Genomic DNA, 141,520 nt, shown 5'->3' with positions numbered 1-141,520 from the left:
TCGGACTTTTCCATAACTTCTATCACTGCCTATCCCGGTTACATGTTCACTTGTCTTCGTGAGATAGAAGATACCTCTTGCTTGATCTATTTTAGTCAGTCTCGTGGTATGGAGAATTGCTCTCCATGTTTATAATCTCAAAACGAGGCCAAGGACTGCATATATCCCTTGTTACCTGTTTGATGATGACGACTCACTCTTGGATTATTCTGCGTGTATCACGCATTAGTATGAATGGAATGAGGCATCTGAAGAACTTGCAAGTTTCCGCTTGTAATGTAGCTTCATAGTCTTTCAGGGTTCTATTATGGCATAAAGCATTTTGGTACAAGTTCTGAAGTCATCTTGCTGCTTCAGTAGTGTCTCTTCTGCTTTTCAAGAGTTGCTTTTGCCTTTGTGGACCATCTTTTTTGCTATAATTTCAGCTGTTTCTATGAATCTATATTCCTTATCTCATTGAAGTGGTGTTGGTGTAGCATAAATCTTAATTTGTCCATATATTACCTTTTCTATTGCATTCCCTTCCAAGCTCTTGCCAGTTCAGATCAAAGGATGATCTGGGCAATGAAGCAAAAAATTAGCATAGCGTTGACCAGAAGATTTCCCTCTTGGTCTAACCATTTAGCCATGAAAATGCCTATTAACTGTCACTATCCACCTACTCGCTGGTGATCTGCATGTGCGGCTGTCTTTTTTCTTCCTTCTTTTGGTGAGTAAGCTGGAAAGCGCATATTTTAGATGTAGCTTCAAAATGGAGTAGTTTTTTGAGTCTCTCCCCCTTTCAAAATTCTAGGTCGAAGTTGTGAGTCAACTTTATTCTGCTTGATTGACATGTTCAATGATATCTGCGAAGAATGTTTCCAACAGATAGTGAATAATCTTAAAAGTATCCTTTTTCCAGTTCACTTCTTCACTGTAACATGCTTTTTCTTCAAAGGCAGTGCTCTACAGCTGCAATCTACTAGAGTGGTTGGCAAGACTATAAATCTTTAGATCTTTGCATTAAATGAAGATGTGCTATCTGTTATGCAGGTGGTGCCGACTGTATACACAGATGTGAGCGGGCACACTATCCAGTCAAATCAGGTACATTTAAGACAAATGAAAACAACTTCATATTGTTTTATTGGTGCACTATGTACACAGTGTAACACTCAGAATCTTTGTTGTTGATGTTGTAGTTCTCGGTAACAGAGCACTTCAGGAGTGCAGAGTTGGGACAGCTTCAGACACTGCCAGGAGTTTTCTTCTTTTATGACCTCTCTCCAATTAAGGTTGCTACTTCCTGTTCTTGTTTGTTTAAGTTTCATCTTAACTTGTTGATATGAAGTTTTACTGCTAAATGCTGGTAACAAAAAATTCAAGCAGTTCTTAGTTTTTCCTTTTTTTGGTCGAAAGCAGTTCATAGTTGATTTATGAAATTCTATTGGCACTCAATTTCATTGTGCAGGTGACCTTTACTGAGGAACATGTGTCATTCTTACACTTCCTAACGAATATGTGCGCTATAGTTGGAGGTACCTTCAAAAACCCTTAATATGTAAAATCTCCTATCGAGACAAAATTGCCTCTTTCAATTATCTCCTTTATTTGAGATAGAGTAAGTGAAGGAGGAAAACTTTCTTTTTATGCCCTTTATATGGGTTGGCTGTAAGATTACACCTAAGTTTTTAGTACTACATATTAAGTTAATTAAATAAGCAGGAGGGTCCCAGTAAACTCACTTAGTAATGGTCCATAGTCGTTTAAACATCTTTATTTGAGGACTCACTTGAACCCAAAAAGAAGAAGAAATTCTGAGAAGAGCAAGTCATGAGACAATGATCAATTGTTCAGCATGGCTCATCGTACTGGTTTAATATGTCCTTGTGTTGCCATGACTTTTAAGATGCTAAATGGCTTACTGGTTTATCCTTATTAAATTTTGAGTAATCAAATTTTCTTTTCATTAGTTTTTAAGTCTTATACACGTCTTGTTGCCTGATTTACCATCATTATACCAGTTTAATATTGAACTCGTCTTACTATTACTTTGAAGACATTAAAATTTATAGTGCCGATCTCCAAGCTAAACTACATGAAATTCCTTTCAGATGTTTCGGATGGTTTGGTGATATTAGGTTTTTTTTTCCAGGTGTTTTCACGGTTTCAGGCATCCTAGATTCTTTCATATATCATGGTCAAAAGGCAATCAAGAAGAAGATGGAAATTGGCAAATTGAGTTAAAAAATGAGTTAAGGAGAAGCTTCCTGATTTGGCAGCTGTTCATGGTTCGATAGAATGGATTTTTCTGGTACGTGACCCACTGGAGAGATGAAAGCGGAGAACAAGGATGGCCAAAGCGGTTATCTTCGGTAGGTTTGGGATTGTTTCTTTTGATCTAATGTTTGATTGGTGCTGATCAATGAAATAGACTGATGCTGTCTGGCTCAACCATCCAACGGTTGTTTCCTGCTCTTTGCCCAGTTCCATCGGGTAATTATCTGTTAGCATTTGACATAGAGCAGTTCTTTCAGACTCTTCTCTTTGAAAGTTATAAAGGAATTGTACACTAGAATGAGAGAGTTCCATTCATCTTTTAGCATTTTCATCGGTTTGGTCGAGTATAGTTCGGACAATATTTTGAGTGTTTCAGATTTTGGTCTCTTAATAATCTTTAAGTTGATGATCAGAAACATTATCTTTGACCTATTGCTGCAAATTGTTGAGGTGATAGTTCCGTAGAAATTGTTATCAAGACGACAGGGGTTCTTAAGGTGTATTTGGTAATCATTCTATTATCGGAAATAATTTCTGCTCAGAAATAAAAAAATAATAATTATTCTGTTCTCGGGAACAATTTCTGAGCATTTGAAGGCGTTTGGTAATTGTCCAAAATTTATATTCCTAGAATAGAAAAACAACATAAATGCATTTGGTAACTGCACAAAATATTTTGAATTTTTTAATATTTCTTTCTTTTTCCTTTTTTTTCTTTTCTTTTTTTCTTCTTCTCCTTCCTTGGCCTGTGGCTAGTCTCCGGCCATGGCCTGGGCGAGGGCTGGAAGAGGCCGGCGGCCCTCGCCTAGGTTGCGATGCCCTTACCCGCCATAGGCCAAGGAAGGAGAAGAAAAAAAAAATTGTTTCTATTTTGATTCTTTTTTTTGTTCCCGGAAATAAGAAGCAACTGTTTTTTTATTCTTGATTTTATTCTAAAACTATTCCAGAGAACAAAAAATTTACCAAACGGATTTCTGTTCTTTTATCTCCAGGAACAAAATAATAGAATCAGACACTGTTTGGCAGATTATCAAGCAACCCTTTCAAGATCTCGAAAAGAGGGAAAAAAATCCAACTGCATAATGTCTGTTGATAAATTTTAGGGAAAACATTATCAAAAACCCCAAATTATGTCACTTGTGATAAATTTATTCTGAACTTTTTTTTGTGACATGAAAAACCTCAAACTATGCCACTTGTGACACATTTACCTCACAGTACTTTGACCCAAGAGCGTTTTCCTTTTTTTGTATTTTTTTTTTCTTTCTTCTCTCCTCCCTCCGCAGGCCATGGTGGAGGGAAGCCGATGAGGGCGACCCTCACGCCGGCATTGGTGTGGGGCAAGGCGAGGGTCGCCCTCGCCTGCTCGGGCGAGGGCGACCCTCGCTGGTGTCGGGCAAGAGTTGCACTCGCTCGCCCAAGCAAGGACGACCCTCGTCGGCGTCAAGCGAGGGCAGCCCTTGTCCCACCCCAACGCCAACGAGGGCCGCCCTTGCCGGTGAGAGAGAAGGAAAAAAAAAAGGAAAAGATGAAAACGCCATTGGGCTAAAGTATTGTAGGGTAAATGTGTTACAAATGGTATAATTTAGAGTTTTTCGTGTTACAAAAAAAAAGTTCATGGTAAATTTGTCACAAGTGGCATAATTTGGGATTTTTTGTAGTGTTTTCCCTAAATTTTAGAGACAGTAAATTCCTGCTTAGACTTACTATACTTGACTCGGCTTAAAACTTCTTTCGTGCATTTGGATCGATTTAATTCATAAGTACTTATTTTCACAAAACAAATGAGATGTGTGGCGACGAGTAAGGATGGTCAAAACTGTGAAACGAACTTGTCAAGTCTCGAAGAAACATTTCCTTCTCAATCTGGGACTTTATCCCGGGGAAGGGGCTCCCGTGGTCGATAACTCGCACAATGCCCCACTTGGTTATAAGCCCTTGTTGCTGGGTTCGGCTCGGTCCCATGTCATCATTGCCGGGAAGCAATTGAGCACCTCATGGATGTACGTTTACCTCTAAAAGATGAAAGCTTTAATGTCATTGGTTAATTTCATGATCTGGTACTAACTCGGTATTCTGACGGTGCGGAGTGTGATGGCAGCATTGTGTTTGGTATGAAACTTTGCAAAGTTGAACTACTATAATTTCGAATGGCATCGCATATGACTCGACCAGTGTATCGTAGCAGAGTTCCAGAGATTGATAGGAGCCATAGAAATAGTATGAGCTTGGATGGCAAGTGCTTCGATTTCCGAAGGATATGATATGATACAAGCAGCAAGTTGCATTGGGCAAAAGACGGTGAGCTCTCTTTTGAGATTTAAGGTCTTCTAACATCGCCCGATGTGGGCACTTCCTTTCGAAAGTGTAAAGAATGACACGAGGGTTTGGATGGTGAAAGCTCCATCTTTCATGTCGCCGACCATGTTTGCAACTCGTGGAAATCTTGAAAGATTGAGGTTTTTGTTTCAACAGAAATCTTGAAAATCCTCCAAAGTTTTGATTTCACATCTCAAGAATATAGGCACAAATAGTTCATGAATTATATAAATTCAAGCCTCCTTTTTTCCTGCGTTTTATTGTTATCTCCATTTAGAATGTCGTACCTCACAAAAACGTCAAAAGTTTCAATGAACGATCAAGATTTGCCCTTTCATTATTTTATGAGGAAATCGGATCCTCGAGGATTCGTGGTCGCCCCATGTAAGAGAGCCCTGGTGAATAAAACTAGTTTTAGAAATTCTTAAAAGACCCGGAAAAATCGAAACTCCTTACCAATCTAAGATTTTCCGTGCTTAGTCAATTTTTCATATCTGGCAATTTCCATTTCCGAGCTGCGTTCCTGATCTTTTTCCCTAAAGCAAAGTCGCAGAAGGAGCGCGCGCAGTTTACGTCTGCGCTCTGAGACGGGGGGGGGGGGGGGGGCTGAGTCGGACATGACATGCGACTTTGTCCTTGTCCTGAGCCACACAACCCCCAATATCGTCATCACCACCACAACCACAACCACAACCACGACCACGTATTCAGACATAGATATCTCACCAATACAACACACATTCTGACAATACAATAATAATTACTTCCACTACAAAAATTAACAAGAAATGCACGATGACGATGACGATGATCCATGGCGTCGCCGACTAAAACCCCGGCTGACCATGGTCGGATTTACACGACAATTTAACAGCTTAACAGCTTAAATTTTGACTGGACAAGGCTTAACAGTGGCCCCTGCAACTGCCAAAAACTCCAGTGCAGCAACACCTGCTTCCTAATACTTCCCTACATATTACATGCTAAGCTTTCTTGAAATTTGATGAAAAAGAAACGACAAAAGAACGAACTACTCTCAAGAACTGAACATGACACGATGATTAGAACTGGAAAACTTCAAGAATAGATAGCAGCCCAATCGATCTCCGATGGGTACTTCTGCAAGGAGAAGTTCTCTGGCACCCCAACGCTCTCCCACTGTGGCTCCACGAAGTCGTTGAACGTCAGCTCCGACAGCGGCGACGACTCCTCCACCGACGCGTCGTCGCTCTCCGGCGAGGACGTCGCCGCCGACGCTCCCACCTCCGCCTTCACCTCCACCTCCTCGGGCCGCTGCGGCAAGGCAGCAGCGCTGCCGCCAGCAGGGCCCGAGCGCCTCTTCTTGCCGTCGGCCGGCTTCTCAGCCAGGCTCTGGCAGATGGCTTGGAGCTTGGCGTCGACGGAGGAGTGGAGCGGCTTGTAGTCGCCGAAGTCGCCTTCGATGTGAGACCCCTTGTGCTTGAGGTGCGGGAAGTTGAGCCGCGCGAAGTCGCCCCTCAGCCTGTAGGCCGCCTTGTCGTACGCGAGGGCGGCCTCCTCGGCCGTGTCGAAGGTGCCGAGCCAGAGGCGGGTGCGATTCTTGGGTAGCCGGATCTCGGCGACCCACTTGCCCCAGTGCCTCTGCCTCACTCCCCTGTACAGCTTCGCGGGCTTCTGGACCAGACCCACCTGCTTCATCGGCACGGCCTTCGGCCCGAGAAACCCGGCACCGCCGCCGTGATGATGATACTGCTGCTGCTGCTCTTGACACTGATAATAAGAAACCGGAAAAGAAGAATAATCTTGAAGGTAGGCTTGAGGTTGGATGGTCTGACCCATCCCCATCTGGGGTACTTGGGTCGGGTAGTTGAGGTTGAACCCTGTCGGACCAGACTGCTGCACCGAGAACCCGTCAGGAAATAGCTGGGTAATGGAGGTGGTGGAGCAAGGGTCCGGGTACGACATGGGCTGGGAAAGGGAAGAGGAGGATGGCGTCGAGAAAGAGAAGTAATCGCAGGAAGGAGAAGAAAACGATGAAGGGTTGGATGGGGAAGCACTCTTGATAAAAGGGCTAAGCGCTTCCATCAGCTCATTGCCACCAGTATCGAATGACTCTGATTCAAGAGCTGCTGCTGCTGTTATGCTATTGTAGAAATCCATGATCGCTGCCATAAATGTCTAATGCATGTACCTGCAAATTAAATTCAGATCTGGACTAACAAGAAGGTAAGGGAAGGCAAAAAAAACAGGGTCTTTTTTTTTTTTTTTTGCAACCTGCTGCTCACCAAAATCAAAGCACAGGCTGAAGTTTTGTTTTTTGCAGAAAAGCAAAGGAAAAGAAGCGATTTTGACAAACAGATATGGACCAAAGAGGTCTTTAATACACAACCCCTTCACTCCAGAAAGCTTAGCTCAAAGACCAACCTTCGAGGGACCAAAAATCACCCTCTGGGCTGATCCAGCTGAAGAAACACAGAGAAAAAGCAACAAGAAGAAGAAGAGGTGACCAAGAGCATGAAAGCAACCGATCTAGCAAAAGGGAAAAAAAATTACGAAAATATCTGGATCTCGATTCTGAAAACACCTGGCTCTCGAGAATTTGCCTCAGATTCCAAGTTTTGTCCTTTTTTTTTTCTCGGGTCAAGAAAAAAAAAAAACCCAAAAACCAGAAACTTTCTTGTTCTTTGTTGAAAGACAGATGATTCACAGAAAGGGATTCAGAGAAGCGGGGATGTCAGAGAGAAGCGGGGATGAAAGACCGAAAGACCGAACAAACCGGCAAGCGCGCGCCGTGTATCTCTCGCTCTCTCTGTCTTTTTTTTTGCCTCCTCTCCTCTCTTTCCTGTGGGAGTTCCTCTCCAAGACCTCACACACTCTCTGCTTTCAAGAAGCCACTTGGCGCAGCTATTTATACACGCAGACCTCTAAGCTCTCCCCCCACCCGCTTCGCCCCTCGTAAACCCGCCGTTAAATCCCAATTTACGCCTTTTGATCACCCCACGTTTCTTTACTCGGTCACTTCGTCCCCCCATCCCATCCATCTCTCCTCAGCCTCCCCCCACCCCACCCCACCCCACCCCACCCCAACCCAAAAAACGTGACGTCCGTCTCCACCTCACTGATTGCTCCTCCCGTCCCCCAATGGCGGGCCGACGCGTGCGGCGGGTTCCCGCTCGCGGGAGGACACGTGCCCCAGCGGCGCTGCGTGGCCATTGGTGCATTCCGTCTTTGAGGTTCTCGTGTTCAACTGTTGACTGAGGACGGAACGGGAGGTAAAAAGGGGGGTAGGGACGAGGCTTTAGCCTCCAACACGAGACGACCTGGTCCCGTGCGTTCACACCGGGACGACCTGGTCCCGTGTGGTCACGTTAATAATGGGGCGAACTGTTTCAACGTTGTCGGTCCAGGAATTTAAGAGGAGGCTGTTTCGTGGTGAGTTGTTCTGCACTTCAAGGGGGTCGTCCTTGGAGTCCGCGTGACCCGTATTTTTTTCCTTTTCCCCCTTTTTTCCTCGGGCGAAAAATGGTTGAGATTTTGGCGTCCGTCGCTGAAATATTCGATTTAAGGCACCGACGGAAATATCTATTGTCTGTTGGCAAGCGCTTGTCGTCGTAGTCCACCATTTACAGGAGGTGGGAAGTCCAAGACTAGCTCGTGCATGTTCTTCATTAGACCAACTGAGGTTTCCCGAAGTTAATGGTAGATCGAGGCATCGTACCGGTGACCTACGGCTTGCAAATCAAATTTCGGATCGCTCGGCCGACCACCCGATTGGTGATCGGTGAATTTCCTTGCAGAGATAGCAAGGTGTACTAAATTTCATGTGACAAAGGTGTGACCCCCTCTCAAATTGGGCAGACAGTTCTTATTGATGTGTCATATATTGTTCATAACTAGTGTCAATTCGTACTGATTAGATGTTAACTCGCGCATTGCGCGAATTGTCGTACAAAATATAACTAAATGAAGTACGCAAAATTTGAACGTAAGTGCAATACTCTCTTAATATGTCATTAGTTGTAAAAGGTGCCCCTGATTTAAATTGTTGAAATTGGAAGCAACTAATTAGATTTTGTTTGTTTTACAGAAATAATGATTTGAAAAATGTTTTCCTTAAAAATAATCACTTAGATCACTTGAAATATTTGATCAATAAAAAAATATTTCATTATCAGCAACAATTTATATCTAATGAAAATATTTTTTTGTCCATTCAAATTTTGTAAGTGATACAAGCGATAATTTTAGGAAAATATTTTCTAAACTATTTATTTGCTACAAAACAGACGCACCTTTAGTATAAAAATAGAAGTTCACGAACATAGTAGGACATATAATATTTTATAAATTATACAATATCTCTTAGTTGCATATGAAATGATAGATGTTTTTGTCTCGTAATTTATACCAAAAAAAAAACTTCAAATTATGTTGAAGTAAACAATATTTCTTGAATATACATTAGGTGCAATTAGATAGTTAGAACAATGAGAAGAGAGGAAAAGGAAGCGGGGTAACACATGAGTGGCCCTAGGTAGGGAAGAGCTCTAGTATTGCAAGCTTGGGAAAATGGGAAAAGAAGCTATATCAAATCTCTAACATCATCTAATTTGCAATAATTGTCATATCATGACAGATATATAAAATCATAAGTAACTCAATGAGGATGAAAGCATATTAATTTTGGTTGATACGCGAGTCTCTCTGTAATGTGCGTTGTCTCGTGTCGTGTTCTTATCGTGCTAAACGGGTCGTGATCAATAATGTAATTCGAGGAAGAGAAAATTGCTTGGAAAGAATAGAACGTGCAAGGTAAGCAAAGCCTGCATGAGCAAAGTGACCATCGAACCCTCCAAAATTGAAGAAAGTGAGGCATTTTATAGGCAAATTAGGAACTTTATTCGCTTTCTTCTCAAGATCTCTCCACATAGGATTGACTAACGGAGTAAGTAATTACGGGGCCCGGCGCTTGTATTTTCTCCTCATCTTCCTCCACTTTTTCATTCCCCCTACTTTCCGAACAAGAGAAGGCAACATTTTTCCTTATTTTACCTTCCTCTCCTTCATAATTTACATCGGCCAAAGCCAATCATTTGTCCCGTAATCTCTCTTTTTTTTTTTTACCCTAGGCTCGCTCGGGACTATCCTTAGGGACAATTAGGAACGACGGTTTTGTCGATCCTCCCGAGCAGCCGCGTCGCCTTGCCTCAGTTGGGGCAACCGAGCCCGACAATTAGTGGTGCAAGGTGGGGATGTGCAATCAATTATGGCCCCTGTGCGAGGCACGGGGGCCATAATGAGATCTACCCAAACCACGCTCCTTCCCGCCTCTTTCAAGTACTTAGTTTCATTAATTACATATAATGGTAGTAGGTTAATGTTTTATTTTTCATACATTTGTGTTTCTATTATTCAATTTCTACTTATATCTTACTTCCTTTATATTACTAAAATATATATATATAAAAAAATAGCTTATTATTGAATGACTTATTCGAAAGTAAGAATGATATAAACACATAAATTTCATTCTTATATATCTTCTTTTTTTGCAGGGCCCCGCGTTGCTACACGAGGTGTGGACGGGACAAGGAATTGTGGGTACGGGGCGGGCCATGGCGGGGGTACACGCCGCCCCACTGATTTACTAGATAAGTATAAGAATAGTATTAATTATTTGTGATTGTATGACTATTTGTTAATGGAATTTTGTGTAACTTCTGGTCAAGTCATAGCACGAGATAATAAACCTTTTCTGTCTATGAGATGTAGAACCCGATCATCTTTGGAAACTGCACGCATCTTAGCAAAACTCATCACTGCTACAGTATAAAGATTCGATTTTCATACGATCATGTCTTCTATATACATATATTGATAGAACCTATAGTATCATTGGTCCAACACATTTCGCTACTTCTAGTCAACATTGCATGTACTATCAAGATGATTTTCGGTCATTTAGATCGGTGGCCGTACTTAAATCTTATACAGTTTTTACGGTACGATAATTTGAAACGTAACCGACGATTTTTCAAAGGAAATTTTTAGAAGGTATCCTTAGACACTCGTTAAACCTCGTTAGACGGATCTTGTAATTTCAAAATTCTACTATTCAAAGTAAGTGATCTTGTTAAAACGTGCAATCATTACATTACTATTTCCAATTTTAGTTTGACTTAACTAGTATCCGGAGTTGTTGATATGACCCTTCTTGAAATACTAAGGATACCTAATTTCAAATTATAAAATATAAAGGACCATGAGAGCACTCAACCAATTGCCTCGGATCGATCCCAATTGTCAACTTGTCTGTTCCTTTTTTGACAATTCACCTTCATCCTCATGAATCAACCTATCGAGTGGGGTGCAAGACTAAGGATACGAAAAGTAATTCGCACGGCAATAGGAAGTGTGCATGCCAACTCAGAGAATTCGATGAAGGGTCGAGATCAATCGAAGTGTTCACCCACCATTTCCCATAATGGCTAGCTTAGCTGTGAGTTTGACCTAGGAATTAAATAATGCAACATCATAAGGTCTTACAGCACTACAAGATAAGCTCAAGATGACATTAATGCATACATACGTATACGCATGATTGGGATTAGATTATCTGTCACAAGAGCTCTGGTGACCACAAATTTGATTAGTCCTTATGGGGAAATGATGGAGACAGCCCTAGTAAAGAAGGGTCTAGATAGAGAATAGTGAACCACTTAGGTTGACATGCTTGTTCATGATATTGTATTATATTAAGCTAAGGTCACTCTACATTATCCCAAATTCAGTTCCAATCGTCTTCACGACCATATAAATTCCGGGTCAGAAGGTCCAAGACCTAATAATTTAGGGGTTCATGATAACATCCCACAAAAAAGTCCAAGAAGATGGGCATAAGTGGGAGACGGCCATTAGATGACCCACACAAAAACATCATCTTGTTTTGTTGGGTTCGATGTCATTCTTCTACCTTAGGTAATGCCAAGGATTGTTAATGGTGTCCTCCTTCGGAGGGATCCAAGTAATGCAGCCGGCGAACGAGGGCAGATGACCTCAGATGAGTGAAGTTAGGGTTTAGCTATGATCTAAATTACAGTGTCTTTTTATTAGGGCTATGCAATCGGTCCAGTTCTATCCGGAAACCGGACCGAACCGGCTATGAAAATAGGTCCGATTCCCAGTTCCAAAAATTTGGAATACTTTTGAGGGCAAGTTTCAATTAAGTTCTGGATGCTAAACCCACCCACCGGAGAACTGGCGATTAGAACTTATTTTTTGAAGTTGGGAAGTTGGAAGAAGATGATTTCTCTTTCTTGAATGTACCTAACTTTTCTATTACTTTATATTTCGGTTTCTTTTGTAGCGATGTTTTATTTTGAACCGTTATGTTGCTTATACTATTTTACTATAACTATCATTTGTCTCGAAATGAATAGAAAAAGAAACCAGTTCCCGAGTAGATGTTGGAACTGGACCGAGAAAATAGGGATGGTTTCAGGGTAAGCATGATAAGTTTCAGATTCCAATAATTAGGAACCGATTTTAACAGGAATAGGTTCTAAGGCTAGAACCTACCCACCCTGGAACCGATTACCCCTACTTCCGATCATGATATCTTTAGTGGTCACCCTCGCACCATGATTAGAGCTTCTAGATGCGTGTAAACGAGATGATTTGCGTGCATCCATGAGGCTAGTCGAGTTTAAAAGTTTAAATATTTGTATTGCAAAATAGTAATTAACTAACACAATGATAAAATCTAATTTGTTTAGTGAGCAAATGTAATTGAATATTTAAATCTACATGAGCTGTACTGAGATCAATTTGGCATGTCAACTTCCATGTTAGATGACCACATTCATATCCAATTGCTAATGTCCGTTAATGATGGATGGTATTAAAATCAAAGGAGTATACATTATTAGATGATTTTTGGAGAAGAAAAATTTTTCTCAGATAATTATAAATTACATGATATTTACATATAGGTTGTGGTAATTAAATCTTTCATGTGTCACGAGACCGAAAATGCCAGTTTTTTTTTTATCCATCCTACTCTAACTCTCAACTCACTCTTGGACTTTTGCCCTGCTTCTTGCAAGGTGTGAAAGTCGAAACCCACATATGAAACTACACGTCCCTACCCCTAGCCCTCCCGAGAAGAAGGGGAATCTAACTCTCCGTTCCCAAGTAGGAAAGGTGGCCACTGGGGCAAATCTCAGTGGTTCATCACGAACCCAAATGGAATTGGGGACGATGTATGGTCATTTCTTCTCCCTTTGGGCCATAGAATTTGGCACGGCTTGAAACTCTGAAAAAAGAACGTATTGTGTCGTACGAAGCTAAATCGTCTCGGCCAAAAACAAGCTCCTCAAGTTGAATAACTATCCGATTTGATCATACTTATTGATCAGTCGATGTAATCAAATTATCTCAATTGAAAAAAATTAGGGGTGGAACTTACCCGTCGGAACCGGTTCTTAAATTTTTGAAACCTGAAATTTATCCTGTTATTAGTTCTAAGGTAGGTTCCGAGGTCTACTTAGGTTCCACCTACATGATTGCAATGAATCATCACCTCTAATGACCACCATTTGCTGCTACAATCCACTGAGCACAACTCATATTTAGACACACAAAAAATATGTAACATTAACAAAGTAAAAGCCTCAGCCATTGATATCGCCGGAAATGGAAGATCAAACTAATGGTTATAGATTGAACATCAAGGAATACCGCAGAATTACGCGAAGACATAGAACAAGAAAAATACAAAAACTTGATATAGGTTCCAGGTTTCGAGTTCTTGTAACTTACTCGTCGAAATTAGTTCCCCAAATTTTTTTTTAATCCAGAACTTACCCTGGAACCGAACCGGTCCGGTTCTCCAATTTCAAGTTCCACCGTGGAACTATGCTCACATCTAAGCATATATTAAATCATGTGCTTCTCCCACATACATGCACAAACTGGTATATCCCCGCACACAGCTTGAGCGTTTTTAATCGCGAACCCGGAATGGAATCGGAGGGAACGGCTAGAAAAAAAAATTTGGGAATTTCTGAAACGTATTACTTATTTATATACTTGTTTTATTTTCCTCCCTCACTAATCATGCACCCCGCGGGGAGGGGGGGGGGGGGGGGTTGGTTCTAACCATAGTTAATTCCGTTGACTGCGGTTAGGTCAACAGCGCCGGGCGCAGAATCCGAAGAAGGCTATGTGGAGGAGATACGCCACGTGGGGGCGGGGGGGGGGCGAGCGCGCGACAAGCTCCTCTTCAATTGCGGCGCACTCCGTTTTCTTTGCGGTAATGAGCAGTTGACCCCACGCGCTCCTCGTCCCCGCCGATCCCCGCGCTCCTCCTCGGACGCCCACGTGGCGTCTCCAGCGGGCGAGTGCAGGTCCGGTCGGTAGCCCCTGCGAGTGGGGATCGCCACGCGCGCGTGCTTAATCGTGATAAGTCCCAGGGAGGGAGGGAGGGAGGGAGGGAGGGACCGTAACCAGGTTTGTTGGTTAAGTTAGTTGACTGGTCTGGTCTGGGGATAACCCCCCTCTGACTCACTCCACGAAAAATACTTTTCTTTGAAATTTCTTGTCGAAAATTCTTAATTTGCAGTGCCACCATTTTTAAAAAAACCTCGGCTTTCATAACGGCGGAAGCAACGATGATTCTGTCCCGGGGGAGGGAAGAAAGTCGATTCGAGGCGAGAATCACAAGTCTTGTTTGCGTATCGAAACCGGTTTTTTGTAATCCATTTCGAGCTATATCGTAAGCAGATGTTGCATTTTTATTAACAGCGCTGCAAAACTTAAGTAGGTTGAATTCGTGTCGCTTTCAAATTTTCCAAAAGCTCGTGCCGAAACGGGCGAATTCGTTCGTGCAGATCAGCGTAAGGAATTGGGTCCTTGGGAATTGCGTTTGAGGTTTTGTCCAAAGCCTCCAATAGACTTTGTTTCCAAGGGGGGGCTTGGTGAGATCTTTTCTGACTTTCTGGGAGGGGGGATGAATGGACAAAAGAGGCATTGGCTTCGAAGGGAAGCAAAGGGTAGGGCTGTCTGGAATGTTTGCGGTTTCGGACCCACCGATATCGCCATCGCCGATCTCAAATTGCTTCCAACGCGGTTGCTTCGCTCCTCCTCCTCCTCCTCTTCTTCTTCTGCGCTTGCCTTTTACGGCGCGCCAATCAATGAAAGCGAGCTCTCGAATTTTTTCTTGACTTCGTCGATGCCGTAATGTGCTCGCAATTCCAAATGACCGTCGCGGAACATTTGCCTGACCAGTCTATCCATCGGCATCGACGTCACCTCTCGCTAAGAACGTGCAATCCGTATACTTCGGAATAGAGCTTGAAATCTTGAAATAAGGTCGCCATGAATAATGCTTGGACAATTGGTTTTTGTGGTATATTTTGTAAAGCAAAATAAAGGTACGACATATATAATTATTAGGGCAAAAGCTATCAAAAATCCTAATGTATATTCACCGTGACACATCTATCTAAACATTTTTCCGTGACATAAAAATTTCTAAACTTATACATGTGTAACACGTTTACCTTCCGTCAAAGTTCTATCGATGAGAACTGATAAAAATATATCTACATGGACGCCACAAAGCAAACGGTATTAATATGGCATCCACGTGACTTAAGTGAAATAAAAATGAAGTTGTTTTTGTTCAAAAATCATCTAACGGAATATTGACGAAAGGTAAATATGTCACATAAGTACACTTTTAGGGTTTTTTATGCCACAAGAAAAAAATTTAGGGTAAATATTTTACAGTTAGCATAATTTGAAGTTTTTTGTGTCGCAAAAAAAATTCAAGATAAATATATCACAATAGATATAATTAGAAGTTTGTTGTAGCTTTTTCCCTAATTTTTAACCACGATTCGTGATGTTGTGTTATCCTATGATAGTGTTGTAACTCGTAACTCGCCCTCCGGAAGAAACCTTTTGGCAGAATCACAAGGAAAAATGATGACCACGTGACTATTCTCTAATTTTTCATTGGGTGAGCACCTGACATCTTTTTCTCTAAAGCTCTTGATTTTATATGGCGCTTCACGTGAGTTTATTTATGGGGCAGCCATTTCTGCCTCCTTTTATTTATAATTGATGATGGATACAAGCCTTTTAATAAATAAATAAAAAGCTTATGAGCTTACCAAATGCAGAAAACAAATAAAATCAATCATGAAAACAAAGTCAACCTAGTATATTCGGGATCACGAGGCACGTTGCTTACCAGTTTCATAAAATTAGCTCAACTCTTAGATGGAGAGGAGATATCGAGCTTTTTTTTATAATTTAGGGTTCGTATATTATTGTTAGGGTTAATATCATGAAAAACTCCAAACTGGTACACTTGTGACAAATTTATCGCAAACTAATTTTTTGACAGCAAAAAATCACAAACCTTACACGCCTGTGACAATTTTACCCTTCGTTAGTTTCCGTTAAATTTTACTATCAAATTTCTGAGTTAGATGACATGTGGCAGTTGACAGATGTACCGATTTGGGATTTTACCTTCCGTTTGTCACGGGTGTACCAATTTGTGATTTTTTGTGGTATTACTCCAATTTAATGGAAGGTAAATTTGTAACAAATGTACCAATTTTTTGTGATAAAAAATTAGTTTAGGGTAAAACTACCACAAATGCAAATTTGGGGCAAATTTGTCATAACTGTACTGGTTTAAAGATGTGCTAGTTTAGGATTTTTCGTGGTATTAACCATCTAATTTACATCACCATTGGTGTATAATATTTCTTACGCAAACAGCCATGAAATGAAAACTTCCATCTACCTATGAAATAATTCATTTAGCAACGTAAAAGACCGTATCTGCACCAGATAAAAGTCTCTTAAAATACCCTCTTTCTAGTTATTTTTCTTCCTTTTCCTCTTAGTCTTCATCTAGAAGGCCGTCGTAAGTTTTTCTTGATATGATCATCATGCGATATGAGGCCTCTGAGATCACTCCTGCTGTCATAAGAGAATTGTAAATTTTTTATTGCCAAAGTCCTTAACTCGTGTAATCTCGAGTTGAATCCACGTTATTCGTTGCATGTGCGTTTACGCAACCCCTCGAATCACATGATCACAAACACAGAGCCTCCCAACTTGCCCTTTTGTTTTGTGAACCGAATCATATCCGAGAAACCCTAATAGTATCTTTAAACACCAAACAAAAGTAGATGATTAGGGCATTAAACAAAACCCTAATTTTTTTGGGCCTTTCTGCTGTGCAGATGCATGAATCGCCCGAGTAATATACTCGAAAAGATCTGCGCACTTGTCCACAGAGAAATGCTTCGATGCGAAGACAGTTCCCTGGCATGGCTTTGAAGTCGGTGCTTCTCTCCACGTTGAAACATGGAAAATAATTATTGCTCACAGGAGTTTACTATTCGGAAGAAGAACGTGCCTGTACATTGATTCACGAACACATTCTTTTAACCCATTTGTGCCACTGGTACGAAAAATGTTATAGTATCACCGAAACAGCATAATATCTTGCTTGATTCCATGAACTTTGATTATCAAGGTTTGTCACATGATCTGCAGTGTACTTTCTATCGTTTCCTCTGTCTCTCTCTCTCTCTCTGACCAGAGAAAAACCAAGAAGGCAAGGAGCCCACAGTTTGATGTTTTCGATTCCCGCTTTGATGTGGGAATGCGTAAACTCAACTGTTGTTATATTTGAAAATGCCGTTGATAGTCACAGAGATTGTCGATAATCTTCTTATATTCTTATATTCTCATGAATTAACGGAATAGCCGTATCATAGGTTATTACAATCTCCGACTTTTTGCGAAATAAAAGGGCAAGTTTCACCAGAAACCCTAAATTATGCCCACTTTGACACGTACCCTAAATAATCATTCAGCCATGGATGCTTAGATCCTCGTACATGGTGAATAACCAAATTCCAATTGAAATGAAATATTTATGAGAAATCAATGCAATTTAGGAGAAATCAATGAAAGGACATTTTTTTGTCACCAGAAACTATAAACTTGTCCACTGTGACACAAATGCCCCCAACTTTTTTGTATTTACAAAAAAAATCAAACTTATACATGTGTGACATGTATACTCTCTATTACAATTCCGTCAATGTTATATTTGTCACATTAGTATAAGTTTAGGGTTTCTTATGGTTTTCAGTGACACAAAAAAAGTTTGGAATATTTATGTCACAATGAACATAATTTGAGATTTTTTTGTGGCATTGACCTAAAATAAAATGATCTAGGCTTTTTTATAAAAAAAAATAAATCATTATCCCGTGTTATTATTGACCTTTTTAGTCAGTTTATTTTTGCTTAAATTTTTACGACATGCGATGACGTACCATTTGAATTGGTCGTTATTAAAACATGGAAGAACTCACTCCATGATCATCATTACTCTCCTCACATGAGTTTATTGTGAGCGTATAATACTAGTGCCGGAGCGCACGCTACCTGCACACCTGAAATACGGTGGCTTCCAATTGGAAGAAAATGAATAGTTTCTTGAAGAAGTGAATGATATTGGTAACTACACGAGATATATCAATTGTTACAATAAAATATTTTTTAATATTTATACAATTTGTGAGATTTTGTGAGATCATTATCAATTGTTCTAAAAAAAATCTTCGTATGGTCTTTTTACTGAGTATTAAGCGTGGACATATTTAATTGGGGAGGCAAATGAGAGTTGAAAAGATTGGAACTTAGGACTTCCAGCGACCTTCAGCTCTGGTATCTTGTGAAATTTTGTAGAACAACTGTCAACTATTCTAAAAGTTTAAGTAATAAGATGAATGCGTGATTTACTATTTAAATATTCTAACGCAATTGTTAAAATTAAATGTAAATCCGTATGAATGAGTGATTTATTATTTAAATATTCTAACACTCTCTCTCACGCTTAGTTTAATCTTTTTGTTAGTACTAAGTGTGGACATATTTAATTGGAAAGGCAGATGATTTTTTAAAAGATTTAAACTTAGAACTTCCAACTCTGATACCCTGTGAGATTTTGCCAACCGAACTAAAAGTTCAAGATGTAAGATGAAGGTGTGCTTTATTATTCAAATATTCTAACACAATTGCTAAAATTATATGTTAATCCGTATGTCATAATCTTATATTTTGAAAGGTCTTGGGTGTTTCGCGTTAAGAAAAAAAAAAGAAATTGCAAGAGCCTCAAGATTAGAGAAAAGATTTATATGTGAAAAAAAAATTGCCAAAATAACCGTCAAAACAAAATTTTTAAATAGCAACTTAAACTGTGGGGTTTGATTTTTCAACGGACTATACTTTCTATGACATCCCTAATCGCACTAAGCCCCATGATCTTGTTCAGTAGCGTACAGAAGGTTGTCCATTTTGATAATGCTCTCACCACGTTTGACATTGAAATTCTAATGCTAAACTTACTGTTATATCAAAAATCACTTTCATGAGTTAATTTCAATTTCATTCCCACCCACCTTATCATCCAATGAGTCTCTCAAAAGCCGCCTCCTTATCCTGGCCTTTTGGCCAGCAATCACTCCCATTTTCGTCGGATTGGTATTTATTTCTGAATATGTCCCTCTTTTCGGGTTACTATTATTCCCGCAGAAAAGAAAATTCTACAACATTTATTAAGACGTAAGTAAGAAGAAAAAATAAAGCTCATGGAAGGCACGTTAAATGAGGAACAGCCTCTGCCGTTGGCTTTCCACATCGTCAAGGGCCCCCCCAAAACGAGCGAATTCCGGCACGCAAGTTTGACCACGCATCTGACTGCACATGTGAACAGATCGAGTTCGAGAACGGCTTCTTTGTTCTTCAATTATTGTCGTCCGGTCTGCGGTCTGCAGCGCCGTGATTTGACGTTCGGTAAAAGAATTCTCGAAGTACGCGTCGAAGCTGCTGTGCTCGAGCTGGAACGTCGTGTAGGAATGGAGGAGGTCCCGAAGTCGACGATGATCGCTGGAGCAAGCGCCAAAGAATTTATGGACGTAGTAAAAACTGGTCGTTGTCGTTTCGGATTCATGTCATTATTGCGCTGATATCATTTCGATCTGGTGGGGTTCCCAGTCCTTTGACCTTTTGCGCCCCTGAGTTTGAACGGGAGGTGATATTTTGGAGAAGGAAAAGGTTTTTTTTATGCTCTTTCCTCCTGTGTTCGAATTATTTATTCCTTTCTTTTTGGTTCCAGAAGGAAAGTGACGACTTGGTTTGAGCATCTGATGTTGTTTTCATCTGTCCCCAGAAGAATTTGTTCTGTAAACTTTAGTGCAGAGCTAGTCAAATTACGATAAGGGTGTTGGAAAAATTCGAACTTTGTGCGGTTGCATTAACGTAATGTGAACCGAATTAGGTGCCTAGTGCTAAGAAGCAGGTAGAAACTTTTTGGTTGGAGCCACATGGGGCATTGTTTAATCAGTAAGTGTGAGCAGAGGTGCAATTGATTCGGCTTTTACAAATTGCCGAAGGCGGATTGCACGATCGTCTCGCTTAACGTTGGACTTGAGTTTCCGTGGGGGACAGAATTTGGTGAATTCGCAAATCTTGTTTCGCCTTCCAGAAATTCGCATCGTCGCAGGCCGCGTATATCGTTGCTGTCCATGCGAATGTTGAGTAGAATGTTTGTCGCGTCTTGAACGGAGACGTATGTGTAATGACTACATCTGACCTTGGCCCGGCGGCTCGTGGGCCATCGCCACGGTGGCCCAAGGGCACTTTCGGGTGGTCCTATAGTCGTGAGGCGCGGTCCCGATCAGGCCCAAATCGGGTCTGCCAAGCCCACATGATTATCACATGTCTTTTTCGTGATGGACGGTCCTGAGCAATATTTTAGGCTTGATTCGATTGTCTGGCCTAACTCGATGGGTTCGAGTCGAACTGACCAGTCCCTATAATTGTTATACATTTTGTCACAATAAGTAAGCCTGGACGATATTTTAAGCTTGATTTAGGGGTCCAGTCCAGACCTGCCCATTGATCACCTCTAATAATGGCTAAGATTGCGTAGGATGCACGTCGAATTTCTCTTACATCTCTTCCTTTTAGTAACCGCCCGCAACGCGACTACAACTCCAGAGTTCACACCACCATTACATTTAGTCCATTTTCTCTCCCCCACAGTTGTGGTGATGTGATCATCCAATGTGGAGGACCACTAATTTTTAGAGGTCTTCCATCTTCAATCTCGCATTGGAGGTTTTTTTTTTGTCGGAATATCGTATCGGAGGTTAAATGCCACCAATCATCACTTGAAATAGGAGGCCTTCAACATCCGATCGGCGACAATCTCCAATCAAATATGATCATCTTTGGTATGCGTCGCCACGCTCCCCTTCCCCAAAAACACACAAAACCTTATCATAGGCATTCGCAAAAATTCTAGAATTAGCGGCCTTGACCAAAATTTTAGGCTCGACTGTAAGGCTCAACTAGGCCCCAATGTGACATCCGGAATTTTCCACATTTATATTTAGGATGATTTTCCGCGATCGTTATCGCCCGGAATCCGATATGATACGATGTTGACGCCTATATTGATGAGGTAGTATGACTGTAATTAATTGACACCATATTAGTTGTAGAAATGATTGATATGCTGTGAATTTCATATTGGATGATTTTCAAGTTTCAAAATATACTGAGTTGAGGTTTTCCTAGCAACCGTTATTTTAATTAATGTTTTTAGTGAGTTGAAAATATTTTTCTGATTTATCAACACTTGGAAATGACCCTGTTTTCCTTGTTTACATATTGATTTATTAGATATCTTTGTGGCTTATCAAAATATCTAGTTTAGAACCATATGATTATACCACTTGTAACTTTTCTATTTGAACACCTCTTTAGCTTATTAATGCTTTTTAAGCTTTCAAGCCTAGAGTCCTCATTCATTGTGCCACATCTCCCTCATTTTCAACCATAAGTTTCACTTATAGAATGACCTCATGCATGACCTCGCCCTTTACTTCAATGATTACAAATCAAATAACGATTTTTATTCATGCATCTATTTGGGTGATCTTATGCTCTCTCCGATCATTATCTTCATTTAGCTACTCAAATTATGCTACTTGTAATCTTTTAATTTGTACATATCTCTCTCATTCTCCACCAAGTGTTTTTAACCCCAATGTCATCATGGTTTTTAACCTTAATTAACTAATATCTATTATTTTTAAATCACGAGAAACCCAAGTCAAGATATTTTCTATCTCTCTCATTAATGCCTGAAATGGTTATAACTCAAATAATGTTTCATCATTCATGTATTTTACTTGGCCAATGATGTTCTCTCTCTTTCCAATCAAATATCTTCATCTTTCCATCTAAAATCTTGCCATTTGTCACTCAAATCATAACTTACATGCTCTTAAATGGTGACATTGAACTTAGCCTATCAAATTAGATCATGCATGACATCATGAATGACATAATATTCTAACTCTAGTTATCCTAGTTGATCAACATGAGTTGAAGTTATTCTTTAAAATAAGTGAAGGAGTAAGAAAGATTCATCTTACCTTCTCCTTCTTGGAAGAGCAATTTCACCTTCTTATCTTCAAGTGCAATTTCTCTTTTTCCTTCCAAAACAACAAGCAAAGCTTTCCCTTCAATTTCAATTAAGCTCCAACATTTAGTTAGCTTCATTTGTTAGAGCTTTTAATCTCATATTTCAAGTATTCACAAGGTAAAAGTTCATGGACTTCATTTTCTTTTTATCAATCAAGTTTTGTTTTTTTATATAAAGATTGAGAGTTGTTAATCGTTGTTCTTGTTTATTTTGCTTTAGAGGTTATTAAGGCTTCAAGTTGTTCAAGTCTTTATTCAAGGTAAGTGAAAGCTCTAAAGGCTAAGTTGGGTTGATCTACTTAGTACTCTTGACTTGGTTGGGTAGTGTTTGTTAATTTAGTTTGAATGTTAATCAGGAGTGTGATCAAGCTTTGATACTAGCATGTTGAGTAATTGTGTTTACTTGAGTTGAATCTATAATATTGTCATGTGTAGAAATATTTGATCGACCTCACAAAAGACTTGGTTCCATACTATATGAAAAAGCGTAAAAACAAGAAATTTAGACTTGACAAGGACATTCACGTGATTTTGATTAAGTGTTGAATTACTAATTATCTCACTGATTTACTAGCTAAGTGTTGTCAATTAATCACGTGATCGATTCCCTAAGTTGTCGATGTTCACATTGTCGATTATTTGGGTTGTCGATGTTAAAGTTGCCGATTCTTTAAGTATATTACCATTGCTTGCATGAGAAATGAAAATGAGGTAAGCATGTCATTATTACGTGATCCTTGAAAGGCATGATGAGAAATGAAAAGAGGTAAGTATGTGATTATCATTAAAAGGGCAAGGTAATAATATGCATAAAAAGATGTTGTGTATTAGATGTCGATTGTTGAAATGAGTGTTGATTTCATTGTTGATGCAAGGGTGAACATGTGATTATGATGTTATCATGTGCACTGTCGTTATGTAATTAATTATGGAAAGTATTGTGAAAATTAAATTTCGTCGTTCACATATTAGTGGCGACGATGCCCCGGAGTTGGGATGCCCCGGTCAGGATGCCTCAAGAGTCGGGATGAAACAATATGCTAATAATGAATATGGTGCGTGTCTATATGTGAGTACAAATGCATATATTCACATGTGATTAAGTGTTGATAATCATGCAATACAATATGCTATTCCATGCATTTGCATTTGAGTGATTAACCTTATGTTGTTATTGGTTTCCATCATTGTATCATAAATAGAAAGATAATACATTTACCCATGCACTAATTATTCATGGTTACATTGTATTGCATTGAACTCATGTTGTTTTGTACCATGCTGAATAATAAGATAATCTCATACCTTAGACTTAGAGATTTCATTTACTGGATTGCAGCTCACCCTTTATTTGGGGGAAGAACAGCAGAAGTGCCAAAAGTTGTGTACGGAGCTCACTTTGGTGCCAAAAGTTGTGTACGGAGCTCACTTTGGTGCCAAAAGTTTCAAACGGATCACTTAAGTGCCAAAAGTTTACGCCGGCGATCACTTAAGTGCCAAATCGGAGAAAAAACGATCACTTAAGTGCCAACGGCGAGAAATTTCGATCAAATTTAATACGTGGCTTTTATATTTAAATTTTAATGACACGTGGCATTTCCACGTGTATAATTCAATTTTTTAAATATTTTTTTCTGATTTTTTTCTTTCTTTTCTTTTTTCTTTTTTCTTTTCTTTCTTTTCTTTTTTCTTTTCTTTCTTCTTCTTCTTCTTCTTCTTCTTCTACCATGGCCGGTGGCCGGAGGCCAGCCATCGGCCAGGGCCGGCCTCGCCGGGCGTCGCCTTCCTCCGGGCGAGGCCCGGTGAGGTTGCCGTGGCCTCGGCAAGGGCCGGCCTCGCCGGATCTGGAGAGGCGAGCCCTCGCCAAGGCCACGGCGGCCTCGCCGAGGCGTTGCCTTCCTCCGAGCGAGGGCCGGCGAAGTTGCCGTGGCCTCGGCAAGGGCCGGCCTCGCCGGATCTGGAGAGGCGAGCCCTCGCCAAGGCCACGGCGGCCTCGCCGAGGCGTCGCCTTCCTCCGGGCGAGGGCCGGCGAGGCCGCCGTGGCCTCGGCGAGGGCCGGCCTAGCCGGATCCGGCGAGGCGAGCCCTCGCCAAGGCCACGGTGGCCTCGCCTCGACCTCGCACGGGCGGGCGAGCCCCGGCGAGGGCTCGCCTCGCCGATCCGGCGAGGCCGGCCCTCACCGAGGCCACGGCGGCCTTGCCGGCCCTCGCCCGGAGGAAGGCGACGCCCGGCGAGGCCGGCCATGGCCGGTGGCCGGACGCCGGCCATCGGAAATAAGAAGAAAGAAAAGAAAAGAAAGGAAAAAAGAAAGAAAAGGAAAAAAGAAAATCAAAGTCATTATGATTGTGTCATCTACCTAAGAATGTATATTAACGATGACAATTTACCCGTGAATAGAGAGGATCCCATCATTCCAATTTGAGTATCTGTCCATTTATTCCCCGATTTGTTTTTCGCCAGTTTAGCTATTTCAAAACTAGAGATTGAGGGGCAAGAAGTTTAGGAGTGGATTTGAACCTGAAGGTACTATTTGAGCTAGCAAAATGATTGAGATTTTATACTCATATGTCGAGCTCGAAGCATTTCCAAACAGATATGATTCATTGAGGTAATGCCATAAAGAATTCAAATCTCAAGAATTCTTTTATAAAATAAGAGCACAGGTGATGTTCAATTTTCAATCAAATTCGGGCAATTTTCATTTGTGCGAGCTATAACGCGATATAATACTTATAAGTCTTGCCCGAGATGGTTGAGGTAAGACAAAATAGGTGAAGCGATACAAAAATAGGGATCCCCCAAAAGTTAGCATGATGCATGGAACCCTATTGCTTGCCTCATTGTCCCATTGGTACATATGATGCACGAACAGATGCGCCATGATAGCATAGTCAAGTGAATCGGAAGGTGTACCGTGAATGCGACGATGCCCGAAAAGTCAATCTCTTGAGCACTTGTTAAGGACCGACAAAGTGATACCATTTGCCCCTAAATGACAACGAACGAACATGGTCTGAGCTTGGGTCGATAGATTTCCACAATGATCATACTCCCATCGAATCGATTTCATTCATCATAGGCACTCGAGTTCGCATGATGGATTGACAATGTCGATTGCCACAATGATTCCCTTGCCTAAGTCATGATGATGTCCCGAGCATGCTCTCATCTCATTTGATGGATGGTAAGTGGAAGCTAGCCCTAATGTTAAATCGGTCCGCTGGAGAAGGTGGAAAAAGCTCAGTACCTGATTGGATTATGGCATGACTGGCTTGTCCCAGTATCTTCCATTAATGGTGGAGTGGTTGGAATTGGATCGAGTGGATGACAAACCCAAAACCTAGCCTCAAAAATGTCAACTCGGGTCAGCGTCACCCGGCGTCAAAAGGTCACACCGTCCGTCATCATGTCGTGAATTCAAATCATGTTATGAGCAAACTTTTGGACAATTAATACTTTAGATATTTTGCTGTTTTGTGAAGAGACTTTCCCGGCTTGTACTGTATGAGATAGGATTGTGATGACGAGCTCGTTGACCTCGGATTTTAGATTTTTCACGGTAAAAGGACACCAGAAGTGCCATAAGTTGTGTACGGAGATCACTTTGATGCCATAACTTTTTTTCGGATCACTTTGGTGCCAAATCGGAGGAAAATAGATCACTTTAGTGACTCAGGCCAAAAAGCTGATGTGGCATTTATATTTAAAAAAAATGGTATGACTTGTACACGTGGAAATTATGTGGCTTTTTTTCGAATTTTTTAATCTTTTTAATCTTTTTTTTTCCTAACATTTTCCCGGTTGCTGGTCCAGCGACCGGCCAGAGGGGAGGGCTGATGAGGCCGACTTCGCCAGATCTGGCGAGGCCGACCTCGCCATCGCCTAGGTCGCAACGGCGATCGCTTCCTCTCGACGAGGGTCGCTGGGCCCCGGCCAGGGGCCGGCGACCCTCGCCGACCACTCCGCCCACCACCGCCGGCCCTTCCCGGCGATGGTGGGGTGGCAGCAGCAGCAGCGGCGAGGGAGCCCTCGCCGCTGTTGCAATGTTTGATTTTTTTTAAAATATAAATAAATATAATATAAATTTTATTTTTCTAAAAAAGTACACGTCAGCGGACTAAACAGCGTCGTTTTTAGTTTTTAATGCTGACTGGACCTCTCCGGCGAGCCATGTCAGCGCCACGTAAGATTTCCGGCAAGCCATGTCAGCATTGGCACTAAAGTGATAGTTTTTCAAAAAAGTTAGCACCAAAGTGATCCGAAAAAAAGTTATGACACCAAAGTGATCTCCGTACACAAGTTATGGCACTAATAGTGTCATTTTGCCGATTTTTCAGTGGATCAAGTAATTTTGATCAAACCGAACGCTCGGTCGCGGATGTCAAATTCCAATAGCGGCTTTCTTTTCTCGATAAGAGAAGAGGCTACTACTGCCCGTGCTTCTGGGTTTCGTATATGATAATTTATTGAAAATATGTTGAGTAAATCTCCTCCTCTACTTTTTCGAAATCCATTCTTTTAGTTGCAACAATGACATTGCCCATGATGGAGTTCAAATAATGGGACTGAATATCACGAAAAATTATATGCATCGTTTATTAGATGATAAATATCATAGGTACGCTTGTCTTCTTTGTAAATTCACTTTACACTTATCAAACATCTTTATGTGTCCTATTTTACTTAAAATGAGTATATCATGGCCCGTTTTTCTTTTTAATTTGACATGATGATTTTATCAAGTTTTAAGCAATCGTCATTCTTTAATTAAGTACAAATTAACTGCGATATTGCATTCTACTACATATTTATATTGTATTGAAGCAAGACAATTTTTATGCTCTATGTCATAGCATGGATTAATAACTATAAATAATTTCTCTACCACCTGGTACATGATGTATATTATAGTCAAGGTTACTATGATGTATTTTTGTCTGTTCTCAATTTATGGTTTCACATAAAAGTTAGTCTGTTCTGCCACAAATTCTATAATAAGCAACAAAATCAATTTTTCTCTCTATATTATTATATAGACATATGGTCGTATTTTTTTTTTTTAATCTTTCTACGGCATAACATGCCGTGCCTAATAGAGTCAATTTTACTTGAATTCACAATCATAACTATCTTGTCATTCTAATAAATTCTAATTTTACTACTTATTACTTCAAATATTCTTAGGTATATATAATATTTATGTTAAATTTTCCCAAATAATCTTCTCTTACATTGTTATATATAACGCATATTCCATTTTACTACACATATAAAATGTCACAATACGATTAGATATCTGTATTTAGATTGAGATTTCAAGAGATTCCCCTTCAAATTTTCGCCATCATCAGAAATTATATGAGAGTTTAGTTTGGAAAAAAAAAAGTAGCATTCTCCCTGAATCGGATGCATTTAAAGTCAAAAGGTCACTTTTACTCTAAATATTTTAAATGTGGTATTGGCAGGTGGATCAATTTAAAAGGGATCTATTTTTATTTGGGCCGACAGGGTTAGTTGGGCCCGTCTTCATTATATCCTTGGAGGCCCGAACCCGAATCGAGTGGGGCCACAGTTGGGCCTTTATGTTCTGGACAGCCCGACTTTATTGCTAATTTTTGTCTATTCTCAATTTACTGCTAATTGGACCCGGTTGTGATGTCCATGCTCGAGGATCCGAATCATATAACCTTGAAAAGAAGAAACCACTTAAAATCTTATATGCATATCTATATGTCTGTCCGTCTATCTTTCTATCTATCATCTTAAACAAGCGTATTGTTATTCGAGGTTGTAACTCATCGAGGCTAGAAAATACTGAACAAATTTTTTTTTAGATAGTAACGTTGTAATTTGCGTCCTTAAGTGAGATCGCCATATAATATAGATGTGAAGAACATAAAGTACCGATTTTAGATGTTGGGGCATAACCTACCTTTGAATCGGGCATCGTGATTGCGCCTTGACTGTTTACATCAATACATGTTGCGAAGCACATTTTATATGCACAAAACCTTGATCAAAAGTTTAAATTTGAAACTCTAATATCGCCGAATAGCTAGGTGATTGTAAAATAGTTGTTAAAAATCAACATATAAGGAAGTGAAAACAAATTACAATCTTATAGATTTATTAGGTCAGTCGACACCGCGGAATTGGTAGTGCTAGTTTCTTGAGATGAAAATAATTATTAGTAATATTCGTAGGGCCGTCAAATGGATGGGTCGGATCGAAAATGATCCGACCCAAATTGACCTATTTAACCCATTTATATGCAAAACAAATTTAGGGATACATATCCCACTAGATTCATATTATTAAAATACTTCTATATTTGATCCAAATTATGAGAATTCGTATTCACCTAATTAACCCACTTTAATCTCTTCATGAATGTATGTTATTTGGATACAATCGCTATTATAAGACGCTAAAGAATTGGCTTTCAACATTGCATAGAATTTTCAATCTTTGTATTGATTCACAACGAAGAATAAGAAAAAGTTAGTATTTGGTAGTGAATTTACAAAATTATAGCAACAAATAATGTGGATGATTGAAATTTTAATTAAATAGAATGTAAGATATTGAAGAAGATGATTTATGCTAACCATGGATTGCAATGACAAGAATTAATATTAGAATATTACATAAAAATAACGATGCCAAATGCAACTAAGGAAAATATACTCCAATAACTAACAGACGAAGCTTACAAGATCAATAAAAATAAAAAATAATGGAGAAAAAAAGAAGCCGTCTTAATATTTTTGATAAGGGCAAAGTTGAGCCCATCTTGCGGGCCCACAAAGACTTTTTTAAACTTGGAACAGGCCGAAAAATCTATTATTTTCTCATTGAGGGTAAAAAGAGAATCACAGAGATGTGTTGGGTAAACTGTGAACCTATTTTGACAAAAAAAACTGTGAACCCATTTAACGCTTATATTCTAATCTCATTTATAACTTATTTACTAAACACAACTAATTCATATAATGACTCATCCCATCAAATATGAGTTAAGATATGGTTTAAGATCCATTTTGACATGTCTTATTACTCGTGAGAGGGAATTGGCGCAGTATACGGGAGTGCGTTTTATGCTAATACACCGATAAGTTACAATCACGCCGAATATTTTGGGTGTTCACAAGGATCTAAAAATATGATTTAGGACAGGAGATACATGCCTAACAATCTTCCAAAGATAGGCCACTCGAGAATGGGGGGGCCTTCTTCATCAGCTGGATTTTCACAAAAGATCTGTCGCGGATGGAGTCACCTCGATATTTCATTGTCAGAAAAGACCCAACTTTCTTCCGAAAAGCGCAACATCATGAACATCAAACTCTGTCATCACAGACATCTCGTTTTGCTCTAGTAAGAAACCGCCACTTTTCCTAATGAGACCCTTGCTTCTCTCTCCTTCTCTCCTGAAAGTTCTGCTTCTTTTGATTCCACCAAACTTTTCATGTCATCTTTCACCCTATGCTCCTTTCACACCAGTTCTTCAAACCTACCACATATAATGCTCAACCGTAGACAACTTAATGTGTAAGCACAGAATATGTCTCACTCCACTTAGCAGGGGCCACATGGTGTTTGAACAAGTCAAATCAGAGTCGACAGTGTTTTATACCAAGTTGACACATGGAATGGGCGGCACGAAACTACAGATGAAGCATCGGGCGGTCATTTTCAGAATCAACACCACGCAACATTCGTTATCTGTGAATGTTGAATTAACATTACCAAGAAAAACTCTTCAACTAAGCATCAACATCAGTTGGATTCTAATCAACATTAAGGACCATGGATAACCCGACTAAACCATCTTCAAACGTGAGGAACGGATACAAGAATAGCGAACATCACACACAGTGAAATAAGTAAGAAACAACAATTAAATTGAATTGATAGCTAGTCTTCATAAGTACACACAGAACTGGAAAAAAAACAATTTGGAAGCCTTTAATAATAAGATAACTCTCCAACGCCAAAAACCAAAACCCAAATCTATTCAATTGCTCATCTAACTTCGGCCGGCCGGAGATATTAAAACTACCAATGTTAATCACTGGCACATATGTATGCACATAACCGTGTCCCCAAAAATACAAAACCTATCATTTTAGGCCGTGCGTATATATCTACACTTTCTGGAGCAAACCCTGTATTCACACGATGGAGTCCAAATAGCTGTTACACCGCCTCCTGTTGAACTCCAACAAGCTCCCGTAAGTGCGGTCTGCGATCCCGACAAAGAGAGCTTCCGTATCGGGGCTGAACGATATGCCGGCAATCTCTCCGAACAAGTCGATCTCCTGCCCCTTAACATACCCGGACTGCGTGTCGTAGATGTGCACAAAGTCGGCAGGCTCGGCCATGGCCATGAACCTGCCGTCAGATGTGAACTTAATGGCTCTGATGGCCCCCATATTTCCCTTGAGAACAGCAAAGGACTGCGACGGATTCCTAATGTCCCAGAGCCTACACGTCGTGTCTTGATTGCCTGTGGCCAGAATTTGACCATTCGGATGCCAAGCAGAAGCGAAGGAATAATCCAAGTGCCCTTTCAAGCTGTTGATTGTCTGCAGTTACAAAGAAGCATAGTGAGAACACAAATCCCAGCCTAAATATTGAACCTGCATCTACCAGTGACAATTGACTTACTTTTCCAGACTGAGCATCAGCTATCAAGCACTCTTCGCTGTCCCCGAGAACTGCCAGTAATTTGCCATCGGGGCTTACAGAGGTATTCTGTAAATAGTCATAAGAGCAAGTGAGGAGAGTATCAAACCATTGAATGCCGAACTTCGGAGGGACATTTTGACGTGGGCACTTACATTTACACACCATTCGAAGTTGAAGCAGTTGAGGCAAGCAAAGTTCTGCGTATCAAAAACCCTGACTTGAGCATCGTTATTTGCAGTTACAACCCTCAACGAACCCCTGATGAAAGAATGACCTGTAGGTCAGCCTCTAAAGGAGAGAATCAGAAAAATTATGAAACAATCTTTTAAGTCTGCTGGATGGGCACTCACGTCGGGTTCCGCGATATATCCACGCTGTTGGTAATGGCATTATCATCTGCTGTTACTTTGATGCAGAATGCAACTCCAGATTGGCTCATGAACTGGGTCAACACAAAGGAGGTTAGTAAACGAGTCGAAGTCTTCATAACTATTTCAGTTATCCCAAGAGTAAGAGTTCCATACCTTGCATATAAGCTCCCCTTGAAAGCCACCAGCAACCAATAAATCGTCTTTTATGGCCATGGTGCTTATTTGAACTCTAGAAAGCGATTGTGATAACAAACCAGGACGCTTCTGTAAAATGCATACAGAAAAGAAAATGAGCGCTTGAATAATGAAATATTATTCACTGAAAGCCCTGATGATTAGGAGACACCTACCAGTGTTGGAACAATGGGTTTAGCCACGTTGAGTACCTCTTTACTCCTCCTAAGCAGTGCAGACCAATGCATTACAGAGTAGTTCTGCATGAGGTACACATCGTGCTTGGAAGTTGACCACAAAAGATTGCGCAGCTACAAAAAGGCAATGAACCAATGAGACGAGCCCCAAATAGCAATCAAGGAAAAAGATGATATAAGTGCATGTGCTATGAACAGAAAACTGCTGCTCTAAAAAGCCAAAGTTAGAGTTCCAGACAATAGTGCTAGAGTTCGGATCAAAGTTCCTAAAAGCCAAAGTTAGAGTTCCAGGTAAAGCTTAATAGACTTTATTCTCTACTAGAACCCTCGGCCTACTAAGACAAACCAGACCCCTTGGATAATAGTGTTAGAGATGAGAAATGGTTAACCTGCCTAAAAGCCAAAGTTAAAAAATCAGAAGTAATCCTTGTTGATCTTGAAGCATGAGTATATATAGTAGATAAAAACTTTAGTTCAGTCAAGGTCCTCTAATTGGATAATGGCAAGTTCTCAAATGACTAACACGTAAGAACTGTCGTAAAGCTGAAGAAACATGTGAAGCCACACGAAGAAGAATGCAATACGTGCATAATCAAGAGCCCTAACATAATAAAAAAGTTTCTTTTGGTGAAAGTAACCAAAAGGAGAGACATGCAAGTCATTACATCCCAAAAGTGTCACGCATGATCCAATCGTGTATGCATGCAACAGTAATAATTTGCCAAAATGTATCGACTGATAACCATTTATGTGAAACATACAAATGTGAACAGATGAACTTAAGGTAGGAAAAAAGAGGAAAACGACAAGGAGAGAGAAAACAAGAAACTGCATGGCAGAACCAGATTCAGGAAAGATCCTAATAACAATCCAAAAAGCTTGTAATAGCTACTCAGCACCCTTACGGCTGGCAGATATTCTCACAACATTATTCGCCTAAATCTCAAACATTTTCCTATCATACCATATAAAAAACGTATCCTTATTGCAGCAGCTGCTCAGATATTACTTCCACCCTGCTTTAGAGGCTGTAATAAAGAGAGTTATATAGCATTTCTAGATGCCGCAGAGAGTTAAGAGACATAATAATATTTAACAAGCAATAGAAATGATGCACACAGAGTGATACAAACAAACCATTTCAACCTTCTATCATAAGAAAATTCAAGGAATAACAACAATCCCAATATTGCAACATATGCATTCACAGGTTAAGATAAAATGCTGAGCCATAAACAAGAATAAATCCAATGCATTTCATGTGGCTTCTATCCAAGGTTAACTCATCTAACCGAGGATTTCTCATTGGAAGTCGAACTTTGTATTCCTTCTTATTTTTTCATAGAAGTATCTTTTCCTGGAGAAATGGAAACTGATCATGTGAAAGCACTGGGATGTACTTTTTTTCTGCAAAAGCATAACCAGCTATTGTTTGCATTCAATCACCAAGTTGCAAGTACAAAAAGAAAAGGAATCTTTGATATCTATGGCCCCAACAAGAGTTCCTATTAGCAAGTCTCTATTCTTGCCCAGAGAAAGGTGATACTGCCAGATTTTCATGTTGCCAGAGAAAGGTCGTAGTGCCAGATTTTCATGTCAATAAGTTTCCCAAGGTCAGGTCACCAGTATACTTTTTTCTGTTGAAGACCACCAGTGGAATTTCCTTGCGCTCCTTTTACTGAACTACTTGGTGTACATACAAGATCAGATCCATTTGTTTCTAGTGCTAAAATTTTCACAAGGCAAAACATCTATCAAAACCTAAAATAAAGAGATACGCAAGCTCCATACCTTCCAACAATTAGTAGAGGCTTAGAGCACTTAGCATATATAACAATACCCAAAAAGGATACTATCATACTGACAAACCTGCAAGACTACAAGACTAGAGCCGTATGTTTAACAAGATATTCTAACTACTTTGGAAGGATGAATTCGAAGACCCAAAGCCTACTAGTTAGTAACTTCTATTGATGCTATGATGCAACATGCGTGATGATGAATGAAGAGCAGTGAAGCATAATTAATGCAGCAATCTGGTGAAAATGGATGATGCATTGCTGATTTTACAAGCAAGAATGCAGGTCCAATTTGAAAGGCAACTTACAAACATCATGCAATTGAAATAGTGGTTTTAATTTGAATGAAATGGAGGAATTAAAATTACAAATTCGACAGAAATGCTTTTTAGGCACAAATATCGACCTGACTAATCACTAGATGTAACTCGTGCAGTTGGCACTGACAGTTAATGTATATTGACTATGCATGATGCATGAGAGTGCCCGGAAAATAAAAAGGGTCCCTATTTGGACGAACTTAAAGGAAGTATTGGCTTAGCATGAAATCTCTACCTGAAAATGCACGATTGTCGATTTGACAAGCCTCGTGTTGAATTGGAAGTCATAAAAGTTCTTCCCCTTCTCAACTTGCAAGCACTCCTGTTAATGAAATATATGCTTAAAAAGACTGTAAAAGAAACAACATCCAAAGAGGTAAAGTCTGGAAATTGGAGGTTTCTTCAAACATGTCCAATTTAATCATCTAATTATTGGCAAAGATTAAAAATCAAGAAAGAAGGGCATAGTCCTTAAAATTAATGGGCTAACTATAACAATGATCAAGATACCCAAACAGAAAGTCTAAAAGAGTAAACAGGGAGAAGATCTTTGAAAAATTAGCTAAAAAAACAACTGGATGCTTTATAATTCTTTCTTAAACAGCTAAAACCAAAGTACTCCATTTCATTGCATCCAAGTCAAAAAAACAAAAAAAATTCCCAAACATAGCAACTTTGGATCATGACATGACAAGAAAACTATATTCAATCCCAGATCACTGGTTGTGGTGCTAGAGAAAGCCGATCTGTAATTCAGATCAAGAAGAACTACACCAAACATGAGAACACACCATGGGGTATATGTTCACTGGGATCGGATGAGTTCGAGATCTAACAAAGTTGAACACACTGGACACCCCCGAATCGAGGGGTTGCAAAACTTTTTGGAGATGTCACGATAATGGGAGAATCAAGAAGAGCATATAAGGATAAAAACTACACGTATAAAGAAACGAGGGTAGCAAATGATTCTGCATGTGGAATCAAATCATACACAAGTGAATCTGCAAACTTCGCACAAACAAACAAACACATTAAATAATAGCACGCCTAAACCATAAGACAAACTCAAAATCAAGGGGTTTCAATGGAACAAAAACCTCACCTTGTCGAGCTCCACGCGAGAACGCGACAGGCTCTCGTAGTTCTTGTACTGCTTCAATCTCTTCTCGCGGTACTTGTCCCGCGTATAGTTCATCCTATCCCAGGGTATCCCCTGTATATCTTTCCCATTTCTCGCTTCCAAAGCAGAGGTATCAGTCTTCGGCTTGTTCTGTTGCACCCAAAACCACAGAAAGAATGAATTAACATAGCAGTATTAGTATTCACATCACTCGGCGATTATTTATATCACCAAGAGAACGAGAGAGATAAAAGGCACACTGAAGACGAACCGATTCGAAGTCGTCCTCGAAGTCGGAGTCCACCGACTCCACATCGGTGCTGCCAGGCGATTCAACATCAAAGAAGGGATTATCGTCGTCGTAGAACTCGTCAAAGTAGTCGTCGACCACGTATTCAAGGTCGTCGTTGTGGAATTGCTCCATTAACTCTGCAATCATCCAAGGCTAAAAAGTGATCAGGGACGCACGAAAGCGAATTCGATTGCAGATCGAAACGGCTCAGGCGAACGGATTGCGCTGAAGACCGGACCTTGCGGCGATTTAACAAAACAAAATCGACGCTTTATGGTAAAAAAAAAACCGTGGGTACACAACAGAAACAGAGAAAAACCAGAGGCCGTCCATATGAACAAGTAAATACGGGGGAAACGAACAAGAGGGTATCGTCAAATCGACCTGACGAGGTCAAATCCTACGAGAAACATCGCACGAGAAAACAAGAACCAAACGAACTCAAGAAAAGAACGAGCGCTTCCACTTACGAAAGGAACAAAACAAGAAGAAGGGCTTCCTTTGGCGACCGTACCTTGGAATTCCGAACCGAGAAACAGAGAAGGGGACTGCTCAGGAGGAAACCCACGAGAGAAGGAACGCGGGGAAGCGCCCAAGAAACCGGAACAAAGGGCGGCGGTCTGGGGGGGGGGGGGGTGAATTGAGAAACTTTCCCGGAAAACGGAGAGGAAACTGGAACGGAAAAATGGACGATCAGCCACCGAGAGCCGGGGGAAGCGGGCGATTCAAGGAAGGCAAGGAAGGACGGAAGGAAGAGGAAGAAGAAGAATCCAGAGGGGTGTATGTGTGTGTGTGTGTGTGTGTGTGTGTGGAGATGAACCTTTCTGTGCTTTTTTGGCCAAAACAGCGAGGAGGATGAAGCCACCTGCGTCCTATACTTATAGAGAGACGAGAGAGAGAGAGAGAGAGAGTGTTCGTGTGTGAAGAAGATGAAGGCGTGGGACCCGCACGGGCCCACGATGTCTTCATTGAGGGTTTTTCCTTTTTTCTTTTTTATTCATTTCTATTATTTTTATGATATAATGCAATACTATAATAATAATATTTATTCGTTGCGGCGAAGAAAAGGGGGGAAAAAGGGAGGGAAAAGAATCCCGTGGGCTTTTGGGGGGGGGGGGGTGGGAGCGGGACCCACTCGACCGGCCTGTTACCGGCTGTTACCAAATTTTATTTTATTTTTTCATATTTTTTGTATTTTATTTTATCTAATTTCCTGCCGCTGTAAATACCAAATTTCCAGGGGATAAAAATAGAGAGCGAGAGAGAGAGGGGGGGGGTTAAATTTGGGTTGCGATTGAGACAGCAATGTGACGTAACGAGAAAGTTGCTACTGCTGAGCTGGCGTTATCTGTCTGTCGTTTTGTTATTGGATATCCGCCCCCACCCAATTTTCCTTATTTAGCTCACCACAATTCCTCGGCCTACTTTTTAATTTCTCTCTCTCTCTACTCTTCTCTCTTCTCTTTTTTTTTTTTTTTAATTTTTGGATTTTATAACTCACGTTGTTTTTTGTTATTTATCGTCATTTGATGCGAAACACCTTAAATTCTTGTTGAAAATATTGACGGACGAATTCTAATACAATACTCGTGCTTTTCTGGATTTTAGGATAGTGTGTTTTGAGCGAATAAGTATGTGGATAATGTTTTGCTTGAAAAAGGAAAACGGAGAAAACAAATCTCCTCTCGATTAAGGTTTATGTGGCGAGATCTATTTTGGACGGGTTTTGCTTTTTCTGAATCTCGTATTTTTCATAAATACGATATCCCTAAGATCTTTTAAATATTCGAAGATCATCCATTGTATTTATTTTTCATATGCTTAGTTTTCTTCTTTTTTTTTTAATAACGATCATTTGGTGTTTAAGTGAGGATATGTGCACCTCCATTAATCCACCTTTTCGAGCAAATCTTAAATACGTGCAAAACTTTGACAAGGCCTAGGACGAGATCTTTTACCGTACATGTTATAGAAGGAATTATTGAATTCAAATCATAATTCTTCTTGTATTTGTAGACTTACCATTTTTATTGGCTCCCCTTACTCTCTCTTTTTTTTTTTTCATGGTAATAACCCTCCACCCAATGAGCAATCTAGCCATGTAACCTGCAACCATAGGTGAACAGTTTCAGGTTCCGCACAAGTTCTACTCGAACATGAAACCTACCCGTTGAACAGATAATTCATTTTTTTGAACCTAAAACCTACCTGCATAACATAGAACTTGGAACTTACACTGTCACGGGTTTTAGGATTGATTCTAGGGTTTATCAAGTTTCACTTATATTATTAATTAAACGATTACAGTGAATCATTACTTTTAATGAATATCACCAGATCAAGAAAAATATAAAAAATTTAGTTTCAGATTTCATCTATCTAGAACTTGAAATGGATCTTCTAATTTTTGAAATCTGGCTTTTATACCTTGGAACTTGAAATCGAGCGGGTTCCTATCAGTCCCGTTTTTCGGTTTCGGGGCATGTTGACCCCTGCCGGCAACCGGCGGCAATTGAAGTAAAAGACAAAGAAAGAAGCGGAGATGTCGGCTTAAATTTCTCTACCTTGGGACTTTTGGTACGGGTTCTGACTTCTCTCACCACTCCTCGGACCACGGGGCAAGCCCAGTGGACCGACACCTGTCGGTCGCGGTCTCCCTTGTGTAGCCGCGTGGTCGGTCCCGTCCGTTCCCTATTTTATTCCTTGTTTCCCCAACAGTACGAGAAATAAAGACGTCGTATTTTTCTAAGGAAAAATGAAACACCGGACTATAAATGAAGCGCATGCAAAGCGGAGGAACAGAGCCAATAGGGACCCGCCACTTGGCGGCCCCAGCCGGAGCCTTCGCGGTCCCCGCAGAGCAGCGATCCGCGACGTCCACGTGTCCCGCGCGGCATCGGCTGCTCTCTCTCGGGAGAGTAAAAGCTTGCGCCAGGTGCCACCAGGCGGCTTACGTCAGCTGACATGTCCTCTTATATACTTTTTGGCGGGGCCCTCCGTTTCCGTGACTTTTGACGGCGTTTCGCACGTTGGGCCGCGGGGGGTGGTTAGCAGCTAACCATGGTTAAGCTTTCGGGGTGTTCACGAGTAACGTGCGTGGGCCCCCGTCAGGTGTTTTGGTCGGTAATAAGGGGGGTCCCACACGGGTGGGAACAACAACTGGGGGATTTCCGTGTGGTCCTTTGCCTTGGTTGTTTCGCACAAAATCTTTTGAGGAGATTAGGTAACATGGAGGCGGATCGACGGAAATCGTTCGAGGCGTCGAAAAGTAGTCCCCACCGAACCATTATAAATATCATCCATAGTCTATTAAAGATCCTTGTATAAATCAAATAAATTTATTATTTTTTCAGTATCCTTACTTTCTATAACTGCACTCGTTTTTTTTTTCTTTCAAGTTCGTATAGTTGATTAAATTTCGACATGTAATCTCTATCTTAAGTGTTGTGTCGTTGATTAAATTATGACATAATAGAATCATTGTGTTCTCAAGCTATGTCGTTGATTAAATTCTGTCATAATTTTTTTACTTCTAGTTACTTCATCGAGTATGTATTTTTCGGGCCTCGTCATCGATTAAATTTCGGCATGGTTTCTGTTTGTACAGTCTCGTTATGTACAAAGTCGTTGATTTCTAATAGTTTGTGATCTTTCCTATCTGGAGTTAGCGCAAAACACTGGCTTTCTTTAATTTAACAACCAACGAACGACTTTTGATCAAAGATATTTTGTCGCGGGAAGAATTTCAGTAAAACAGTGGGGTATGAGAGAGAGGTAAGGGGTCCCCATTCAAGTGGGACAATGGCCATTGGGCTCGAGAGTCCGGCGATTACTTCTCAAACTTGAACGACATATGCTTGTTTAATTCACTGCAGATATAGATTTCTCGATATATAGAATTTCAAGAAAAAAATGTGGAAGGGGGGAGAAATCCAAGTATGGATTTGAATCCCACGTGAAATGACATTCCTCGAAAAATGCGGAATTGAATTATCTAGCAATAGCAAGTATCAAGATTCCAATTCCACAATCCTACGACCCACCATCCTCATAGAAAACCCAGATTTATCACAATCGTCGCCACCATTGATCATTGGTCCCTGATGGCCGCCTGCCACCGCCGTTGAGGAGTGTTCTTCTTTAAAAGATCAAAACTTTTTACGATCCAAAAAATTGAGAGGAATATCTCGAACGAGAATCCATCTTATTATTTCTTATCATGGAAGTATGGAACCAAACGAGGTTATATTAAAGTTAGATGTGCCGACAAGCCCCAAGAAGACAAATACACCTCTAAGCGAAAGCTTTATCATCATAACGCTAATCTGCTGCTAAGTCAGCATAACCCTAGCGGTGGACATGATGAACCCAATCGAGTTGCGCCACCGCAAATTGCGTGTAGAACGGATCAACATATAGGAATAATTACGAGGTTATGCTTGTCTTCTTTTTCTATTTTTTTGACCAAATTAATCTTATATCGAAAGGATAATGTAAAACCTTAAAGAGTCAAAAAGAGTGGTCCAATTCTAACCCGAAAGGTTATGTGAAAGGGACGCACAAGAGCGAGGATAAGTGCAAGGGGCTGCATGCTAGAAAAACAAAACATTTCTCTGTTGCACTTTTTCTAATCTGATCGGAGCTGCTTCTCTGGTCCTTGGGTGGTTGATCATAATTTAAGAACCATAGTTTTGATTAAACCACAAAGATTGGGAACACCTCAGGTGCTCAATGCTCTGGGCTTCGGGTAATTTTTTGTAATTATAACACGTGTGAAATCGTGTGATCTTTAACAATTTAAGCTATTGGTTTGAACGTACCGACATAATCGCGCGGTTCGGGATTCTGATGGAGCTCTTCACGCCCCCAATTAATATTTGCATGTAGTCATGTTTCTCTCATCACCTGTTCTTCTCTTCCCTGTCAAGGCAACAACATGTCCTGCAAGTGCAACCATATTCTAATTTATATATTTCAAGGCCATACTTTATACATCTCATTCGGCGCCCTAAACTAGGTTTCTATAAATCACTAGATATCTTGACGAGACCGATATAATCTAAGTGGTTAATATGCAACCTCAAACACTGTCGAGTTCTCGGTACCTTTATTGCTAGTGGGGCAGAATCACCCAAGCCAGTTTGATATATTGAGTAGCCTCATTTGTCGAACGTGACCGTGGCCCAATTGTTGTTGTCTGCACATACGAGCAATTGTTTTTATTTTTATTTTTTATGATCTTTTGAAGATTATAATAATAAATTTCTCCATTTTCAATGACCATGCGAGGGATTTGGCCAAGAAAAGGAGAAAAAGACATGTCAAGAAAGAAGCATGCTTGTTGACGTTGACTTGGGAGGTCTCACTCCCAAGCAGCTTCATAATTGATCCATGGAACCCCCTAGATGATATATTATTCTATTTCTGCCACACTGTTGCTGCATGTACTGCATGTTGTATTCTGTATCCCCCTCTCATCAAGAACATTGCGGCCATCGCCTCGCGGACCAATTATTTCATGCGTGGATCTCTCTAGAGAAGGAAGGTAGAGGACAAAGAGATGATGTTGTGGGGTTGCTCATGCTTTGAATAAGTGGGTGCTCGTGCTTCCACTCCAAGAAATCTCAGATTCTCGGCAGCAGCCAGCGACGACGTGACCCATGTTGACCCACCCCGCTCAAGGGGGTCTTCTCTCTTCGATGCTTCCTACGGCATCTTCTTTGTTCTGACCTTTTCCATAAGGATTCGCCATTGTTGCATAACTCTCAGATGCTCGAAGATGACACCTTGTTTCTTGGGGTGGTCGAGCAACAGGAGTTCCCTTTTTCTGTTTAGACGCGAATTAAATTGTGCATGCCTTTCTGGTCTTTGGAATGATTCTCGTCTGTGAATGTTGCTCTAGTAATATTCTTGAGGATAGTTGCCGAGCATCTTTCGGACGCTTATTAAGCACTCAATCTAGTAACATTACCCGCATTATGTGTAATCAATACTAAGAGAATTAAACTATTTTATATCTATATGCTTAAGAAATGTCTCAAAGGCATTCCTTATGCTAAATCCTTTCACGTTGAATCTTTTATTCAAAGCAAATCAGCTTAATATTGACATGAAGAATAGTATGCCGCTTTTTCATAATTTTCTATGACATGATTGTTTTTTTATTTTCAAATTTATGAATGGAGTAGGGAAGAAAATTACTTTTTTCCAAGTGTAGACAAATAAACTCTTCCTAAGTCGGCAATTTTTCGTATAGACTCGTGACTCCAACGGACCAAATCCATCGTAACCATCCTTAACCCAAGCGGAGACAAATGCAAAAGTCCACACCTTCCACTAATTAAAAATCACGTGATATAATCCGAATTAGAGTAATCCCAAATGAAATTTTTCATCTTTTTGTTCCACTCTAGAAATCTCAAGAGGAAAAGAGGGGAAAATAAAGATAATGTGAATTTCTTTTTCTCCAAAAATCTTTTGGCTGGCTTGTTGGTTGATGAGGACATCAACGTCCATAAAATATTCAAGTTCAAGACCTCCAAGCCCCAAAAGGTGATAAAAACAAGACGGGCGTTTGGGGAAAAAACAAAGGTCTTTTCAAGCTGAAAATGAAAAGAAGAAAATATTATAGGATAAAGACCTGATAGCTCGATTTCGAAAACCGACGAGCTAGAAGCTAGGAAATCGCTTCTTTGTGAATTGACGTCATAATTAGCTTATTATTTGCCCATTCTAGCAACATCACTTGTCACAGCCATTATTTCTTTCACTTGCGAATCTGAAACAATTCGATTAGGGATTAGTACACAGATATTTAGGTCCCTTTCCTCATGTCATTCTCTATTTCTAAGTTTTCGTGGCTTTCGAGGTAGCTCATCGATGGTAATTACGGAACAATTAAAGGCTTGTTCACAACGACCATTTTGTCAATGTTCTCGACTTCTTCACATGTCGGATGGATCCATCAAAATGTTCTACGGGTGGTCGGTCCACTTAAATAAAATACTATTAGGTGCGATAATTTGGGAGGAGAAGTGCTAATTTATGAAATGGAGGGCCCTAATTCCTTTTACTTCAAAAGGTTCCATAGGGATATGATTGTCAATTTTAAGATATGGAACATAGTAGATGAGTGATTTATAAGAATGAGGGGGACCGGTCTTGATCAGTCTCTCTCATTGCCTCCATATTTATCTTCTTTTATTTTTCGCAAACTAGCATATATAATGATTTTATTCCACACGTTGATGTTTTCTAGCAATAAAAAAACAGAAAAGGTAAAGAATAGAGAATAATAAAAAAGATATTTTGTTGATTTTTTTATTGCTAAATAACATGATTTTTCACTTTTTGCTTTTTTTAATTTAGTGGCGCATGGATATTTTTTTTTTCTCTCCGGAGATATTCAGTGGAGAGGGAAGCTGAAAGTGAAAGCAAAATAAAATAATTTTTCAAGTTGGGAAATCTCCTTTTTCCTACCCAATTATTCTAGTAATGTATTTGCGCCCCAGCTGGCTCTTGATTTTTTGAGTGAAGGAATCTGAATATGCTTCCCAAAATTATTTATTCTTCCCATAAATATCTAGATATCTAGGTGCAAATGGATATTTTGCCAACTGTGCAAATGGCCATTTTGCCTACATGGTCATCTCGTTGGCAATAGCTTTCGCGCCGCGCGTTATGACGGGTAATCATAAAAACAAAATAATTTCAACAATAGATGGAAGATTATATTTTAGTAAGTAATTTTGGATGGTTATTTAGATGTGCTTGTTGAATGTAAATGCCTCCCCCAACCATCTCAAAAACTAATTAATAGAAATAAAATTATTTGTAAGACCTTCTACATAAAGCCCATATGACAAAATGTCTAAGATACAACAACTCAATTTGAGATTGTAAAAATAATAGAAATGGAAGTTCTTTGCACCTTTTTATGAAGGGAAAATTGGCTTGAGGCTGAATATTTTGTAGATTAGGAAACAAATTATTGCAATAAAAATGTTGTCATAAATCAGGTTGATTTACTGCCTCTTTTATTAGGGAAGTATATCTGGAAAGTAGTAAATATGGACAATTGTGAATTGGAAAGGATGTTATTGCCATAAAAATGTTGTCACTGCACTGCGAAAAGACTCGAGCTTAGCAATTTGACTCCAAAAGCTGACTTGGCAAAATATGAGCATGTTAAGATAGCTTGGAATTGCTAGAATACCTAAAAAATTTCTATTTTTATTTATACTAGATGTTCATTGGATTGCCATATAAAAAGTATAATTAAAGTGGAGCATGAAACATTTTAGCATAAATACAAAATGATTTTAACATATCATTAGTTGCAAAAAGTACACGTAAAATTAAGTTATCAAAGTAGAAAGCAACTAAATAGTTTCAACGTAGAAATTCACAAATACAATATAGAATACTATATCTCGTAAATTTTATACTGCTTCTTAATGCATATAGACAATGGGAGCTTTGATCTACTAGCTAACATAGGAAAACATACTAAAAAAATAAAATATTTATTAAATATATATATGGGTTACAATTAAATAAGAAAATAATGAAAAGAGAAGAATAAGGAGAATAATAAATTAGTGTAGATATGCTTTACTATTCTTGTAGAATAGTATCAAAATCATTTCCTACAATGACGAGATGCTACCTAACACACTTAGAGAAAACTTTGTTATAATATATAAATCATTCTAGAATACCCCAACTGATCGTAACATTTTTTCGCTGTTCATAATTTTCCTCACTGACAGTAATTTTGTTAGATACAATTTCGCAATTTCTTTTTTATAGGACGTAATTTCCCTTTCATTGTCCTAAAATCTGTGGATTGGTTTTCTATTTTTCAATATATAATTGTAATCTACTTAGTAAGTTTCTTTTGCTATTCATTAACTCTCCTTTGACGTACATCATTGTTCCCACTAATAATAATTTATCTCTAAATATCCCTCGTAACTAATTTCGTTTTGTGGCTTTGAGTTTTCTTGGTCCTATAACTCGTAATATTCCAAAAAAATAATAATTTATTTAAGTTAATAATAACTTTTTTATTAATGTTAATAAAATATCTAATGTATCTTGACTTTCTTTTACACTTCACAAAATCTTATAACCCATCCTTCAATGATTTTTCTTACTCATTGTAACTTTTCATAATTAACCGTGGGTTTGATCAGTTTTGCGTCTATAACCCTTTAACACCCATTAGTTAGGGACTGCGTTTTTTCCCTTTTTATCTAACAATCCACGTTGACTGCAGGATCAATCCCTTAAAAACACTTACGAATAGTACGTAGTAACATTTTATAATATATTTATAGAGTTATAAATATATAGATTGTGACATCTACTGAAAATAATACAATAATTATCCCATTCTTCTAGTTGAAATGAAAAGCTAACCATATTTTAGCAATGTCGAGAGAAATGATGTTAGCTGAACCTGAAATTCATCCTTACTTCCATGAGTCGTGAAAACTAATTTAAATTAATGTTTTTTTTCGATTAGTAATGAAACGCAAATGCTTACTATTACTATAATTTCCTCTCGTCTCATATTCGCTGATCGAAGCTAATTGAGCACCCAAGTTAGATTATGCCCAAATTCTCTCTTTTATGTGTGTATCCGATCTTTTTTTCAGTTGGGTATTTGTATGTTTGGGCAAGGTGACGACTATCGCCGTCATTTATGGGCAAGGTGATGCGATAGATGCGACCTCCCATTTCAATGGTAATGGTCATATCATCATCGCGTACAACACCTGACTATACCTCGCCCATAAAAAGTGCTCATTAGAAATTTCAAAGGCCCAACAATCTAGGGAAAATCATCAAATCTTTCTAATTTCACATTAACTAGAGTCTCTCTGCTCATAATTTTTCGTTCATCATCCAATTGAGTCGATTATTTTGCCAACGGAAAGCTGGTGACCTGATCTTTGTGAAATGAGATTCGATTTTCGTGATAATATATTTGCTTCCTTTAGATTTTATTTTTATTTCAATTCATTTTGTATCTTTTGATCTAAACATAGCCTATGATAATGTACAGATAGTTAATCTATTTAATTTATATAATGGTAATGAATTAAATTGTACATAGTCTTAGAGAAATGATATCAACCTCAAAAGTGTAGCGGAAAAATTCCCGTAAAGTCCATGTCAATGATGGTAGTAGGATAAAATTTCAAATGAACGTAACTATCTCGTTATCTCTAATCTCTCAACTGTACTGCTTGGGGATTCTTTTCACCCACTTTCTTTACGCCTACCCGATGTCTCCAAATGCGCCTGGTAAATTTACAGTTTTTGTATCTAGAAATGGATTGATTGTGGGTCTTGAGTTAGAGAGACTATGGTTTATGAGAAATCGTAGAAATGGATGGATTGTGTTGTGTTAGAGAGACTCTAGTTATGTGAAATTATAAAGATTTGAGGATTTTCTTTAGATTGTTGAGTTTATGAAATTTCTAATGATACATGCATCATATTGTACCGTTGTATACGATGTATATGGGAGGTCACACCATCGCGTCAACTTCACCATGGACACCCACTACGATATTGAGGAGACTGACTTGCTGCTAACCATGAGCAGGAGCAGCAGGAGCAGATGAAGCAGCACGGTCAGAGAAGAACACCACCACCGCGCAAGACTAGCTAATCTAATAATTGCTATTCTCTGAGCAGCACTGAGAAATTGATTGGGAGTAATGAGTATGTTAGGCGAAATGGACATAGTTCTTTCTGTATAAAACTGTGAGGCTTCGCTTTTAGAAACTGTATAAAATATGAGATTTGCATTGCTGGGAAATTGGCATGATACGTTTAATTGTGTTTCTAACTCAAAATATTAAGATAAAACATGTATTTTGGGTAAGGAATGTGGTTATTTGCATTGAAACATTTGGAATGCTCATTTATGATACCATATCATTAGTGTAATGGGTGAAATAGTGTTTTCTGGTAATCCGGTGCTAAACATGCCGCATTTAGTATGTGACGTTGCTGCAGATAAGTGCAATTACTATGCTTCAAGAATAACGGTAACATCTTCCGGGTTGCCAGTTTTGCGCCTTGGATGATGATCTGGTCATGATACACGGGCAAGCATGATCGAGGGTCAGGTCTCCTCCTGAATGTCTACCTGAGGAGAGAGCTCAAATATTAAAGATGGGGCTCGGTATCTAGAAGAACAATCAATTTCCCGTGAAGCAGTTATTCTTGAAAATAAACCCTAGGCATAGGTCCATGCTCCATTGGAAGTTTGACGATGCTCGTTCTTTCTTCTTTTTTTAAAAAAAAGTTTGGATATCTTCAGATAAAGGAATTCATATCATGCTTAAAGAGCAGAGGCATGAATTGTCTAGATTTCCCTCAAGGTCAATGACACAATGGGTGCTAGTTCATTGATACAAGAGTTATGTGACTGGGAACTTCTAGATGGGTAGTTGATTCAGAATATAGTTCGGGCCTTCGGGATCTCAGCTACGTTTTTTATGTGTGATGCTACGCTTATTGAAATGGCAAACAAACAATTTGGTATATTAATGTGAATATGATGGTAGTATAGAGAATTGGATGCATGGCCTGAGGTGGTGGATATACATCACAGTCCATCCAAGCCCATCAAATCATTTAGGGAATCCAATTTGGTAGATTGTCTGTCTTAGTACACCACTACCACACCTAGCATTACTCGTATCTAATAGTGACCTCGTGCTCCTGCCTTTTTGAGTTTCCTCAATCATCCTACTCTCTCCAGTCTCATGTTCATTCATCTGCTATACTTGCTCTGCTCAGTGGAGATTTGACAATAAACAGAAGGAACGAGAATCTCGCATTGTCCGTCATTTCAAATTAGTCTCTCTAGTTTCTAAGTCACAAATTGACAAAGCCTGTAAATGGATGGGTTCTCCTCACGATCTGAATGATACCAACATCACCACGATATGGTAAACTGTTCCAATATCCGATGCCGTAACCAAGTAGATATCTGGATGATGTCTAGCTGATCTTTCAAAGCAGCAACTCAGTTCTATCGTTACAACCTTCGCGATCTTTGTAATTAGGAAACACTCCTAATTATATTGTGGCCAGAATTTCAGATTCCACTGACTTCAGTACCTCTTCACCCATTTGTTTGCATCCTACCAATGTCTGCATATGCAAGCGTTAGACAAGACTAGTCAACTAATCAAGTCACTGCAGTAAATAATGCTTGCATATCATCTTATTCTGGAAGGAAAGCGTCCAGTAGGCAGAGAGCATACAGGAAAAGCACATCCATCAAATTTTATAGCCATTACCCAAAAAGGTCGAGAACTTCTGTAAGTTAATTCAAATTTTATAACGACTCTTTCCACTCAAGCAAGAAAATAAGACCCATTAGATCTAATATGGTTATTAGAAGACATGAGAGAGAGTTTATTGAATCCATTCTCGCAGTTTCAGTCAGTGTTCTTTTCTCCCCTAGAAAAAGAATTTGTAGGGCACACACTTTTGTGTGCCATGGATTCAGTTGACAACTTGAAAGTGTTTGCCAAGTATAAAATCAATCAAGAATGAAGTCAATGAATTTTCAAGTAAGTCACCAGGAGAGAAACAACTTGCATATGGCAGAAATGAAAGAAATGCACATACATTGCCGTCAGAATATATGTCACCAGTCCGGAAGCCTCTACTAAGTATCGAGCACAGCAGCTTCTATTCGCTCTGCTGCATTTTTCTCCCCTAATCCATACTTTAAAAGCATAGCAGCACTTAACACAGTCGCCAACGGGTTTGCCTTATCCTGTTCAACATATTAGAGAACAGAATAAGTACATACTATCTGTTTTGCATTGAAAAACATTTTCATATTTTCAAACTTAACCTGTCCAGCAATATCGGGAGCAGACCCGTGAATAGGTTCAAAAAGTCCAGGCCCCTGTGTCAACAACAATGAAGCTTTGAACTTAAAAAGTTGGTCCAAAAGTATACTTTTTAACAAAGTGGCAAAATTTCTGACCCAAAAAAAAAAAACGAAAGTGGCAAACAAAAACAATCAACAAGCTTTTTACCGTTGCCGCAAGACTTGCCGATGGAAGCATCCCAATACTTCCAGTAATCATCGAAGCCTCATCAGACAATATATCACCAAATATATTGTTTGTTACAATTGTATCAAACTGCATAATCCATGAGTTATTATGATTAGTGGTCTCACAATTGCAAATTAGTGTCTTCTAATAAAGACAAGAAACAATGTTCATGAAGAGCATACCTGCTTTGGATTACGAACAAGCTGCATTGCAGCATTGTCTACATACATATGGGTTAGTTCAACATCTGGGAATTCAAGGGCAATCGCTGTGACTCTTCTCCGCCAAAGCATTGATGCCTAACCACTCAAACGAAAGAATGAGTTCAATTGTAACAAACAATTCATTTGCGTCTACAGTTCCACAACTTAGACAAAAATTGACATTGAAGCAACAATAAACTATGTATAGGATTGCCCCTTGCAGATAGGTTACAACTTCAAAAACATAAATTTCACGACAGGACAACATCAAGTAATCTTCCTGAATGATTGAATTGATAAATCATCTTCAAGACTTCCAAGTCCCTTAATTTTTAGTACAGAAATGCCAGCATTCATAGAAAATTATAAAACTAACCTTGCAAAGAGCTCAACAATATTTCCTACCTCCAACACGTTAGCTTTGTCAACAGAGCAAAGCTTTCCATGCCTCTTTCGGGCAGTCTCAAAAGCAACTCGAGCAATGCGATCAATCTGCCATGAAAATATGTTGCTTAAGTTATCATTTTTATCAAATATCTAGAACATGGAAAGAACAAGAATTGATATATCTCAGGACCAAGTCTCAGGAAGGAAGGAAAAGGGAAGCACGCCACCGAAACATTCGGAAATGGAAAAAAAAAATACGCCAAGGTTAACTTCATAAGAGCCTTCTATGTAACAATTCGGCTACATCTACTAGTAAAGATCTATATCTACCACTATCCAGTATCTACACAAAATAAATATGGTAACTTCCCAATCCACACAAGAACAGTCCGACAGAGATAAAACATTGCCCAATAAGTTTACATACAATGAAGAAGTAGTACAATATATTAATCAAAATCCTATAAACAAAGAAAATGAAACGTTGATGATTGATGGAGGAAGGAGAATTTCAATGCTTATCTACAATAATGCATATAATTGACAGAATTGTGCTGACTACAACTTTATCAAGTTAATGAGTGATACAATGAAATTATGGCAGGTGTAATGGCTTATAGTTATAGTTTGAGGAAAAGAGACCCCAATCAAGTAGTATGCTTACAGTCGTGACAACAAACAAAAAAAAGTTACCTCACTTGTTGCATATACTTCAGTATTGAAACCAATCTCCTCACCATTTTGATTGGAACTAAAACCCCTTGGTTTCCCGAAGTATATTCCTGTTCATACAAGAAAAAAAACACTATCATCAACATCGTACTGATAAAAATTCAAGCATGAAAGAACAAATAAATATTGGAAACTAACCGCCTGTGAGCTCCCTTACAACCATTAGGTCAACACCTTCAGCGACCTCTTTCTTCAAAGTTGAAGCATCTACTAACTGGGAAGGAAGATCCATATGAAAGAGTGAGACTATCTCTTCAGCGATTAAGGTAATACTAGAACATGTGCATACATAAATGTACAAAGAAGTCAAATGTAGTCAAGCAATAATTATCACAAAAATAGGAAGTATAGCAAACTAACCAAATACAAGCTATCCAATGCCCCATAAAAGAAACAGACGCAGCTTGCCATCTAATATTTAGTCCATAAAACATAAATAAAAAAAAATCATGAACTTAGGCAATTAAGAAAGTGGTTAAAAACAACCTGAGGTAATACAGTAGCTGGCCGTAAGTTTGCAAATACTTAAAGACCTTCTCTTAATTGAAGCAGCCCAGTTTCTGGCTTCAAATGTTTTTCGTTATTGTCCCACTTATACCTTAGTATAATGAAAAAGAAAAAGATTTATGACAGAAGGCAGGAATAGTATATTTAAGAGGGAAAGATTAGATGGGGAAAGATTAGATGGAAGAAAAGTACCCTCCAATTGCTCCGAGAAGAACTGCATCAGATTGCCGAGCTGCTGATAGTGTCTCATCTGGCAATGGAACTCCAGTCAAATCCAAAGCGGCTCCTCCCATAGGCATCTCTTTGAAACCAAATTCAATACCTAAGAGATAGTACACAAAACACTGAAGAAATCATTCCCATGATCGATCTAATAATATCTGGACAATCCACATTTGGGGCTAAAGAATTGGAAAATCAATAAGAATGAAAGTAAAGTGGAAAATGGAGGGGGGTCAAAGTAATGCTATAGTTTAGGGTAAATATGATAATTCAAGTCTTGCAGTGCTTTTAAGAATTAATTTGATTACGAGAACACATTTTTGTTAGACAAAAGGGAACTATCATCCAGCAGCAGCAATACTTCCTCTTCCTGATATTCATGAAAGGGAAAATAACATAAACAATCCCTAAACTTTGGTTCAATATGCAATTTGATCACTGAACTTCTAATTTGTTCAATGTAGTCCCTAAACTTTAACCAAATGTGCAATGTGGTCCATAAACTTTTAATTTATTTAATATCATCCCTGAATGAAAATGTTCAATGTAGTCCTTCAATTAATTCAAGTTCAGGGACTAAATTAAACATTTTCGTATAATTCAGGGACTACATTGAACACGTACCAAAAGTCCAGGGATCACATTGAATAAATTAAAAATTCAGGGACCACATTGGACATTAGGCTAAAGTTCAGGGACTACATCGAACAAATTAAAAGTTTATGGATCAAATTGCACATTGAACCAAAATTTCAGGGACTGTTTGTGTCATTATCCCTTCATGAAATTGTAGTCTTTTAATAGCAGCAATCTTTAATAAAATCAATTACTACTCTTCAAATACAAGGAGTTTGACTATTTGTTCTTTTTTCACTCTTTCATGGAAGTAAGGATGAACATTGTTTGAACAAGTCTTTAATTGGACATTCCTCCATTCTAATTTGACCAATTTCACCAAGCAAGAAGCTCTTAGACTTGACAAAGAGCTACACTTCAACGAGACCCGAGACTACACATACAAGCACTCGTTCCCTGACCAAAAAAATATGAATACACACATAAAGGACATAACTTTGGCATAACTGACTTTGATGCTCAATTAGCTTCAATCAACCAAATATGATACAATAGGAAATCACAATAGTAGTAAGCATTATATTTTGCAAGGTTACTGTTTTATTACTAGCAGCAATCTTCTAATTAATCGGAATACTTGATTGAATAAAAAACAAACTTAAATTAGTTTTCAGACCTCATGGAAGTGGGGATGAATTTCACATTGCTAACATCCAATTTTTATTTATTTATTGATAAGTTAGCTTTTCATTTCAACTAGATGAATGGGATAGATCCCATTACAAGCCCACATCAACTAGGACTAAATATCCCTCATCAAAGCAAGAGCACCAGTATAAGCCTGCGACATAGCAGAACTTAACTGCAAAACATAAACCAACAACAATGAGAGCATTCAGCTATACAACATAAAACACCAGTATGCTGTAGTCTCCCAGCATAGGAGAGTTTTCTGGCTGTCCAGCTAAAGTCCAATTTAGTCAATTCATCCCGCTTGATCTCATAATATTCACTTGACAGTTTGACATTACTCAGAACTCATGCCCTACGCATCTGGGACCATAAAAGGAGGGAACTTCAACATAATACAACCTTCAGAGCCCAGCGAGCTTCACTCACACGGCGAGCAAAAGCAGAAGGGTGTTCCAAAAACGCAAGAAAAACAGCGAACAGAAGCCGAAGGGGAAAAAAGGGGGGACCTTCAAGTGAACCAGCGAGGCTAAGGACGCCTTTGGCGACGGAGATGACTTCGGGGCCGATGCCATCGCCGGGGAGGAGGGTGATGGAGTAGCGTCTGGTGTTGGGTGTGGTCGCGCCGCACCTGATCGTACCCACCTTAGGAGGGCATTGCTTGGGGAGCGAAGCGTGGTGCCGAAACGGGGCTCTGAGGGATTTGAGATGGAGTTGCAGAGAAGCCATTGGTGGGAAAGAGATAAACAGCAACGTAGGTTTTGAGTTGAAGAACTTCTGATGCGGAAGGTGATTTCTAGGCTCAAATAACCTTTTTTTTTTCTTTCTAAACTACCCTAGTCAATTTTTTCATTTTCTGATTTTGCTCTTCTTATTACTGCTGGCGAGGTCACGCAATCCCGGGCAGTGGTGCACAAACGACGTCCACATCAACAATTTCTTGTCAAAATTGACCGAAAAAACTGCATTGGCAAATTATCAAAAAATTTAAAACTAAAATGACTAAATTGACATATGTATAATAAGCTTAAGATTTATCGATAATTTCCCTCGTGAATATGTGTTTCTTTTCTCTATACCTAATTATTATTTAGCATTAGTGACAAATCAGAATACATCACGGAAAGGGAACTCTCGATTCTCAACTAGTAAATTATTTTGATAATTAACTATTGTGGCTAGTGATATAACCTAAAGACGGTGAATAAATTATTCGACAGGTGAATAGGTTATTTAATGAAACTTGACAAATTTTTACGGAATTAAACAGAATGATGTTGATATATGCAGGAACTACGTGCACGGTGCTTCTATCAAGTAATTGAAATAACAAGTAAAGAGATGGAGATATATGCACCAATAAAGGGATAGAGATAAATTTAGAGTAACCACTGCAAGAAAAAAAATAATCCCAACTGCATAGAAGTTACTTCAGTGTCGGTTGATCACAGATTTTCAACTGTTATCGTTTTACACACGTATAAGTTAGAACCTGACAACAGCACATGGATTATAGGGGGAAGAAAAGGGGAAGAAAACCAAACTGAGTCCAAGGATACATATCAATGGAAAAACCAAGTTTCCTAATCTACTGCTCTGACTCTTGAAAAATTATACTTCCAACTGGCATTTGAAACTTTGCACAATGCTTTTCTTGTTTAAGTTCTCCACTATTTGAGCCTGAAAAGCAATGCGTAATACAGAGAAGTCTCAGATAATTTATGTGCAACATAAATCCGACGTCAATGAAGAATAGCTGCAGAGGATTTGTGACATACTAGGGACAAATTTGGTAGCCCGTATTCCAGTATGCTACAGGAACATCTCATCCAGCTTCTGCCTGTACTTAGCCAAACTCTACACAGAATTCGCATTTGCACAATTAGCATATTTCAATAAAATTGCAGCAAGTAATAGTTGATACTTGAATCTGCAAATATACACAAGTTGGAACTAACTTTTAGACGGCATACTATGAAATAGAGAATTGGCCCTCTGCCATCACGCGAGCTTATACCTTGTTGAATTAGCCATAATAAAAATCTGTGGAACTCTGTTTCTCCTATGGAGGTGAAGTGCACACTCGTTGTTTTTCCACGGCCAAAAAGAAATCGATAGGTTTATCAAGTATTCCTCTTGATATAGCTAATTAAGTTGCTCATTAGCCCCAGACAACATTTTTAAAGAATGAGGATAATCATATCATTGATAGTGATTAACAAACACCGATAAGAACTCCCGCTATCGCAAATTCACAATGATCATCCACTTATTTCCGAGGTGAGCGGGAGAGTGAACTTCTAACGTGCATGCTGCCTCTTAATTGAAGATCCTTCCAGCGAGAATTAAGCCCTAGCGCTAAAAATCTCTTCTAGGCAGACCTGTCCTTAATAAGCCATTTAAATTCATTAGCTACGTAAATCCCAAGTGAACAGAATTCAAATGCCTGCAAGACATCGTTTATAGTTTCACTAATCAATAGACAGGGACATAGAGTAGCTGACTCCTATGCAAGAGCGCAACTCTTGTGATATATATCCTACTTGTTTTATAACTATTTCCACTCCCGGTCTAGGAAGAATGATGATGCTACATGCAATCTGAGTGCCTTTTCGATCTAGCGAACTTGCATATGTATTATATGGTTAGACACTAGATGAATAAGAGGATTTTACAGTAATTTTTCTAATCAATCTACTTCTGGATCAACATGTTCAGAAAAAAAATAGGTCCAAAGTTGAAAGAATACCACATAAAGGAACAAGCATACCTTAGTATATGCATATACTCCAACATCAGTAGGTGCCGAGGGACTTCCTCTCCTAATGAATTTGCCCTCTTTGAAAATGTATAGCATCGGTACTCCCGTTGATAGTTCTAGACTTATAACCTGTTGATAAAACAAAGCCATTTCTTCAGTTACATAAGATCATAAAATCATAGAATCACTGATTAAGGTTGTTGTATCACCTCCTGGGAAGTTAATTTGTCAAGGTACATAATGATGGACCTCAAAGAATTCCCGTGGGCAGCAATCATAACGTTCTTCCCAGCTAGAAGTTGAGGTTCTATCTGCAAAGTGGATTCTGCTGTAAGATACTACACAAAACAGATATAGTTCACTGTCCCAAACAAGAAATAGATGAAGGCAGTCAGATACCTGATCTTTAAAATAAGCGACAGCTCTTTCGGCACACATTTCCAGACTCTCCCCATTGGGCGGAGGAATGTCGTAACTTCGACGCCACTCATGAACTTGTTCCTTTCCGTATCTTTCTGCTGTTTCCTGCTTATTCAGACCTTGTAATTCGCCATACCTGAACAAAACATGTTTCATAAAGGGTTAAGACTATAATGGCAGAAGAAATTATTCATATGTGTAAAACGACATTATTACATTCTTTCATTCAATTGCCAAGCTGTTACGACAGGAATGGATTGTTCCTTTGTGTCTTCACTGAAGATTTTGCTCCATAACCTAGCCTGCTCGCTCTCATCATGCAAGATGATTGGCACCTGTAGGTAAGGGTAAAGCACGGATTACTGATATGATTAAGTGTACTATTGTAACAAATTTCTTCTAAATATGGGGAAATTGCTCTATCTGGATTTAGCAATGATGCCTAGATTGGATAATGACATGCATTAATAAGCTACTTTAGCTTCATTGACTATAAGCTCCCGATCTCCTTTTGTCTTACTGCCATGTAAAAGAATGACTTTGCTTAGTTACCTTTTTACAACGGTGCTGAGTCATGGCAAGCATCGCCGTCATCTGCGCACGAATCAGTGCCGATGTAAAAATCATGTCGACAGGTATGTTGCTAATTCTTTGTCCAGCATGAATTGCTTCCTCTATACCCTTATTGGTAAGTGGTACGTCTACACAACCTGTAAATAGGTTCTTTTCATTCCACAAAGACTCACCGTGCCGAATCAGTATAAGAGCTGCTTCACCTGAGATAGAAAGGAACTTTCGTCAAATTACTCACAAAAATGGTTGCCATTGAAGATACTCGATTTGCTTGAAACAATGAGCTACTGCAGTTTTTCCCACCTGCTGTACCAAGAATCAAGAAGATACTATATAAGCTACACTAAGAGTTTCTTCGAGAAGGACATGCAATTTGTCCACACCATGCAGATTATTAGATCAACATTAGACTTGATGAAAGAGTCATACCTGATTTTTTCTTGGGCTCTGTGGAATCACTCTTTGCCGGAATTATAACTGGATCAAGCACCGGAGCTTGGGCTGAAACTCTAGTGGCAGAAGAATTCCTTAGTTCGGAGGCCCGAGTTCCTCTTATTGACCGACTAGCTTCAAAATTAAGAACTTTCTGAGAAAATCTGAATGAAACACTGCCCAATTCCAGATGGTTGGAAGATTTGTTGAGACAGCCATGAGGCTGAACAATTCCACTTGCTTGATTAAATACAGCAGCGGCCATTCTGAAAGTTTTAGAAAAGCATCATGACATAAGTATAGAGAAGAGAACTATCTTTCCCCATGCTTCTCAGGAAGTGAAATCACAAGCATTATGTTTTAAAAGAACCCAGTGAGGAACAAAAATGTCATAATTGTCATACTCTTCCTGTTTATTAGACAGAACTAGTAAAGAGAATGCTGCGGTTTAAGTATGATCACTCAAAAAGTAATAGAAGTCAAAATTAATGATCCTGAAAGGGGCATTTTGCTAATGAACCGAAATCAAACTCGTCGCTCATACGCTGCACAGTAATTTACGCATGTAACAGAAACACTCTCCCACCATGAAATAGACAGCACAGGTAATTTTAGTTGTCCAAAGAGGCAATAAGTGAACCAGAAGGAGTTCACCAATGGGTTGAAAGATTAAAACTAAAGCCACATACCCTGATACCACAGAACAGCAAGAAAAGATTCTGCCATATAACAGAACAAGATGTCCAAGGACTTTCACAACATTGCGCTTTTAGCTCCAAAACTCGAATCAGTGATGGGCCCAGAACAGACAGACTAATTCAAAGTAACTGAAAATGCAAATCCCACATAACAAGCAAGCTACAAATGCACACAAACAAATGCTTCATCGCACACAAGCCCACCACCAAAGAATCACCAACATCTCAGAAAATCTCTCGAACTCCACTCTAGAAAAAATCAATCTTACTCGAACAAAGAAGAACCGCAGAGACCCGAAAAGCTCCGCCGACCCGGAAGCCGAAATGCGAGAAGAACGGAAGCGGAAGCGCAGGATCAGCTCGATTGCGATGGAATCAGCACCCAAGATCGCACCTTTCTTTTATAGGCCGAGCGGAGACGCCGAGGGAGACAGGAAAGAGTGCAAATTTCCGCAGCTGGGCTTGAGTTTATTCCGAGAGAAGCGGGGGACGGGACGGAGAAGGAGATGAGAGATGGGTTAACTCCAAAGCCAAAACTGTCCAGCTTTTCTCTATTGACGAACTGCACTCCCCCTTTACATCATCTCCCGTGGGAGAAATCGCTCCACCCCTTTTGCCTGTTGATGGGCGTTTACGTCTCAGATGCGCAAACTCGAAACAGGGTATTGACAAAGTTGCTCTCTTTCCTTCTCTTTCTGCAATGTTTCTTCTCTCTCTCTCTCTCCCCAACAGTTGGCAAGCGAGGCTTTTTATATGAAAATGGAGGGACGAACACTAATGGGTGATCATGCGCAGCTGCTCCTCCTCCTTGTCTGCGTTCTCTGCGAGCTGGTTTCAAGTCATTTGACATTTGGTTTGGCAACGACTGTTTTTTCTGTGGGTCCTGCGTATGTTATATTGAGAGGAAAAAATAAATAAAAGATAGCTTTAATTTCATGAAAAATTCTAAATTGATACATCATTGATAATTTTATCCTCCGCTAATTTTCATTAAATTATACCGTCAAATTTCTAAGTTGGATGACACGTGATAATTAACGGGTGTACTGATTTAGGTTTTTACCTTCCTTTTGTCACATGTATATCAGTTCGTGATTTTTCGAGACATTAATTCAATTTAACGGAGTGTAAATTTGTCACAAATATACTAATTTGGAGTTTTTGGTGATAAAAAAAATTAGTTTAGGGTAAATTTATCACAGATGTACCAGTTTTAAGTTTTTGGTGGTAAAAAAATTAGTTTCGGGTAAATTTATCACAGGTGTACCAGTTTGGGGTTTTTCGTGGTAATAACCCATTTCGAATTCTCGATGGAAATTAATGTTTTACATTATAATTAGTGATTAAAGAGTGTGATGACCGAAAAATGGAGATCGAAAATGACTGATTTTGTGATGTGAACAGTATCTAAATTATAGACTATGAACTTCAGGGACGGTAATTGCCGACGGTTTCCTTAAGAAATAAGGTTGGTTTTTTTTTTGGCATATCGAACAATTTAGATAACTGGGCGCAATGTCTTTCTCTTCGAACATGCATGTCATGCCCCACGCTGCTATTGGTTCAATTAATCAAAATTTGAATATTAATGGTGCCTTATGAAGCTTGAAAAGCCGTCGACTTATACATAGCTAAGACTTGACCACTGGGGGTTTACCCCAGTGGCCACCCTTCTCACTTGAGAAGGGGGAGGTGGGGGTTCGAATTCCCACATTCGCAGGGGGTAGGGGTGGGGCCGCGTAGTTTAAGATGTGGGTTTCGACGCCCACGCCCTGCAAGAGGTGTGGTGCAAGTCTGAGTGTGTATCGTGAGTGAGAGATAAAGTAGGACCGACAAAAAAAAAAGAAAAAAAAAGCTAAGACTTTATATTTATATACATTGCGAGGACTTGACTACAGCAAATATGATGAGATGCAAAGAGACTTATCATGCATCAAGCGTTGATTTATTTATTTTGGAACTTGCTGATAAGAGAAAGTAAACACACGAAACCATTTATGATGAGCATTTTGTGAATCACATATTTCCGGGCCTTCTCCTAGAGCACCATAATTCATAAACTGAGGATGTTCCGGTCAAAGAAATGTCTCAGCCCTTAAAACCCTAAGTTGCGAGAAAATATACGATCACATAAATTATTCTAGTTTTTCTGAAGGCGCAAACAATAATATTCATTAAGCATGGCGATGTAATGTTCCTTTTCTTATTCATGTCATTCCATGTGTCTAATAGACCGTCGAAATACTGCGGCGTAATTAGACAAGATAGATCAAGTTGAGCGGAGCGAATTCATTTTATTTAGTAATAATCATTTATCTTTTCATCGAGTAAATGAATATTCAGCACAACCTTTTAGTGCGCATATGTATGTATGTATATACATAAAATGGTGAGAAGAACAACTTTGCCAAAAGAGGGCCTTCTCCTTTTCCTCCTCTTGTAATGGTATAAATTTCTTAGACTGGAATTCAGTTGCGAGGACATGGAATTAAGACATGAGCTCTATAAACCACCAAGATGTCATGTGTATGTACAAATTGAAGTATCTGTGTGCACATCAAAATATTTCTTAAAAAAATGAGTGGGATTGTCAACAACCTTTCATGAAGTTAAAGAGACCAACAACCGCCCACGCCCTCGCCTCCGAAGTATTAAATCGAAACGAAGTTCCACCAAACTAAGCGACCCTTCAAAGTGCCCCCATAATAAAAATTTCGACAAGACCTACCTCCACCCTCTTCTGTGGCCTCCTAGGGTTATCAATATTAATGGTCAAGCCTGACATGTGCTTGGCTCAAGCCAAGTTCGGAGAGGCCAACCACCCCCCCGTATGCTTTACCTAACACTTTCCTCGTCTGCCTCTAGGAAAGTCCGAGAAAATTGCTCAAGCTCTCGGCAGCCAAGTTGACGGGTTAAAAGTCATTGGTGCACAGGGCCCTGATGAATCTGTGCGAAGAATATTCTTCCCAGATGTTCTCTCCCAACTTTTCCTGGGAAAAGCAGGGTCCTCCTCCTTGTCTTTTGTTCGCTTCTTTTGACCAATTCCTCCTCCATTTTGTTCTAACTCCGATTCATCTGAGGCTCTCTCCAACTTTCACTTGTCTTGAATTCAAGTCCCACGTAATGCATGGTGAGGAAAAGGCAAGATACTCATGGTGATTATCAGTTATCATGTGTCTCATTTAGTAGATTTTACTTTTAAGCTGTCTGTGTACACTTAAAAGAAGTTCCAAAATTTCTCTTATGAAGAAGTCCATGTCGAGTAGTTAAACTCAGAGACCTTAATGTCTCACTAATCGCGGGAATCAGGTAAGATGTAAAGGCTAAATCTGATCGACAGCACAAATATGGGTGGTGTGGATATTGATCTAGTCGAAAAATTAGTAATTTGGCCTATAGCGCTAGTGTAGTTTGTAACGTAGATGCATTTGGGAACAAGTCCCACTCCAACACTGACAAGTAAGACACAGATAAATTTATGTGTGTATGCATTACAATAAGCATTGTTTTAGTGTGTGGGCTCACAAATGGACCTAAGAGCATTAAATGGACTATACTGCTATTCATCTTGAGTAGACAGTTGGGAATTTTGGGCTTAAATTGAATTTATTTTCTACAAGTGTTGAATTTAAAATTAATTTCAGCATTTGATGAATTCGAAATTAGAAAATATGAGCCATTGTAACCGTAGGTTGCTTAACTGCATATAACCATTTTGTTGGAATTAGGCGCACAAACCCAACGAAATCAAAAATAAAGGCGAGAAAGAAATCAAGACACAAGATTTTATCCTGGTTCAGCCTTAAATTAGGGCTATATCCATTAGACGATTCCACTATAATTAGCACGTCCCACCTCTCTGTTACAACTCTCAATTACAAAAGAAAAAGATTATATATAGGCAGCAGCTATTCATGGGTTAAAGCCCAAATTATAAATAAAATATGAGTCAAAACTATAAAAGTCTTTTGATGGCTTGGGGCCGTCGCCCCCGCGATCCTCGCCGGGGCAGCCTCCCCGAACCCTTGCCTACTCACTAGGGAGCGATACCCTTATGCCTTCCTATCGATGGAGAGTATGAAGTGCACATCATCACATTGGGTACCCGTTCAGAGTGACATCCATTTGTTAGAGAAATTACCGAAAAAATCTTAAACCTATTGCATTTGTATCAATTCAATTCTAGATCTTTCAATTTAACCAATTTAGTCCTAAACCTTTTGACGATTTGCCAATCGAAACCTAAATCTTTCAATTGTACCAATTTAGTTTTAAATCTTTTGATGATTTGCCAATTTAGCCTTCCAGCCAATTTTGGCCAAAAACTGCTTATGTGATAGTCTAGTCAGCACCGATCATCTTACGTGGCACGGCCCATGCCGACGTGAACAATTTTTGCAAAAAATTTATTTTTCTGAATTTTGTTATTATTAGTTTTCTTTTTTCGTTTTCCTTTTTCCTTTCTTTTTTTCTTATTCTTTTTTTCCAACCAAGGGCTGGCGAGCTCTCCAATGAGACCCTCGCCGGCCCATATTGAAAGGTTTAGGACCGAATTGACACAAATGCAATAGATCTATGACTTTTTTTGTAATTTTCATTAATTATAAACTAGTCTTCCGGCATATGAGTGTGCGCACTCAGATAATTGTGCGAATGGCTTCCATTTCTTTTGAACGTCTTGAGAAATGTTCAGATATGAGCGTGCGTGTACGTACGTATGTATACAGACTTTGATTCCTCCTGCATCTTCAACAAGCCATTCCGTCATGCATCCTAATTTTCTCCACGATAATCTCCAACTACCTCTTGACTTAGGGATGTTCAGGCACTGGGAGTGTTCAGATAAACACTCCCAGTGCCTTTAGCTACAGGCATCCATTGGTTGATGAATCCTTTTTTATTCGGACTTCAACTTCCTTTCATGTTTACTCCACTTAACCTCTGTCCATAGGAGACTCACGATTGATGAACAATTCAGAACATTCCATCGATGGGCTTTGTGGGCCAATTGTATGGTTATGACTTTTATGATCGACGAGCTTCTTTAAGCATTTTATCGAGCGGACTTTACGGGCTAAGTGTAGTGGTATGGCTTGCTTCGGGCCATTGGTTTGTTTATGTGTAGGCCCAGATCTTGGGGCTGGTGTCAACATGACAAAGATTTGGTCGAGAAACTTGTGAGCCCATTGTAAATTTTAAAAAAAAACCGGCCTCATCAGTCTTGATAGCGTAGCAGGAAAAAACAAAACCAAATCAAAAGATCTGGTTGACATATGAAGATTAAATTTCCATAAAAACAGTGAAGTTTGCCGAGAAAGAAAACATCGAAACTATATCATTACAACCAAGAAAGTTGAGATGTCGTGAAAGGGTGGAAGCAGTTTTATCTCTATTTTTCCATGACCTTGATGTGCAAGCCTTCCCCGATGTCCAGAATTGGACTTCGGCGAATTTGACCTCTCTTGACCTTTGTAAATCTGATCATATTCCAACAGAGAGAAAATGTTAGGAACCACACGGCTTTAGGCCATTGAACAGATGATCTTTTCCAGGATGTTGGTGTCCGAAAAGGGGAGACAAGTACCTGTATTTCGTCACCAAGACGTGTAGAAAAGTCGCCAGGAAAACTCTCGTGTAGTCCGCTCCGGCACATTGTTTCATTCCCGATCCAAAAGGCATGAAATTCTTGAGTAGGGCATCTGATTCGCAGTCCTGGAATTCGAAAGCCCTTAACAAGTCAATTACAGTACGGCATATATAAGAATTCTATATCGTAATCGCTTGCGACCATAAAAGTTCCTATATACGACTCGTTTAATCTTGCTTATTTGTCCAAACTTTAGGTTTCCTATATGTAAACCGTAATTCTTGTTGAATTCAACCTTCCAGCGCCATGGGTTGAATGCTGTAGGATCTTTATATATCTCAGGATCAAAGTGAAAAGCGGTAGCAGATAGCCAAACTCCCCAGCCTGCTGGAATTGTGTATCCTGTAAAGACATTTAACTATCATCAATGTTCTAAATATGATTTGGTAATCAAAGTACTTATCGACATTCTCGACTCAAATTGAAAACGCATGAATCGACTATCATAGAAATGATCTACCATTCCATTCTACGTCCCTTTTTGCCCTCCTCAACATACCAGGTGCGAGGCTTCCCAACCTTAGTGATTCATGTATTACCTGGTTTTTTCAATACCAACGTTAGAAGTATGTGTTGATAGTGCTAAAGAATTTGTCCATTTGGTTAGATTGCGTACATGAAGAGTTAAAGGCATCGATTTGTATTCTTTCCACGTGATCGAGGAGTCTTTAAATTCTCTTTGCTTTATTATGGCTTCATGCTCGTCCTGGAAAAATACGAGTAAAAACCCACTTAAAAGTGTTCAAAGAAATTCCGTTATATGCAATTTAGGGCGTAGTTAGAAAAGCATACCGTGACTTCTTGCAATGCTTTGGGATTCTCTTCGAGGAACATTAGAGCTAATGTCAATGTCGTCGAAAGAGAATCGAAGCTGACCCAAAGAAGTGTAAATATAAGCTGAACTATGGAATCCTCTTTTAAGAATTTCTCTTTGCCCATATCAGCCATGGTGTGAGAAAGGTAGTCGTTGTGAGGTGTCTCCGACGAAGAAAACCGCTCTTTTACGATTCCTCGAATGATTGACAATGCCTTCTTATGGTCCTGCGCAGATCTGAGCTTAATACTAATTTTTTCCATATACTGGAAATCAACTTCTAACAAAGAAATCGGTGCACTTTACCTTCATGCATTTGTAATGTATTGTACCCGGTATGTTCAAAGGAATTGACATAAGGCCCCGACTAAACGAAAAGAACAGGTCATAAAACTCCTGTGATGATTGTGTAGGATCATAACTTAACAGTTGCTTTGCGCCAAATTCAATTGCCATCTTGCAAGAACATTAAAAGCAAATGCGTGTTAGATTTGTCTATCACCCTTCGTAGAAAAAAAAGGATAAAACGATTCATGAGTGTTGTGATACAAGGATTTGGTCTTTACTGTTCCGGTGGCATATTTTGCGTCGACGGATTCTTGGCCTAACCAACTCTTTATGGTCAATCGAGACACTTCTTCCATCAAGGGAAGCAACTTCTCCCTAAGGCCCTCCAAGCCGAAGCGCTTTAGAACCGTGCTTCGGACATACTTGTGGACGTTTGGGACGTTGGTGCTGCCCTCGCTCTCTTGCGCGAAGATCTTTGCGAACGTATCTAGATGCCACGACTCAAAGAGCTTCCCGTCTTGCTGGACGACAAACTGGCGGAATTCTGGATCGGCCGACACTACTACTGCCCGACCCACCATGCTCGTCCGAAATGTCTTTCCATACCTGAGTCAAAAGAACAAACAAGAGGGGCATTTCTACTTATCTTTAAGAATAACAAAATAGAGTCATCATCTTGATTGCGAAATGGCCAATGAGATGGTATGAGTACCTTTGTATTCTCTTCTTGAGGAATGGATTGAGGTCCATAGAGTAACTAGGAACCATCAACTGAATGGTCTCGCCAATGAGAGGAAGCCCCAAAGAACCAGGAGGAAGAACGCCGTTGCACTTGGGGTTACTCCACCTGTAAATCCAGTGAACTAGCCACGCGACGATCAACGCCGATGCCCACGTTCCGATTATCCACATCGCTTGTTTCTCTGAGAAGACAAGGTGGTAATCGAGGGTGGAGGGTGATGATCAATACAAGCTATTGTCTCTCTTTATAGAAAAACTCTCTATGTGATGTGCATGCTCTGCTCAAGTTGTGTCAGTCCTGCACGTGAAGGGAATCGAAGACTGAGCAGCGTGGTAGTCAAATAGAAATGTCTCATTTGTCTTCTTCCTATGCGCAGCCTGTGGAAGTCCAGCACGTGAAGGAACGGGTTTGCTGCGCGTTAGTCAAGGAGTACCGTCTCATTTGCCTTCAACAGAAGATAAAAAATTTCTCTTAAATGAGATCCACGCGCGTTCTTGCGCCACTGAACATTAGATGAAAAAAGAGTGCAGCCGAATCCACAAAATCAGCAAAGATGACATATGTGAATAGATTTTAGATCGGGTATTGTCCAATGAGAGAATTCGTAATTTGCTTGCTGTATTGCTCATAGTATAATACAGATATCTGTACAAGGTATTGAAAAGAAAGAGAAAAGAAACACAAAACATCTCTAGCTAATTATAAAAGAAATACCAAATATTACGCTAACTAAAACTAAATCCTGACTAATGATAAGAGATACACAAAAATATTAGAAAATCAGAATGTAAATCACTGTAAGTCTTTAGCAAATCTTTCGTAATACCCCTCACAAGTTGGCACGTGGAGGTCACGAATGCCCCACTTGCTGATGAGAAATCTGAATCGATCTCGACCTAATGTCTTGGTAAAAATGTCTGCCGGTTGAAGTCTAGTGGATACGTGCTCGGTTCTAATGGCACATTACCGTACAAGTTCGCGAACAAAGTGGCAATCAATCTCGATTTGCTTTGTTTGTTCATGAAATACCGGGTTAGCCACGGTGTGTAAGGCAGTTTGGTTGTCGCAATAAAGACTCATTGGTTTGTCATGCAATACCCCGAGATAGGCAAGTAAATTGTGCAACCAAATTAGTTCACTAGTGGTGTAACATTCTAAATTTTCATTATTTGGAAAAAATATTAAAATATTAATAAAAATTATCCACATTAACGCCAGTCTTCCTACGTCCACGTCTAGCTGGACGGACTCAATTGGGAAAACGTGAAAATATTTAGAACTCAATTGACACAATTAAAAAGTTTAGGACTGAATTGGCAAAAGTGCAATAGATTTAAGACTTTTTAGACAATTTTCCCCCAATTTCTCTTAAGATTGCTTCATGTGCTATACCTTCGTTAAAGAGATATACATTTTAGGTACTCTCATATATAGCTAAGACGTTAAGTGTAATAGTCAAATATAACCTCGCATGAGTGATTCTGATGACATAGACATTGACAAATGCTCCACATTTAATAAACAACAGGCCGATAACAAACGATAAAACCCTACCTGCCCCTCCAGTGTTGTTGGAATATTCTTGCAATAACAACCAGGAAGCCTTCCCCATAAGGAGACAAAGAAGCACGAAAGTCCAATGTGTGCTGCACTGCTAGGTTCTCCCAAAAACCCGCAGAATCCTAGTAAGAAAAACACATCAATTGGATCATGTTCGTGAACCCATTTATTCCATCATGTCATACTACCGTTGCTTTAGCTTTACTCGTGTTAGTAGCATATTTCCGTGCTGGTTTACCAAGACAGAATTAAGTTATTCAGTAAATACTTTCAACCAACTCCAATCCTTTTACCCATTAACATCTTTGGAGACTTCACAAAACCTTCATCACTTTAGTTTTTACTTTTCGGAAATATATTGGCCGATGGATTAGTAGTAGTTGTTCTTGTTTCTTTAGTACCTTCGGTAGTTCCTATACCTGTCGTGTTCCTTGGATTATTTACAAGTGGTATTCAAGCTCTTATATTTTTTTATTGGAAGCAAGTAAAAAGAATGTTATTTCTAGCTCGATTCAATTGTTGGAACTAAATAAAAGAATAAGAATACATTCGAATTTCCATGTTATTTCCCGTTTCTTCATATAAAACTCGCGTTTAGCCCTTGTTTGGGGTGTTGTTGAATTGGATTATTCAAGAAATAGGATTCCAATTCCTTGATTTTTAAGTTTGAAAAGAAACAAAAACTCTAATTTAGATTCCTCATGGAATAGCATTAGCATCCCTTCAAAATTGTGGGATTCCACTATCACCTATTATTTCAAAAGATAGATTTGAAATTTTTTTAGCAAATAAAAATAGAAGTTGGAAAAACTAAATATGCTTGTGCAAGACGTGCTGGTAATGAACCAACGGCGGACCAGCACCGTTGACGACAGTGGCGGTCCGCGATCTTCCTGTCCAATGACCTCCTTTAGTCTCGATCTTGGTCGCGACTTGCTCTGGGCCAACCTCTAAATAGCAAATCGCATCTTAAAGTTCTAACTAACACCAAAAAATTAGCACACCGTCGTGGCCATGGAGGTCGTCAACCTCGCACGATTACAATTTGGGGTCGTGGGAGGGGCGCGACATCTACTGCAGCTGATTGGGGAAGGTCACAAGGACCCGTCGTTCTAAAAATCAGCCAAGTGACGAAGATGCGACCCAACATCACGGCCAAGGTTGTTAGCCTCGTGCGACTATAGATTTGGAGTCACACACGGCGGGCGGCCTCCATGGCCTGAATTGAGAGAGAGAGAGAGAGAGAGAGAGGCGAGTGGGCATACGGGTCAATAGTGTCTGCGGATGGAGGCACGACGGTGAAGGCTCGTGACAGTGGCGGTCGTGCAACGTCTGCTGCAATGGACGGCAGAGAGGGAAAAAGAAGACCAGAGAGGGAAAAATGAAGGAGGGAGAGGCGAGTGGGCATACGGGTCAATAGTGTCTGCGGATGGAGGCACGACGGTGAAGGCTCGTGACAGTGGCGGTCGTGCGACGTCTGCTGCAATGGACGGCAGAGAGGGAAAAAGAAGACGGCAGAGAGGGAAAAATGAAGGAGGGAAAAAAGATTTCCCCATTTGACCAAGTAAAGAAACACGATTGCTCCGGCTTTTCTCGTCCGGTGGAATGAACTGCTTAAGAATGAAAACTAGAAGGTAGAAACTGCGACAAACAATAACAAGATTCGCCAATTGGGGTAAATTAATTGCCCCAGAAGATCAAAAGGGACATATGAAGAGGCTCTATTGAAAAAAGAATGGCAATTTTCAGTTCCAACTTGCATCTCTTTCCAACTAGCACTCACTGACGGTCACAGCCACCATCGAAACATCTATGCCCTGTAATATTTTGACTTGTCAAAAGTTGGGACCAGCAAGAAAAAACAAAAGAAAGAGAAGAATGAACGGTCAGCCCAACCTAGAAGGAAAAGAAGAGGCCGAGAGACACGCCCGCGAGAAGGGAAAAGAAAGAGAAGAGAAGAAGACAGAAAGGAAATGGCTTTTGCGCGTGCACGCTACGGACGCCTTACCGAGATGGATTCATTACGAATCGCAACAGCCGGCTAATTGCTTGCATCCTTTGTTTGTCCAATCGGATAAGTTTTCGAAATTAGGGCTTCACTTCAAAGTTTTGTGAAATTTGAGCCGCTAAGTCCGATTTTTGAGTTGTTGAGTTTTGGGATTTCATAGAATTGGTGGATTGTAGCGTTGTGGAACCGTGGGGTTTGACAAAATTCGTTTTAGAGTAACGGTTTGGTTGGAGTGCGAATTTTAGGGTTTTACGTGCGAGTTCTACATTGCGTTTAGATTTGAATAATCGCTTCGAGTGAGCAATTTGTTGTCACGTAAGAGTCATTTTGTTAGCGTTTAAGCTTAGTATAGCTTTTTCATAGTTGATGTAGTGTTTTACTTTGTGTTGACATCAATTATCGTTTAATTGTTAGATTACGAGATCGTCGGCTAGTGTAGCTACACGTTGTTTGGTTTTTTGGGCATTCTAGGTGAGTGGTGCTTATCTCTAGTTTTATAAAACTCATATCTTGAAGTGATAGAAAGATATATTATGAGTTAAAGATGGATAAAGATATATTATGAGTTAAAGAGGGATCACATGTTTGATATTTCTTTGAAGAGGAAAAGTGATGTTTATGGCGTTTTTTATGCATAACTTCGGATCAAGCATTTGCTACTCTATTTGTTATTTGAAATGTTTAAGAAGTGTTTAAGAAATGAATTGCAAAAGGTATTTTGGTGGATGAGTTGAGTTAAGAAAGATTGTATACTTAATTTGTTTTGTAAATCGATTTGTGATGTTAATTCTAGATTTGGTTTTGTAGATTGTGGAGGATGTTGTTGTCGGTTGGCATTGGTGCTCAATGTCTTTGTGAACCCATTGAGGAATTTATGGGTATACATACTAGTTTAGGATACTGTTGTGGGCCAACCACCGGCAATATAGGTGGAGACCTTGCCAAGGTGGATAATATGGTCACCTTGTCACGGGGTGTTATGCATGATCATGATGAGATATTTGAGCATGAGATTGGCTAATGGAATGAATCATTGTTGTGTGATTTTGATGGGATTGATCAATGGGCTGGACCATTGATATTTGGGGAAAATTACCAAAAAAGTCATAACCTTTTGCAATTGTGCCAATTCAGTCCTAAACTTTTTGTAATTATGCCAATTCAGTCTATCCGGCCACTTTTGGCCGGCCGGCAATGACGTGGACGCCGGCCGGCGTCAGTCGGCTGACGTGGCATTATTTTAATAATTTTTTATTTTGAATTTTTTATTTTTCTCTTTCTTTGTATTTTTCCCTTATCTTATTCCCTGGTCGTCGGTTCGGCGACCGGTGACAAGCAAGAGGCTAAGGTCGGCGAGTTCGACCTCGCCATGGCCAGGGCGAGGTCGAACTTGCCTAGCGATGGCGAGGTCTTGCCAGATCTGGGCGAGGCCTCGTCAGATCTGGGCGAGGCCTCGCCGTTGCTAGGAGAGCTCGACCTCGCTCGGCTATGGCGAGCTTGACCTCGCCCGGCCATGGCGAGCTCGACCTTTCCCGGCCGTGGCGAGCTCGACCCTGCCGTCGCCGGGCGAGGCCTCGCCCGGCAACGGCGAGGTCGGCGAGACCTTGCCGTCGTTGGGCGAGGTTGAGCCTCGCCCTGACCATGGTGAGGTCGACCTCGCCCGGCGACGGCGAGGCTTGCCCTCGCCAGTGCCAGCGAGGGCCAACCTCGCCCATGGCCGGCGAGGTGGAACTCGCCTGCCTCAGCTGGTTGCTGGTCCGGCGACCAGGGAAGAAGATAGGGAAAAAAATAGAAAGAGAAAATTTTTTGAAAACTATTAAAAATTTATTAAAATATTGCCACGCCAGCCGGCCGACGTCCACATCAGCGCTGGCCAGCCAAAAGTGGCAGGATGGACTGAATTGGCACAATTGCAAAAGCTTTAGGACTGGATTGACAAAAAAAAAAGGTTTAAGACTGAATTGGCACAATTACAAAAGATTTAGGACTTTTTTGGTAATTTTCCCTTGATATTTGTTTGGATATGCCTGCTATAAATATAGCTATGTCAAAGCATATACAATTCGTTCTTTTCTTGTAAGTTTGTTAGATCTTGAAATTTGGCTTGATGAGTTATGTTTTTGTGTCTTAAACACGCATAGTGGATGTTCGATCTACTTAGAAGAGATATTCATTACTCACTGGACTGTGGTTGCTAATTCCATTTGTCTATCATGTTTTTCAGGTTCCTTGGTTAGTGACTGATAGTACGAAAGCGCTATCGCGGGGACTTTTGAGAGTTGAATTTTGAGTATGGTTTAAGGGAGTTGTATACATAGTTGTTAATAGTTTGTCGGGTTGGCTGAGTTCTAAGTTGTATATATTCTTTTTTTTGTAAATTATAGAAACTCTGATTTTGTAACCTAACTTGCTGATTTATCATATATATAGATTGAGATATATATTTTAATAACGGGCTGTAAGTTGTGTTTGATGCTATGTCTTTCTAGTGGAAGGACGGCGGGTCATCCCTCATTCTTGATGATTTTGTGGTGTGACATGTCCTGCTTGAAATGCAGTTCAAAATGTCCCCCAAGGGTTTGTTTCTCACTCGGTTAGCTTAACCCGATTTTCAGAACTTGCAATCTATGCCGGATCTGCCTGAACCAAGACGATCCACAATATAAATTCCAGGAAAATCTCCCAAGCTCTTCGCAGCAAGTTGTACGTTAAAGTTATTAATGCACGCACTGATGAATCTATGCAAAGAATACTTCCAGATGTTCTCTCCAACTTTTTTCTTGGAAAAGCAGGTCTTCTCCACGTCTTTTGTCCACTTCTTTTGACCAATTCGCCCTTCGTTTGTTCTAACTTTGATTTACCCGAGGCTCTCTACAACTTTCGTTCGTCTTGATTTCAAGTTTCTGGTATTGCATGGTGAAGAGAAGGAAACATTTCATGGGGATTATGAATTAAAAGAATTGAAAATTGAAAATATTTCAATTCTTTTAAAGGGGGCATTTGTTAGTGCTCAAATTTGGCTGATTTGACTAGAAGAAAGCAGGAGTACAACATGCCCAAATTGTTAAACATTAAACTGGGTAATGAAGTCGCACAAGACCCAATATATGGGATATCGAGAACTCGGCACCAATAACCGCTCGGGATATTGGGATAAAGATAAGAGCGGTTATCCCATCTGGTTCTGATAATATCGTGGAATAAAAGGAGTAGTTATTGGGAAGAAGATCAAATAATCCAAAATCGAGACAGTAATTGCTCGGCAGTGGTTATTCTTTAGCGTTAGTTATAAATAGCTTCCAAGAGATCATGAGAAGGACCTTTTGCCAAATTGACTGCAAAAAGAAACACCTTTTGTAATCTCGTTTGTTCAATTGCCATCGTTAATTTATCTTTTATTTTTGGTAGCACGATTTATCTTTTGTCCTTTTACTTTTGTTCGCCATTAGCGTAGAATTCGTCTCTTCCTTTCCAAAATGACACAGGACCCGGTTACTCACAAAAAAAGCCGAAGATCTTCCCCTTCTGTAAAAGGTCTTTCGTTCGAGGCCACTCTCGGCGAAACAAAGAGGAAAGGTCAGTCACCTTCTTTGCAAACGCTTCCGCGGCCATATTGCAAACGATGCAGGTCAGATGTTTAAGCATTTCTCTATGATATGACGAGAGAATTCATAATTGCTTGTATTGCTCATCGTACAGTACAAATATTTATACAAGGTATTGTATAACAGAAAAGGAAAAGAAAAGATTTATCAAATATCTCTAACTAATTATAATAGATATACCAAATATTACGCTAGCTAAAAACAAAAAAGTAAATCCAGAGATACACCAAATGTTAGAAATACGAGATGTAAATCAATGTAAATCTTTAACAAATCTTCGTAATATTCAATCGCTCAAACTCAAAACATAATTTAACATGAAGTAATTCTAGGTTTTTAAGGCGTAAGTTGTCCAAATCACAAGAAGTAGACCTGATGATAATAGCTGCAATTATTAGGTGGCACGGGTTGACCTAATTACAATGAGTGCAATCATTTACGCGTAATCTATCGTGTTCCCTCCACGTAGTGATAAGCAAACCACTTAGGCTGCGCATGACAACGATTCTGTGCCCGGGAACAGATTCTGCTTAGAAATGATTTTTTTTGATTCTGTGCCCGGAATTGATTCTGAGCATTTTAAGGCGTTTGTTAACGGCCCAAAATTCCATCCCTGGAATAGAAAAAGAACAGAAATGCGTTTGGTAACGCCAGAAAATTTCTTTTTATTAATAATATTTTTAAATATTTTAATATTTCTTTCTTTCTTTTCTTTTCTTTTTTTCTTTTCCTCCTTCTTGGCCATAGCCTACTTGCCGGCCATGACCGGTAAAATATTTTTTTATTAATAATATTTTTATTAAAAGTATTTTTTTCTTTTTTTTGGCCATGACTGGTCGTCGGCCATGACCGGTAAAATATTTTTTTTATTAATAATATTTTTTATTAAATTATTTTTATTAAAAATATATATTTTTATTTTTTTGGCCATGCCGGCCATGGCAGGTAAAATATTTTTTATTAAAAATATACATTTTTATTTTTTTGGGCCATGGCCCGGTCGCCGGCCATGGCCGGTAAAATAATTTTTTTAGTAATAATATTTTTTATTAAAAATATACATTTTTATTTTTTTGGGCCATGGCCTGGTCGCCGGCCATGGCCGGTAAAATAATTTTTTTATTAATAATATTTTTTATTAAAAATATATATTTTTATTTTTTTTGGCCATGGCTTGGTCGCCGGCCATGGATGGTAAAATATATTTTTTATTAAAATATTTTTATTAAAAATATATTTTTTTCTTTTTTTTGGCCATGGCCTGTAAAATATTTTTTTTATTAAAAATATACATTTTTATTTTTTTTGCCATGGCCTGGTCGCTGGCCATGGCCGATAAAATATTTTTTTTATTAATAATATTTTTTATTAAAATATTTTTATTAAAAATATATATTTTTTCTTTTTTTGCCATGGCCTGGTCACCGGCCATGGCAGGTAAAATATTTTTTTTATTAAAATATTTTTATTAAAAATATATTTTTTTCTTTTTTTTGGCCATGGCCTGATCGCCGGCCATGGCCTGTAAAATATTTTTTTTATTAAAAATATACATTTTTTTTCCATGGCCTGGTCGCTGGCCATGGCCGGTAAAATATTTTTTTTATTAATAATATTTTTTATTAAAATATTTTTATTAAAAATATATATTTTTTCTTTTTTTGCCATGGCCTGGTCACCGGCCATGGCAGGTAAAATATTTTTTTTATTAATAATTTTTTTTTACTAAAATATTTTTATTTAAAATATATATTTTTTCTTTTTTATGGCCATGGCCTGGTCGTTGGTCATGGCCGGTAAAATATTTTTTATTAATAATATTTTTTATTAAAATATTTTATTCTCGTCAGATCCGGCGAGGGCGGTCCTCGGGCTGGACATTAGAAGCTAAATTAAAAACCAAGAAAAGGAAGAAGAAAAAAAATTGATTCTCAAAATTGTTCCCAGCATTAAGAAGCTACTTTTTTTTTATTCTTGATTCTGCTCCAAAACTGATTCTGGGAACAATTTTTGACAAAATTGTGCCCAGAATCAAAAAATTAAACAAACGCATTTCTGTTCCCAAACTGATTCTGGGAACAAAAGAACAGAATCAAACACTGTTTGGCAAGTTGTCATGCGCAGCCTTAACGTTCTATATGTTCCGGTGATGGTCATGTGTTTGAACATAACTCATAAAATATCACAAATCATACTTGTAATGAGAGAGATGGTTAACTAATCCGTAAACATTAAATGTATGTGTTGCACAATATCCTTTTGAGGGATTGATGATCTCATGTTTATATGGATTCACGTTACTTTGAGTTACAAAATTAGCTCTCATAAAGATTGCACAACTAAAATATTTGAAGATTTTTTTTTCATGTAAAAATGTTCTTGAAACAAAATGGTTTTCTATAATGCTCGAGGATATTAAGGACCTTTTATTTTTCGTTCTGTGTTTATAAGTTCAAAAGACTTCTTTAAGATCATAAAAGAGCTCTCGTTTTGCATCCATAACAACGCAACCACAACTACAGCTCAATTTGCGGTTGCAATAACATGACGGCGACTGTAGCAGAAGATCAGCACAATGGAATTTGAGGTTGTGTCAAGGCGACTACTGCTACCAACAGCACCAATGTGAACGGCGCGAGTTGTATAGTGGCTGCAATGACTGGATTGGCGGAAATTGACAAGCAAGCAAGCAAGAAGAAGAAGAAGAAGAAGGGAAAAGAGTGTTCTTGAACTAGATTTTAAATTGAGATGACGCTCCATGTCAATGATGATACTCGATTGGGCGGGAGCAATACATTGAGCCGATTTTAGAAAGTTTAGGTACTTAACCGAGCAAAAGATCTGGTTCGTAAAAGAACAAACTTCATATAAACAGTGAAATGTGCCGAGAAAGAAAACATTGACCATTTAACTACATCAAAGAAAGTTGATATCTGGCGAAAGGGTGGCAGCAGTTTTATTTCTATTTTTCCATGACCTTGATGTGCAAGCCTTCCCCAAGGTTTAGAATCGGATTTCGGCGTATTTCACCTCTCTTGACCTTTATATATCTGATCATATTCCAACAGATAGAAAATGTTAGGAACGACATCGCTGTCGGCCATCGAATTCAAGCACTGGACTATCTTTGCAGGAAACGTTCGTATTGAGAAGGGGAGAGAAGTACCTATATTTCGTGACCAAGACGTGCATAAAAGTCGCCAAGAAAACTCTCGCGTACTCCGCTCCAGCACATTGTTTCATTCCCCATCCGAAAGGCATGAAATTCTTCCGCATCGCATCTGATTCGCAGTCCTGGAATTCGAGAGCCCTTAACAAGTCAATTAAAGTACGGCATTTAATTCAGAACCTAAATCGCTTGGGACCATATAACTTCATAAATATGACTCCTTTAATCTTGTTTATTTGTCTAAACTATAGGATTCCCATCTGCAAACCCCAATTCCCCTATTAAATTCAACCTTCCAGCGCCACGGATCAAATGTAGCAGGATCTTTGTACGTCTCGGGGTCCAGGTGAAAAGCAGAAGTGGCTATCAAAACTCCCCAGCGCGCCGGAATCGTGTATCCTGCAAAGAATTCCAACTATCATCAAGGTTCTGAATATGACCTGGTTATCGAAGTACTTATCAATATTCTCGATGCAAAAAGAAAGCACACGGATCGACTATTATAGAAGTGACCTACCGTTCCATTCTACATCGCTTTTTGTCCTCCTTAACAATCCAGGTGAGACGTTTCCCAATCTTAGTGATTCATGTATTACCTGGTTTTTTTAATACCAACGTTAGAAAAGACTCTAGTATATGCAGATTGTGCCAAAAAAAATTGTCCATCTGGCTAGATTGCATACATGAAGAGTGAAAGGCATCGATTTGTATTCTTCCCACGTGATCGAGGAGTCTGAAACTTCTCTATTCTTCATTATGTTCTCATGCTCTTCCTGGAAAAGTACGAGTAAAAACCCAATTAAGAATGTTCAAAGGGATTCCGTGTTACACTTAATTCAATCCGTAAGTAGAAAGGCGTACGGTAATTTCTTGCAATGCTTTAGGATTCTCTTCGAGGAACATTAGAGCTAACGTCAACGTTGTGGAAATAGAATCCGAGCTGACAAAAAGAAGTCCAAATATGAGCTGAACCACAGAATCCTCTGTCAAGAATTTCTCTGTACTCATGTCTGTCATGATGCGAGAAAGATAGTCGTTGTATGGTGTCTCCGGCGAAGAAACCCGAGCTTTTACGATTTCTCGAATGATTGACAACGCCTTCTTATGATTCTGCACAGACCTAAATTTAATACCAATCTTTTTCGTGTATTAAAAATCAAGTTCTAACAAACAAATTGGTTCACTTTTACCTTCATGCATTTGTAATGTGCTGTACCCGGTATGTTCAAAGGGATTGACATAAGGCCTTGAACAAATGCAAAATATAAATCTCCCAATTTCTCTGATGATTGTGTAGGATCATAACTAAACAGTTGCTTTGCGCCGAATTCAATAGCCATCTAGCAAGAACATCAAAAGCTATTAAGCGTTGGATTTGTCATCTCCCTACTTAGAAAAAAGGAAAGAACGATTCAAAAGTTTTTAAAGTTCAAGGATTTGGTCCTTACGATTGTGGTGGTGTATCTTACGTCGACTGATTCTTGGCCTAACCAGCTCTTTATAGTCACTCGAGACGCTTCTTCCATCAAGAGAAGCAACTTCTCCCTCAGGACCTCCATGCCAAAGTGCTTTAGAACCATGCTTCGGATATACTTGTGGACGTTTGGGATGTTGGTGCTGGCCTCGCCCTCTTGCGCGAAAAGCTTTGCGAACGTGTCCAGAGCCCATGAGTCGAACAGCTTCCCGTCTTGCTGAAGGACAAAATGGCAGAATTCCGGATCGGCCGAGACTACTATTGCCCGACCTGCCACGCTCGTCCGGAACGTCTTTCCGTACCTGCATCAAAAGAACAAAGAAGAGGGGCATCCCTGGTTATTGTTAAGAATCACAAAATGAAGTCAACTTCTGATTGTGAAATGGCCAATGAAATGGTTTTGAGTACCATTGTATTCTCTTCTTGAGGAATGGAAGGAGGTCCAGAGAGTAACTAGGAACCATCAACTGAAGGGTCTCGCCGATGAGAGGAAGCCCGAAAGAACCGGGAGGAAGAACGCCATTGCACTTAGGGTTCCTCCATCGGTAAATCCAGTGAGTGAGCCATGCGATGATCAATGCCGACACACACGTTCCGATTATCCACATCGCTTGTTCCTCTGGGAAGAAGACCAGGCGCTAATGGAGCGTTAGAGGGTGATGATCAATGCAAGTTGTTCTCTCTTTATAGATGTATCTCTCTTTGCGGAGATTCGTTATGTGCATTCTTGGCTCAAGTTCTGTGGTCTTATAGATATGACGCAACTATGTGTTTTCCTGAAAAGCACTACAAATCACAAGAAGTTAACCTGAATATAATAAGTTCCATAATTAGGTGAGCATGGGTTGACCTGATTATAATAAGTGCAATGATTTCCGTGCAATCCTTGGTTGGTGATAGCCAAAACTTTGACGTTCCTTAAAATCAGGCGATGGTCATGAAGGGAATGGTCATGAAGGGAATGGTCATGAAGGGAACATCATTCATTTAAAATCACAAAAGATGCTTGAAATGAGAGGGATCTTTGAACTAATTCCAAAATGATACACAACCCTAATCCCTTAAATATCATTTGAAGGATCGAGGGAAAAGTGTCAGAAAAGTCATAAACCTTTTGCGTTAGTACCAATTTAGTCATAAACCTTTTTTTGGTGCCAATTGAGTCATTCCGACTAATCTTTGAACTAATCTGAATATATCACGTGAAAATGGATTTATGCTACTTTGAGAGTTTACGGAATTAGCTCACATTTAGTGTTGCACAGCTGAGACGCATAAGGATTATCTTCTTCTTCTTTTTGTTGTATTTTGTTTTTGTAACAGTGTAGTTTTCTATGATGCTGAACGATTTGAGGGACCATTTTTTTTTTTTTTTGTGTTCAGAAGTTAAAAAGATTATTCGAAGATCATAAACGACCTTACATCTCTCCCTTTTGCACTTATAACAACGAGACTACCGGGATTTGCAATCGCAACAACATGACCACAATAGTACTAGAAGGCAAGAACAAATCGAATTTGCGGTGGTGTCAAAACGACCATCGCTACCAGCAACAATAATGCGAACAACACACCTCCTATATTTAAAAATTAAAAAAAAAATTATCCACGTTAACGCCAGCCGTGCCACGTAGGACGGCCGGCATCCACGTCAGCAACCTCCAGCCTAAATTGACCGGATGGACTCAGTTGGAAAAACGTGATTAAATTGTCCAATTGAAAGATTTATGACTAAATCGGTACTCGCTGCAATATGTTTAGGACTTGTCGCGACCTACCCGTCCCGATCGGGAGGATCCAAAATTGATAGGTGAGATCCTGAGGTATTTGTCGATGGATGTGAACATTAATTGAGTCGTTTGAAGGACAAACCAAATGATTCATTAATCCAAGGACCGAGGCACTTCCAAGCCTTATACCTCATGTGACGAGAATTGTCTAGACTAAGCATTCAATTGGAGTAGCCACTAGCCATAATCAAGGATTGGCTAGAAACTCTCGTCGAGACGTGGGAGTGTCATCTAGATATGCGTGAAAATTAGAGATTCTAAGGATCGGGGACTTGATTACACTAGTGATCTAACTAGTGCCCTTTCGATACCTAAACTTGAACGCTCGCAAATTAACGCACTGGACAGCCTATCGAAAAAGCTTAAGATTCTACCTAACCATGCAAAAAAAGGAAAATAACGATCAATGTATTAAAGGTGCGCAACCAAATAATCATAAAGAAAATAAACAATCAGCGACCTAACATTGTCTCTAAAAAAGAAAAGGCAATCAAAAGCTCTAAAGTAAAGCCCTAATGGCTTGTTCAATTTTTTTGGGAAATTTTTAAAGATTTTCTCAATTTTTACAAGTTTTAAATTAAATCTAGAATGAAATTAAACACTAAGATCTAACGAAATTACCCTAAAAAAAATTTCCAAACATTTCCCAATTTTTCTGAATTTATCTAATTTTTTAAAATTTTAAATTTTTTATTAATAAAATAAGCATTCGGTACCGGGTCCCTTGACCCGATCCGACCCGGCTCTCTGACCCATCCGAATTTTCAAATTTTGATTTTTTTCTTTTTTTTTTCCTTTGGCTTTTTCTAATTTTCTTTTTCCCCTATTTCTTTTTCTCTTTAATTTTTTATTCCCCTTTTTGTTTTCTTTTTCCCCTATTTCTTTTTCTCTTTAATTTTTTATTCCCCCTTTTGTTTTCTTCTGCCTTGACTGGACGCCTTCTTCCTCATGGGCTCACCGAGAGCTCACTGGGAACGTCTTCTTCTTGGTGAATCGCCGGCAACCCAAACTCCGAACCAAAATCGGTTTCTTTGAGTGGCGTCGACGACGAATCTGCTCAGACCGAAATCGCAACTCTACCATCACCGAACCAAAGTCCCTAAACCAGCACCGCCGGCCACTAAATCGCTAACATCGGCGACACACTTTCGTTTCCCGACCATCAAACTTCCAGCGACAACAATACGCGCTAAAACGCAAACAAACAGACGTACACGCATATGAAATGGAGATAGTAAGCTAACGGTGGCGGCCTCAAACCGCGGGCCTCTCGGATTAGGAAGGAGTTCTCCGGCGGGGAGACTCGGACAATGTGCGGACCATGGCATAAACACAAGAAAAACACAAAGTCAGTATTGATTCGACGAACAAGAGTACCAAACAAACACAAAGATCGACTTCTAGGCACCGATTCCACAAAAAATCATTCGAACTTCCATTTAGACATTTCATCGAACACGTGGTATGCAAGTTGAGATAGACGCTCTTGAGTGAGATTCAATGCGATTTATAAACGTCCATATATCACAACAAACTCATCTTGGTTTACCCAGAAACGTTCGGAACTTTCAGACCGGAACTCGGCACCCTAAGCCCACACTCTCATTGAGGCATTTCATCAAACACGTGAGGCGCGACCAAGAAAAGGGGTTACAGAGCTGGTTTTGACGAGATTCATGGCTTTTTTTTTACATACGACGCTCGGAACCGTTCCTTTGAGCATAAAACAGGTGTCATTCTCCATTGGTGGAGCCAGGCGACCACCGAATAGGCTCGGTGTGCCTGGCACCCGAGAGGCAGGGGAGGGGGACCAAAACAGGGGAAGACGATGAAGACCCACCTGGTTCGGGGCTGACTGGGATGAAGCGCGGCGGCTTGAGGCTCGATGGGGGCCGACGGCAACTCAGATGGACGACCGGTCAAAGAGCAAAAATCTCTCTTTTTTGGTTCTCTCGGTTGCCTTTCCGTCTCTCCCTCCGGAACCCCCTGGTTCGTGCGGCCGTGAGGCGACGAATGATGACCGGTAGGTGGAGCCTTCAACGGGAACGATGGCGACTCCAACGGACCGCCGGCGAGCGAGCAAAAATTTCTTCTTTTTCCCTTTCTCTCTCGGCTCTCCTCTACCGCGAGGAGCTGGGACGACTAAAAACGAACTAACTCCGGTATTCGCAGGCTCTCTTCTTTTTCCCATTTTGTTCTAACTCCGATTCATCTTAGGCTCTCTCGAACTTTCACATGTCTTGAATTCAAGTCCCACGTAATGCATGGTGAGGAAAAGGCAAGATACTCATGGTGATTATTAGTTATCGTGTGTCACATTTAGTAGGTTTTACTTTTGAGCTGTCTGTGTACACTCAAAAGGAGTTCCAAAATTTCTCTTACGAAGAAGCCCATGTCGATCAGTTAAACTCAGAGACCTTAATGTCTCACTAATTGCGGGAATCAGGTAAGATGCAAAGGCTAAATCTGATCGACAGCACAAATATGGGTGGTGTGGATATTGATCTAGTCGAAAAATTAGTAATTTGGCCTATAGCGCTAGTGTAGTTTGTAATGTAAATACACTTGGGAGCAAGTCCCACTCCAACACTGGCAAGTAAGAGAAAGATAAATTTATGCGGGTATGCATTACAATAAGCATTGTTTTAGTGTGTGGGCTCACAAATGGACCTAAGAGCATTAAATGGAATATACTGCTATTCATCTCGAGTAGACAGTTGGGAATTTTGGGCTTAAATTGAATTTGTTTTCTGCAAGTGTTGAATTTAAAATTAATTTCAGCATTTGATGAATTCGAAATTAGAAAATATGAGCCATTGTAACCGTAGGTTGCTTAGCTGCAGATAACCATTTTGTTGGAATTAGGCGCACAAACCCAACGAAATCAAGAATAAAGGCGAGAAAGAAATCAAGACACGAGATTTTATCCTGGTTCAGCCTTAAATTAGGGCTATATCCATTAGAGGATTTCACTATAAGTAGCACGTCCCACCTCTCTGTTACAACTCTCAATTACAAAAGAAAAAGATTATATATAGGCAGCAGCTATTCATGGGTTAAAGCCAAAATTATAAATAAAATATGAGCCAAAACTATAAAAGTCTTTTGATGGCTTGGGGCCATCGCTCCCGCGATCCTCGCCGGGGCAGCCTCCCCGGACCCTTGCCCACTCACTAGGGAGCGATACCTTTATGCCTTCCTATCGATGGAGAGTATGAAGTGCACATCATCACATTGGGTACCCGTTCAAAGTGACATCCATTTGTTAGAGAAATTACCGAAAAAATCTTAAACCTATTGCATTTTTATCAATTCAATTCTAGATCTTTCAATTTAACCAATTTAGTCCTAAACCTTTTGAACGATTTGTCAATCGAAACCTAAATCTTTCAATTGTACCAATTTAGTTTTAAATCTTTTGATGATTTGCCAATTTAGCCTTCCAGCCAATTTTGGCCAAAAACTGCTGATGTGGTAGTCTAGTCAGCACCGATCATCTTACGTGGCACGGCCCATGCCGACGTGAACAATTTTTGCAAAAAATTTATTTTTCTGAATTTTGTTATTATTAGTTTTCTTTTTTCGTTTCTTTTATCGTTTTCCTTTTTCCTTTCTTTTTTTCTTATTCTTTTTTTCCAACCAAGGGCTGGCGAGCTCTCCAGCAGACCCTCGCCGGCCCATATTGAAAGGTTTAGGACCGAATTGACACAAATGCAATAGATCTATGACTTTTTTTGTAATTTTCATTAATTATAAACTAGTCTTCCGGCATATGAGTGTGCGCACTCAGATAATTGTGCGAATGGCTTCCATTTCTTTTGAACGTCTTGAGAAATGTTCAGATATGAGCGTGCGTGTACGTACGTATGTATACAGACTTTGATTCCTCCTGCATCTTCAACAAGCCATTCCGTCATGCATCCTAATTTTCTCCACGATAATCTCCAACTACCTCTTGACTTAGGGATGTTCAGGCACTGGGAGTGTTCAGATAAACACTCCCAGTGCCTTTAGCTACAGGCATCCATTGGTTGATGAATCCTTTTTTATTCGGACTTCAACTTCCTTTCATGTTTACTCCACTTAACCTCTGTCCATAGGAGACTCACGATTGATGAACAATTCAGAACATTCCATCGATGGGCTTTGTGGGCCAATTGTATGGTTATGACTTTTATGATCGACGAGCTTCTTTAAGCATTTTATCGAGCGGACTTTACGGGCTAAGTGTAGTGGTATGGCTTGCTTCGGGCCATTGGTTTGTTTATGTGTAGGCCCAGATCTTGGGGCTGGTGTCAACATGACAAAGATTTGGTCGAGAAACTTTTGAGCCCATTGCAAATTTTTAAAAAAAAAACCGGCCTCATCAGTCTTGATAGCGTAGCAGGAAAAAACAAAACCAAATCAAACGATCTGGTTGACATATGAAGATTAAATTTCCATAAAAACAGTGAAGTTTGCCGAGAAAGAAAACATCGAAACTATATCATTACAACCAAGAAAGTTGAGATGTCGTGAAAGGGTGGAAGCAGTTTTATCTCTATTTTTCCATGACCTTGATGTGCAAGCCTTCCCCGATGTCCAGAATTGGACTTCGGCGAATTTGACCTCTCTTGACCTTTGTAAATCTGATCATATTCCAACAGAGAGAAAATGTTAGGAACCACACGGCTTTAGGCCATTGAACAGATGATCTTTTCCAGGATGTTGGTGTCCGAAAAGGGGAGACAAGTACCTGTATTTCGTCACCAAGACGTGTAGAAAAGTCGCCAGGAAAACTCTTGTGTAGTCCGCTCCGGCACATTGTTTCATTCCCGATCCAAAAGGCATGAAATTCTTGAGTAGGGCATCTGATTCGCAGTCCTGGAATTCGAAAGCCCTTAACAAGTCAATTACAGTACGGCATATATAAGAATTCTATATCGTAATCGCTTGCGACCATAAAAGTTCCTATATACGACTCGTTTAATCTTGCTTATTTGTCCAAACTTTAGGTTTCCTATATGTAAACCGTAATTCTTGTTGAATTCAACCTTCCAGCGCCATGGGTTGAATGCTGTAGGATCTTTATATATCTCAGGATCAAAGTGAAAAGCGGTAGCAGATAGCCAAACTCCCCAGCCTGCTGGAATTGTGTATCCTGTAAAGACATTTAACTATCATCAATGTTCTAAATATGATTTGGTAATCAAAGTACTTATCGACATTCTCGACTCAAATTGAAAACGCATGAATCGACTATCATAGAAATGATCTACCATTCCATTCTACGTCCCTTTTTGCCCTCCTCAACATACCAGTGCGAGGCTTCCCAACCTTAGTGATTCATGTATTACCTGGTTTTTTCAATACCAACGTTAGAAGTATGTGTTGATAGTGCTAAAGAATTTGTCCATTTGGTTAGATTACGTACATGAAGAGTTAAAGGCATCGATTTGTATTCTTTCCACGTGATCGAGGAGTCTTGAAATTCTCTTTGCTTTATTATGGCTTCATGCTCGTCCTGGAAAAATACGAGTAAAAACCCACTTAAAAGTGTTCAAAGAAATTCCGTTATATGCAATTTAGGGCGTAGTTAGAAAAGCATACCGTGACTTCTTGCAATGCTTTGGGATTCTCTTCGAGGAACATTAGAGCTAATGTCAATGTCGTCGAAAGAGAATCGAAGCTGACCCAAAGAAGTGTAAATATAAGCTGAACTATGGAATCCTCTTTTAAGAATTTCTCTTTGCCCATATCAGCCATGGTGTGAGAAAGGTAGTCGTTGTGAGGTGTCTCCGACGAAGAAAACCGCTCTTTTACGATTCCTCGAATGATTGACAATGCCTTCTTATGGTCCTGCGCAGATCTGAGCTTAATACTAATTTTTTTTCCATATACTGGAAATCAACTTCTAACAAAGAAATCCTTACCTTACCAAAAAAAAAAAAAAAAAAAAACTTCTAACAAAGAAATCGGTGCACTTTACCTTCATGCATTTGTAATGTATTGTACCCGGTATGTTCAAAGGAATTGACATAAGGCCCCGACTAAACGAAAAGAACAGGTCATAAAACTCCTGTGATGATTGTGTAGGATCATAACTTAACAGTTGCTTTGCGCCAAATTCAATTGCCATCTTGCAAGAACATTAAAAGCAAACGCGTGTTAGATTTGTCTATCACCCTTCGTAGAAAAAAAAAGATAAAACGATTCATGAGTGTTGTGATACAAGGATTTGGTCTTTACTGTTCCGGTGGCATATTTTACGTCGACGGATTCTTGGCCTAACCAACTCTTTATGGTCAATCGAGACACTTCTTCCATCAAGGGAAGCAACTTCTCCCTAAGGCCCTCCAAGCCGAAGCGCTTTAGAACCGTGCTTCGGACATACTTGTGGACGTTTGGGACGTTGGTGCTGCCCTCGCTCTCTTGCGCGAAGATCTTTGCGAACGTATCTAGATGCCACGACTCAAAGAGCTTCCCGTCTTGCTGGACGACAAACTGGCGGAATTCTGGATCGGCCGACACTACTACTGCCCGACCCACCATGCTCGTCCGAAATGTCTTTCCATACCTGAGTCAAAAGAACAAAGAAGAGGGGCATTTCTACTTATCTTTAAGAATAACAAAATAGAGCCATCATCTTGATTGCGAAATGGCCAATGAGATGGTATTAGTACCTTTGTATTCTCTTCTTGAGGAATGGATTGAGGTCCATAGAGTAACTAGGAACCATCAACTGAATGGTCTCGCCAATGAGAGGAAGCCCCAAAGAACCAGGAGGAAGAACGCCGTTGCACTTGGGGTTACTCCACCTGTAAATCCAGTGAACTAGCCACGCGACGATCAACGCCGACGCCCACGTTCCGATTATCCACATCGCTTGTTTCTCTGAGAAGACAAGGTGGTAATCGAGGGTGGAGGGTGATGATCAATACAAGCTATTGTCTCTCTTTATAGAAAAACTCTCTATGTGATGTGCATGCTCTGCTCAAGTTGTGTCAGTCCTGCACGTGAAGGGAATCGAAGACTGAGCAGCGTGGTAGTCAAATAAAATGTCTCATTTGTCTTCTTCCTATGCGCAGCCTGTGGAAGTCCAGCACGTGAAGGAACGGGTTTGCTGCGCGTTAGTCAAGGAGTACCGTCTCATTTGCCTTCAACAGAAGATAAAAAATTTCTCTTAAATGAGATCCACGCGCGTTCTTGCGCCACTGAACATTAGATGAAAAAAGAGTGCAGCCGAATCCACAAAATCAGCAAAGATGACATATGTGAATAGATTTTAGATCGGGTATTGTCCAATGAGAGAATTCGTAATTTGCTTGCTGTATTGCTCATAGTATAATACAGATATCTGTACAAGGTATTGAAAAGAAAGAGAAAAGAAACACAAAACATCTCTAACTAATTATAAAAGAAATACCAAATATTACGCTAACTAAAACTAAATCCTAACTAATGATAAGAGATACACAAAAATATTAGAAAATCAGAATGTAAATCACTGTAAGTCTTTAGCAAATCTTTCGTAATACCCCTCACAAGTTGGCACGTGGAGGTCACGAATGCCCCACTTGCTGATGAGAAATCTGAATCGATCTCGACCTAATGTCTTGGTAAAAATGTCTGCCGGTTGAAGTCTAGTGGATACGTGCTCGGCTCTAATGGCACATTACCGTACAAGTTCGCGAACAAAGTGGCAATCAATCTCGATTTGCTTTGTTTGTGCATGAAATACCGGGTTAGCCGCGGTGTGTAAGGCAGTTTGGTTGTCGCAATAAAGACTCATTGGTTTGTCATGCAATACCCCGAGATAGGCAAGTAAATTGTGCAACCAAATTAGTTCACTAGTGGTGTAACATTCTAAATTTTCATTATTTGGAAAAAATATTAAAATATTAAAAAAAATTATCCACATTAACGCCAGTCTTCCTACGTCCACGTCTAGCTGGACGGACTCAATTGGAAAAACGTGAAAATATTTAGAACTCAATTGACACAATTAAAAAGTTTAGGACTGAATTGGCAAAAGTGCAATAGATTTAAGACTTTTTAGACAATTTTCCCCCAATTTCTCTTAAGATTGCTTCATGTGCTATACCTTCGTTAAAGAGATATACATTTTAGGTACTCTCATATATAGCTAAGACGTTAAGTGTAATAGTCAAATATAACCTCGCATGAGTGATTCTGATGACATAGACATTGACAAATGCTCCACATTTAATAAACAACAGGCCGATAACAAACGATAAAACCCTACCTGCCCCTCCAGTGTTGTTGGAATATTCTTGCAATAACAACCAGGAAGCCTTCCCCATAAGGAGACAAAGAAGCACGAAAGTCCAATGTGTGCTGCACTGCTAGGTTCTCCCAAAAACCCGCAGAATCCTAGTAAGAAAAACACATCAATTGGATCATGTTCGTGAACCCATTTATTCCATCATGTCATACTACCGTTGCTTTAGCTTTACTCGTGTTAGTAGCATATTTCCGTGCTGGTTTACCAAGACAGAATTAAGTTATTCAGTAAATACTTTCAACCAACTCCAATCCTTTTACCCATTAACATCTTTGGAGACTTCACAAAACCTTCATCACTTTAGTTTTTACTTTTCGGAAATATATTGGCCGATGGATTAGTAGTAGTTGTTCTTGTTTCTTTAGTACCTTCGGTAGTTCCTATACCTGTCGTGTTCCTTGGATTATTTACAAGTGGTATTCAAGCTCTTATATTTTTTTATTGGAAGCAAGTAAAAAGAATGTTATTTCTAGCTCGATTCAATTGTTGGAACTAAATAAAAGAATAAGAATACATTCGAATTTCCATGTTATTTCCCGTTTCTTCATATAAAACTCGCGTTTAGCCCTTGTTTGGGGTGTTGTTGAATTGGATTATTCAAGAAATAGGATTCCAATTCCTTGATTTTTAAGTTTGAAAAGAAACAAAAACTCTAATTTAGATTCCTCATGGAATAGCATTAGCATCCCTTCAAAATTGTGGGATTCCACTATCACCTATTATTTCAAAAGATAGATTTGAAATTTTTTTAGCAAATAAAAATAGAAGTTGGAAAAACTAAATATGCTTGTGCAAGACGTGCTGGTAATGAACCAACGGCGGACCAGCACCGTTAACGACAGTGGCGGTCCGCGATCTTCCTGTCCAATGACCTCCTTTAGTCTCGATCTTGGTCGCGACTTGCTCTGGGCCAACCTCTAAATAGCAAATCGCATCTTAAAGTTCTAACTAACACCAAAAAATTAGCACACCGTCGTGGCCATGGAGGTCGTCAACCTCGCACGATTACAATTTGGGGTCGTGGGAGGGGCGCGACATCTACTGCAGCTGATTGGGGGAGGTCACAAGGACCCGTCGTTCTAAAAATCAGCCAAGTGACGAAGATGCGACCCAACATCACGGCCAAGGTTGTTAGCCTCGTGCGACTATAGATTTGGAGTCACACACGGCGGGCGACCTCCATGGCCTGGATTGAGAGAGAGAGAGAGAGAGAGAGAGAGAGAGAGAGAGAGAGAGAGAGAGGCGAGTGGGCATACGGGTCAATAGTGTCTGCGGATGGAGGCACGACGGTGAAGGCTCGTGACAGTGGCGGTCGTGCAACGTCTGCTGCAATGGACGGCAGAGAGGGAAAAAGAAGACCAGAGAGGGAAAAATGAAGGAGGGAGAGGCGAGTGGGCATACGGGTCAATAGTGTCTGCGGATGGAGGCACGACGGTGAAGGCTCGTGACAGTGGCGGTCGTGCGACGTCTGCTGCAATGGACGGCAGAGAGGGAAAAAGAAGACGGCAGAGAGGGAAAAATGAAGGAGGGAAAAAAGATTTCCCCATTTGACCAAGTAAAGAAACACGATTGCGCCGGCTTTTCTCGTCCGGTGGAATGAACTGCTTAAGAATGAAAACTAGAAGGTAGAAACTGCGACAAACAATAACAAGATTCGCCAATTGGGGTAAATTAATTGCCCCAGAAGATCAAAAGGGACATATGAAGAGGCTCTATTGAAAAAAGAATGGCAATTTTCAGTTCCAACTTGCATCTCTTTCCAACTAGCACTCACTGACGGTCACAGCCACCATCGAAACATCTATGCCCTGTAATATTTTGACTTGTCAAAAGTTGGGACCAGCAAGAAAAAACAAAAGAAAGAGAAGAATGAACGGTCAGCCCAACCTAGAAGGAAAAGAAGAGGCCGAGAGACACGCCCGCGAGAAGGGAAAAGAAAGAGAAGAGAAGAAGACAGAAAGGAAATGGCTTTTGCGCGTGCACGCTACGGACGCCTTACCGAGATGGATTCATTACGAATCGCAACAGCCGGCTAATTGCTTGCATCCTTTGTTTGTCCAATCGGATAAGTTTTCGAAATTAGGGCTTCACTTCGAAGTTTTGTGAAATTTGAGCCGCTAAGTCCGATTTTTGAGTTGTTGAGTTTTGGGATTTCATAGAATTGGTGGATTGTAGCGTTGTGGAACCGTGGGGTTTGACAAAATTCGTTTTAGAGTAACGGTTTGGTTGGAGTGAGAATTTTAGGGTTTTACGTGCGAGTTCTACATTGCGTTTAGATTTGAATAATCGCTTCGAGTGAGCAATTTGTTGTCACGTAAGAGTCATTTTGTTGGCGTTTAAGCTTAGTATAGCTTTTTCATAGTTGATGTAGTGTTTTACTTTGTGTTGACATCAATTATCGTTTAATTGTTAGATTACGAGATCGTCGGCTCGTGTAGCTACACGTTGTTTGGTTTTTTGGGCATTCTAGGTGAGTGGTGCTTATCTCTAGTTTTATAAAACTCATATCTTGAAGTGATAGAAAGATATATTATGAGTTAAAGATGGATAAAGATATATTATGAGTTAAAGAGGAATCACATGTTTGATATTTCTTTGAAGAGGGAAAGTGATGTTTATGGCGTTTTTGATGCATAACTTCGGATCAAGCATTTGCTACTCTATTTGTTATTTGAAATGTTTAAGAAGTGTTTATGAAATGAATTGCAAAAGGTATTTTGGTGGATGAGTTGAGTTAAGAAAGATTGTATACTTAATTTGTTTTGTAAATCGATTTGTGATGTTAATTCTAGATTTGGTTTTGTAGATTGTGGAGGATGTTGTTGTGGGTTGGCATTGGTGCTCAATGTCTTTGTGAACCCATTGAGGAATTTATGGGTATACATACTAGTTTAGGATATTGTTGTGGGCCAACCACCGGCAATATAGGTGGAGACCTTGCCAAGGTGGATAATTTGGTCACCTTGTCACGGGGTGTTATGCATGATCATGATGAGATATTTGAGCATGAGATTGGCTAATGGAATGAATCATTGTTGTGTGATTTTGATGGGATTGATCAATGGGCTGGACCATTGATATTTGGGGAAAATTACCAAAAAAGTAATAAACCTTTTGCAATTGTGCCAATTCAGTCCTAAACTTTTTTTTGGCCAATTCAGTCCTAAACTTTTTGTAATTATGCCAATTCAGTCTATCCAGCCACTTTTGGCCGGCCGGCAGTGACGTGGACGCCGGCTGACGTGGCATTATTTTAATAGATTTTTTTTTCGAATTTTTTATTTTTTATTTTTCTCTTTCTTTTTATTTTTCCCTTATCTTCTTCACCGGTCGCCGGTTCGACGACCGGTGACCAGCGAGAGGCTAAGGTCGGCGAGTTCGACCTCGCCATGGCCAGGGCGAGGTCGAGCTTGCCTAGCGATGGCGAGGTCTTGCCAGATATTGGCGAGGCCTCGCCAGATCTGGGCGAGGCCTCGCCGTTGCTAGGAGAGCTCGACCTCGCCCGGCCATGGCGAGCTCGACCTCGCCCGGCCATGGCGAGGTCGACCCTACCGTCGCCGGTCGAGGCCGACCTTGCCATGACCAGGCGAGGCCTCGCCCGGCAACGGCAAGGTCGGCGAGACCTTGCCGTTGTTGGGCGAGGTTGAGCCTCGCCCTGACCATGGTGAGGTCGACCTCGCCCATGGCCGGTGAGGTGGAACTCGCATGCCTCAGTTGGTTGCTGGTCCGACGACCAGGGAAGAAGATAGGGAAAAAAATAGAAAGAGAAATTTTTTTGAAAACTATTAAAAATTTATTAAAATATTGCCACGTCAGCCGGTCGACGCCAGCCGACGTCCACATTAGCGCTGGCCAGCCAAAAGTGGCCGGATGGACTGAATTGGCACAATTGCAAAAGCTTTAGGACTGGATTGGCAAAAAAAAAGGTTTAAGACTGAATTGGCACAATTACAAAAGGTTTAGGATTTTTTTGGTAATTTTCCCTTGATATTTGTTTGGATATGCCTGCTATAAATATAGCTATGTCAAAGCATATACAATTCGTTCTTTTCTTGTAAGTTTGTTAGATCTTGAAATTTGGCTTGATGAGTTATGTTTTTGTGTCTTAAACACGCATAGTGGATGTTCGATCTACTTAGAAGAGATATTCATTACTCACTGGACTGTGGTTGCTAATTCCATTTATCTATCATGTTTTTCAGGTTCCTTGGTTAGTGGCCGATAGTACGAAAGCGCTATCGCGGGGACTTTTGGGAGTTGAATTTTGAGTATGGTTTAAGGGAGTTGTATACATAGTTGTTAATAGTTTGTCGGGTTGGCTGAGTTCTAAGTTGTATATATTCTGTTTTTTGTAAATTATAGAAACTCTGATGTTGTAACCTAACTTGCTGATTTATCATATATATAGATTGAGATATATATTTTAATAACCGGCTGTAAGTTGTGTTTGATGCTATGTCTTTCTAGTGGAAGGACGGCGGGTCATCCCTCATTCTTGATGATTTTGGGGTGTGACATGTCCTGCTTGAAATGCAGTTCAAAATGTCCCCCAAGGGTTTGTTTCTCACTCGGTTAGCTTAACCCGATTTTCAGAACTTGCAATCTATGCCGGATCTGCCTGAACCAAGACGATCCACAATATAAATTCCAGGAAAATCTCCCAAGCTCTTCGCAGCAAGTTGTACGTTAAAGTTATTAATGCACGCACTGATGAATCTATGCAAAGAATACTTCCAGATGTTCTCTCCAACTTTTTTCTTGGAAAAGCAGGTCTTCTCCACGTCTTTTGTCCACTTCTTTTGACCAATTCGCCCTTCGTTTGTTCTAACTTTGATTTACCCGAGGCTCTCTACAACTTTCGTTCGTCTTGATTTCAAGTTTTTGGTATTGCATGGTGAAGAGAAGGAAACATTTCATGGGGATTATGAATTAAAAGAATTGAAAATTAAAAATATTTCAATTCTTTTAAAGGGGGCATTTGTTAGTGCTCAAATTTGGCTGATTTGACTAGAAGAAAGCAGGAGTACAACATGCCCAAATTGCTAAACATTAAACTGGGTAATGAAGTCGCACAAGACCCAATATATGGGATATCGAGAACTCGGCACCAATAACCGCTCGGGATATTGGGATAAAGATAAGAGCGGTTATCCCATCTGGTGCTGATAATATCGTGGAATAAAAGGAGTAGTTATCGGGAAGAAGATCAAATAATCCAAAATCGAGACAGTAATTGTTCGGCAGTGGTTATTCTTTAGCGTTAGTTATAAATAGCTTCCAAGATTTCATGAGAAGGACCTTTTGCCAAATTGACTGCAAAAAGAAACACCTTTTGTAATCTCGTTTGTTCAATTGCCATCGTTAATTTATCTTTTATTTTTGGTAGCACGATTTATCTTTTGTCCTTTTACTTTTGTTCGCCATTAGCGTAGAATTCGTCTCTTCCTTTCCGAAACGACACAGGACCCGGTTACTCACAAAAAAAGCCGAAGATCTTCCCCTTCTGTAAAAGGTCTTTCATTCGAGGCCACTCTCGGCGAAACAAAGAGGAAAGGTCAGTCACCTTCTTTGCAAACGCTTCCGCGGCCATATTGCAAACGATGCAGGTCAGATGTTTAAGCATTTCTCTATGATATGACGAGAGAATTCATAATTGCTTGTATTGCTCATCGTACAGTACAAATATTAATACAAGGTATTGTATAACAGAAAAGGAAAAGAAAAGATTTATCAAATATCTCTAACTAATTATAATAGATATACCAAATATTACGCTAGCTAAAAACAAAAAAGTAAATCCAGAGATACACCAAATGTTAGAAATACAGATGTAAATCAATGTAAATCTTTAACAAATCTTCTGTAATATTCAATCGCTCAAACTCAAAACATAATTTAACATGAAGTAATTCTAGGTTTTTCTGGCGTAAGCTGTCCAAATCACAAGAAGTAGACCTGATGATAATAGCTGCAATTATTAGGTGGCATGGGTTGACCTAATTACAATGAGTGCAATCATTTACGCGTAATCTATCGTGTTCCCTCCACGTAGTGATAAGCAAACCACTTAACGTTCTATATGTTCCGGTGATGGTCATGTGTTTGAACATAACTCATAAAATATCACAAATCATACTTGTAATGAGAGAGATGGTTAACTAATCCGTAAACATTAAATGTATGTGTTGCACAATATCCTTTTGAGGGATTGATGATCTCATGTTTATATGGATTCACGTTACTTTGAGTTACAAAATTAGCTCACATAAAGATTGCACAACTAAAATATTTGAAGATTTTTTTGTCATGTAAAAATGTTCTTGAAACAAAATGGTTTTCTATAATGCTCGAGGATATTAAGGACCTTTTATTTTTCGTTCTGTGTTTATAAGTTCAAAAGACTTCTTTAAGATCATAAAAGAGCTCTCGTTTTGCATCCATAACAACGCAACCACAACTACAGCTCAATTTGCGGTTGCAATAACATGACGGCTACTGTAGCAGAAGATCAGCACAATGGAATTTGAGGTTGTGTCAAGGCGACTACTGCTACCAACAGCACCAATGTGAACGGCGCGAGTTGTATAGTGGCTGCAATGACTGGATTGGCGGAAACTGACAAGCAAGCAAGCAAGAAGAAGAAGAAGAAGAAGGGAAAAGAGTGTTCTTGAACTAGATTTTAAATTGAGATGACGCTCCATGTCAATGATGATACTCGATTGGGCGGGAGCAATACATTGAGCCGATTTTAGAAAGTTTAGGTACTTAACCGAGCAAAAGATCTGGTTCGTAAAAGAACAAACTTCATATAAACAGTGAAATGTGCCGAGAAAGAAAACATTGACCATTTAACTACATCAAAGAAAGTTGATATCTGACGAAAGGGTGGCAGCAGTTTTATTTCTATTTTTCCATGACCTTGATGTGCAAGCCTTCCCCAAGGTTTAGAATCGGATTTCGGCGTATTTCACCTCTCTTGACCTTTATATATCTGATCATATTCCAACAGATAGAAAATGTTAGGAACGACATCGCTGTCGGCCATCGAATTCAAGCACTGGACTATCTTTGCAGGAAACGTTCGTATTGAGAAGGGGAGAGAAGTACCTATATTTCGTGACCAAGACGTGCAGAAAAGTCGCCAAGAAAACTCTCGCGTACTCCGCTCCAGCACATTGTTTCATTCCCCATCCGAAAGGCATGAAATTCTTCCGCATCGCATCTGATTCGCAGTCCTGGAATTCGAGAGCCCTTAACAAGTCAATTAAAGTACGGCATTTAATTCAGAACCTAAATCGCTTGGGACCATATAACTTCATAAATATGACTCCTTTAATCTTGTTTATTTGTCTAAACTATAGGATTCCCATCTGCAAACCCCAATTCCCCTATTAAATTCAACCTTCCAGCGCCACGGATCAAATGTAGCAGGATCTTTGTACGTCTCGGGGTCCAGGTGAAAAGCAGAAGTGGCTATCAAAACTCCCCAGCGCGCCGGAATCGTGTATCCTGCAAAGAATTCCAACTATCATCAAGGTTCTGAATATGACTTGGTTATCGAAGTACTTATCAATATTCTCGATGCAAAAAGAAAGCACACGGATCGACTATTATAGAAGTGACCTACCGTTCCATTCTACATCGCTTTTTGTCCTCCTTAACAATCCAGGTGAGACGTTTCCCAATCTTAGTGATTCATGTATTACCTGGTTTTTTTAATACCAACGTTAGAAAAGACTCTAGTATATGCAGATTGTGCCAAAAAAAATTGTCCATCTGGCTAGATTGCATACATGAAGAGTGAAAGGCATCGATTTGTATTCTTCCCACGTGATCGAGGAGTCTGAAACTTCTCTATTCTTCATTATGTTCTCATGCTCTTCCTGGAAAAGTACGAGTAAAAACCCAATTAAGAATGTTCAAAGGGATTCCGTGTTACACTTAATTCAATCCGTAAGTAGAAAGGCGTACGGTAATTTCTTGCAATGCTTTAGGATTCTCTTCGAGGAACATTAGAGCTAACGTCAACGTTGTGGAAATAGAATCCGAGCTGACAAAAAGAAGTCCAAATATGAGCTGAACCACAGAATCCTCTGTCAAGAATTTCTCTGTACTCATGTCTGTCATGATGCGAGAAAGATAGTCGTTGTATGGTGTCTCCGGCGAAGAAACCCGAGCTTTTACGATTTCTCGAATGATTGACAACGCCTTCTTATGATTCTGCACAGACCTAAATTTAATACCAATCTTTTTCGTGTATTAAAAATCAAGTTCTAACAAACAAATTGGTTCACTTTTACCTTCATGCATTTGTAATGTGCTGTACCCGGTATGTTCAAAGGGATTGACATAAGGCCTTGAACAAATGCAAAATATAAATCTCCCAATTTCTCTGATGATTGTGTAGGATCATAACTAAACAGTTGCTTTGCGCCGAATTCAATAGCCATCTAGCAAGAACATCAAAAGCTATTAAGCGTTGGATTTGTCATCTCCCTACTTAGAAAAAAGGAAAGAACGATTCAAAAGTTTTTAAAGTTCAAGGATTTGGTCCTTACGATTGTGGTGGTGTATCTTACGTCGACTGATTCTTGGCCTAACCAGCTCTTTATAGTCACTCGAGACGCTTCTTCCATCAAGAGAAGCAACTTCTCCCTCAGGACCTCCATGCCAAAGTGCTTTAGAACCATGCTTCGGATATACTTGTGGACGTTTGGGATGTTGGTGCTGGCCTCGCCCTCTTGCGCGAAAAGCTTTGCGAACGTGTCCAGAGCCCATGAGTCGAACAGCTTCCCGTCTTGCTGAAGGACAAAATGGCAGAATTCCGGATCGGCCGAGACTACTATTGCCCGACCTGCCACGCTCGTCCGGAACGTCTTTCCGTACCTGCATCAAAAGAACAAAGAAGAGGGGCATCCCTGGTTATTGTTAAGAATCACAAAATGAAGTCAACTTCTGATTGTGAAATGGCCAATGAAATGGTTTTGAGTACCATTGTATTCTCTTCTTGAGGAATGGAAGGAGGTCCAGAGAGTAACTAGGAACCATCAACTGAAGGGTCTCGCCGATGAGAGGAAGCCCGAAAGAACCGGGAGGAAGAACGCCATTGCACTTAGGGTTCCTCCATCGGTAAATCCAGTGAGTGAGCCATGCGATGATCAATGCCGACACACACGTTCCGATTATCCACATCGCTTGTTCCTCTGGGAAGAAGACCAGGCGCTAATGGAGCGTTAGAGGGTGATGATCAATGCAAGTTGTTCTCTCTTTATAGATGTATCTCTCTTTGCGGAGATTCGTTATGTGCATTCTTGGCTCAAGTTCTGTGGTCTTATAGATATGACGCAACTATGTGTTTTCCTGAAAAGCACTACAAATCACAAGAAGTTAACCTGAATATAATAAGTTCCATAATTAGGTGAGCATGGGTTGACCTGATTATAATAAGTGCAATGATTTCCGTGCAATCCTTGGTTGGTGATAGCCAAAACTTTGACGTTCCTTAAAATCAGGCGATGGTCATGAAGGGAACATCATTCATTTAAAATCACAAAAGATGCTTGAAATGAGAGGGATCTTTGAACTAATTCCAAAATGATACACAACCCTAATCCCTTAAATATCATTTGAAGGATCGAGGGAAAAGTATCAGAAAAGTCATAAACCTTTTGCGTTAGTACCAATTTAGTCATAAACCTTTTTTTGGTGCCAATTGAGTCATTCCGACTAATCTTTGAACTAATCCGAATATATCACGTGAAAATGGATTTATGCTACTTTGAGAGTTTACGGAATTAGCTCACATTTAGTGTTGCACAGCTGAGACGCATAAGGATTATCTTCTTCTTCTTTTTGTTGTATTTTGTTTTTGTAACAGTGTAGTTTTCTATGATGCTGAACGATTTGAGGGACCATTTTTTTTTTTTTTGTGTTCAGAAGTTAAAAAGATTATTCGAAGATCATAAACGACCTTACATCTCTCCCTTTTGCACTTATAACAACGAGACTACCGGGATTTGCAATCGCAACAACATGACCACAATAGTACTAGAAGGCAAGAACAAATCGAATTTGCGGTGGTGTCAAAACGACCATCGCTACCAGCAACAATAATGCGAACAACACACCTCCTATATTTAAAAATTTTAAAAAAAATTATCCACGTTAACGCCAGCCGTGCCACGTAGGACGGCCGGCATCCACGTCAGCAACCTCCAGCCTAAATTGACCGAATGGACTCAGTTGGAAAAACATGATTAAATTGTCTAATTGAAAGATTTATGACTAAATCGGTACTCGATGCAATATGTTTAGGACTTGTCGCGACCTACCCGTCCCGATCGGGAGGATCCAAAATTGATAGGTGAGATCCTGAGGTATTTGTCGATGGATGTGAACATTAATTGAGTCGTTTGAAGGACAAACCAAATGATTCATTAATCCAAGGACCGAGGCACTTCCAAGCCTTATACCTCATGTGACGAGAATTGTCTTAGACTAAGCATTCAATTGGAGTAGCCACTAGCCATAATCAAGGATTGGCTAGAAACTCTCGTCGAGACGTGGGAGTGTCATCTAGATATGCGCGAAAATTAGAGATTCTAAGGATCGGGGACTTGATTACACTAGTGATCTAATTAGTGCCCTTTCGATACCTAAACTTGAACGCTCGCAAATTAACGCATTGGACAGCCTATCGAAAAAGCTTAAGATTCTACCTAACCATGCAAAAAATGGAAAATAACGATCAATGTATTAAAGGTGCGCAATCAAATAATCATAAAGAAAATAAACAATCAGCGACCTAACATTGTCTCTAAAAAAGAAAAGGCAATCAAAAGCCCTAAAGTAAAGCCCTAATGGCTTGTTCAATTTTTTTGGGAAATTTTTAAAGATTTTCTCAATTTTTACAAGTTTTAAATTAAATCTAGAATGAAATTAAACACTAAGATCTAACGAAATTACCCTAAAAAAAATTTCTAAACATTTCCCAATTTTTCTGAATTTATCTAATTTTTTAAATTTTTAAATTTTTTATTAATAAAATAAGCATTCCGTACCGGGTCCCTTGACCCGATCCAACCCGGCTCTCTGACCCATCCGAATTTTCAAATTTTGATTTTTTTCTTTTTTTTATTTCCTTTGGCTTTTTCTAATTTTCTTTTTCCCCTATTTCTTTTTCTCTTTAATTTTTTATTCCCCTTTTTGTTTTCTTTTTCCCCTATTTCTTTTTCTCTTTAATTTTTTATTCCCCCTTTTGTTTTCTTCTGCCTTGACTGGACGCCTTCTTCCTCATGGGCTCACCGAGAGCTGACTGGGAACGTCTTCTTCTTGGTGAATCGCCGGCAACCCAAACTCCGAACCAAAATCGGTTTCTTCGAGTGACGTCGACGACGAATCTGCTCAGACCGAAGTCGCAACTCTACCATCACCGAACCAAAGTCCCTAAACCAGCACCGCCGGCCACTAAATCGCTAACATCGGCGACACACTTTCGTTTCCCGACCATCAAACTTCCAGCGACAACAATACGCGCTAAAACGCAAACAAACAGACGTACACGCATATGAAATGGAGATAGTAAGCTAACGGTGGCGGCCTCAAACCGCGGGCCTCTCGGATTAGGAAGGAGTTCTCCGGCGGGGAGACTCGGACAATGTGCGGACCATGGCATAAACACAAGAAAAACACAAAGTCAGTATTGATTCGACGAACAAGAGTACCAAACAAACACAAAGATCGACTTCTAGGCACCGATTTCACAAAAAATCATTCGAACTTCCATTTAGGCATTTCATCGAACACGTGGTATGCAAGTTGAGATAGACGCTCTTGAGTGAGATTCAATGCGATTTCTAAACGTCCATATATCACAACAAACTCATCTTGGTTTACCCAGAAACTTTCAGAACTTTCAGACCCGAACTCGGCACCCTAAGCCCACACTGTCTCATTGAGGCATTTCATCAAACACGTGAGGCGCGACCAAGAAAAGGGGTTACAGAGCTGGTTTTGACGAGATTCATGGCTTTTTTTTTTTACATACGACGCTCGAAACCACTCATTTGAGCATAAAAAAGGTGTCATTCTCCATTGGTGGAGCCAGGCGACCACCGAATAGGCTCGGTGTGCCTGGCACCCGAGAGGCAGGGGAGGGGGACCAAAACAGGGGAAGACGATGAAGACCCACCTGGTTCGGGGCTGACTGGGATGAAGCGCGGCGGCTTGAGGCTCAATGGGGGCCGACGGAAACTCAGATGGACGACCGGTCAAAGAGCAAAAATCTCTCTTTTTTGGTTCTCTCGGTTCCCTCTCCGTCTCTCCCTCCGGAACCCCCTGGTTCGTGCGGCCGTGAGGCGACGAATGGTGGCCGGTAGGTGGAGCCTTCAACGGGAACGATGGCGACTCCAACGGACCGCCGGCGAGCGAGCAAAAATTTCTTCTTTTGCACTTTCTCTCTCGGCTCCCCTCTACCGCGAGGAGCTGGGACGACCAAAAACGAGAGAGCGGCTAACTCCGGTATTCGCAGGCTCAAATGCAAGGTGGAGAGGGGGAAGAGATTCGCCCAGCCACCTCCTTGCCGATCGAGAGGTCGGAACACTCTCCTCTCTAAACCCCTCAATCCACCCTTTTTTTTTTCTCCCTGTCCCTTCTCTGTTTCTTCTTTTTCAAGCTCTCTCTCTCGGTGTCTGTCTCTCTCTTTGGTTTGGGGAAGCCCCCTGTTTTTTAACCTCCTCTGGACGTGTCTTCACCAAGGGAGAGAAGAGAACGTGCCTGTCCATGGGGAAGAGCTCCCCTTTTGTCTTCTCTCTCTCACTCTCTCTTTTTTCTTCTTCTTTTTTTTTTGATAATAATTTTTCAAATAAAATAAAAGAAAAATATGTTTTACTAAATTCTGTTAATGCAAATGCGCCTAATATTTATGTGCCATATAATTTAATGAAAATATTTTTGCTTAGGGGTTAAAAATAAATCCTTAATTTTTATGCACTTAAACCCTAAATGACTAGGCAAAATTTAGGTGTTAACATGACTTTTTTGGTACTTTTTCCATCATCATTTAATTAATTTAAGTTCAGGGACAACATTGAATATTTAAAAAAGGACGACACTATTTCCACCTTAGTTTGACTAAAACGCTCATTTTTATAGTAACTAACCAAAATGCCTTTCTCTCTCTCTTCAAAGTATCGTTTCCTTTTTTCATTATACACACCAACAAAACCAACTTTATTTCTATGATTTCTCTCATCAGTTTCACAAATGCATCATGTTATCACTTTGCTTAGAGAAGTTGTTAATTTTAATTTATGGTATCATATTTTTAATCAATGCTACAGAGAATATTAGCAATTTCTATTTATGATGGCTTGTGTACACAATAAATTCCCTATTTTTCAATAGATAATTTGAGCGAAAATATATTTCAAAGTTGAAAATTAAATTTCAATCTAATTATCTAGTCGATCTTGATCAAAAATGGAAAAAATTGATCAAAGTATGGATTGGTTAATTTCTTAGAAGAATTATCAAACATTAAACATGTGTATACTTAGACCATATCGAAACAAAAGATAAGGCACAAAGAAGAAAAAAAAGAGACTTCTTGTTGTTCTTCTATCATGAAGAAAGTAATTAATATCGATTGTAAATTCAATGTAATAGTAGTGGATCAAAACTTCAAAAATATTCTTAAAACTTTCCTTTGGAATAATGTGATGTGAGTATGAAAGTGAAGAAGGTGTAACTAGATTTTCAACCTTCATTTTACAATTCAGATAAATTGTGAAAGCACAAAATAAGCGATATTTAACTTCAGAAACCTACAAACTTATTCCAGAAAAAATACACACACGGTCAAGATCAGCTAGATAATTAGATTGAAATTGACATTTCAACTTTGAAATGTAGATTCGCTCGAATAAAAAATAGACAATTAATTCTGTATTCAGAAACCGTTAGAAAGGTTACGAATGAATCGATGCTCCCGGACTAGAATTAGTATATGAAAAGTATTTGTAGTTAGTATTCAATGCAGATTATATTTGGAACTTGGATCCAATTGCTTCACGTGGGATGGGCACCCTTTTTAGAATCATAGTCTAATAAAGGAAAACATCAAGCTATTTGTACGCATTCACGTGTAGCACACCTGGTACATAGTCTATGGAAGTTTTTTTTCGTAGTAGTTAATGCTACCTAGCGTCTCTATTAGAAAACATCAAGTCGTAAATCTCAAGTTATTGATGTTTCAGTTGATTTTTATATTCTAATCCTAGCGTTTCCCACAATTTCCTCCCTTTTTGGATATTAAAATTCCTAATATTTTGATACATTCCTATTGAAATATATTAATTGATAACCAAAAGATATTGCAACGGTCAAACAATCCTCTGAACATTTTTTTAGTCGAGATAGTGATGTTTCTTCTGACTTTCTATTTAACAAGTACGAGCGTTTCCCGCGTTGCTGTTCTTTTTTTTTTTTTGCTTTGTTCGTGCACGACTCCTTCTGTGCTTTTTGTTTACTAATTTATCCAATCCTTATGTACCCCTCTAAGATGATATTTTGTTAGGCGTAATTGAGGCATTTATATTGTGAAACTGACGAGAGAGATGATAGAAATAAAATCAGTTTTGTTGGTTAGTTTGATAAAAAAAGAAAACAATACATGAAGAGAGAGACGAAGGATATTTTCGTCAGTCAACTAAAAAAAACAGAGTGTCTTAGCCAAATTGAGGGTGGAAATAGGGTCGACCTTAGAAAATAGTCTAGAAACTTAGTTTGAACATGTGCAAAAAGTTTAAGGATCACATGAACAAATTAAAAGTTTAGGGACGATTTGCAAATAAGGCTACAGTTTATGAACTACATTAAATAAATTAAAAATTCATGCACCATATTACATATTGAATCAAAATTTAAGGATAATTTGTATCATTTTATCCTTTATATTTCTCATACCATGTTTACAAGTCAAAAAGACTACTTGAACATCACGGAGGACTTATATGTCTCCTTTTGCATTTATAACACTCTGCTACTATCGCTTTCAGATTTGCGATCGCAATAGCTTGATCACAACCGTATCAGACGACGAGCGCGATCGAATTTGAGGTCATGTCAAGGCAACGGCCACTATGAGAGCAACAACACGACCGACACGCCTTTGTTTAAAAAAAACAGGTTCTCCCGACATATATCATTTTCATCATCTTTGGCCAACTTTTCAAGCAGTGTTTTTGTCCACAGTAAAAGTAGTTAAGGTCGTGCTTCGCGAGCTCATTTGTCGAGTGAGTCTGCAGTTGATTCTTCTTCATCATCGATTGGTTTTGTAGTTTTTATTTCCTCTAAAAGTTTTTGCACCTATGTGCGGTTTCATTTGGGTCTATTCTAAAACTTTTCAGCCACATTTAATTTCTGCTCTGGTCAAACAAATGATGTGATTGTGCCACTTGGTCATTAGAAATTTGTTTATCCAAAAAGGAAGATCTAAATCTAGTAAACAATGACATTTTGTGAACCGATTTTTCCATTATTTCATTACATCATCTTTTTTATTGTAAGCCAGTAGAAAGAATGCTATTTCTAGCTCAATTCTATTGTGGGAACCAAACAAAAGAATGGGATTAGCAATTCCCCTTTATATTTCCATACCATTTTCCATTTTATTTCGATATGATTCCATTTCTTTGGATCGAAAATGTGTTTGGACCTTGTTTGGTGCGTTGTTGAATTGGATTGTTCATGGAGTAGGATCCCAGTTCCTTTGATTCTTATGTTTGGAAAGAAACAGGAGCTCGAATTTGGATTCTTCATGGAATAGCATTCCTTAAATAAGATGGATTTGAATTACTTAACTTCACGTGTTATCGGGAATGCACTATCACCTATTATTACCAAAAAAAAAATAGCATATTTGATAAATGCATTTGAAAAACTTTTCATCAAAATAAAAAGAAATGAACTAGTGGACCAGCTCAATTGAACTAGCATATTTGATAGATACATTTGACAAACATATGCTTGTGCAAGACGTCGCTAGTAATGAACTAGTGGGCGGACCATCACAATTGATGATGGCGGCGGTCCGCGATCTTCAAGCCCATCAACCTCCATACATCTCAGAGCTTGGTCGTGATTTAATCTCTTTGGACCTCTGAATCTGAATCACATCTTGAATTCCTAAGTAACGACGCACACCATCATAGCCATGGAGGTCATCAGCCTCACAAACTACAGCTCTGGGGTCGTGCTAGGGAGCGCGACATCTGTTACAGCTTATTGACAGGGTCATGAGAACCCATCATTCTAAGAATCAGCCAAGTGACAAAGTCCTAAGTAACGCCATAGAATAGCACACCATCAAAGCCATGGAGGTTGTCATCCTCACGCGAATACAGCTCGGGGGTCGTGCTAGGGTGCGTGAATCAGCCAAGTGACAAAGTCGAGCCCCTACACCAAGGCCGAGTTTCCTAGCCTCGTGCAACCATAATTTGGAGTCACACAAGGGAACATCCTGGTTATAATCTCCATGATGATTGATAGATTGAGAGACAGAGAGAGAGAGAGTTTGATAGATTGAGAGACAGGGAGAGAGAGCTAGTGAAACGAGGGGGCCTGGGATGTCATCTGTTGATGGAGGCTTGACGGCAGGGGCTCATAACAGTGATGGTCGAGCGATGTCTCGGCAATGGGGGTACGGATGGCCACGAACGGCCGGCCATCGTCAAGCATCCTCTCCCATATCGATATGGCTGGGTGTCTTGGGAAAGAAGACCAGAGCAGGAAAAAAGAAGAAAGGACGAAGGAGAAACCTAAAAAGGAGAATACATCTCCGCCCATTCAATGGCTTAACATGATTTCTTAGAAGTTATCCAATTCTAAAATGTTTAGCTATGCAAGAATTGCTCCAACCTAAGATCATCAAGTTGAAATAGAGATGATTCCACAGTGATTTCTGTGGAGGCAGAAAGAGTAGATCCAACGATTCAGTCCTCAGGCTCGCATCTATACATCACCATCCGGAAGAAAGAAATCATTCTAGTCGATCCAGAACTAAGCCATCAACGTAAACAAGAATTGATGGAAGAAGCACACGCATCTTGTTAAGTCCAATCTCAGCAGAAAACAAGTTCATATTACTACAAGACGAAGTCCACACATCAATCCAAGTAATATCCAACTGCAAACACTCCAAGTGATGCTAATATGTAATTAAATTAACAAATAAGAGGCTCTCAGATTGAGGTTCTAGACATCAAAGTCCTGGTATTGCTGAAGGACCTGGGCGCAGCCGGACAAGGGCTGGTCTATCACGAATCCCATGTTGTTGGCGAATCGGTCGTCCGAAGCGATCCCGTTGTAGCGGGTGAGGATGACACGGGCGCGGTCACGTCCCGCGGCTGGCTTCTGGCAATTGGGCTGCGGGCTGCTCACGAGCATGGCGTCGCAAAGCTGATCCAGGTGATCCTCTGAGACGAACATCTTGTAGGTTCCGGTGGAGTCCGTGGTCGCCTCCTGGCTATACAGGGGCTTCATGCTTGTCCTGTCCTTGCATTCCACTTTCACCTTGGCACCTGTCGAATCAGTCCAACGGAAAAGGAGGTTAAGCAAAGAAATCTCAAGAGCTACACGCCCTTACAGACAAAACAGCCCAATTATAGGATGATACACATCGAATATAAACTAGAGCCACAGTTACAATCATGAGGAGTGTTGGGCAAGTAGACACCCAATGTCCTCTCATTCTCTACTTGCCAAAAGCTTTCTTGCATGTCTAACAAGCTCAAAGATTGCTACATTTCACCTAATGATGAAAGAATACTGCCCCAGCTTTTGTCGTTCGCGGAAAGAACTCCTTAAGAACAAAAACTACAAACAGCAGCAAGCAACGACAAGATTCGCCAATGGGGTCAATTAATTATCCCAAAAGATCAAAAGGGATACATCAAGAGGCTCTATTGACGAGGGATGGGCATTTGCAGTTCCAAATACCATCTCTTTCCAACTAGCACTCGCCGAGGCTCGACAGCCACCATCGAATCATCTATGTCCTACTTGAAATGCACTTGAAAACGTCCACAAGGGTTTGTTCCTAACTCAGTTAGCTTCACCCGATATCCAGAACTCGCAATCTACACCAGATCTGCCGGACTCGAGACGATTTTACCAATGAAACGACTACTGTAAACCCCTACACACGGTCAAACAAATCGCTCTCTTTTGCCTAGTTCCAAGTTGCAAATCTGCAGAGTCTTTCCATGCTACCCTCCCAAAATCTACAAATGCTCAAATCAAACCCTCCACCAGGTGAACCAACTTCGCAAGGCAGTCGAACGAAACATCGACATTCAAGTTACACACCACACCACATAGCCGCTACTATCGAGCGGCAATCACCTAGGACGCGCGCACTCCCTATTCACTACTCTGTCCCGCGCTGCACTCCACCAACCACACAACACAGCCATCGACACCCCCAGCAAAGCCACGGACGCAGGAATGCAGCCACCGTACACGCAGATCCTAACATCCAACCACCCGATCTACGCCATACCTACCCCAGATCTAAATGAAATACCACGAAGCTACAACAAAGGCGGCTGCAACAGTAACAGTACACTGCACGCTCCGTCTTCCCTAGAGAAGAAAACGAGCGAAAGCGGAAGCGCTACAGATCATAAGTCCCAAATGGGTTCGGCGAAACGGCGGTTTACCGGCGATGTAGGTGGAGGCGGGGGTCTCGAAACCGGCCTGGCAGGTGTCGCAGTAGACCTTCCCCGTCACGGTGAGCGGGGTCCTCGTGGGCCGAGCGGCGGCGGCGATCGCCGGGAGCAAGCAGAGGGCGAGCAGGACGGCCAGCCTCGCCATTTCCGGTTCTCGAAAGGGTTCTCGCTTTTTCGGGTTCGGCGATGGTTGGGGGAAATCAAGAGGAGGGGAATGAGAAGCGAAGGAGGAGCGAGTGCGCACAAAGGGAAAGCGAAGAAGCGAGAGCAGCGACGATATAAAGGGGAAGATGAAAGGGGAAAGGGGAGGAAACGAGGGGTGGGGGGGGTGGGGGGAGGATCTGGTACGGGAGGGCGTACGATGTGCCGGTGCTCGGTCGTGCTAGGGGACGCTTGATTTGAGGACTGGGGCGGGAGAGTCAAGAGGTGAGGAGGACGGACGGCCGGATGAGAGGGAGGAGCAGGGGAAAAGCGCGCGGGGTGTCGTGATTGCGGAGGGGGTGCTGAGCTGTCAGCTGTCGGTGGTCACATGGGGGTGTAATGATTCCATATGTTAGCGAAGGAGGAGCCAAATTTTGTGTATGAAAAAAAATAATAATAAATGAACCGGGCTCATACGCGCCGTTAGATGAGATGGGCCCGAGGGAGAGCCCACCGGATCCGACGGTGCACGTGGGTTGGGATCTCATGGACCGGCGCACGGGAAATAAGTGCTCGTCGATAGAGAGGAAGCAAAAGAGAGCTGTAAATCATAATCAACGATGCCGCGTTCGGCGGTGGCAAAGTAAGGGAGGTTTTCAAAAGAAACCGCGTAGAAATTTAGAACGGAGCCAAAGCCCAAAAGCGATGGGCTTACAGCCCATATCGCGAGGTTGAAAACATTTTTATCGAAAAAAATTATCCAAAAAGTTCTAAATTTATTTTGACAATTCAAGCATAAACTTTTAAATTTTATCAATTCAATCCTAAACCTTTTGATAATTTGTCAATTGAGTTTATCTAATTAATTTTGGCTGGAAGTTGATGACAAGGATGTTGGGCGTTCTATGTGACATAGTCGGCGCTGACATGGACATTTTTAATAAATTTTTGAATTTCTTTGTTGTTTCGAGGGATGGCCGGCGACCCCCTTTGGCTACAGGCGAGGGCCGCGACGCCTTTGCCAGATCTAGCCAGGCGAGGGCTCACGCGCCCACGCTTTGGCCGACGAGGACCACTAAGCCTCGTCTAGCCACATCGAGGGTTGCAAGCCCTCGCCTAGTGGCCGATGAGGGCATCGCAGCCCTCGCCAGCCATTTTTCCAAAACCCAGAAAAAAAAAAACAATAAAGAAAAGGGGAAAAAATCATAAAATTTTCTAAAAATTATGAAAATATTAATTAAAAATGTCAACGTTAGAACCGACCATTGTCGGCCGGCGTTCACGTCAGCAATTTCCGGCCAAATTTGACTGGATGGATTCAATTAGCAAAACGTGAAAAGGTTTAGGGCTGAATTGGTAAAAGTGCAACAAATTTAGGACTTTTTGAATAATTTTCCCATTTTTTTCGTATTAATTGCTTCTATCATTTGATATAATTAGTTAATGAAAAGCATTTTCATTATCGATAACAATTTATTTCTAAATATTATTATAAATGATGAAAACATTTTTCATTCATTTATTTTCTAAGTAATACAAGCAATTTTTTTTAAAAACATATTTTTAAAATTAATCATTTTTCGCAAAATAAAGTATGCCAGATCATCATGTACTCGGCACCCCGAAACTTTTCATTACAATGCACAAATTCGGAGAGCATAAATAAAAGAAATCAAGTTTCATTTTTCTTTCTTTTTTTTTAAATTTTGCGAACCACGATACGGTCAAGGCACGTGTTTGCACTTTGAGGAGCTGTCAATCTGGCACGAAAGGAATATGTTCTCCTCACTCTGGCACCTCGAATGGTGGAAAGATTGAACATAATTGGTGGCGCTTCAAGTGGACGAAATTTGTGGATTGATAGAGTCGGTGGTGGACCGCCAATAGAGTCGGTGTTGGACCGGCGGTTCACCACCGCCACTCGGTTCGGTTTACACTGCTTTCTTGTCCTTCCCCTATTTGAATCGAATCACTGAACTCTGATTTCGATTGTCGAATGCGCCGGACTTTAGGATTTTGGCAATTGATATGGTTTGATCGAGACCTGATTGAATTTCCTGACGAATTATGATGGGGTTGTTTGTGGCATACGCGTGTTGCTGAGAGGAAGCAAAGAGAGCTATAATCTATGATGTCGCATTCGACAAGGCAAAGTAGCGAGGTTTCAAAAACCCCATACAAGGTTAGAACAAAGGAGGCCAATCCTTTCCTCGTGGGCCAATCGGCTTGGTCCAAATTCAAAAGTACATGTATGTGCGGTGCTCACGGAAATAAAAAAAAAAAAGAGGATTTAAGTGGACTTTTAGCCCAACACCGCGATTAGACTTGTCAAAATAGATTATAAGCCATTTTCTTAACTCATATATATATATATATATATATATATATATATATATATATATAATGGACCGAGTTGTTATATGGATTAATTTTATTCATAAATGAGTCATAAATGGATTTAGGATGGTAAAACGCAACATAATATGGTGTTAACTGTGTTTACAATTTACTTAGACCCAACACATATCTATTACTCTCTTTTCTCTCTTGCCCTCACTCGATCTCACTCTCATCTCAGTTTTAATATGGGTTTTTCAAAATTGGGTTAAATATAGAAGTATTTTAGTAATATGGATCAGGTCATGTATGAATCGGGTTGATACAGATTAATAGATTTGCATTGCATGAAAATTGGTCTATTTAGATCGGACGATTTTTGACCCATTATGACTCACCCGTTTGATGAGTCTTTACAATTATGCCCGTTTATTTCACGAAAATTAATATATAATTTTTTTTTAAAAAATGATCGCTTGAAATTATTAATTTTTCGCGAAAAAAATATGAAGTCTAAAATTGTCATATTTTCCCAAACTTATTATTAAAATCCACGGATTCGGAGAGCATAAGAAAAGGAAATTTGTAGCTTTTTTTTTATTTTTTTATTTCCGTGATCTACATTTTGGTGAAGCGTGGATGCACTTTGAGTGGTTATCAATCTGGCGCGCAAGTAACATGTACTCCTCACTCTGGCACCTCAAATGGTGGAATATTGGAATATGGGGGGCAGCAAAATTGGTGGCGCTTCAAGTGGGCGGAGATTTATGGATAGAGATAGAGTTGGTGTTGGACCGGCGGTGGGCGGTCCGCCGCCGCCGCTCGGTTCGGCTTACATTGCTTTTTGGTCCGTCACCTATTCGACTCTTCGTTTTTTTTCCTTTTGCATCCTGGACCATTTGCATTTCCGGCTTTTCTTCCAGCATTAAGGATCACACGGTTTCACAAAGAAGAAAGATTGGTGTGTGCAGGGTCGGTCTAAAGAGTGAATTTCGCCAATGATCACTGACCACTATGATGGATTTTGCAATCGGATCACTAAACTCTAATTTCGATCAATGAATACACCGGACTTTAGAATTTGGGCAATCGGTACAGTTTGACCAAGACCCAACTGAATTTCCTACCGAATTCTGATGTTGTCGTTTGTGGCGCACACGTATTGCTGATGCGGCGCCGTATCCATAAGGAAAAAAAACGATAGAATCATGACACGATGCAAACAGACAGAGGTCTAAAAGCAAAGCTCAAGTGTCTTGCCATCCAATGAGCCAAGGATAAAAGCACAAAACAAAAATATGACTCGGCTGGTACTAGATATGTCAAAATGGATGATAAAATTATTTCTTAACCCATATTTAATGGGCTGGGTTATTATGTGGGTTAATTATATTTAGTTAATGTGTTATAAATGAGTTTAGAATGGTAAGACTCAAAATAATATAGATGTTAAATGGGTTCACAACTTACTTAGACCCAACCCACCTATATGATTCTCTCTTCACTCTCTCTCGCCTTTACTTGATCTTGCGCTTGCTCCCTCTATGCTCTCACCTTAGTTTATGTATGAATTTTCCTATATTGGATTAAATATAAAAGTGTTTTAACAATACAAGTTCAGTCGAGTATGAGTCACTAGATTTGTATTGCATAAAAATGGGTCAAAACGGATTAAATTGGTCAGTTTGGATCGGACTATTTTCGATCCGATCCGATTCACTCATTTGACAGGTCTAGCTTGTACCACGAAGGCCTTCTTTTCCGAAGCTTCAAACTATAAAACGAAACCTCAAGCCTCATGGAGCACATCATTATAAGTGTCCCATTCCAAATTAGGGTAATTGCGCACAAGAAATGAAAGTGATCGAATTCATATACGCCGATTTCAAGGCAAACGCCCGAGGCATTACGTTGCGAAGCTTCAAATTTCATTATCTAGTTAATATCATGTGCTCGAATATGCACCTTGACTGGACATGCACATTCATATCAATGAAGCGACCACCATGAATTCTTAACGCAAATAAATAATAAAAATATATATGGACATGGATTGTTACGTCATCTCTCCAATATTGAGGATTAACTGGTCAACAAAACCCTAATTCCCGGCTGAATGCTTCTAAATGGTGAGTTAACTCCACTAACACAAATTATTACTTTAATATACTCTTTTAGGATAAAAATAGTAAGAGTGTCATAATTTTCGTACGACCCTGATTGGTGCTTGATTGGGGTCATGCGACCAGCGATGGTTGGATCGATACTCGAGTCGCTCGACCCCGGTAAGTGGTGCCACCACTTCTCTCTCTAACTCTTCTCCCTTTGTCTCTATGTGGGTGTGCTTCAATTGAAGGCGGCGTCGACCATAACGAGAGGCGGGCAAGCACTCGGTGGGCCTCGTCAGTGCTTAAGTGGAGTCGTCGCCACAATTGCCACCATTTGCCCTTATTCCCCCTCTTTAGAGTTTGAAGTGTCTTTCTTTTAATATTTTGACCCATTGATCACAAATTATTTAGTCAGCACTGACGTGAATTTACATATCAACATTTTCGTATTCATTTTTAACGGAAGGACTAACTTGAATAAAAGAATATATATAGGTTAGATATCACTTCTTTATCCCAAAAGAAAAAATATAAGCATAGGGGAATGAACAAATTGGGATATCACACGAACGGTTTCATTATCCCATTAACTAAACGTCTCTGACCAAAATTCGGTGGTCAGCGGTCAAACTATTATGTCACATGATGAGATCTAATTTCAAGGTTCCATTTGTTGTCACTTTAGGACCCTTTGACCAAACGGCTACAAAAAAGTTAAATCTCGGGTCTATTCATTTCCTTAACTTGCAGTAGGTGCTAATTAAAAACAACACTTGGTATATTTAACATCAATTTACAATCGAGCCATAATCTTAGGCACATTGAATGAAGTTGTTGAAATATGATTCACTTACTTCGTTAAGAAGATGCATGTGTTAAAAGAAGCCTTAAATTAAAAGATTTGGTGTATTGTGGAACGGTTAACATGCTCACAAGCCGATAATCGATAATTTTAAGGTTTTTAAATTGAAGTCAACCGACATCAAACTCCCCCAAAGTTGCCTTTGCCGACCATGCGGATTAGTTCTGTCTTTCTTATAAAAACTGAGGAAACGAACAAAACCATCGTGTTCAACCCATTTTGTTGGTCAAAAGTTTCTAGGCTTTTGACTTTTCTCTCCTCGCTCTATATATATCCTCTCCAATTTATCACCCTAGTCATAGGAAACGAAGATTAAATATTAGAAATCACAACAAGAAACCAAAAAAAAAAGAAAAAGAACGACGATGTTCTCGAAGGAAGCAAGACAGCTTCTCTTGATCTGCATTTTCTCGTTATGTTTCACGCCGTTCCTTGCTCATGGGAGGGTCAATCCCAAGTTCAAACTGCGAGCAGTCAACCTCGGAGGTTGGTTGGTCACGGAAGGATGGATCAAGCCTTCTCTGTTCGACGGAATCCCCAACAAGGACTTCTTGGTACGTGTTTCTGGCAAATTTGCCATACGTTGTGGCCCTTTTGTTCGTGTTCATTTATGAATCTTGCTGCGATATTTTAGGATGGAACTGGGCTTCAGTTCAAATCGGTGACGGTAGGGAAGTATCTGTGCGCGGAGAGCGGCGGGGGGACCATCATCGTCGCCAACCGAACCGCTGCCTCCGGTTGGGAAACCTTCAAGGTGAATGAACATCATCGAGAGAGAATTCAGTTGTTCTATCCAGAGTGAAAGCAATGACTGAGAAGACGTATATGCCTTCCGTTTTGTGGTTGCAGTTATGGAGGATCAACGCAACGCTGATTTTCAACTTCAGGGTCTTCAACAAGCAGTTTGTCGGGCTGGACGCGAACGGGGTCGACGTGGTGGCCGTTTCCGAGTCCCCCGTCTCGACATTCGAGATAGTAAGGAATTCGGAGGATCCGAGCAGAGTCAAAATCAGAGCTTCCAATGGCCTCTTCTTGCAAGTAATAAGATGCTCCGTTCTAAGTTTCAGTTTTTCTTTGAAAATACATTATGGCAATTTCATTGGGTGATATCTGGTTGAACATTTAAAAGCCAATCAATGTTGAAACTTATATGAATCACATATTGAGATGAGTGCGTGATACTGGCGGTGGCGGCAGGTGAAGACAGAGGTACTGGTGACGGCCGATTACAAGGGGGAGGGTGGATGGGGCGATGACGACCCTTCCGTTTTCGTGATGGGCTTCGCCGATAGATTGCAAGGCGAGTTTCAGGTCACTAATGGCTACGGACCACAAAAAGCCCCACAAGTCATGAGGGTAAGAAACCAAGAACCAAGAAGTGCGCCATCATTTTACTCGTTAACTTTTCACTTATTGACATTTTCCGACGTTTAGCTTAGTTCCTCATCATTTACCTTTAGTTACTTTTTAATGCTGAGTTGAATGCTTAGTTGCCCAATTTCCTCTTCTTTTCTTTTTGTCTCTTGGTCAAACGAGTAACGTGCCTAATTCAGAACAATCCATTGCGGGCGGCGATCTCTTCTGGATACTGTTGATTCTTTTGATAAATCAGAAGCAAACTTGTTGACTTCTATCAAGATTTTAGGGTTGACCGTTACCTAAGCACTGTCCAACTAGCGGTCCATGCTCAATTTTCAATACCCTGCAGCGGATGACTGCTGCTTTGTCTACTTCTAGTGGTTGAAATTTCAGTTTAGCATATTGATATCGCCATTGAACTCGGGATCTTCTTCGAATACTTGAACTTGACTAATTCCTCTGCATAATCAGTTGAGCTTGATTTGCAGGAGCATTGGAGCACATTCATAGTGGAAGACGACTTCCAGTTCATAGCAAGAAATGGGTTGAATGCAGTGAGGATTCCGGTGGGCTGGTGGATAGCAAGCGACCCAACTCCTCCGCCGCCTTACGTGGGAGGATCCTTGGCCGCACTTGATAATGCCTTTTCTTGGGCTCAGTACGTCCCACTTTCCTATGAAGCTGTCTCTACATGTCGCATTCGCACTTTTCATTTTCATTTGCAAAGACCAAGACTCCATCTGATCCTCACCTTTATCTCTCCTTTAGCACATTGGATGTTGAATGATAGGCAACCCAAAGCTTTTGTCTCACCATCGAGCGCGGTAGCCCAACGATAGAAGAGTCGCTACGTCTTTCATGAGATCACAAGCTCGAACCCTGTTGAAAGTCAAAATCTCCGGTCTGCTTGCGCTTTAAACATTTGCTAGTTAACCCCGTATACAGAGATTTCCCCTGTGCTATAATGCCCGTAAGACTACCGGTGACGGGATCCTATACTTGCAGATGGACTGAGTATTTATGGCTCGAAGAAACAAATATATCGTGTAGGTCCCATATGGTAATACTCAAGAAAGGTAGTTGCGCTGGTCCTCGTTTACTTGTCCTTCAACTGATAAAAATAGAAACTGAACTTTTTACTCACTGTCCATTTATTACCTATGATATTCTAGAGGGTGAAACCCACTGCTTCCCGATTGGCTAAGAAACTGAACCTCTTAACATGACTGGAGCTTTGGTAGGAAATATGGTGTGAAGATCGTAATCGATCTGCACGCAGCACCAGGTTCACAAAATGGGTGGGAACACAGCTCATCAAGGGACGGATCCCAGGAATGGGGAGCCACTGATGCTAACATCCAGCAAACAGTTGCTGTTATTGAATTCCTCACTGCTCGGTAAATTCTTCCACTCACATTTTGTATCTAATGCAACCACGTATATATCAGACCAAAGCCAGAACTCTGCAGTTCCAAATGCCATTTTTCAGGTATGCAGAGAGCCCGAGTCTCTACGCCGTCGAGCTCATCAACGAGCCTCTCTCTCCGGGAGTTGCCCTCGACACCTTGACCAAGTACTACAAGGCAGGATACGATGCGGTGCGCAGGCACTCCCCGACGGCCTATGTAGTGATGTCGAACCGCCTCGGGCCCTCTGATCCCAAAGAACTCTTCCCTCTGGCCAGCGGCTTGGCCAGGACCGTGGTCGACGTGCACTACTACAATCTGTTCTCGGATATCTTCGACAACATGACAGTCCAACAGAACATCGATTTCATCAACACTAACAGGACGGCACAGTTGAGCAATATTACCACGGCGAACGGTCCTCTCACCTTTGTGGGTAAGTCCAACCGCGACACCATCTATCATTACTTTTTTTACGGCGAGAAAGCGGAAAACTGCACGATGTGAATTGCTCACCAAACTTTGTTGCTGACTTGATTTGCGAATTGGGTGAAGGTGAATGGGTGGCTGAGTGGCAAGTGAGTGGAGCTACGAAAGAAGACTACCAGAGATTCGCAAAGGCCCAGCTTGAGGTGTACGGAAGAGCGACGTTCGGGTGGGCATACTGGACCCTCAAGAATGTCAACACCAAGTGGAGTCTGCAGTGGATGATCAACAATGGCTACATAAAGCTTTAATCAGTTTACCTATTCGAATCATTTCGGTATTTTCCGATACATATGCACACTCGTACAGTCGATTTTCGTGATGATCAATGGTTGAACTCGGTGAGAGCGCATTGAAGTGGAATAAATAGATTTTACTATTTCTGAACGCGGTTCATAGCCACGAGCAAGATTGATTGATCGGAGGTACGAAGAAGAAGAAATTATGAACAGGCAATGCAAGGCCAAGAACGTAGGCTCCCGTGTTGGATGGCGCTCGTACCCGTGATCGCACCAGTGATTGCCGCGATGGGATCACTTTGTGCTCCGATCAAAATATTCCGTAACGGGCGCGTCAAACTTCGACGACAATTATTTGAGGGTCCCTGCGGTGTTAGTTTGCCAATCATAGAATAATAATAATGATAAAAAAAGTTAAAGTACTTTTACTGTTATACCTCCAATTTCACATTGGATGGTGGGGGGAAACTTACTAGGTAGTTGCTGATGACTTCCTAGAATCCTTAAAAAAACACAGCAAAAAACTGCGGAAGCGCCGCGATAACTCACGTCGTATGGTTCCATAGATTCGGATGGTGACCCCAACAATCGTGATCCGAACAATGCAAACGCTACGAATTTACCCAAACGTCATGGGCTAATGATGACTTTTTGTCCGTTCTACTGAAGCGAAGTCTTGTTTTTTTTTTTCTTTAAACAAATATAAATAAACTTATGACGGGAGACGAATAATAATCATTCCATTTTTCTATTTATTCTATTTTTCTGTTATCGAAAATATATTTGGAATACAAATCCGTTTGGCAACGCAATTTTATTTTTCTATTTCCGGAATATATTCTTAGCCTAAAAATAGATTTGGAACATAAGTAAGAAGTAGAAATTTTCTACTAGAAATAACAATTCTTCTCATGGCTTGCCCTCGCCGCCCACTGCCCTCCAACGTACAAATTCTACATCGACGCTATCAATTGTGTCATTATTAAACTCTACTTTTTGGTCAGAAATAATTTCGGGAACAGAATGTTTATCGTTCGCGCCCTTTAACTTCCTAAATTGCAAAATATATTTTTTTGGGTATCAGGTGCTTCAAATTTTTTGGCCATGTGATCCCAAGAGGACGGGACAAAATGAAGATTCACAAGAGCATAAAATCCCTCAATTTTTTTTCCCTTTCGGTGACCTGCGATCCCCTTTTTCTTTACTACGTCATTGCTCATTTCCTAGTAATTTCACAATCATAAATTATGAAATGCTGTAAAGTTCATCCCCCTAAACAAAAATTTCGCCGGGCTGTTGCATCATGTGGACCCTCCATAGGATTCACTTTATGCAGAGGGTGTTGACTATATTTAAGGAAATATTTCCATTTTTATCAACATGATAAACACAGTATATTGGAAATGATAAGTTTTCTTTATTGCAATGTTTAACTAGTGCCCCCACGGACAACTTGTTAATAAAATTCTACTTAAAAATAATACAATTTTGGAGGTACGTTTTTGTGCACAGCACGATGGCAATTTATTAGAAACCGTGAAATTTCCCTAATTAGTTTCTTAATGAGCGTTTTCGGTAACACTCTTTAACAAAATCCAGTTCGAAAGAGAACATAATTGGACAAACGGAAGAGTAGTTACATCTATAGAAAGAAACGAAAAAGGGTAAACGTAGAATTTCGTTAAATCTATTTTGTTCTCCGGAAGAGAACGTCATTATCTCAAGAAAGCAGAGGTCAACGTGCAAGGGACAGGGAAATTTCCGAGTGTCGAGGTAAGTCGAAGTTACGCGGAAACCCACGGTAGGCGAGTCAACAAGCAAATTTTAAGAAATGCGGTCACAACGAGGTGAAATGCACTAAGTAGACCAGACCAAATAGACCAGATCACACTCGGTATAAATAGGCAAACGGCCCGTGGCAAAAATACATCAGACGCGCAGACAACTTAGCTGTTAAGCTAATTGAGTGAGTGACTCGACTCATCCGCATCATGCAACCACTCATTGCATCTGTCCTTAACCATTTCGAAATATTATTGCATGAACATTTCTTGGACGAGTACTATTGGATATGTCTTGGTCATGTTAACTGCAGATTTTATGTGTTCCTTCTGGGACAGTCGGTTGCATAACCAACTGCTGTTTTGTTTTGTTTTTAATCTTATGTTGATTCTGAACGGGGAAGTAGGAAAACAGAAGCCATGGAAGTCATGAGCAACGGAGCTCCATCGATCGGCAATCATTCCGATCAAGAGATGGAGAATCGAAAACCCAAAATAAGAGCAGTGAATCTGGGGGGCTGGCTCGTCACAGAAGGATGGATCAAGCCTTCCCTTTTTGATGCAATCCCCAACAAGGACTTCTTGGTACTGTGCCGCACGTAATTGCCTTGGTGTTTTCGTTGCTTATTTAACCGATGATTCGTTTGGTTTCGGCGACTTTTCTGATCCTGGAAGTGTGTATAATGTGTAGGATGGGACTATTCTTCAGTTCAAATCAATGACGGTCAGAAAGTTTCTCTGTGCCGAGTCTGGTGGAGGAAGCCGAGTAGTCGCCAACAGCTCAGGGACTCCTGGTGGTGGCAAACACCCCGCAGGTTCCGGTCCCCGATGGGAGACCTTCAGGGTGAGTTAGCTTTACGCAGATAAATAACATTTGACTTTGCAAACCCGTGATGCTAGTTCGGCAATTAAGGAACGAACTTGTGTCCAGATTAGATGCATAGTACACCAAGTGCAAATAAATTAAGATTTTTGGGCTACCGCCATTAGGGTATTGCTCAAGTATTCCATTGTCAGCGATGTTCGGGTTATCTCACGGGGACACAGCCGATGCAATTACGATAATTGGTTTGTAACTTTTACATAAATAATTTTCCAGTGCTTTGAATGTGTAGCTGTGGAGAATCAGTGAGGTGCTCTTCAACTTTAGGGTCGCCAACAAGCAATTCGTCGGCCTGGACTCTAGTGGGGATGGTGTCGATTTGGTGGCTACATGTGATTCACCAGGAACACGAGAAACCTTTGAGATCGTGAGAAACTTAAATGATCCAAACCGTGTTAGAATCAGAGCTTCCAATGGTTTCTTCTTACAGGTCATCAATCGCTTTCCCTTCCCTATATCTAATAGAAGAATAACGATAAATCTACTAAGACCGATCGAGAAATTATTGCATGTGCGTCATACATGTACTCAAATGTACTTGAACCGTTAGAACTATTGAAATCCATATGGGGCTTCCCAACCAGACTTTTTCTAGTGCATAGATAACGTTCCCCAAATAATTACTTAAGACTAGTCTAAAAAAGTGGATGTTAAATATGGTCCACTTATTTGAAAGGCCATCCTAACTACGATTTTAGTCCGTCGCATCATATCATAAACATATTGAGTAGACAAACATTACCCCTTCGCAGTTATGTTTTAGGTGGACACTAACCGAGTGAAAACTTTTCGAGGCTTATCTGAGGTAGAGAGATCGAGAGCAACAACAAAAAGATTAATAAAATAACGCTTTATAACATCAAGTGATGGGTACTTGATCTTTTAACGAGTGGTCAAGGGGGACTTAATTTACAATAAAAAGAGGGTGATTAGAATGTGTTTTGCAGGTGAGGACAGAGAAACGAGTGACAGCTGATTATCAATATGACGAGAGCGATGCTTGGGGAGATATAGATCCATCTGTGTTTGTGACGAGCTTCATCAAAAGATTGGAAGGCGAGTTCCAAATCACGAATGGTCTTGGACCACGAAAAGCCGCCGAAGTCATGAGGGTATGTAATTATAAAACTCTTATTTGAATATAGTCAAAGTTCACACTTCTCAAGCCAATCAAATCAATCAAATGATTTTTTCATGCCCGGATTATAGCTTTAACTAAACTCACTCCACGAGAAAAAAAAGTTGATTTTTTTTAATCTTTTTGGTATTTTGGCTTGCGAACGTGCTAATTCTAACCGATGATCATTACTGTAGTCATACATAGGAGTTGCGGTAGCTGCTACAGTTTCCTGCATCCCTTGTATGCTCCTGATAGGGTCTTTAGTCCCGACAGCGTACTACTCTCACTTTGTACCGGCAATAGTAAATATTGCGCATGTAAAATGATACAATATAAAATGCAATATATAAAATGAAAATATGAATAGGACATCATATGATATGCACAACCTACTCATACCAAGCTCAAGTAACTAATTATTGAACTTAGCTAGAGGTGATAGGCTTGGTCATAATGTCAATATTTATACGCCCCATCATCTTATTTGTTGGAATCTTCGCAGTGAAAACATCTAGTTGTGATCCAGCTATGAGTAATTCGCATTTATAAAAAATGGTTCTTGACCTGAAGTGTTGGGTTCTTTCGCGATACACGTCACCCATGCTCGGATTTCCTCTGTAAAAAAGTTGCAATCATGGCAACACATGGACAAAACCACCCGTTTTTCGACGAGATATACTTGATCAAAGAAGACTGATTCACAAAAATTATTTATTAATTGGGGTGTCAAATTGTGATTAGGCGTTGAATATGGTATACCTATTTAAATGGAAAAAAAGTGTTAGAAAAGTCCTAAAACTATTTCATTTGTGCCAATTTAATCCTAAATCCTTTGATCTAAAATCAATTCAGTCATTTTGGCTAATTTTGGCAGAATATTGTTGACGTGGACGTTGACCGGCCTATGTGGCACCGCCGGCGCCAACATCAACATTTTAAATAATTTTTGAATTTTTTTATATGTTTTTTTCTCTCTTTTTTTCCCTCCTCCTTTCCTATGATGGCCGACAAGGGTTGGTCTCGCTTGACTGACCGGTTAGAGGCGTGGGCCGGCAAGGTTGAATCTCGCCAAATTTGGCAAGGTTGGGCCTCGCGGCCCTAGGCGAGGCTGAGGCCAGTGGCCGACAAGGCTTGCTAGAGGCCAATGAGGTCAACCTCGCCAGACCTCACATCTCGTCGGTCGCCAAGGGCAATTGGCTTGAGGAAGAAGCAAAGGAATGAAAAAAAAAGAAAAAGAAAAGAACGAGAAACAAAATAAAAAAATAAAAAATAAACGAAAAATAAAAAAAATAAAGAAAAAATTTGAAAAATATTAAAATATTGTCTAAAAGTTCTATAGGTCAGCACCAGCTGTGCCACATAGGCCGACCAGTATTCACGTCAGTATTATTCGGCCAAAATTAATTGGAAAGACTAAATTGACTCGGATTCATATTCAAAGGCCTACTTACAATTTGACATGTCACTTAGTAACTCCACTATTCTACTTTTCCAAAAGCAGAAAAGAAAAAAAATTTAAGCAATAATTTACCCAAAATTTTCGTGTCGATTTTCATTCTTTTAAGGGGTAAACCACACTTTTTCGCGTGGATTTTTATTTAAGGGGTAAAACGGTTTATACTCTTGATTCGATTAAAAAACAATTCTCTTATCTGATTAAATAACATTCTTCTATCTCAAGCAATAATTCTTCGTAACATCAATATTCAAATGAATATTTACAAAAGAATAAGACGACCGTACCTATTACATTTTTATTCGATGGATATTTGCAATTATTTTTATAAGTAGATATCGTTGCGAACACGGAGTCTGTACTAATGTGTGCATAGCTATAACTTAGTAAGACTTAAATTGAAGGTATGAATTGATGACAGGAACACTGGAGAACGTTCATAGTGGAAGAAGATTTCGAATTCGTAGCCGAGAATGGATTGGACGCTGTGAAAATTCCAGTAGGTTGGTGGATGGCGAGTGACCCAAATCCCCCACCCCCTTATGTCGGCGGTTCGTTGGCCTTTTTGGACAAAGCCTTCTGTTGGGCAGAGTGAATCTATTACCATCTTCTCAGCATCTTGTTAAATACAAATGCAGTAGATAACATATCAGTCAATTTTTTTACTTGCAGGAAGCATGGGTTGAAGGTCATAACTGACCTGCGCGCAGCACCTGGTTCCCAAAATGGCTGGGAACGGAGCTCATCAAGAGATGGGTTCCAGGAATGGGGAGACACAAATGAGACCATCCAACAAACCCTCCGTGTCATAGAATTCCTAACGTCCCGGTAATTAATCAATCTGTGGTTCACAAACCTTATTCCGAGTACAAATCATTCGGTTTCGCCTATGTAGATACACGAAGAGCCCGAGCCTTTATGCCGTCGACCTTCTGAACGAGCCACTCACAGGGACGCTTCCTCGAGAGACTGTCAGTGGGTACTACATTGCCGGGTACAAAGCTGTCCGCAAGCACTCCTCCGCTGCTTATGTTATCATGTCCTGCATGCCTGAAACCTCCAGCATGGAGCTGCTGCTCCCCGATGCGAGCGGCCTGGACAGGACAGTTGTGGATATGCAATGCTATTTTCTGTTCGACACAGAATTCGACACCATCCAAGATATCCTTCCTTTCATATACAAAGATAGCGTTACCCAAGTGGACCGTCCCGCTTCATCAAATGGACCTCTCACTTTTGTGGGTAAGTCCAAACCCGCAACAAAATTTTCATGGCATTGATGCCACATATTGTTATGTACCAGTTTTCGTGTGTGCATGTGTATATTAGAACTGTGGATCATTGTTAGTATTGTGAAATTGCAGGTGAATGGGTAGTGGAGTGGGGACCGAATGATGCAACAAAAGAACAGTACCAAAAGTCTGCGGAGGTTCAACTGGAAGCATACGGACGAGCCACGTTTGGATGGGCATATTGGACTCTCAAGTGCGCAGAAGACCGCTGGAGCTTGGAATGGATGATCAAGAACGGTGACATTAAGCTTTAGATATTACCTTCAGAAACTCATATTTATAAGTCTGCACTTTTTACCATATTGTAAGTTGTAAGCTCTGATTATCTTTCACCGAGTAAGCTTTTAGTCATCTTCGAAAGAAATATCTGTCTATGCAAAAGCTTCAGAGCACATGCGATACCTCGTAAATTCCGTAAAGATATTTACTTAGGTAATAGTAATCATGAGACTGTCATGACTTATAAAAGATTTATTTTACTATAATGTAGTAGCAGAATTCTATTGTTCCATGCCTGGGACAATAGATTTTTTTTTCTATGATGGTATGTGTCAAGAAATTATTGGTAAAAAAATAATCGGTTTATTTTTTTTCATATAACTTGTTGGCAACTTATCAGTTATTATGCTTGAGGTGTATGGAAGGGCAACGTTCGGATGGGCCTACTGGACCCTCAAGAATGTCAACACCAAGTGGAGTCTTCAGTGGATGATCAACAATGGTTACATAAAGCTTTAATCAGTTTACCTATTCGAATTGTTTCGGTATATTCCATTACATATGCACCCATATAGTCGATTTTCGTGATGATCAATTATTGACCTTGGTCAGAGCGCATTAAAGTGGAATAATTAGCTTTCAATATTTCTGATTGGTTCATGGCCACGAGCAAGATTGACAACGCAGGCTTCGGCGTTGGATGGTGCTTGTAACAGTAATCGCACCATACTTGGACTAAACACGATTGCCCCGATGCGATTACTTTGTGGGCCAACTTAATCGAGTTTAACGCGCATAGTGGAAATTGGTAGCCGTGTGATGACGGACCAACTCCTTCACGGTATCAAAGCTTTGAGCCATGCATGGTATTTGCTACCCTGTATGGAAGGCTTTCTAACTTTTGACACGTTGGGGGGCTACATTGATGGACTCTTCAACTTTGGACTTCTGGGTTACAGGGAGCTTAGCAGCCATCACTCAAATCAGATATTTCGAAACGAGTGTAAGACTTTAATGACAATTATTTGACGATAGTTGCGCTGTTAGTTTGCCAATCGTAAAATGAAAAAAAAAAACAGATTAAGGTATTTTTATTGTTACACTCTGATTTCACAGTGGATGGCGGGGGATTTAATAGGTAGTTGATGTTGGTCGTTTATTAGTCAAACAAACTAAAAGGTGCCTTGTTCCACGTAAAAAAGACGTGAGTGCGCACGTGGATGAGTTTTAACACTAATCAACGATCATTATTTTTTATTAACTATTTTATCCTATTGAAATAGTGTAACTATTCACAATAGAGTGGCGGTTATTTTTTTATTAATTAATTTGGAATTTTTATTTTCTGCCTAACGGTTATTAGGCGCTTTTACTACCTTTGGAATGTTGTGTCTGTTCGAACATAACTTCTTAACCTTTACCTTGGAAGGTTGTGCCTTTTCAGACATAACTTCTTCACATTTGAAAAGTTGTGTTTGTTTAATGTATATAATTTTTCAACGTTTTTATTCATTATGAAGAACAAACGTTTTCATTTCTTCCAAGAGATATACAGCCTTCTTTTTCAATTGTTTCCCTTGAGAGATCCTAGAGAAATACCGTAATTGCTATATGGTATTCTCACTGAGATTTTGTTATATCCTGGAAGATTTTTGCCAGTAACCATTAGCAACATTATGGGGTAAATAATTCTTTAAAGAGAGTGTTATCACGCCTCAAAGTCTAATTCCATTTTTTCCCGTTCCGATTCATGTGGATTTTTTTCAATAATTTTAAGGAATTATTCGTTCAACAATGAAGTCAGAGACAATCAAAGTTATGAATCGAGTTGTTCCGGTTGCATTTGTAACAAAATGGTACTGACAGTGGGGTCCCGAGAAATTTAATATCATGAAGACGAGGTAGGTTGCCTGCTCTATGATTTAAATTGGGAAGTTTTGAATGAGAAATTCGAACAATTACTCGGGAGGAGTAGAGTGGAAGATAGGGGTGTGCAAAAGAACCAGGACCCGCCCGGGACCGCCCGGAATCGGACTGGAACTGGTGGTTCCCAAGGGAACCGGTCCGGTTCCCGGTTCCCGGTGTGGAACCGCCCACCCACCCACCCGGACCGGACCGGTAATATAATAATAATATATTTTATTTTTTTTTAATTTTTAACTAAAAAAATCTGACCAAAAAAAATTTTAAAAAAGAAGAAAATTTGTTATCATGTCTAAAGGTCTTGTGTAATTGGGATAACCTTGGTCATTTTTCCCAATAATTGATGGGTACCTACTTGATTTATGGATGATGTGGTTAATATAACCGATCATAGTGTATGAATTGTATGGAAAATTATGTTATTTTCTTTTTGTTCTGTTGATCCGATGTTGGTCCACGGATTTTTTTTTTATTTGTCTAGGAAAACTTGTTGGGACCGGTTCCATAGACCACCCGGGAACCGGACCGGACCGGTGGTCCGGTTCTCGGGTGGATCCATGGAACCGACGGGTGGTTCTCGGTTCCAATTTTTGGAACCGGTCCTGTAGCGAGAGGTCCACGGTTCTGGGGCGGGAACCGCCCACCCGGACCATGCACACCCCTAGTACCCACTTGATTTATGGATGATGTGGTTAATATAACCAATCATAGTGTATGAATTGTATGGAAATTTATGTTATTTTCTTTTTGTACTGTTGATCCGATATTGGTCCACAGATTTTTGTTTTATTTGTCCAGGAAAACTTGTTGGGACAGGTTCCATAGACCCACCCGGGAACCGGACCGGACCGGTGGTCCAGTTTTCGAGTGGATCCATGGAACCGACGGGTGGTTCTCGGTTCCAATTTTTGGAACCGGTCTTGTAGCGGGCAGTCCACGGTTCTGGGGCGGGAACCGCCCACCCGGACCATGCACACCCCTAGTGGAAGATGATGATGATTGTAGGTACTTATGATGGCTTACTGTCTCTGGATGTCTTCTGGTGCAGCAAACTATAGTTGTGCTGAGCTTCCAAGACATGTATGCATGACTTTCATCAACAGGACATCTGATTCTATTATGCTAACCATTTTCAAAATGTTTTTGCACTATTGATTCAAAGGACACTAAGGCCTTGGAACAGAAGGAATGCATGTGCAAGTTACTTTTCTTCTTTTATGGTATTTTAGCGTGCTTATACGTGGATGATATGCTTATTTGTGGACTAATTATTGTGACTAAGAAGTATCTAACTTCCATATATAAAATGAAAGATTTGGGTGAAGTAAAAACTATCTTGGGTATTAAAGTTAAAAAACATAGTTAGGTTTATTCTTTGAGCTAAGTAATTACTTGGAAAAGATGTTAAATAAATTTAAACATCTTGGTTTCAAAAAGATGAGTACTCCATTTGATTCCAGTATTAAATTAAATTATAATATTGGTAGAGCAGTTGCACAACTTGAATATGCTAGTGCTATAGGGTTTTTAATGTTTGCGGCAATGTACTACACCTGATATTACCTTTTCCGTGTATAACTTGAGTAGATATACTAGTAATCCAAATATAGAACATTAGAAAGCTATTACCAAAATTTTTGGTTTTCGTAAGAGAACTAAAATTTGGGATTGTTTTGTAATAATTATTCGGCTATATTAGAAGGATATACCGATGCTAGTTAAATTACAAGTGTGTGAGATAAACATTGCACATCTTGATGGATTTTCACATTAGGTGGATATTATGTATCTTGGGCGAGCAAGAAACAAACATGCATAACTCACTCAACGATGGAATCTGAATTCATTGCTTTAGCAACAACTAGAAAAGAGGATGAATGGATTAGAAATTTATTATTGGACATCAAATTGTGGCCTAGTCCTATGCCTCCTATTTTTGTTCATTGTGACAGTTAAGCTGCTTTGGCAAGAGCTTATAGTAACACTTATAATGGTAAGTCTAGACATATTAGTCTAAGAATGCATATAAGAAACAATTAATTTAGGATGGTACCATAACAACTGTTTTCATGAGGTCAAGAAAGAATCTAGCTGATCCCTTCACAAAGGCTTTACCAAGAGACATGGTAAAGATGACCTCAAAAGAGATGAGACTGAAATCTTTTAACTAAAATAACCAATGATGGTAACCCGACCTAATACTAGTAAATCACTAGTTATGAAATTTAATGGGTAAAAACAAGTTACTGAAAGTGATTGTTTGATACTGACATTAGACCAGACATGAGAAATCAATATCGTCTATTACGTTTTGTAGGTAAGTATATTACAGAGTGTTATTAGTAATAGGAACACATACTAAATACTTCACCTATATGAATTTAGAAATGGTGCCGCTTCTTATGCAAGTTGGAGTTGATTTCTAGAGAGCTCATGAAATAGGTACAAGCATAAGGCCATAATAATGCTAAGTAAATTAGAACTTCTCGCTGAAACAAGAGATTAGTATATGTGCGGTATATCCGACTCTATTATCAAAGTGGCAAGTGTAAAGCATAACTACTTGAAACTTTTACAGAATTTTGAGGTACTTGCATTGCGTAAAGGTTTAACTCAAAAGAGACCTTTATATATATTAGTCTCATGGAAATTTTGGCTGTATATTTTTAATGTTTTATTTTGGGTTAATACTACGAAAAACCCCAAACTGGTACATTTATGACAAGTTTACCCAAAACTAATTTTTTGACTATGAAAAACCCCAAACTGGTACACCTATGACAATTTTACCCTCTATTAGTTTCCGTTAAATTTTACCATCAAATTTTTGAGTTAAATGACACTTGATAGTTGACGGGTGTACCAGTTTGAGATTTTATTCTTCGTCTGTCACATGTGTACCATTTTATGATTTTTCGTGATATTAATTCAATTTAACGGATGGTAGATTTGTCACAAATATATCAGTTTAGGATTTTTGGTGGTCAAAAAATTAGTTTATGGTAAATTGTCACAGGTATACCAGTTTGGGGTTTTTTATGTTAAAAAAATTAGTATGGAGTAAATTTGTCATATGTGTACTAGTTTAGGGTTTTTCATGTTGTTAATCCTTTTATTTTTGTAATTTGTTTTACAAATAGAGTGGAGGATTATTGGTAGTTTGTTTGTAGCAAACTAAGGGGCGCCTTGTCCCGCATCGAAAGGATGTGAGTGCGTACACGGACGAAATTTGGCATTAATCAACAATCATTATTTTTTATAAATTATTTTATTCTATTGAAATAGTGTGACTGTTCATAATAGAGTGGCGGTTATTTTTTATTAATTAATTTTGAATTTTTATTTTCTGCCTAACAATTATTAGACGCTTTTACAACATTTGAAAGGTTATGCCTGTTCGAACGTAACTTCTTAACCTTTGGAAGGTTGCGTCTAGTCGGACATAACTTCTTTACATTTGAAAGACTGTGTTTGTTCAACATATATAATTTTTCAGCATTTTTGTTCATTATGAAGAATAACTGTTTTCATTTCTTTCAAGAGGTATACAACGTTCTTTTCCAATTATTTCCCTTAAGAGATCCTGAAGAAATACCGAAATTGCTATATGGTATTTTCACTGAGACTTTATTTGTATCCTAGAGGATTTTTGCCGGTAACCATTGATAACGTTGTGGGGTAAATAATTTCTTAAATAAAATTTTATCACACCTCAAGATCTAACTCAATTTCTTCCCGCTCTAATTCATGTGGATTTTTTCCCAACAGTTGTTGATGACTTTCTAGAACCTTTAAAAGGACAATAGGTCAAAATGCAGCAAGAATTCACATCGTATGGTCCTATGGATTCGGATCGTGACCCCAACAATTATGATCCGAACATTGCAAACGCTATGATTCACCCGAACGTCGAGGCCTAATGTGACTGTAATTATTGCGGAAGCCCTAACGATATAACAAAAACATCCTCGGATTGTTAAGATGTTTTTATTATTTGGTACGAAACGCGTGAATTCCGTCGGATTGGGAGCAGCAGCCCTGCTCTTCCACGAACAGAATCACTTTTGTCCGTGTCCTGGCTTCCCCAATGGCAAACATTAATAAAAAAATTTTTGGTTATCAGGTGCTTCAAATATTTTGGCCATGTGATCCCAAGAGGACGGGGCAAAATGAAGATTCTCAAAAGCATAGAATCCCTCTTTTCTCTTTCTTTTTGGGGACGAGTGATCCCCTTCTTCTTTACCCGGTCTTGCCCATTTCCTAGAAATTTCACATACAAAACTTACGAAAATAATTTTGCATCGTCCGGGTGTTTTATGAGGTCAATGAATTTTAGCCGTTGCATCGATTGGGCTCCTCTATCATTAGGATTCGCATGATTCAACGGCCGTTATTCACCAGGCTCATATGTACTCGTTCCACGGAATTATTGCTCGCGTATTAGATATTTGAGGAGACGAAAGAGGGAAAGTGACAACAACTTAATTGGAGAGAGGAAAAGATTTTGATAAATAGAAAGAGAGAAACGGACTCGTTGACTTGACCTGGATGTAGAAAATGGACAACATGCTAAAGAAAAGTGGAAGAAAATTTACTTAGTCGAAGGACATCCGATAAAGAGTGCACTTTAAATACTTATTAAGTATACTTTATTAGAAGGTTTTTGCTAATGAGTTCTCTCAAGGCACTTGTTAACTATATTCAAGGAAATATTTTCATTTTTGTTGGACTACTTAATATAGCACGAAAAACACAGTATACGCTGTTTTGAAGATACTTTTTTGTGCATAACACAAGGACAATCAATTCATAAGACAGTATACACAATTTTGAAGATACTTATGGAAATATTCTTGCATGGTCCGGGTGTTTTATGAGCTCAATGAATTTGAGCCGTTGTGTCGATTGGGCTCCTGTAGAGGATTGACATGATTCAACGGTTGTTATTCACTGAGCTCATGTGTACTCGTTCCATGAAATTATTGCTTACGAATTAGAGACTTTTTTTTTTTGGTCGGTCCTACTCTATCTCTCACTCACGATACACACTCAGACTTGCGCCCCACCTCTTGCAGGGCGTGGGCGTCGAAACCCACATCTTAAACTACGCGGCCCTACCCCTACCCCCCTGCGAAGGCGGGGATTCGAACTCTCCACCTCCCCCTTCTCAAGTGAGAAGGGTGGCCACTGGGGTAAACCCCCAGTGGTTGAATTAGACACTGGAGGAGACGAAAAAAAGGGGAAGCAACGAGAAAGTTAAACGGAAAGGAAAAGATTTTAATAGAATGAAAGGAGAAGCATGAAGTGTCCTTGAGATGCTTATTAAGTATATTTTTTTATTTAGAAGGGGTCTTATTAATGAACTCTCTCGGGGCATTTATTAAATATATTCAAGGAAATAATTTCATTTTTATTGGACCCATTACATATAACATGAAGAACATAATATATTGGAAGTGATAAATTTTCTTTATTGTAATGTTTGACAAGTGCTCTCACGACACTTATTAATAAAATTCTATTTAAAATAATACAATTTTGAATGTACTTTTTGTGCATAACACAATGACAATCAATGGATTTGAAATCGTGAAATTTCCTTAATTAGTTTCTTAATGATCATTTCGGTAACACTCTTTAACAAAATACTATTTGAAACAGGAAACATTATTGGACAAATGAAAGAGTAGTCAGATCTATATAAAGGAAAAAAAAAGATAAATGTAAAATTTCCTTAAATCTATTTTGCTGCCCGGAAGAGTTAAGAAACATCACTATCTGAAGCATAAAAGACACATCATCGTGCGAGGGACGGGGAAGTTGCTGTGCTGTTGACCAAAGTCAAGTCACACGAGAACCCATATTAGGTGAGCCAAGAAGAAAAGTTTAAGAAAAGCATTCGCAATGAAATGGAATGCAAGAAGTAGATGAGATCACTCGGTATAAATAGACAGATGGCTTGCAGCAAAAATACATCATACACGCAGACAACTCAGCTTTTAAGCTAATTGAGTGAGTGGCTTAACTCATCCCCATCATACAAGCACGCATTCCATCTGTCCTTAACCATTTCGAAATTTTATTATATGAAAATTTCTTACACAAGTACTATTGGATATGTTTTAGTCATGTTTATTTTATGTGTTCCTTTTGGGATAATCGGTCGCATAACTAACTCTTGCTTTGTTCTATCCTGATTTTGAATGGGGAAGCAGGAAAGCAGAAAGCATGGAAGGCATCAGCAATGGGGTCCAATGGATCAGCAACCATTCGGATCAAGGGATGGAGAATCGCAACCCCAAAATAAGAGCAGTGAATCTGGGTGGCTGGCTGGTCACAGAAGGATGGATCAAGCCTTCCTTCTTTGATGCAATTCCCAACAAGGACATGTTGGTACTGTCCTACACGTAATTGCCTTAGTGTTTTAGTGGCTTTTTTAACCGATGATTCGTTTGGATTCGACAATTTTTCTGATTATCGAACTGTGTATAATGTGTAGGATGGGACTGGACTTCAGTTCAAATCAATGACGGTCAAGAAGTTTATCTGCCCGGAGTCCGGCGGAGGAAGCAGGGTAGTTGCCAACAGCATGGGGACCGGTCAAGTTGCCAAACGCCCAGCAGGTTCTGATTCCTGTTGGGAGACATTCAGGGTGAGTTAGCTTTGAGCAGACAAATAACCTTGGGCTATGCAAATCCATGACGTTAGTTCGGTGGTTAAAAAACGAACTTGTGTCTGGATTAGATGCACAGTACACCAAGTGCAAATAATTACCCATTTTTGGGCTACCACCAACGTATGGGTTTTGGCTCACGTTTTACATAGTTGGGACTTTGGTGGAGTTATTTTACGGGGACTAACATTGAACAAAGGGACGGTGACCGATGCAATTACAAAGTTCCCTATCAGTTAAGTAAAACTCAGATCTTTCAACTTGGAAATAGTATGGATATATTCTCCTATTGACAACAATTTTCTGACTACAATAAGTGTCATTTTCAAAGACGATAATCTTGTGCATTGAGCTACAGATGATTTGCTGTGTTTTGTGTGTGCAGCTGTGGAGAATCAAAGAGAGGCTCTTCAACTTCAGGGTCGCCAACAAGCAATTTGTCGGCCTGGACTCTGGTGGGGAAGGGGTCGATCTAGTGGCTACTTGTCACGCACCAGGAGCATCAGAAACCTTTGAGATTGTGAGAAAGCCGGACGATCCAAGCCGCGTTAGAATCAAAGCTTCCAATGGCTTCTTCTTACGGGTCATCAATCTCTTTCCATTTCCTTTATCTTACACAGGACTAATTCTAGATCTATCAGACTGGCTGAGAAATTACTGCATGAACGTCGTACATGAATTGATATGTACACGATCCATTAGAACTAGTCTACTAAATTGGACGTGAATTATGATCCACTTATTGGAAGGGCACACTCAGTTATGGTTTTAGCCCGTCGCGTTATTTTATGAACCAATTTAGTAGATCAAAGTGATTCTCTAGGCATCAGCATGTTAGATAGACAGCAGCCGAGTGAAGACTTTTCGAAACTTATTCAAAGTAGAGATTGAGAACAACTAAAAAAGAAGAGCGATTATGGTAGGACAATTTGTTTTGCAGGTGAGGACGGAGGAACGAGTGACAGCTAATTATCAATGTGACGAGAGTAATATGTGGGGAGATGAAGACCCATCTGTGTTTATCATGAGCTTCACTCAAAGATTGGAAGGCGAGTTCCAAGTCACCAATGGCTATGGACCACAGAAAGCCCCCAAAGTCATGAGGGTACGTAATTATAATACTCTTATTTGAATATAGTCAAAGTTCACGTGCCGTCGCGCCCACGACCCTTGTCGGCGCGTGAGGGTGCGTGCGGCCTCCTCCGGCAACCCACCGCCCCTCATTTTGCTCGTCTCGACGAGCACTTTCTGTCTATGCAATAAAATTCAAGTTTTGACGAAAAACAAAAATCGAAACATGCATGAACAGATCGGGGACGCGAAGAAAATCAACAAAAACGAGGCCGAAACGAAAAAACAAGCAGTATACACTTCAATGTTAGAGATGACACACATGCATGATCGGGAAACAAGTAAACGTGCTCCGATACCAATGTTGGGAAAACTCAATCCCCGATCAACACATTCGAAACATATTCGAAACAAATTCGATCAATGTGGAAAACGTGCCTAATGACCATCAACTTGTATCACTGATCGTACAGGCATATCACACAACGAACATACCCGGTATTGTCACAGATTAAGTGCCACTTTGCGCTTGAGAGTTCTTCGATCGTCTTTCGTACTCGTTTGCGTTCCGAAGGAAAAACAGAGAAGACATTATGTTCGAAGGAGTGTGTTCTTTTGCATATGGAAAAACACGTTAGTTTTTCCAAGGGGTACCTACTATTTATAGCGATAGGCAAATAACTACCTTGTGGGCCCTTGTGGCTCACGGGCCGGATTTGGCCCATCATGGGTGGTCTACCCATTATGTCTTTCAGTTACATTAAGCTTTAGATATTACCTTCAGAAACTCATATTTATAAGTCTACACACTTTTTACTATATTGTAAGTTGTAAGCTCTGATTATCTTTCATCGAGTAAGCTTTTAGTCATCTTCGAAAGAAAAATCTGTGTACACAAGCTTCAGAGCACATGCGACGCACCTAATAAACCTAGTAGATTTCGTGAAGATTTTTAGTTGGGTAATGGTAATCATGAGACTGTCATGACTTATAATGGATTTATTTTACTATAATGTAGTAGTAGAATTCTATTGTTCCATGCCTGGGAAAATAGATTTTTTATTCTGTGATGGTAAATTTCAATAAGTATTGGTAAGTGTCCAGAAATTATTGGAAAAGAAGATAACAAGTTTATTTTTTTTCGGCTAACTTATTGGTAACCTATCAGTAATTATGAAATTATCAATTTGTTTACTAACTTAACAACTTTTATTTCTATAATTTACTGCCGCTTTCGATTTACTTAACCTTATCGAACTATTAACTTAAATTATAGCAACTTACCAACTTTTCATTAAATAAATTACCCACAAATTTTGGATTGCCAATTCTCATTGTAGTCACTAACCAGCGTTTAACTTTTTCTTTTAATTTACCAATTTTTCTATTTATTTATCAACTTTTATTTGTACTGGTTAACAACCCCTTACATTTACTAACTCATTTTAAAGATTATCAACGTTAATTAGGGAGAGCAAATGTCCAAAGAATCCTAAAATAGGGTGGCCAATTTAGTCCTAAACTCTTCAATTTATCAATTTAGTCCTAAACCTTTTAACGATTTGTCAATTTAGTTCTTTTGATCAATTTTGGCTAGAAATTGCTGACTTGGCAATCTAATCAGCGCCGTGCCACGGCTAACGCTAACATGGACAATTTTTACAATTATTTTTTAGATATCTTCATTTTTTTTCTTTTGTACTCAAATTTTTTGAATTTATTATTTTTTTCTTCTCTATTGTTTTTCCCAAAAAAAAAGGAGGGGATATCCATGGCCAGAGGCTAACCAGTCAGCGATTAAGATGAACGGTGTGAAAATTGCAAAAATTATCCACGCACCATGTGTCGTGACCCACCCAAGGTTGGCCAATGGATTACTAAGCCTAAACTTAGGCTAAACTTAGCTCGAGCTCTTCCAAACCCAAGTTATATTTTTATCTAGGAGTTGCCACTAATCTATTTCATAACAAGTCGATTAGAAATCCAAGTAAAGTATTGGAATAATTACTCATACGAACAAGAGATCATGAATTCGGGGAATTAATGAAGCTAGATTACCCTTTCGATACCATTTCATTTATTTTAAAAAAATATATACAGGCAGCTTGGATTGATTTTATGCTAGATACTAACATGCAAGGGAATGATCATGCGGGTACGCAATCATTAAAAATAACAATCAATAAATAAAGCAAACAAATTGCAACTCAATAAATTACACAAACTAAAGCAAGCAACTATTTTGGGGTTTTCTTTTATCTCAAACTTAAAGACTAACCTATATGACATGCAAATCCTAATATGCGCCGAGTCTGGCGGATATTTTCTTACGACGAGAAAGCCCAAAACTGAACGATATGACGTGCTTACAAAACTTTGTTGCTGATTTGATTTGCGAATTGGGTGAAGGTGAATGGATGGCTGAGTGGCAAGTGAGTGGAGCTACGAAAGAAGACTACCAGAGATTCGCAAAGGCGCAGCTTGTGGCGTATTGAAGAGCGACGCTCGGATGGGCATATTGGACCCTCAAGAGTGTCAACACCAGCTAGAGTCTTCAGTGGATGATCAACAATGGTTATATAAAGCTTTAATCAGTTTAAATATTCGAATTGTTTCGATATTTTCCGATACATTTACACTCATAGTCGATTTTCGTGATAATCAATTGATGACCTTGGTGAGAGCGCATTGAAGTGGAATAAATAGCTTTTACTATTTCTGAACGGCTCATAGCCATAAGCAAGATTGATACGAGGTGTGTAGAAGAAATTATGTACAGGCAATGAAAGGCCAAGAACGTAGGCTTCGGTCTTGAATGGTTGCTTACAACTGTAATCGCACCATACTTGGACTAAACATGATTGCCGCGATGGGTGCTCTCTGAAAGTTGGATTTCTTGATTGGATCATGTTAATTTAAGGTTTAACATACATAATGAGACTTGATAGCCCCGTGACAACGGGACAACTCTTTCACCATGTCAAAGCTTTGAGCCTTGGAAATTTGCTACCTTGGGAAAGACTTCTGATTTTTAGCACACTGGTGGCTTACAATGATAGGACTTGTTTGAGAAAATATTAGGTGCATAAGATACTCCACGTCAGCCATACATTGAACCATCTGGCGGCTGACACGTAGCGAGAACGGGCCCACTGTCGGAATTTTCAAACTCACCTTCTCTTTCTCCTCCCTCTCTCTCTCTCTCTCTCTCTCTCTAAGGTCTCTCTCCGTTCACGGCCAAGTTCATGACTCCACACCCCTCCGGCTCCACACATCCGCGACCTGCTCCACACCTCCGTGACCTCAGCTCCTTGTCACCATGAGGGTGTCACGGTGGCAGTTGCGACCAAGAATCGAGGTTGCGACGCCATGGCCAACTGAGATCCGAGGTCGCCAACGGCGGTCGCAGCCTCACTCAGAGGGTCTCCATGTCCAAATGGCGACCTCGACGAGGTTGCCCATGGCGTCGGCGGCCTCGATCCCTCATCGCAACATAATGGGCGACCTTGGATCGAGGCGCAAGTCGCAGTGGCGTGCCTGCGCGCGAGACAAAGATTGAATCGGCAAAGAGACAGAACACAACCACCACTTCTTCATCGAATTCCACCTTCACAGTTTGATTTTTGTTTTCCCCTTTGTTAGTCTGTTGAAGATTCTTCATTTCTTGAATTTTTGTTGAGCACGGAGAATTAAAAAGAAGAACAGTGGAGGTTTTGATTAGAGAACTGGAAATTTGTGAAACTTCATCAAATCCTGTGAATGAACGGAGAGCTGAGCTGTGAGGTCGAACTTGGGAGAGAACTTGGAGAGAGAACAAGCAAAAAAAAGAGGGTTAATTAAAAAAAAAAGCACAAACTTTAGGTTGTGGGACAATTCTGGCCCGAACTTTTTTTTGTTCCATAAAAGAGCACCAACTTTAGGTTGAGGGACAATTCTGGCCCGAACTTTTTTTTGTCTCATAAAAAAGCACCAACTTTCATTTAAATCCCAAATTTGGCCCCCCATTGACTTTCTATCTGAAGTTACCTTTGTTTGAGAAAAAATGTTATGGTGGTGAGCCTGACGAATCTCTTCCATGGCGTCTGTCGACGGACGGTGGTCTACAGCTTCAAATTACAACAAAACGACGAAGTTTGGCCAGAAAGATTCAATCTGGAGATATTTTTGACTTGCCGGTGAAGTGAAAGAGACGAACAGTTTCACCGTTATTCTTCAAGCTGTGGTTCAGAGAATAAGACAATGAATAATGCTTTAAATCCAGTCAGCAAGTCACGTGGATTTATTGCTAAGGTGGAATAGTCAAGTTGGAAAATCAATGGTTTTAAGTTAATAAGGGCCATATTTGGGATTTAAGTGAAAGTTTGTGCTTTTTTACGAGACAAAAAAAAATTCGGGCCAGAATTGTCCCTCGACCTAAAGTTGGTGTTTTTTTACGGGACAAAAAAAAGTTTGGGCCATAATTGTCCCTCGACCTAAAGTTGATGCTTTTTTATGAAACAAAAAAAAGTTCGGCCCAAAATTGTCTCTCGATCTAAAGTTGGTATTTTTTTTTGGAATTAACAAAAAAAAAAAAAGCAAAGAAAAGAGAGAAAATGGGGAAAGAGAAGAAAAGATGTAAATTTTTTTAAGTCTGACAGTGGGCCCCTTTTTGCCACGTGTCATGCGTCGAATGGTCCAATATATGGCTGATATGGAGTATGTCATGCACCTAATATTTTCTGACTTTTCAAGTTCAGACTTTCGTGTTCTATGTGGACTAATAAGTATTAGTCAAATCATATATTTCATTACGGGTGGGACCCTAATGGCAATTATTTAAAGGTAGTTCAGCTGTCCATCTTTTCCCCCCAGTTTGCCAATCATAAAATCGAAAAAAGGCTGGAAAATTGTTTAATCAGTCTTAAACCTATTTTATATATGTCAATTCAGTCTTAAACTTTTTAATTTTGCCAATTTAATCCTAAGTCTTTGCGCGAAATTTTAATGTAATTATTCCGGCCAATTTTTGCCAGAAATCGGTAATGTAATGGTTTAGTCATTACCGGCCGTCTAACATGACATACTGCAACGTCAGCATTTTTCGGCAAAAATTGGCCAGAAGGATTATTGTTGCGGAAACAAGCGATCAAATAATAAAATAGATACAACAAGAAAAATAAATCGGGTACTTGATTTACGTGGTTCGATCGATATGACCTACCTCTACGAGGAGAGTAGCACATAATTTCACTATAGATCAAACGATACATCGCAAAATTATAACCACACTCGAGTCACTCTAACGCTCTCAGAGTTTTTCTGCCCCAATTACATTCAATAAGTCACAAAGTGTTTAGCTTTAACGATTCTTCACGAAAGAATCTCTCAATTTCACGAAAGATATAAATAAATCTTACCACAAGATTTAATTGGCTTTAACACTTGAATTGTTGATGTAATTCCTCGAAGAAAACCCACGCGAAGCACTCGCTTAGAAACGGCACACTTCAAGACCAATTCTTCATAAACAGAAAAGCCTAAATTGGAGGTTTCCTTTTCTTTGAATTTCCTGGATCAGACTTCAAACGAATGAAGTGGGCGCGGGACTTTCTTTCCTATCTTTCTTCGTCAAGGAAATTGCCGTGTGCTTCAGACACACTCGTATCCAATGGAAAGTCCAAGTCCAAGTCCAAGTTGGACTTTCCAATCTTGATTCCAATCTTGACTGCTCCAATACAGAAACAATATTTGTTATCTGCATTATTCGTATCCAATTCAGGTCGGGTTCGTTCAACGGACTCAAATTCGAGACATTTTTTTAATAATTATGTTGAAATTTTGCGCAAAAGTATAGGATGGCAAAATTGAAAAATTTAGAATTGAATTGACATATGTACGGTAGATTTAGGACTGATTGAACTGTTTTCCTGAAAAAAAGCTAAGGTATTTTTCGCGTTACATTCTAATTCCACATCTGGTGGCATGGGATGTATAGTTTGGTTCATAAGTAGAGTGACGTGAATACAATTGACGATGTCTTTCCAATGTAACGTGTGAATTCCGTCCGAAGACCCCACTCTTCCACGAACAAAATGACTTTTGTCCGTTCTACTCTAGTGAAGTCTATTTAATTTTGCCAAATAACATAGAATCCCCTTTTTCTTAACAACGTCTTGCCCATTTCCTAGTAATGTCACATATATAAATTACGAAATATTCTCTTCCACGAATAAAATGACTTTTGTCAATCCTAGTCTAGTGAAGTCTTTCTTTAACTTTTCTCAAAAAGCATAGAAATCCCCTTTTTCATTATCACGTCTTGTCCATGTCCTTGAAATGTCACATACATAAATTATGAAATATTCTCTTCCACAAATAAAATGACTTTGGCTCGTTCTACTCTAGTGAAGTCTTTCTTTAATTTTGTCGAAAAGCATGGAGTCCCCTTTTTTCTTTACCACATCTTGGCCATTTCCTAGAAATGTCACATACATAAATCATGAAATATTCTTGTATGGTCTGGGTTTTTATGAGCTCCATGAATTCGAGTCATTAAATTTTACGGGCTCCATATAGGATTCATATGATCTAACGGCTGTTATCCTCCGGGCTTATGTGAACCCACTTCACTTAAGTATTAATCATGAATTAGAAAATTGAATAAATAAAAAAGGGAAAGGAACGAGAAGTTGAATGGAAAGAGGAAAAGACTTTAATAGAATAAAAGGACAGAGCGGACTCGCTGTCTTGACCTGGACGTAGAAAATCCATAACATGCTATAATCGAAAGAAAATGTATTTATTCGAAAGGATTTATTAATGAGTGTCGTTGGAGCACTTATTAAGGTTCCGTTCGTTTCACGGAAAATAACTTTCAAGAAAATATTTTCCAGATTTTCTAGCGTTCGTTCCACGGAAAATAAACTAGTTGTGGAAAACATTTTTCCTCAATAAAAAAAACACATTAAAAAATGAGAAAAATATTTTCTCTCCTCCTTCTTTCACCATTCATTTTAATTATTTTTAATTTTTTAAATTCTAAATTATAATTATTTTTTAATTATCTTTTCTTTTCTTTTTTTTACCTCATTCTCCGGCCAATCACCGGCCATGGCAGAGGCCGGCGATTGGCCATAGGCGAGCTCAAGCCTCGCCAACCAGAGGTTGTCGAGCAGGCTTGCTGACTCCTCGAGCTCGCCAGACCGAGACTCGCGAGGTGGTGGCGAGCTCGCTCGCCACTGTCGACGCTTGAGCATCGCCGATTTGGTGATGCCCGAGCCTCGTCGCCCTCAGGTGACACTTGAGCGTTGCTGATCAAGTGAGCTCGAGCCTCACCTGGCGAGGCTCGAGCTCGCCTGGCATGGCCGGTCGCCGGCCTTTGTCATAGCCAGCGACCGGCCGGAGAAGAAGGTCAAAAAGAGAAAGAAAAGAAAAGAAAAGAAAAAAGATATAATTAAAAAAATAGATTTTTAAAAAATTATTAAAAGTAGTGTATGGAGGATTAGATTTTTCATACCAAATGGTGGAAAATATTTTCCGAGTCTTTTTCAGATTTCAGGCGAATACCGAAAATTTGTGTCATTTTCTTGGAAAATAGCTTCTTGGAAAACATTTTCCAAAATCGTTACATTTTCTGCGAAACGATAAGTGTTTGGAGGGAATTTATTAACCATGACTTAAGAATGATATCCTTTCGTTTCTATAACACTAGTTACACTAACCACACTTGTTAAAAAAATTCTGTTTGGTGCAAATGATAGATTTTCTTTATTTAGGTGCTTAACAAGTTCCCAAACCACACTTGTTAACAAAATTCTATTTGGAATGATACAGCTTTCAAGGAACTTTTTGTGCAATATACCGCAACAATAAATATATTGGAAATTATAAATAGAAAATTTCATTAGTTGCTTGAGGAAGATTTCGGGGACACTTTTTAACGAGCCTTATTTGAAAAAGCAAACAGAACCGCACAATGAAAGAGTGGTTGAATTATATAAAACACATAAATGTAAAATTTCCTTAAATCAATTTTGTTATCCGGAAGAGTTAAAGAACCTTACTATCTGAAGCATAAAAAACATTGTCGTGCGAGTGACGGGGAAGTTGCCGTGCTGTTGACCAAAGTCAAGTCACACGAGAACCCACATTAGGTGAGTCAACAGGAAATGTTTAAGAAAAAGCCTTCGCAATGAAATGGAATGCACCAAGTCGATGAGATCACTCAGTATAAAAAGCCAGATGGCTTTTGGCAAAAATATATCATTCACGCAGACAACTCAGCTTTTAAGCTAATTGAGTGAGTGGCCGAACTCATCCCTATCATGCAAGCACGCATTGCATCTCTACTTAATCATTTCGAAATTTTATTGCATGAACATTGCTTGCACGAGTACTGTTGGATATGTGTTAGTCATGTTAAGTGCATATTTTTGTGTGTTCCTCTGGGACAATCTGTTGCATAACTGACTGCTATTTTGTTTTATCTTGATTTTGAACGGGGAAGTAGGAAAGCAGAAGGCATGGAAGCGATCAGCAATGGGGTCCAATCGATCGGCAACCATTCCGCTCAAGAGATGGAGAATCGAAACCCCAAAATAAGAGCAGTGAATCTGGGAGGCTGGCTGGTCACAGAAGGATGGATCAAGCCTTCCCTCTTTGATGCAATCCCCAACAAGGACTTCTTGGTGCTGTGCTACATATATTTGCCATTTTGTTTTCGTTGCTCTTTTAACCTATGATTCGTTTGGTTTCGACAATTTTTTCTGATTCTTAAACTGTGTATAATGTGTAGGATGGGACTAGACTTCAGTTCAAATCAACAACAGTCGGGAAGTATCTCTGCGCCGAGTCTGGCGGAGGAAGCCGAGTAGTCGCCAACCACACGGGGACTCCTGCAGTTGCCAAACCCCCAGCATTTTCCGGTTTCCCTTGGGAGACATTCAGGGTGAGTTAGCTTTTAAGCAAATAAATAACATTCGGCTATCCAAACCCGTGACATTAATTCGGTGGTTAAGACACGAACTTGTGTCCGTGGATTAGATGCATGGTACACCCAAGTATAGATAAATTTCATGTTGGAATTACCACCATTTGGGTTTTGGCTCATGTCTTTTGTTTTGCCTTCGTAGCTATGGAGAATCAATGAGACGCTCTTCAACTTCAGGGTCGCCAACAAGCAATTTGTCGGCTTGGACTCTAGTGGGAACGGGGTCGATCTGGTGGCAACTTGTGATTCCCCAGGAAAACCAGAAACCTTTGAGATTGTGAGAAACACAGATGATCCAAGCCGTGTCAGAATCAAAGCTTCCAATGGCTTCTTCTTGCAGGTCATCAGTCTCTTTTCATTTCGTTTTAGCAAAAAAAATCAAAAAGCTCTTTTCATTTCCTATATCTAACAGAAGAATAATGCTAGATATACTAAGGCCAGTTGAAAAATTATTACACGAGCATTATATATGTACTAAGATGTTTCTGAATCATTAGAACTAATGAAACCCATCTGAGACTCACCAGATTTATTTTAGTGCATATACTAGGTTCACTGAATAATTGCTCTTGACTAATCTACTAGGTGGAATGTTTAATATGGTCCATGAAGGGTTAATTCAGTTACAATTCTCATCTGCCACGTCATTTTATAAATTAATTTAGCAGGCCAACGTTTCTCTTTTACACGTTAATGTTAGGTAGACACCAACAGGGTGAAGACCTTTCGAGACTTATTTGGAGCTGAGATTGAGAACAGTGACAAAAGATCAAGAAAATGAAACTTTATTTTACCAATACGTGATGTGAATGAGCTTTTCTTGAGAGAGTGATTATTGTAGTTGAATTTGTTTTGCAGGTGAGAACAGAGGAACGAGTTACGGCAGACTATCAATGCAACAAGAGTGACGCGTGGGGAGATGAAGACCCGTCTGTGTTTGTCATGAGCATGACTAAACGATTGGAAGGCGATTTCCAAGTCACCAATGGTCTTGGACCACATAAAGCCCCCAAAGTCATGAGGGTATGGAATTAGAAACCTATTATTTGATTATGGTCAAGGTTAACGCTTCTTAAACCCATTAAGTTAATCAAATGATGTATGCCTAGATTATAATTTTACTTAGGCTCCGTTAGTTTTGCGGAAAAAGACTGATTTGGAAATATTTTCCTAAAAATAATCTCTTATATCACTTGAAATAATTTGTCAATGAAAGAAGTTTTCATTATCGATAACAATTTATGTCTTAAAATTTTTGTAGATGATGAAAATATTTTTCGTTCGTTTTTGTAAGCGAATCAAGCGATTATTTTTTTAAAAAATATTTTTCAAATTATTCATTTTCTACGAGAAAAGTGCACCCTTAAACTCACTCCACAAGATGATATGATTAATTTTTATTTTATTTTTAGTATTTGGCTTGCGAATGAGTATTCTTTGTGAAGGAACTAATAGTAGTTGGTGATTATTCTTCATACATGGGAACTATGGTAGCTCCTACAATTTCATGCGTCTCTCATATGCACTTCAAAGGGTCTCTAATCCCGACAGTTGACTAACTCTTACTTAGCACTAGCAATAGTAAATACTGCCACATGTAAATGACACAAGATATAATACAAAATACAGTGAAAATCTGAATATTTATGATACTCTATGAACCATCTACTATTACCAAACTCAATTAATTAATTACTGAACTTAGCTAGAGGTGATAGGCTTGGCCATAGTGTCCATACCTATACGCCCCATCATCTTATTTGTTGGAAACTTCGAAGTGGAAGCCTCTACTGTGATCCACCAGCTCCGAGAAAATCAGCTTTATAAAATGCTACTTGACCTGAAGTGTTCGGCAATTTCGTCGTACATGTGATTTTTGCATACACACATGCAAGGGTTTCCTCGTCAAGTACTACAAAACCCTTTGAGATATGTAACAGGAACATTGGAGTACGTTCATAGTGGAAGATGATCTCAAGTTCGTCGCCGAGAATGGATTGGACGCCGTGAGAATTCCGGTGGGTTGGTGGATAGCGAGTGACCCGAATCCTCCCCCTCCTTATGTTGGTGGTTCCTTGGCCTTCCTGGACAAAGCCTTCTCTTGGGCAGAGTGAGTTTATTGCCATCTTCTCTTCATCTTATTTCGTACAAAGATGCCATATACAACATATCAGTCAAATTTCTTACCTGCAGAAAGTATGGGTTGAAGGTCATAGTTGACCTGCACGCAGTTCCTGGCTCCCAAAATGGCTGGGAACACAGCTCATCCAGAGATGGGTTTCGAGAATGGGGAGACACAGATGAGACCATCGAACAAACCCTCCATGTCATAGAATTCTTAACTTCTCGGTAATCAATTAATTTGTGGTTCACATCCTATTCCGTGTACTTGGGATGTCATTTGATGTCGCCTATGTAGATACAACAAGAGCCCAAGCCTTTATGCTGTCGACCTCATGAACGAGCCATTCGCGGAGACGCTCCCTGTAGAGACTGTCGTTAAGTACTATAGGGCCGGGCACAGCGCTGTTCGCAAGCACTCCTCCACGGCTTACGTGATCATGTCGTCCGTGGTCGGAGCCTCTGGTCCGGAACTGCTGCTCCCTTTTGCGAGCGGCCTGGACAGGACGGTTGTGGACACACATAACTACGTTCTCTACAAGA

General features: G+C 39.8%; 12 protein-coding genes and 2 pseudogenes across 20 annotated transcripts in view; 5 read left to right on the top strand and 9 right to left on the bottom strand.

Moving 5' to 3' along the window:
- Positions 1-2,557, top strand: part of LOC115675070 (uncharacterized) — a 7,054-nt gene extending 4,497 nt beyond the window's left edge. The window contains exons 10-13 of one of the 2 annotated variants that reach the window (XM_030597678.2): positions 1,033-1,086; positions 1,182-1,274; positions 1,451-1,517; positions 2,135-2,557. In XM_030597678.2, the coding sequence (XP_030453538.1) occupies positions 1,033-1,086; positions 1,182-1,274; positions 1,451-1,517; positions 2,135-2,226 (306 nt within the window). In that variant the 3' untranslated portion in view covers positions 2,227-2,557. The remainder of the gene's footprint in view (positions 1-1,032; positions 1,087-1,181; positions 1,275-1,450; positions 1,518-2,134) is intronic. The other variant, XM_056317162.1, reaches the window with a different exon arrangement.
- A 2,761-nt stretch (positions 2,558-5,318) lies between these two features.
- On the bottom strand, positions 5,319-7,424 carry LOC115675192 (ethylene-responsive transcription factor RAP2-4-like). The gene has a single exon (XM_030597796.2). The coding sequence runs from the start codon at positions 6,727-6,729 to the stop codon at positions 5,656-5,658; it is 1,074 nt and encodes a 357-aa protein (XP_030453656.1). The 5' UTR covers positions 6,730-7,424; the 3' UTR covers positions 5,319-5,655.
- Positions 7,425-24,677: 17,253 nt separating this feature from the next.
- On the bottom strand, positions 24,678-57,256 carry LOC115675189 (2,3-bisphosphoglycerate-dependent phosphoglycerate mutase 1-like). 3 transcript variants are annotated; one of them, XM_056317163.1, is made up of 9 exons: positions 56,693-57,255; positions 55,723-55,991; positions 55,273-55,496; positions 54,937-55,055; positions 54,700-54,856; positions 54,510-54,611; positions 54,310-54,429; positions 53,322-53,396; positions 24,678-24,692 (listed from the first exon to the last, which is right to left on the bottom strand). In XM_056317163.1, exons 2-8 carry the CDS (start codon positions 55,988-55,990, stop codon positions 53,352-53,354), a joined length of 1,035 nt encoding a protein of 344 aa, XP_056173138.1. In that variant the 5' UTR covers position 55,991; positions 56,693-57,255; the 3' UTR covers positions 24,678-24,692; positions 53,322-53,351. The 3 variants fall into 3 exon arrangements, with proteins under 3 accessions (XP_056173138.1, XP_030453653.1, XP_030453650.1); XM_030597793.2 differs by lacking the exon at positions 24,678-24,692 and adding an exon at positions 52,938-53,219 and having other exon boundaries at positions 53,318-53,396; positions 56,818-57,256; XM_030597790.2 differs by lacking the exon at positions 24,678-24,692 and adding an exon at positions 52,938-53,219 and having other exon boundaries at positions 53,318-53,396.
- LOC115674980 (uncharacterized WD repeat-containing protein C2A9.03-like) lies at positions 30,036-35,297 on the bottom strand. 2 transcript variants are annotated; one of them, XM_030597523.2, is made up of 9 exons: positions 35,099-35,297; positions 34,810-34,977; positions 33,940-34,026; positions 31,565-31,699; positions 31,368-31,478; positions 31,194-31,285; positions 30,996-31,101; positions 30,823-30,909; positions 30,036-30,740 (listed from the first exon to the last, which is right to left on the bottom strand). In XM_030597523.2, the coding sequence occupies exons 1-9, from the start codon at positions 35,264-35,266 to the stop codon at positions 30,327-30,329; spliced, it is 1,368 nt and encodes a 455-aa protein (XP_030453383.1). In that variant the 5' UTR covers positions 35,267-35,297; the 3' UTR covers positions 30,036-30,326. The 2 variants fall into 2 exon arrangements, with proteins under 2 accessions (XP_030453383.1, XP_056173136.1); XM_056317161.1 differs by lacking the exon at positions 35,099-35,297 and adding an exon at positions 32,550-32,613 and having other exon boundaries at positions 34,810-34,864.
- LOC115674897 (3-isopropylmalate dehydrogenase, chloroplastic-like) lies at positions 46,957-52,313 on the bottom strand (annotated as a pseudogene).
- A 4,411-nt stretch (positions 57,257-61,667) lies between the features above and the next one.
- Positions 61,668-64,109, bottom strand: LOC130139665 (cucurbitadienol 11-hydroxylase-like). Its single transcript, XM_056317159.1, has 9 exons — positions 63,885-64,109; positions 63,451-63,778; positions 63,191-63,340; positions 62,863-63,111; positions 62,687-62,776; positions 62,531-62,609; positions 62,306-62,412; positions 62,008-62,135; positions 61,668-61,900 (listed from the first exon to the last, which is right to left on the bottom strand). Exons 1-9 carry the CDS (start codon positions 64,082-64,084, stop codon positions 61,813-61,815), a joined length of 1,419 nt encoding a protein of 472 aa, XP_056173134.1. The 5' UTR covers positions 64,085-64,109; the 3' UTR covers positions 61,668-61,812.
- Positions 64,110-73,796: 9,687 nt separating this feature from the next.
- LOC115664468 (cucurbitadienol 11-hydroxylase-like) lies at positions 73,797-76,540 on the bottom strand. The gene is made up of 9 exons (XM_030586398.2): positions 76,139-76,540; positions 75,705-76,032; positions 75,447-75,596; positions 75,118-75,366; positions 74,940-75,029; positions 74,774-74,852; positions 74,549-74,655; positions 74,254-74,381; positions 73,797-74,137 (listed from the first exon to the last, which is right to left on the bottom strand). Exons 1-9 carry the CDS (start codon positions 76,336-76,338, stop codon positions 74,050-74,052), a joined length of 1,419 nt encoding a protein of 472 aa, XP_030442258.1. The 5' UTR covers positions 76,339-76,540; the 3' UTR covers positions 73,797-74,049.
- Positions 76,541-81,942: 5,402 nt separating this feature from the next.
- Positions 81,943-84,442, bottom strand: LOC115667043 (cucurbitadienol 11-hydroxylase-like; annotated as a pseudogene).
- An 8,014-nt stretch (positions 84,443-92,456) lies between these two features.
- On the bottom strand, positions 92,457-95,203 carry LOC130139620 (cucurbitadienol 11-hydroxylase-like). The gene is made up of 9 exons (XM_056316974.1): positions 94,797-95,203; positions 94,363-94,690; positions 94,105-94,254; positions 93,776-94,024; positions 93,598-93,687; positions 93,432-93,510; positions 93,207-93,313; positions 92,912-93,039; positions 92,457-92,795 (listed from the first exon to the last, which is right to left on the bottom strand). Exons 1-9 carry the CDS (start codon positions 94,994-94,996, stop codon positions 92,708-92,710), a joined length of 1,419 nt encoding a protein of 472 aa, XP_056172949.1. The 5' UTR covers positions 94,997-95,203; the 3' UTR covers positions 92,457-92,707.
- A 7,721-nt stretch (positions 95,204-102,924) lies between these two features.
- LOC115674933 (protein DOWNSTREAM OF FLC) lies at positions 102,925-104,752 on the bottom strand. The gene is made up of 2 exons (XM_030597457.2): positions 104,524-104,752; positions 102,925-103,383 (listed from the first exon to the last, which is right to left on the bottom strand). Exons 1-2 carry the CDS (start codon positions 104,675-104,677, stop codon positions 103,058-103,060), a joined length of 480 nt encoding a protein of 159 aa, XP_030453317.1. The 5' UTR covers positions 104,678-104,752; the 3' UTR covers positions 102,925-103,057.
- A 5,587-nt stretch (positions 104,753-110,339) lies between these two features.
- On the top strand, positions 110,340-113,618 carry LOC115674934 (probable glucan 1,3-beta-glucosidase A). Its single transcript, XM_030597458.2, has 8 exons — positions 110,340-110,534; positions 110,615-110,734; positions 110,830-111,018; positions 111,178-111,336; positions 111,828-111,997; positions 112,581-112,736; positions 112,829-113,181; positions 113,301-113,618. Exons 1-8 carry the CDS (start codon positions 110,346-110,348, stop codon positions 113,480-113,482), a joined length of 1,518 nt encoding a protein of 505 aa, XP_030453318.1. The 5' UTR covers positions 110,340-110,345; the 3' UTR covers positions 113,483-113,618.
- Positions 113,619-115,671: 2,053 nt separating this feature from the next.
- LOC115674939 (glucan 1,3-beta-glucosidase-like) lies at positions 115,672-120,256 on the top strand. The gene is made up of 8 exons (XM_030597463.2): positions 115,672-115,836; positions 115,943-116,095; positions 116,367-116,564; positions 117,082-117,246; positions 119,132-119,301; positions 119,383-119,538; positions 119,606-119,952; positions 120,075-120,256. The coding sequence occupies exons 1-8, from the start codon at positions 115,672-115,674 to the stop codon at positions 120,254-120,256; spliced, it is 1,536 nt and encodes a 511-aa protein (XP_030453323.1).
- Positions 120,257-128,132: 7,876 nt separating this feature from the next.
- Positions 128,133-132,383, top strand: LOC130139699 (uncharacterized). The gene is made up of 7 exons (XM_056317242.1): positions 128,133-128,156; positions 128,360-128,537; positions 128,644-128,796; positions 129,203-129,400; positions 129,758-129,922; positions 131,989-132,043; positions 132,298-132,383. The coding sequence occupies exons 2-7, from the start codon at positions 128,373-128,375 to the stop codon at positions 132,381-132,383; spliced, it is 822 nt and encodes a 273-aa protein (XP_056173217.1). The 5' UTR covers positions 128,133-128,156; positions 128,360-128,372.
- Positions 132,384-138,071: 5,688 nt separating this feature from the next.
- The window catches only part of LOC115674938 (glucan 1,3-beta-glucosidase-like), a 4,286-nt gene continuing 837 nt past the window's right edge, over positions 138,072-141,520 (top strand). Inside the window, exons 1-8 of one of the 5 annotated variants that reach the window (XM_030597462.2) lie at positions 138,072-138,166; positions 138,377-138,554; positions 138,662-138,814; positions 138,999-139,196; positions 139,715-139,879; positions 140,797-140,966; positions 141,050-141,205; positions 141,276-141,520. The exon at positions 141,276-141,520 is cut by the window's right edge and continues 102 nt beyond it. In XM_030597462.2, coding sequence (XP_030453322.1) covers positions 138,390-138,554; positions 138,662-138,814; positions 138,999-139,196; positions 139,715-139,879; positions 140,797-140,966; positions 141,050-141,205; positions 141,276-141,520 — 1,252 coding nt within the window. In that variant the 5' untranslated portion in view covers positions 138,072-138,166; positions 138,377-138,389. Of the gene's footprint in view, positions 138,260-138,373; positions 138,555-138,661; positions 138,815-138,998; positions 139,197-139,714; positions 139,880-140,796; positions 140,967-141,049; positions 141,206-141,275 lie in introns of all 5 variants that reach the window. The other 4 variants (XM_056316833.1, XM_056316831.1, XM_056316832.1 and 1 more) reach the window with 4 other exon arrangements.

The sequence above is a fragment of the Syzygium oleosum genome, unplaced genomic scaffold (genome assembly GCF_021117445.2).
Source record: "Syzygium oleosum isolate NSW1041296 unplaced genomic scaffold, Sole_v2.1 Sole_v2.13, whole genome shotgun sequence".
Classification (NCBI taxonomy): Eukaryota; Viridiplantae; Streptophyta; class Magnoliopsida; order Myrtales; family Myrtaceae; genus Syzygium; species Syzygium oleosum.
Note: the sequence above shows the minus strand (reverse complement) of the source record. Positions and strands in the feature narration are given on the sequence as shown.

Excerpts from the sequence above, each read along its gene's own strand:
- LOC115675192 (XM_030597796.2), bottom strand. The coding sequence starts at position 6,729 with ATGGCAGCGATCATGGATTTCTACAATAGCATAACAGCAGCAGCAGCT.
- LOC115674980 (XM_030597523.2), bottom strand. The coding sequence starts at position 35,266 with ATGATTGCAGAGTTAATGGAGCAATTCCACAACGACGACCTTGAATAC. Across the intron at positions 31,102-31,193 it reads GATATATCGCGGAACCCGAC|GGGTTCGTTGAGGGTTGTAA; the intron begins GTGAGTGCCCAT and ends TTCTTTCATCAG. Across the intron at positions 30,910-30,995 it reads ACTTCGAATGGTGTGTAAAT|AATACCTCTGTAAGCCCCGA; the intron begins GTAAGTGCCCAC and ends GACTATTTACAG.
- LOC115675189 (XM_030597793.2), bottom strand. The coding sequence starts at position 55,990 with ATGGCCGCTGCTGTATTTAATCAAGCAAGTGGAATTGTTCAGCCTCAT. Across the intron at positions 55,497-55,722 it reads AGAGCCCAAGAAAAAATCAG|GTGAAGCAGCTCTTATACTG; the intron begins GTATGACTCTTT and ends TTTCTATCTCAG. Across the intron at positions 55,056-55,272 it reads CTCAGCACCGTTGTAAAAAG|GTGCCAATCATCTTGCATGA; the intron begins GTAACTAAGCAA and ends CCTTACCTACAG.
- LOC130139665 (XM_056317159.1), bottom strand. The coding sequence starts at position 64,084 with ATGTGGATAATCGGAACGTGGGCATCGGCGTTGATCGTCGCGTGGCTA. Across the intron at positions 63,779-63,884 it reads CTCAAGAAGAGAATACAAAG|GTATGGAAAGACATTTCGGA; the intron begins GTACTCATACCA and ends CTTTTGACTCAG. Across the intron at positions 62,610-62,686 it reads CGATGCCTTTAACTCTTCAT|GTAATACATGAATCACTAAG; the intron begins GTACGCAATCTA and ends TGAAAAAACCAG.
- LOC115664468 (XM_030586398.2), bottom strand. The coding sequence starts at position 76,338 with ATGTGGATAATCGGAACGTGTGTGTCGGCATTGATCATCGCATGGCTC. Across the intron at positions 76,033-76,138 it reads CTCAAGAAGAGAATACAATG|GTACGGAAAGACGTTCCGGA; the intron begins GTACTCAAAACC and ends CTTTTGATGCAG. Across the intron at positions 74,656-74,773 it reads AAGCGATGTAGAATGGAACG|GATACACGATTCCGGCGCGC; the intron begins GTAGGTCACTTC and ends AATTCTTTGCAG.
- LOC130139620 (XM_056316974.1), bottom strand. The coding sequence starts at position 94,996 with ATGTGGATAATCGGAACGTGTGTGTCGGCATTGATCATCGCATGGCTC. Across the intron at positions 94,691-94,796 it reads CTCAAGAAGAGAATACAATG|GTACGGAAAGACGTTCCGGA; the intron begins GTACTCAAAACC and ends CTTTTGATGCAG. Across the intron at positions 93,040-93,206 it reads TTGATCCGTGGCGCTGGAAG|GACTGCGAATCAGATGCGAT; the intron begins GTTGAATTTAAT and ends CTCGAATTCCAG.
- LOC115674933 (XM_030597457.2), bottom strand. The coding sequence starts at position 104,677 with ATGGCGAGGCTGGCCGTCCTGCTCGCCCTCTGCTTGCTCCCGGCGATC. Across the intron at positions 103,384-104,523 it reads CGCCTCCACCTACATCGCCG|GTGCCAAGGTGAAAGTGGAA; the intron begins GTAAACCGCCGT and ends CTGATTCGACAG.
- LOC115674934 (XM_030597458.2), top strand. The coding sequence starts at position 110,346 with ATGTTCTCGAAGGAAGCAAGACAGCTTCTCTTGATCTGCATTTTCTCG. Across the intron at positions 110,535-110,614 it reads TCCCCAACAAGGACTTCTTG|GATGGAACTGGGCTTCAGTT; the intron begins GTACGTGTTTCT and ends GCGATATTTTAG. Across the intron at positions 110,735-110,829 it reads CCGGTTGGGAAACCTTCAAG|TTATGGAGGATCAACGCAAC; the intron begins GTGAATGAACAT and ends TTGTGGTTGCAG.
- LOC115674939 (XM_030597463.2), top strand. The coding sequence starts at position 115,672 with ATGGAAGTCATGAGCAACGGAGCTCCATCGATCGGCAATCATTCCGAT. Across the intron at positions 116,096-116,366 it reads CCCGATGGGAGACCTTCAGG|CTGTGGAGAATCAGTGAGGT; the intron begins GTGAGTTAGCTT and ends TTGAATGTGTAG. Across the intron at positions 119,539-119,605 it reads ATAGAATTCCTAACGTCCCG|ATACACGAAGAGCCCGAGCC; the intron begins GTAATTAATCAA and ends TCGCCTATGTAG.
- LOC130139699 (XM_056317242.1), top strand. The coding sequence starts at position 128,373 with ATGGAAGGCATCAGCAATGGGGTCCAATGGATCAGCAACCATTCGGAT. Across the intron at positions 128,538-128,643 it reads TTCCCAACAAGGACATGTTG|GATGGGACTGGACTTCAGTT; the intron begins GTACTGTCCTAC and ends TATAATGTGTAG. Across the intron at positions 129,401-129,757 it reads CCAATGGCTTCTTCTTACGG|GTGAGGACGGAGGAACGAGT; the intron begins GTCATCAATCTC and ends TTTGTTTTGCAG.